The 144179-nt window shown below is 40.0% G+C and overlaps 1 protein-coding gene across 31 annotated transcripts; it reads left to right on the top strand.

Moving 5' to 3' along the window:
• Positions 1 to 42450: 42450 nt before the first annotated feature.
• Positions 42451 to 127799, top strand: NRCAM (neuronal cell adhesion molecule). Of its 31 annotated transcripts, none has more exons than XM_068973273.1 (30): positions 42451 to 42556; positions 44973 to 44990; positions 47852 to 47957; positions 50005 to 50201; positions 52159 to 52281; positions 60569 to 60739; positions 61317 to 61373; positions 63272 to 63383; positions 66212 to 66396; positions 68691 to 68822; positions 78295 to 78438; positions 79818 to 79929; positions 82284 to 82450; positions 82865 to 83012; positions 85217 to 85341; positions 85778 to 85807; positions 87341 to 87442; positions 93415 to 93612; positions 93710 to 93780; positions 95098 to 95323; positions 95704 to 95819; positions 97203 to 97407; positions 100633 to 100755; positions 102239 to 102415; positions 103358 to 103393; positions 108831 to 108950; positions 109998 to 110150; positions 116308 to 116439; positions 117406 to 117484; positions 127562 to 127799. In XM_068973273.1, the coding sequence occupies exons 1-30, from the start codon at positions 42451 to 42453 to the stop codon at positions 127797 to 127799; spliced, it is 3909 nt and encodes a 1302-aa protein (XP_068829374.1). The 31 variants fall into 31 exon arrangements, with proteins under 31 accessions (XP_068829374.1, XP_068829373.1, XP_068829377.1 ...); XM_068973272.1 differs by having other exon boundaries at positions 102239 to 102424; XM_068973276.1 differs by lacking the exon at positions 61317 to 61373.
• The last annotated feature ends 16380 nt before the right edge of the window (positions 127800 to 144179 follow it).

Genomic DNA, 144179 nt, shown 5'->3' with positions numbered 1-144179 from the left:
GATCATGGCATCTGGTCCCATCACTTCATGGCAAATAGATGGGGAAACAGTAGAAATAGTGTCAGACTTTATTTTTTTGGGCTCCAAAATCACTGCAGATGGTGACTGCAGCCGTGAAATTAAAGACACTTACTCCTTGGAAGAAAAGTTATGACCAACCTAGATAGCATATTCAAAAGCAGAGATATTACTTTGCCAACAAAGGTCCGTCTAGTCAAGGCTATGGTTTTTCCAGTGGTCATGTATGGATGTGAGAGTTGAGCTGTGAAGAAGGCTGAGGGCCGAAGAATTGATGCTTTTGAACTGTGGTATTGGAGAAGACTCGAGAGTCCCTTGGACTGCAAGGAGATCCAACCAGTCCATTCTGAAGGAGATCAGCCCTGGGTGTTCTTTGGAAGGAATGATGCTAAAGCTGAAACTCCAGTACTCTGGCCACCTCAAGCGAAGAGGTGACTCATTGGAAAAGACTCTGATGCTGGGAGGGATTGGGGGCAGGAGGAGAAGGGGACGACCGAGGATGAGATGGCTGGATGGCATCACGGACTCGATGGACGCGAGTCTGAGTGAACTCCGGGAGTTGGTGATGGACAGGGAGGCCTGGCGTGCTGCGATTCATGGGGTCGCAGAGAGTCGGACACGACTGAGCAACTGAACTGAACTGAACTGAAGTTGTTGGAATGGAATGGGGCGTTGGGGACTGCAAAACCGAAAGTATTTATTCATAGAATCTGACCTTTTATAGAAAAAGTTGCTGACCTGTGTTTTAAAGGAACAGAACTTGTGTGGATTTTAATTTGGTTCTGAAGCCGGTTCTGTAAGGGGAGCTTCATGGGATGAGCCACTGCAGCAGCATTTGAATGAGTGTTGAGCTTCCCAGGGTGGCTGTGTGGAGAGAGCTATAGGAGCTGGGTGGAGTTTTTGGTAGAACTGCCTGCACACAGAGACAAAAATCCATCTCTGCTCTTCTCATGATATCACTAACTCCTCACGGAATTTAGTGAGTGATAATTATGTACGAGGGAGTTTTGTTACCAGCCCCCTAATCTTTCAGACAGTTTTATCTATGAAGCATCCAGGGCACTAGTTTCACTGAAGCCATCCCTGTGACCACGTTCAACCTGCATTTCCGAAGATATCTAATGACAGTGTAAATCCCTCCCTTTCTCTCAATTACTCTGTTATCCCTGGGAAATCCATTGTCTTTTCTGAGCAAGCTGGGAATCTGTTGTATCTCTCTAGATGAAGAACTGATCAGCTCAAATGTCCACCTTGAAACCCACGGTAAAGCCTTTTTTAGAAACAGATTGAAAGCAATCGCATATTCCATGATAGTCCCCCCTGACGGAGCCAGTGCTGGCATTTGTGAACAAATGCATATTAGTTTTCAATTCAATGCAAACAGCTATTCCTGGGGGGATTAGTGATAGTGTGTGTTGCTCTAAAGGAACGTAATGGGGTGACTACAAAGGGTGGGAGGCGGGTTATTTTTTTGCAGCCATGTGGAAGGCACCATGTGACCTGGTCTCCAATGACTGAACTGAGGCAGGAGACAGAGGAACAGAGCCATTAGGTGGACTTAAAGCTCAGATGGTCGAGCCAGACAAGCCGATAAATTTAATAGGTTAATGAACACCATCTGTCAGTTGCATTGACACTCCTGACTCTTCCTAAGAGCGTATCTCTCTCTTCCCTCAAAGTCTCACCCCAGCCTCATGTTCACGTTGCTGCTTCAGCCATTCAGTGAACAGATGAATGAGCCCTTTTACGGCAGGACCTTGATCAGTCACTCACTTATTCAGTGGAGTGCTAATTATGTGCCAGGCGCCATGCTAAGTGCGTGAGACACAAAGCAGAACAAGAAGGGTTTCCTGCCTTCCCCTGGGAGGCGCTGACAGGCTCCCAGCAGAAACAGACTTGGAAACGAGTGTTGTAAAGGATGGTGGGCTTCTAATAGATGCCCGTTTGTGTATGTGAAAAGCTCCTGCTGGGGACAGACCACGAAACGAACAGTTGCAGTTCAGTATAAGCTGCGAGTCGAGTGAGCTAGTGTAGGACCCTAAGGGCTGTCTGTGCTAAGTGGAACATCTGTACATGACCGTGAGATCCCCAGGCAGCTAAGCAGCGGAGTCTCACGACCAGGATTTTGGAATGATGTTCTGGAAGCTGTGTGGAGAATGGATTGGAGGGTCATGATGCTGGAGGCAGGACGTGTATTTATAACTCTTAGGGTACCCAGGAGGGTGGTACCACCTACAGAAGGCGAAAATTAGAGAGATCCAACTGAACCTGATGTTTTCTTAAGGTGGGGCATGGAGATCGAATAACAGATGGCACACAACATCCAGCTTAGAGTCCAAGCTCCTAAAGGTCATTCAAACACTGCACTTTTGCAGGGTGAGAAAGGAAGATATGGGAGCAGAATTCTGGGACAAGAGCGATTTAAGAAACGTGACAGAGTTTGGGAAATGAGAGACATACAGGATGAATGGAGGAAGAGAAGTCTAAAGGGGACTGGGAAAGGTCGTCAGAGAGCTAGAAAGTGAAGGACGTAGTGACTCCCAAAGGAGGGAAGCGCAGAAAGGGAGGCGGCGAGTGAACAACAGTGCCACACCCTGCAGAAAGGTCAAGTGAGACCACGGTGGAAACCACCAGTCCATGTCCCAAGAACCTCAAACTTAGACATGCACGATCCTCCCAGAAGTAGCCCCAACCTCCTTTTCCGAATGCATTGCCTTTTGTCTTTTTACTTTTTCCAAGTTGAGCTATTCTGTTCCTTATATGTATCCCTCAGTTTCCATCTCCTGCTCCTTTTCCTTCCTGGAAGGAATGCTGTAAAGTTAACAACAAATGCCACGTTCCATTTTGGCTGAACTGGCATGGATCGCTCCATTCTTTCTGCCATGCCAGTCCTTGATCTGTACGTCATTGGGCCACCAGTCACTTTCTTCCTAATATTATAGTGATTTGTGTCATTGTCCTCTCTCTGCTCAGTTGCAAAGCAGACAAATCATATTTGCACAATACCTAGGGACTCAACTATTATGTCCTTTAAAAGACATATGATCGTCTTTTGCTGATGATTTGGAATGTTAAAAGCAACCTCTCTACCATTAAAACTTAGCTCTTATCAGAAACTTAATTGTGATATGAAATCAGTAAAGCCAAATTCCTTATAATATTGTCATGTTCTTTGTTCATTTGTTATAGACAACTTTAAACCTGATTACAAAAAGCCAGTCTTTACTTAGAGAGTCGGGAAGAGATGAGCATTTAAAGACACTGGCTCTTAAACTTGGCGGCATCAAGCACTTGCATGGTGAAAGAAAAAAGCTGCCCACTTTATCAAAGCAGTAGCTAGTATGGGCAGGGCAGCCCGCAAGCTGGGCAGCCATTCTAGAATGCTCTTTCCTGAATTCTCTAGAGATACCCTCCCTCCTGCCTCACATTTGCCATTGGGGTCTTTTCCATGCATTTTCTGGTGGCAGATAATAACCCCTCCCTCAGCCCCTGGGTAGCCATCTGGACACCCCAACATCCTTCCAAATGGATGGAAGCATGTGGGGACCCTGGTACCAGGTTCTCCCCCCGAGCTTCTGCCATAATTGGTTAGGAGTATAGTCTGGGTGTTGAGAGACTTCAGATCATCTCAGGTGGCTCTGAGGAGCAGTGGAGTTCCAGAAGCACTGGTTTTCACACTGGTTTGCATTTGAAGATTGCATCTGTTACTACTGCTGATGACATTTTGTTCCTACATTGGAATCTGTATAGTTATAAAAGCAGAAATGTATCCTTACCTGTTAAAATATTTTCTTCTCTTTCTCCTCCACTCTGCTGCCAACCCATGGGAGAATGCTCAAGGGTTTTGGCTGACAGAGCTCCTATCTCTACCAGAAGAAAAAAACACCCATTTCTTTCATAAATACGCTGCTTTGGCCAGTTGCCAACAAACCACCAAACCTTGATTATAGAAAAATTCCCATAGAAATTTTTAGAAACTTTGACCTCCTTTTCTATCATAGTAACTTGATAGAAAATACATTTGATTTTATACTGAAATTTGGAGGTGCGTTCTTGTTATTCATGGTATGAAGTTGCCAGAGTAGCTTCGTTCTTAGTAAGTTCCAGCTAAACAGAAATTCCTAGTAAAAATAGGCTGGTTGCTATCTCAGTGTTATTTTTTTCTAGTAATCATGTGTCCAGAAGTAAATGTATAAAAAAGATTTATTTCTTTCAAGAGAAAAGAAAAGAAGAGAGAAGCACACAGGTGCCAACCCATTAGCTCAGACATTAGTAAAGTCCTCCATTTTAGTTCCATGGGACAAATGATTTCCTAGTTACCTTCTCTGCTAAAAATCTTAATTTTGGTCATTTCCTTAGAAACAGGGTAGTAATATCTTTTCTTCTTGTTATACTACTAAGTTTGTGTATATATCCACTCTTCAGGGAAAGTTCTGTTTGCATGTGTGTGGGGGCAGTCGCTCAGTTGTGTCCAACTCTTGGTGACCTCATAGAAGTACTTAAAAGCACTAAATAAATCATCACACAGGGCTACTTGTTGAAGATATTTGTGTAACAGTTCTGTTGAAGAAGCGCAGCTGCAGTGGCATCAGAACTTTAGTTTTTCCCACAGGGGCCTAGCATTCCTGCTCTGTGGGGCCAGTTCTCCAGCTCCTATAAGAAATCTCTAGGATACAATCTAGAAATAGGTTTATCCATTCATGTGCTCCATCGATAGTCTTCCAGACACTGAATCCTGAAACAGTCAGATCTGTCGTCCTCATGGTTAGTTTATTCATCGAAACTGCCACCTTTGGGAGTTTGGGGGAGGGTGGACACATGTATGTGTAGCTCGGTCACTTTACTGTACACCTGAAGCTATCACAGCACTGTCAGTTGGCTGATTGCCAACATATAAATAATCTTTATAATGTAAAAAAAAGGGGTTGAGAAATACTGAGTGACTTTCCCAAAGATACATAGCTAGTTGAATGAGCATGTACTCTTTATCAGGTCCAGTTGATTTATATTGAATTATGTTTAATGAGACCAACCTATAAGCACGTTTATCCTAATAAAGAATGGAAGCTCTTGCATGTTGAAAAAAAAAAAGCTATCAACTTTATCCAAGCAACAGCTAGTGTGGGCAGAGCAGCTCCCAAGCTGGGCAGCCATTCTAGGATGATCTTTCCTTAGTTCTTTAGAGAAACCCTTCCTCCCACCTCACATTTGCCACTGGGGCTCTTTTACGTGCATTTTCTGGTGGCGGATAATAACCCCTCCCTCAGCCCCTGGGTAGCCAGCTGGACACACCAGCATCTTTCCAAATCCCTGCCAAGATCCAATTCAAATATATTCCACCCCAGAATCTTCTGTAGTCACCATCCCAAGATAACTGGCCTCCCTCTGAACCTTCACAGGGGTAGTGCCATCCCTGGACCATTGATCTCTTTAGTCCTTGCATTACAGTTATTTATGGTACCAGCTCCTGTAACATCTCCCCTGCTCTCCTCAGAGCTCCTGGAGAACTCTCATCGTTCTTTGTGTTATTACCCACAATGTAAAGGATAGAAGAAATGGTGAAAACCTTAAAGATCAAGGCATTTATCAAATGTATCGTTATGTTATTGTCACATGTAATATATATGTAAACAAGTGTTATCATTGAAGACAGCAGGAAGTTTCTCAAGTGTTTGCTTTTGTGGATTTCATTAGGTTAAGGGGGAAAAAAGTAGATTTCCATTTTTATAGTTTTTTACATATTTTTAGATGGAAACATGCAATCACTTAAAGCAATTTATCAAGAATAATTTAAGTGGTTCCATGAAGTTATTATCATATTTATTGTGTTATGCCAAGGAGCAGGCAGTGAATTACTTGTTTCCTTCAGTAAGGAACCCATTTCAAAGACTTCGGGATTTTAGAAGGACAGGTTTTTCATCATTTAATTTTTAAGTATATTTAATTCTTCCATTTTAAGAGCTTTTAGCTTAATAGGCCCATTGCTTCCTTGTCTACCTTCTGTGTGTTCTTGAGGAAGATAATTCATTATTTTATTATCTTTTTGTGACCTAGTGTTAGCAGACACACCAGACTAAAAGACAGCTTATTAAATATTTATGAAATCATATTAAGGTGGCATTTGTGTCCTTTCTATAACAGCTGCTAGCTGTATCGCCAGATTCTTTATTTTATTACATAAAACACAATGACAGTGTTATTGCCATCAATCTAGTTAAAAATGGACAAGGGTCAAACTATTTCCAGGAGCGCCAAAGGGACTATATGTAGGAGTTCTGAATTAGCCTCTTAGTAAGTTTTGAGGCAGTTCAATAAAAAATATTAAGTTGAAAGACAGAGTTGTGTGTGTTCCTTATTGTTCTGAGAGTGCTCCTTTCCAACTCTGACCATTCTGAGATTTCAGTAGTTGTTTTTATTTTTTTTCCATTATGGTTTATCCCACAATATTGAATATATTAGTAGTTCCCTGTGCTGTACGGTAGGACCTTGTTGTTTATCCATTCTCTATAGAATAGTTTCTACATGGAAAAGGGCTTCCCAGATGGCCCTCGTAATAAGGAACCCGCCTGCCAATGCAGGAGACAAAAGAGACACAGGTTCGTTCCCTGGGTCGGGAAGATCCCCTGGAGGAGGGCATGGCAACTCACTCCAGTATCCTGGGCTGGAGAATCCCATGGACAGAGGAGCCTGGCAGGCTACAGTCCATAGGGTCGCAAAGAGTTGGACAGGACTGACGCGAGTTAGCATGTGCACATAGAACAGTTGGAGAAGGCAATGGCACCCCACTCCAGTACTCTTGCCTGGAAAATCCCATGGACGGAGGAGCCTGGTAGGCTACAGTCTATGGGGTCGCAAAGAGTTGGACACGACTGAGCGACTTCACTTCATAGAATAGTTTGTGTCTGCTAATCCCAGACTTCCAGTCCATCGCTCTCCCACCTGCTCGCCCCCTTGGCAACCACAAGCCTATTCTCTGTAAAGTCTATTCTCGGTGAGTCTGTTTCTGTTTCCTAGATAGGTTCATTTGTGTCCTATTTTAGATTCCACGTGTAAGTGATATCATATAGCACTTGTCATTCTCTCTGATTCACTTCACTTCGTATGATAATCTCTAAATCCATCCATGTTGCTGCAAATGAAATTATTTCATTCTTTTTTATGACTGAGTAGTATTACATTGCGTGTGTGTATGTGTGTGTGTGTGTGTGTGTGTGTGTGTGTGTGTGTGTGTGTGTACCACATCATCTTTATCCTTTCATCTGTTGATGGACATAAATGTCCAGGTCTTGGCTATTGTAAATAGTGCTGCTGTCAATACAGGAGTGCTTGTATCTTTTTTTTTTATTATTTTTTTTTTTTTTTTTTTGCTTGTATCTTTTTGAATTAGAGTTTTATCTGAATATACACCCCAGAGTGGGTTTGCTGGATCATATGGTAACTCTTCAACATTTCTTTTTATAAGGGAATCTAGGCAAAACTGAATAGGATCGACTGGCAGGGTATGTTCAGGTTGTGGCTCATGGACAGCCCACTGATTCTTAGCAGAAAAGAGAGGCTTTTATACCACACTCTAAATGTCTCGTTCTCCCTCACATCTGAAGTGCTGGTCTCTTCCTGCCTTCTGCAGACTGCCCTTCATCCTGGTGAAAGGAGCCAGACTTTGTTTGGATATAAAAATTTCCTGAAAACACCTAGACTTACGTTTGTGTTAGTACGTGTTGGTGTTCTCATTACACAAGCTGGTCGAATGTGCAGCTGATCTTGTGAGCTGCCTGTGTGCCCCTTCTGCCTTGGGGCTCAAATAACCCCACTTGATTTATTTGTTTGTATATACGAATATGATTTATTACAGCCAAAGGAGACAAGAACTTAACAAAGAGAAAAGGCACGTGGAATAAAGTACAGAGGAAACCAGACACAAGTTTCCAAGAGTCTAGTCCCACTGGAGTCACACAAGATGCACTTAATTACTCCAGGAAAGATTGTAACAACACATGTGAAATATTACCTCCCATGGAAGCTCAGCAGAGACTCAACAGATGACCCCACTTAAAACCACGCTCTGCCCATACTTATCCTGCTACTGTATTACAAATAAAACTCATCTCCTTTAGGAAGCATAAAAATGGTGGTGTATCAGTCTCCTTATGGGGGAGGTCACAAATCTCTCACTTGCCCAAATTTCCAGAACAATTTTGTATATTTATATATATATGTGTGTGTGTATATATATAAATATCCAAGTGTATTTTACATTTTAAGAATATAAGTATTTAGAAGCATATGAAACAAACAGCAATTGTGAAATGTAAGTCAAGTTTCTATTTGATTTGTGAATGTGGAAAATGTTCACGTTTTTTGAGAAGAACAGAAAACAAAATTGATAAAAACTATGATCATGAGGAAGATCCTATCATTATCACACTCAAGCATTTTTAGCCATGCTACACTTATGCCAAGAAGCCCACACAGATGAACACCAAATATCTATTCTCTTACCTTACATTCTTTGTTCAAATGTTTTTCTTTACTGTTGGTATAATGTAAAGCACATAGGCATTATAAGCCGGCAGCCCTCTCTCTCTCTCTTCCTTTTTTTTCTTTTCTTTTTTGCCAAGTCAAGCAGCTTATAGGATCTTAGTTCCCTGACCAGGTATCAAACTCAGGCCCTCGACAGTGAGGGCACAAAGTCCTAACCACTGGACCACCAGGGGATTCCCAAGACAGCCCTCTTTCATGGCCTCTGCCTCTTACTCGCTGAATGACTTTGGCAGGATGCTGCCACATTTCTGGCCTCAGTTTCTTTATCTGTGAAATGGAAATGTCAGTTCATAAGTCCTTTTCTGGAATCTTTTGATCAGATGAGTTTTAGAGCTCAGGATTTTTAAAGAATATTTATTTATTTTACAAAGATAACACAGTGTATATACAAGGATTAGATTATATTAGTATAACAGTCCCAGCAGGGTCTGGAGCAGCATTCTGTAATCAACTTAGTAATTCTGCAGTAAACATGCATAGTCACACTTAGTGGGATAAAGTATATAAATGTGTCAGATTTGTCACCAAAACTTTTGTTTTTCAGAACTTTTGGGTAAAGGAGCCTGTGCCAACCCCTGCTTTGAGGATTTTTGTTCAGCAAATTATAGTTGCTTCAACAATGGTAGCTGTTGTTTTTATTTGAATTAATAGTAGGTAATGTAGACTTCATCTCTTACACAAATTGATATGTGAATAAAGGAATTCTATTCAACATACCCCTCTGAATCCCACTGGATTTTATAAAAGATGAGCCCCACATTTCAGAAAATGATGGTGAGATTCACTCTTCAGGAAAATATTCACAAGAGGGCATCAGTGCCTTCTCAAGTAATTTTAGATCCTCGTATGTTCCTCTGCTCTGAGGTGATGGATAAGCTCAGAATTATAGATTCAGAGCAGTAAATGAGATTTCCATTACCTATGCTTAAAATTAGTACCAAGAAATTTTTAGCTTTCTCTTTTTTTGCCATAATTCTTACTCAAGGGGGTAAAATCAATCACTTTACCCGTTCAGCTACTGTCTGAATGCTCTAAGGTGACTGATGGGGATGTGTGCTAAATTTTGCCTGCTAGCTTATGCCTGATGGGTCCTCAGTCCGGGAGTTTTCAGCTCACTGGTGTGCGAGGGTCCGTGTGAGGTATCTCACTAGTGGTTTACTATAATAAAGTATCAGAGTTTGTAAATTACTTAAAAAATAAATAGGTGAGTATTTCAGGTTACCCTGGATAATGTCCCTCTCACTTTCTTAAGTTCTAATATTATTTTCTTAAATGGAAGAGAAAAGGAGAGAGTTGTATAAGAGTGTGTCTTGAAATAATGTTATTCATCGTGTTCTGGAGGAGAATTTTCTTTTGACCTTTCTTCTAGTATGCTACTGCTACTAAGTCACTTCACTCGTGTCCGACTCTGTGTGGCCCCATAGACGGCAGCCTACCAGGCTCCCCCGTCCCTGGTATTCTCCAGGCAAGAACACTGGAGTGGGTTGCCATTTCCTTCTCCAAGGCATGAAAAGTCTGCCTGTTAATCAAAGTATGTAGATTGTATTTTTTTAATACGTGTGTTTTATGTTTTCAAAGAGTAATTTAAAAATTTTTTTCTTTTGGTATGATTGATTTACAACTTGTGTTATTTTCTGCTGTACAGGAAGTGACTCAGTTATACATATAAATTCTTTTTCATATTCTTTTCCATTCTTTTGTCGCAAGATGTTGAATATAGTTCCCTGTGCTACACAATAGGATCTTGTTGTTTATCCATTCTGTAGATAACAGTCTGCACCTGCTAATCCCAGACTCCCAGGCCATCCCTCCCCCTGTAACCCCTGGCAACCACAGGTCTGTTCGCTATGCCTGTGAATCTGTTACTGTCTTGTAGATAAGTTCATTTGTCTCATCCATATATATTTTGGATTCCATATGTAAATGACATCATATGGTGTTTGTCTTTCTCCTTCTGGCTTCACATGTATAATAATCCCTCGGTCCGTCCGTGTTGCTGCACCTGGCATTGTTTCATTCTCTTTTATGACTGAATAGTATTCCATCCTTCATATGTATCACGTCTTCTTTATCCATACGTCTGTCAATGGCCTACTTATAATAATGTCATGTCTCGGGTATTATAGATAGTGCTGCTGTGAACACTGAGGTGCATGTGTCTTTTTGAATTAAGAGTTCTACCTGGATACATGCCCAGGAATGGGATTGCTGAATCACATGGTAACTCTATGTTTAGTTTTCTGAGGAGCCTCTATACTGTTTTCCATAGTGGCTGTGCCAATTTACAGTCCCCCCAATAGTGTAGGAGAGTTCTCTTTGAAAGTGTAATTTTTAAAAACACTTACTGGCAGCTTCTTCATCTTTTGTGGTAAAATGGCCATAATGTTAAATTTACCATTTTGACCACTTTTAAGTGTATAGTTTTGTGGTATACGTACATTCACATTGGGGTATATCCGTCCTCACCATCCATCGCCAGAACTTCTGTATCTTCCCCAGCTGAAACTCTGTCCCTATTAAACACTTACCTCCCCATCCCCCACTCCCTCCAGCTCTTAGCAACCACCACTCAACTTTGTCTCTACAAATTTGACTGCTCTAGGCATCTGGTATAAGTGGAGTCATACAGCATTTGTCATTTTGTGACTGGCTTATATCACTTAGCAGGATGTCTTCAAGATGCATGCACGTTGCAGCATCTGTCATAATTTCTTTCCTTTTCAGGACTGAATAATTTTCCATGCTATGTAAATATACTCAGGTGGTTTACCCATTCATCCATTGATGGACACTTGCCTTGCTCCCCTTTCTGGCCATTGTGAGTGGTGCTGCTTCGAGCATGGATGGAGAGACAATGATTTTGAATTAGTATGGTTACTACCTGTGTATTTAGAGATGGTCATATCATCTTTTTTTAGTAGGCTATTTTATTTGTTTATTTTTCTTTTGGCGGGGGCCCAACCCCACAGCATGTGGGATCTTAGTTCCCCGTACCCTCTGCACTGGAAGCTCAGAGTCTTAACCACTGGACTGCTAGGAAAGTTCCCCACTCATATCATCTTAAAAATATGTCTGTTAAAATGCTAACTTGGCTATTTAAAATCTCAATAGCAGAAAGTCAGCATAAAGTACAATTTTAAATTTAAGATTTGATTGTGCAAGCTGTTGCCTACCTGTGAATTATTAGGATGTCAGCCTCTGTATGAAGAGGGCTGCAGAAAGGGGATGCTTGGTCTTTTCTGACTAAGGGACTATGCAAGAGCTTCACCAGCTAGTTTTCTTTGTGTGTCCTGGTGTCGGGTTCTAAACTCAGAATCTAGGATGTACCAGAAAGGAAAGCGATTGGTTTTCCTATTGAATTATTTTTGAGACTCAAACTGTTGCTTTTCTTATCTTGCTGCATTTATCCATGTGACAGTCCCTCAAGTAACCACAATATGAGAAAAAGGAAAGATTTTCAAAATAAGAAAGACTGTTATTTGCAAAGCTCATGATAGGTTGTGAAAATTAAAAAGGCTGTGTCTGCTAAAACATTTTGAGTCCTGACCAGCACAAAGTAAAGAACCAATGTCTCTTTTCAGTTGTAAAATCAGAAAACACGTTAAGTAGATTATGGTTGATTGCTGTGTCGGGAAAGCTTACTAAGATTTCCAGCACATTCCAACCCTTTTATACAGCTACAAAATTGTATTTATTCCTTCTTATTCCTTAAGTGCTGTGGTGTAATAAAGGCTGGATATTGTAGCCATGGGATGAAATAGTATCTGGGTCATATTTTCAATTTTAATACAAATTCAAATTTGCTTTCAGCCCAGTTTCTTTTATTTTCAGCTCAGTTTCTCTTATGACTGGGACAGATAGGCCTTCAATTACTTACCTAATGAAGTGTGTTATTACTTATTACAGTTTGGTCCACTTTTGCATTCGTTATCCCTTCAGGTACATAACTGTGTCATGTTTGAGTGTATGATCTGTAAGAGGCATGTCCTCCCCTTCTTATGACAACATCCAGACCACATCTGCCATCTCACACTCCTACCCTCTCCATCAGATTCTTCCTTCAGCCTATCTGGAATAAAACAGTGATTCAAGACAGACAGGCCCCTACTCTCAGAGAGTTTACCATCTTCTGAAGGGCAGAGGGACATTAGCAAAAATAAGCACATTTGTACAATTACAAACTGAAATCAGAGCTGTGAAGAGAAGACAGATGTTTACAAAGGCGGTTATAGACCATAGTAGTTACACAGACCTGGCCAAGCCGTATTGGAGACTGAAGCAAAAAGGAGAAAATTAGTAATACTGATCTTGTCTTTACTTCAGCTTTTGGTATTTGTTCAAGTGGATGTTTTGCATTAATCTGTTTTTTCAAATGCTACTTTAAGATATGATTCATCTTGATTACTGAGTTTTTTGGCACCCCCTGAAATTTTGCTTTGAAAGCCATTGCCTCAACTCCCCTCACCCTCATCCCAGCCCTGCTCTGAAGCCAAGCTACCTGAGTTCAAGTCCTGGTTTTGCCACTTATTGGCTGTGTGACATCAGGCAAGTTGCTTATACTGTGTCCCTCAGTTTCCTTATCTGTAAAAGGGGAATAATAATAGTACTTCATAAAGTCCATATGAGGATTAAAGTAAGTTAACATTTGTAAAGCAGTAGAGCAGAGCCTGGCATAAAGTGTAATTAATAAGTGTAGTAGGAAATGCCACGGCAGGACAGTGGTTAGGACTCTGTTTTCACTACCGAGGCCCAGGTTCAGTCCTTGGTCAGGAAATTAAGATTCCACGAGTCGAGTGGCATGGTCAGAAAAATTAAAAGGTAGTACAGGAAGATGCCTCTAGACTGTTTCAAGTACTGAATGACTGATTATAAGCCGATTCGTATCTGCATTCACCAGGCTGCCACCAGCAGGTTCCACCCTACCACCGTTTTTTGCTGAACTTACTCCCAGGCTCAGGCCAGTCTTATAGCTAGTGTGGTTATGTTTTTAAAATGAAAAACTTACTCATTGTGTTTCCTCTTTCCCCTTTTTATTTTTTACTCTGAAACGAGCAGGGAGATGGTGGGGCATCATGGTCCACCGTCACCTGCAGGCAGCTGCCTGTTTGAGTCCATTTCATGGCCATGGCATACTTCCTGGACTTGTTAAGTGTGTTTTTCTCCCACTGAGGCAATGGTAGCCATCTCTGCATGATTGCAGTGTTGCTTTACGTGCTGTTGACAAGTCCAACTTTAGGTTCTTACCCTCACTTACTAACAGATTTCTTGGATAGTCTTTGCAGAGTGCCGCACACAAGTAAACAGGCTACACACAATAAAAGGGGGAGGGGTGGTGGGGAGGGAAGGATTGGGAGTTGGGGATTGGCAAATGCAAAAAAGTATATATAGGATGGATAAACAACAAGGTCCTTCTGTATAGCACAGGAAACTATATTTAATATCCTATAATAAATCATAATGGAAAATATGAAAAAATATATATATTTACATATATATGTATAAATGATTCACTGTGTTGTACAGCAGAAATTAACACAATGTTGCAAACCAACTCTACTTCAATAAAATTTAAATAAATAAATAAGCAGACCAGTCCCTTGTCAGGATCCCCTCTTGCAAAATCCACTGCTTCTTTTCTTGTCTTTGGGGAAATTCCTCGTTTTCTGCTAGCATTTATTTTTAGCTCCATTTTACAATCCACTCATGGTGATTCTACAAAGACTAATATGTCGCTTTTTTATTCATGTAAAAGAACTTTTTTGAAAACAATATCAACCCCTTATCTTTTATGGCAAGGCTTCTGTGTTTATACTTCAGAAGTACGAAGGGTAAACAGAAAAAATTCCTAATTTAAAAAGTGGAGAAATGTAGTGTAAATTAATGTTACTTTTTTAAGATTATACTGCAAAAGTGGCTAAATGCAATTTCAATTTTCTAAAAATTCTGATGTGCACTAATTTGTTCCATAAGTCTGAGGGTAACTCTATGAGATTAGCAGGAATTTAATGATCTGTACATATTTCTGGTGAACCAGGTTAATATTTTTGCTAAAGTAGACTCTATGTATGAATATAATAAGCACCCTAGGGAAAAAACTGTTATACCATGGAAGAAGCTTTATCTCAGAGTGAATAAATGGGCTCTTTCCTATTTTACCCTCAAGCTTTGTATTAACAATTTCTAGCTAGAGGGCTGCCAGGTTGGAATTAGTATTCCACTTTGATGAGCTCTATTCATAGTCTGAGATTATATGTAAATGTTAGGATCTTTCTGTCTCTTACAAAAAAAACCCCAAATAACCTACATTTTAAATGCAGTGTTCCAGTTGAAATAATAAAGCATTAGGGAATGAAAATGTTTCCCTTTAAGGATATATATTTAGTGGTCACACATATTAAAATGTGGTTAAACTTAGACTATTTGTAATGAAAACCTCAATAATTAAAAAAAGTTTTTTGCTTGAATTGTAGTTGTTTTGTTGTGTTAGTTTCTGGTGTATACAGCAAAGTGATTCTGTTTATATATACATGTGTGTGTATATATATGGTTTATTGCAAAATACTGAGGGTAGTTTGCTGTGCTATATACTAGGTCCTTATCGTTTATTTGTTTTATATATAGTAGTATGTATCGGAGAAGGCAATGGCACCCCACTCCAGTACTCTTGCCTGGAAAATCCCATGGACAGAGGAGCCTGGAAGCCTGCAGTCCATGGGGTCCCTGAGGGTCGGGCACGACTGAGCGACTTCACTTTCACTTTTCACTTTCCTGCATTGGAGAAGGAAATGAAAACCCACTCCAGTGTTCTTGCCTGGAGAATCCCAGGGACGGGGGAGCCTGGTGGGCTGCCGTCTATGGGGTTGTACAGAGTTGGACACGACTGAAGTGACTTAGCAGTAGCAGCAGTATGTATATGTTAACACCGGCCTCCTAATTTATCCTTACCTTCCCCACCTTTTCCCCTTTGGTAACCATAAGCTTGTTTTCTATGTCCATAGAAATATGTCTGTTTCTATGTGGGTCTATTTCTGTTTTTTGTTTTTTTTAAAAAAAAAAGCTCATTTGTGTCGTTCTTTTAGATTCCACAAATAAGCAAATAATAATATTTGTCTTTCTCTGTCTGGCTTGTACTTCACTTAGTATGGTCATCTCTAGGTCCATCCATGTTGATGCAAATGGTATTAAGTAAATGTTGATTATTATTATGGACTTCCCTGGTGGCTCAGGTGGTAAAGAATCTGCCTGTGAAGCAAGAGACCCAGGTTTGATCCTGACCTATACAAAAGTAACCGTTTGAAACCTGAGCATTTGAACATGAGGAATTTCCAGAAGGAAGCTAGGTTCTGCTGTGTAATTTGGAGAATGTAAAACTGAGTTCAGTTGTGAACCTGTTTCCTTGGAGGTGATGAGGGGAGATTAGGGGAACTCTACCTAGCTGCTAAACTGGGTCAAACTAGGATAGATCTCCACCATGCTGTGCTATGGAATCATCCATGTCTTCAGAGGGACACTTAGATCCGTCTTCAAGTGATGGATCACCATCACCACTGCATCCAGAGCAAGGGCACTGGTGAGGCCTTCTGACAGGGTCAGCGCTCTTCCATTAGTCTGCATCTCAAAGCTCCAGGGTTCCCTGCAGGATCCAAGGGAACTGGGCAAAGGAACAGGATTCTACAGGTGGTGACGGAAGGGATGATTGTGAGTGTGCCCTGGGTACTGTCACACAGGCTTACTTTCTAAACTCAGCTGAGTCTTCTGGAACCCTGGGCAAGCCTTGGCTGCTGCCTATTCAGCTCTGAGCATCTTTCAGGAGGTGAGGCTGAGATGGAACCAGTGGGAGTTGGAGGTTGCACAGGTGCTGCCGTGGCCCCTGGGAGCAGCTGAGGGAGCTTCTGGGCTGGATACTTCAGTGCCTCTTGGGCAGATGTAAGGTCAACATGCATTCCCTGTCTGGTACTGTTCCTAATACCGTCTGCTGTTGGAAGGAAGAGAAGTATTGAAATTGCTTCTTTTTCATTATGCCTTGCCTGAAGACAGAAAAAAATGTTTCCTTCCCCTAAAACCCCATAGAATTAGAAACCTATAGACTGAGTGAGGATTTGGTCCAACAAATTAGACTGGAAATAGACTGATTTCTGATTAAAGAGTTCAACCCATGGAAAGTGAATTATGCATGTTTGTTACAGGAACAGAGAAATGGTCATTGTTTTTAGCCTTAAATCTGGAGATGGTAAGAAGCAGTGAGTTGCCAAGGAGACTGATAAAGCTCCTGTCTAAAATAACTGGTGCCAATTACAGTCAGTCGCCTACATACGAACCTTCAACTTGCAAGCTTTCAAAGATGTGAACATGCCTTCATATGTACAGTCACCTAATTTAGTTCATGTGCCTGGCCTGCGTTGCCATGTGCGTGCATCCTCTACAAGTGGTTGTGCTTTTGTGAGCTTTACCGTATGCAGTGTAGAGTGCAGTATCTTTATTTCAAGCCCAGGGTGTCCGAAGCAAGCGAAAAAGCTGCAGTGACGTAGCTGGTACTGCTAAGAAGTGCCAGGAGCTGGAGAACCCGAGAAAGGATGAAGAGGGACAAGAGGAAGAAGAAGTAACTGAAGAGCCGAAGAGATCCATGACTCAAGAAATGGCAAGGGGGGGTTCTTTATTTGAGGCGGCGCTGTTAGTTTTTAAGGCATAGGACTCAAACGTAGAATAGTACACAAAGATTGTAGCAGCCATTCAGGATGCAGTCCAGTGCTACCGTGTCGTCTATGCTGAGAGAACAAGACACTACCCAGACGTTCCTGGGTGGTCTTGTTGTTATTGTTGTTCAAGAGTGTAGTTAAAATTGAATCAGCAAGGAGCCAGAAGCTGTACCATCAGTATCAGGCATGAGTGAAACTGCACTAAAGATCCTTCAGCTCCATCATCTCCCTCCTCCAGTCAATAAATTGTCTTGCCTTTTCACTCAGTCCCAGCCCCTTGATGCCAGCTATTATACTGTACTACTGTACTTTTCTAGGTACTATACTGTAAGATTAGAAATGTTTTCTTTATTTTTGTTTGTTTTTCATGAGTTATTTGTGTGCAAAGTATTATAAACCTTTTACAATACAGTACTATACAACCAATTGTGTTAGTTGGGTACCTAGGGTAACTTTGTTGTACTTGCGAACAAATTGAACTTATGAATGCACTCTCAGAGCAGAGCTCGTTCATATGTAGGGCATTTACTATACAGTGAAGCTCTGTATCATTCAGTAAGAAGCATGAATATGTCTCTGAAACATCAATTTGTTGCAGGTGGTGGACCATTTCAAGTTAGGTAGGATAAACCTGGTTTGGATGAGACCTAATGACCTTAGGTCATTGTGATTTCCTCAGGAGTCTTAGTTGTTTTGATGACCTTTTTAATGAAACCAAACAACAACAACAAAAAAATCAAAACCACAAAATGTCATTTGTAGAGAATTTAAGCATAATTAGAAATGAAATAATACAGCATCAAATGTCATCCCAGATAAATGAAAAGAGAGCTTTACACGGGAAGTAGAAAAGAAAATGCTAGGCTACTTTGGATTTTCACGTATGTAACATTCAATGTGGGCTTCTTAGGTGGCTCAGTGGTAAAGAATCTGCCTGTAGGAGATGCAGGTTAGATCCCTGGGTCAGGAAGATTCCCTAGAGAAGGAAATGGCAACCCACTCCAGTACTCTTGCTTGGGAAATTTCATGGACAGAGGAGCCTGGCAGGCTACAGTCCATGGGGCCGCAAAGAGTCGGATACAACTTAGTGACTAAACAACAAAAACAAGCATTCACTGTAGTAATATTAGGGTGTGTTTTACAAACAGCAGGTGACACAATGGGGAAAGATCGCCCAGGGGAAGGCCAGAGTGTACTTTCAGGCCTGTGATGTTCAGGAGCTCTTCAGGCTGCTACGAGGCCTGGCTCAGGTCACTTTCAGTTGCTGCACATGTGCTCCTGGTGGATGGCACCTCCCCAGCACGAGGATGCTCACTTCTGATTAAGTCATCCTGTAGTCCCGCAAGCCCAGCTCTGTGGAATGGGTCATTTGCAGAGATGAATGACTTATTTCCTAAGTGGTTTCTGTCTGACAGTTGTGCTCATGGTGGGGGTAAGGGCTTCAGAGAAACATCCCATGATTTGAAGCAATTACCCAGCCCAGTGCAAGGCTGGGAAGTGCCAGCACCTGCCAGATGGTGCTGGCAGGAAGCAGGCACTGCTGGGGCCTGATGGGGATGCTAAGAGTGAGGGCAATGAGCTGCTGTTGGCCCTTGGCCACTTTGCACCTGTTAGCAGGGGGGCTAGGCCACTGTGTCATTCACGGGCAGAGGACTGCTTTCTTTGTCACCTTTGAGGTTAATGATATTCTCATCCTCACACCTGGGGAGGAAGGACAGCCATTCGCATTCCCACCAAAATAATAATAATTTAAAAAGCAAGGAAATGCAGGAAGTTCCCTTCTGTGACAATGTTGAATGGACAGAGTAAAATGAAGCAAACAGATAATATGATTCAGTTATTCCTCCTGGAATCTGAGAGGAAATTTAGGGGTTGCTGCCCCAGGGCATCAAGGTGCTCCCCGAGGGGACCATAGAGAAGAAAAAGGTAGCTGCTCTGAGCGCCTCTGAAGAGGAGATGTTTCGGGGGCCCCATGGGCTGGGTTACGTTCACCTTCCTTCCAGTGTGTGCTCCCACATCAAGCTGGGAGCCCAGCTTGCAAAACTGAAGATGTCTGAGAAAGGGGTCCCCAGCTGTGGTTTAGAGAAGGAGTTCTCACCAAGGGAGTTTGTAGTTACATTTCCAATGAGGCAAAGGAGAATCAAAAACCAAGCCAAGGGGCTTCATGGTAAAAGAATGTGACCCAGAAAAAGAAGAAAAGAGAAAACAGTTCTAGGCAATGAAGCAGAAAGATTTTCTCCCATGGGAGTCAGGATGAGCCTTTGTGAATCGCATGCCCCCTAAGGTGATGGAGAAGTACCAAATGCAGAGTCTCCAGGAGAAATGACCCAGAGAATGGGTGAAGTTGCACATCTAGAGATGCGTGTTGTGTATAACACTTGTCCTGTAGATCTTCAGGGAATAAATAGTGGAATAAAAAGGATGCCCAACACTTGTCATAAGGACTTGTCAACTTTGAGCCGCCATAGGCAGGTTATGAGCTTGGAACCCACTGGGGTGGATTCAGGTCCTCGGTTTGAATTCTCACTGTGAGATCACGGATGAGTCATCTGGCCTTTCTGAACCTGTGTCCTCAGTGTAGAAGGAGGATAGTGTGAACATTGAAACAAGGCAGGGCACATCAGTGCCCAGGGCAGAACTGGTCCTGTTTCCCCTGTTGGCCTTGGGAAGAAGAGACACAGAAATCCTATTGTAGGGGTGGTGGGGACCCCAGGGAGCCAGTTGTCCTCCTGGATCAAGAATCCAGAGACTTTGCAAATCCGGTCTAAGACCACCACCCGCTAGCCTAGGGTTCTCTAGAAGCTGAGCTAGAGATGAAAACTTGTTTGTTTGGAAATGTCATCTTAGGGAAGCAGAAATGCAGAACAAAAAGTATGAAGCAGAGAAAATGGAAAAGCCACCCCTAGGATGCATGATTATTTTGACTGTTAGATGCCCCCAGACCTGTGAGGGGGTTTATAGGATGCGCCTCAGAACTGTCTGCCAGGAGATGAAAGGAGGCTGCGCTTCCTCACTAGCTGTAGATCCCTATTGACCAAGAGTTCAAAAGTCTCTGGCCCCGCTGGGTTGTGCATCTTGAATGCAGGCAGACTCCTGGGACTGTGGAGCCACAGATGCTGAAGGCAGGAAGTGAGGGATCCCTTATGAGAGACAGGATGAGGCTGCTGTCCAGGTGCCCCTGTGCAGAGCTCTCCAGGCCTGAAGAGAAAGAAGACTCGAACAGCTAGGGCTGAAATCCAAGGAGGCATTGAGAGGGTTTCAGAGCCACGCAGAAGAGGGGTGAATACACCAGCTCTCACAAGAATGTCTTTTTTGTCCTTCTGTCTAGAAAGAAGGGGATGAAATAAATCAACAAACAAGCCAGCCTGCCTACCCTTTGACCTTTCGAGTCTATGATTCCCAAAGATAAAAATTACTGAAAATGCCTTGATTAATAAAATGTGAATGGACACAGCAAGTCAGAACAATGGCATTTATTCTCCTGAAGGCAGCTGCTCTATGTAGACAAAATATGAAGCAAAATAGAGCTATAGTCAGACCCAGCTATAGCTTAGAGAACAGAAGACGCAGCGTAGGCCATTGTGATCAACACAGAAAACAGCTCTGAGGAGAAGCTGGTGAGAAACCAGGTTTATTGATCCTTGGTGCCATGACCGTTACTTGGGTCTTAAGTGGTTTGTATAATGATTTAGGAAATCTTATTCAAGGTGAAATGTGAAAAGGGATGCCAGGATGGTTTTATTAGTCCAGGATTTAGAAGCAAAGAAACAACACAGAGAGTCTTTCAAAGGAGACTTGGCACCAGGCAAAATTATAAAAAGGGTCAGGTTAGTTTTCAGCCCTTGTCTGCCCACCAGTCCCCTGAACACTCCCACACCCACTTTCCCCACATGGCATTCACCCTTTGGGAACCTAATATCCCCACTGGACTCTCAGATGCTCTCAACTGCTGTCAACTGGTCAGTTTGTAATTGATGCTTACCATGGACCACGAACCTTGCCAAGAGTCGAGTTTGAGATTCAATGTTGTAAATCTTCCCCTGCTGTCATCCTCTGCTGCCCAATTCCCACCCTCGATGGCTAGATCATTTGGAAGATCAACTTATACACACCAGGCCAGACGTCTTTCATGCTGCCTTTCAGAGTCTCTCCGCCTCTCCATCTCTCATTCCAGTTCTGCATGAATTTTGGGCAACTTGGCACTGGCCCACCTCTCATCTCCTACCAAAGGCTCCTGTGTTGACTCCACTACAGGACTAACGAGGTGTCCATGCCTAGGAATGGGTTACATTACAGAAATGGGTTACATTACAGAAACAAATGTAATCCCATAGAAGAACAAGAGAGAGAGAAAGGAAGCCAGGGACAGAGCCTAAAAGCCAGGGATAGCAGCTGATCTGGGAAGACACACATGAGAAGAAGCGAGAGGTCAGGGGTCAAGCAAGTCAGGAACTGAATTAAGAAGGATTAAGAGAAGATTTCATATTCCTGGAGAAGGAAATGGCAACCCACTCCAGTACTCTTACCTGGAGAATCCCATGGAAGGAGGAGCCTGGTAGGCTACAGTCCATGGGGTCGCAAAGAGTCTGATACGACTGAGCGACTTTACTTTTCATATTAAAAAGCAGAGACATTGCTTTGCCAGCAAAGGTCTGTCTAGTCAAAGCTATGGTTTTTCTAGTAGCCATGTATGGATGTGAGAGTTGGACTATAAAGAAAGCTGAGCACCAAAGAATTGATGCTTTTGAACTGTGGTGCTGGAGAAGACTCTTGAGAGTTCTTAGACTGCAAGGAGATCAAGCCAGTCAATCCTAAAGGAAATCAGTATTGAATATTCATTGGAAGGACTGACGCTGAAGCGGAAGCTCCAATACTTTAGCCACCTGATGCAAAGAACTGACATATTGGAAAAGACCCTGATGCTGGGAAAGATTGAAGGCAAGAGGAGAAGGGGACAACAGAGGATGAGATGGTTGGATGGCATCACCGACTCGATGGACATGAGTTTGAGCAAGCTCCCGGAGTTGGTGGTGGACAGGGAATCCTGGCATGCTGCGGTCCATAGGGTCGTAAAGTGTTGGACACAACTGAGCGACTGAACTGAAATGACCGAGGAGAGGGTTGAGAAATGAAGAAACCAAAACAAGGATATCAGGAGTTCCTTCCTTGTGGGTCTGGGGCCTCCAGAAAGTATATCTATTTAGCAAACTTACTTAACGAGGTGGTACTTCAGAAAGGTCACACCTCATAGAGGAAGACAATCGACAATCAAAACATAAAGCCATGATCTGGAAGAGAGTCGAACTAGAGCCTATCTTCTTTACACTTTATCGTTTTTACCTAGTCACTTGGTTCCCCCCCTTTTTGTTTATATATATATTTTTTCTTTTTGTTTATATATTTTATATATAGTAGTTTTTATCTGCTAATGCCTAATTCCTAATTTGTCCCTCCACCACCCCCTCCACCCTTTGGTGACCATAATTTTGTTTTCTATGTCTGTGAGTCTTATTTCTGTTTTGTTAATAAATTGATTGATACTTTTTTTTTAGATTCCATATGTATAAACAATATCATATACATATATCTTCCCCTGTGTAGCTTACTTCATTTAGCATGATAAGTAGTAGTCCATTGTATATATGTGCAGATTCTTCTTTACCAGTCCTCTGCTGATGGACATTTGGGTTGTTTCCATATCTTGGTTATTGTAAATGGTGCTGTTGCAAATACTGGGGTGCAAATATCTTTTCAAATTAGAGTTGTCTCCAGATATATGCCCAGGAGTTACCACTCACTTGTGGGTGCCCCTTGGGGAGTTTGGGCTTTATTCATTTTAGACAAGATTGTTCTGAATTGATGTTTAAACACAGGGAGAAAAGGTATTGAAAGGACTGGGCAGAAAAATAAAGAGTGGTCCATGGGACCTAGATTGGAAAGAAAGGAAACACAGATAAAAGAATTAGAGAGTGGGAGAAACAGGAGGCCAAAAACAAGGCTGCTGCTGCTGCTAAGTCGCTTCAGTCATGTCCCACTTTGTGCGACCCCATAGACAGCAGCCCACCAGGCTCCCCCGTCCCTGGGCTTCTCCAGGCAAGAATACTGGAGTGGGTTGCCATTTCTTTCTCCAATGCATGAAAGTGAAAAGTGAAAGTGAAGTCGCTCAGTTGTGTCCAACTCCTAGCGACCCTATAGACTGTAGCCTACCAGGCTCCTCCATCCATGGGATTTTCCAGGCAAGAGTACGGGAGTGGGTTGCCATTGCCTTCTCCAAAAACAAGGCTTGTGTGAACAATTAAGAGAAAGAATTGCAAGTGAGGACATTTTGGTCAGAGGGGATTGGTGCCATTTTGGTTGGCTTCCAGCCAAAGAACAACCAGGAGTATTTTCAGCCCTGGGTGGAATTTTAGCCCAGGGTGTAAACTGGTGGAGAAAGCCTCTGACAGCATTTCCATCCAGCACCCACACCACCTCCATCTCTAACAGGCAGAGGCCTAGGCTCCTCCTCTGTATGAGAATACAGATTTCTCAGAAACTGAGTCAGAAAAGTTTTATTTTCTTACATCATAGGGAAATATGGTATGCTTATGAGGGTTATTGATTTGTAATTTCATTTCTGGTAATATCTTTCCCTGATAGGTTTTAGAATAATGCTCTCTGAAATTCAGCTGGGAAGTATTTTTTCCTCTTCTATTTTCTGGAAAAAAGAGTGTATAGTATAGGTGCTATATTTTGACTATTTATATAAATAAAGGATGAAGATTGTTGCATTAAAGTATTCATTTATAGTTTTGTTTAAAAACAAAAGTTTTATTTTCTTAATCTCTATTCTGGGTGCCTTATTTCTGCTTTGTTGTTGTTTAGTCATCAAGTTGTGCCCAAATCTTTTGGGGCTGCACAGACCATAGCTCACCAGGCTCCTCTGTCCATGGTATTCTTCAGGCAAGAATATTTGAGGGGGTTGCCATTTCCTCCTCCAGGGGATTTTCCTGACTGATGGATTGAATCCACATCTCCGGCACTGGCAGGCAGATTCTTTACCACTGAGCCATCCAGGAAGCCCTATTTTTGCTTCAAGAAAGAGAAATAAATAGCATTGATGTTTAAAAGGCTCTCGTGAACCACAACATGCTAAGTGACCTAGGGACAAGGAAGCATTGTGGCACGTACAAAAGAGGACATGTCTCAGCCCTCATCTGAGACTCTGGACCAAACAGATCCTTTCTGTCTGACTTAGGTTTTAAGATCTCATGTACCTTAAGTGACATGGAAGTTAATGTAAAACCAAAAGTAAATTTGATCTGAAATCAAAGTTATGTAGCAGTGAATCTTCAGTTCAGTTCAGTTCAGTTCAGTCGCTCAGTCGTGTCCGACTCTGCGACCCCATGAATCGCAGCACGCCAGGCCTCCCTGTCCATCACCAACTCCTGGAGTTCACTCAAACTCACGTCCATCGAGTTAGTAATGCCATCCAGCCATCTCATCCTCGGTCGTCCCCTTCTCCTCCTGCCCCCAACCCCTCCCAGCATCAGAGTCTTTTCCAATGAGTCACCTCTTTGCATGAGGTGGCCAAAGTACTGGAGTTTCAGCTACAGCATCAGTCCTTCCAAAGAACACCCAGGGCTGATCTCCTTCAGAATGGACTGGTTGGATCTCCTTGCAGTCCAAGGGACTCTCAAGAGTCTTCTCCAACACCGCAGTTCAAAAGCACTAATTCTTCGGTGCTCAGCTTTCTTCACAGTCCAACTCTCACATCCATACATGACCACAGGAAAAACCATAGCCTTGACTAGATGGACCTTTGTTGGCAAAGTAATGTCTCTGCTTTTGAATATGCTATCTAGGTTGGTCATAACTTTTCTTCCAAGGATTAAGCGTCTTTTAATTTCATGGCTGCAATCACCATCTGCAGTTATTTTGGAGCCCCCAAAAATAAAGTCTGACACTATTTCCACAGTGAATCTTAATATATCATAAAAAAATTATTTTGGTAAGTACTGAAAATTTTCCTGAACTCATGTTAAGGAAAATGATTTGCAGATGGTGATAAAAATATTTTTTCATGAAAATGACAAGTGTATTTTATTTTCATTGGCATTATCTATTTTAGTTAAAATAGGCTCTTATCTCCACATTTCCCCTCTTAAAATTATTTCTTCAGTAACTCCATTAGACTTTCATAGACAAACATGTTGTTTTCCATTTCTTTCAGTATTGCTTTTTATTCAGAAATAAGTATATTTGTATTCCACATGTAAGTGAGGTCCTATAACCTTTGCCTTTGTCTGACTTAACTTCACTCAGTGTGATAGTCTCTAGGTCCATCCGTATCGCTGCAGATGGCGTCATTTCACTCTCTTATGGCTGAACAATACTCGACTGTATAGAGGTACTATGCCTTCTTTATCCATTCCTCTGTCAGTGGACACTTCAGTTGTTCCACGTCCTGGCTATCGTGAATTGTGCTGCTGTGAACATTGGGGTGCATGTGTCTTTTCAAATTTGAGTTTTCTCTGGATACATGCCCAGGATTGGGATTGCTGGATCCTATGGTAACTCTATTTTCAGTTTGTTGAAGAACCTCTGTACCGTTTTCCATAGTAGCTGCGCCAGTTTATATTCCTACCAGCGATGTAGGAGAATTTTCTTTTCTCCTTCTTCTCTTACCCTCTTCATTATTCATTATTTGTAGACTTTTTGATGATGACCAGTGTGACAAAAACAACAAGGATTTACTGTATAGCACAGGGAACTATATTCAGCATCTTGTAATAACCTATAATGGAAAGGAATCTGAAAAAGAATGTGTGTGTGTGTATATATATATATATATATCTGAATCACTGATGTATTCCTGAAGCTAACACAATATTGTAAATCAACTATAATACAATTAAAATAATAGGATTATATGCTTTCTGGTAGTTGTCAAAATAAAACTCTAAGGTGATAATTTAAAAAAATATAGATATATTTAACTCTTACTGGGGCAAGAATGAGTATAATGTGAGAGCACCTAGCAGGGAAAACAAAGCTGTGAGTGTACCCTCTGAAGTGTGTCTAGATTTGCAAAACACAGGATAGTCAAGTTTATTTTTCTTTTTATGACTTTATTGCAGTGTAGTTTACATGCCACAGAATTTACCCGTTCTAAGTGTAGTTGGATGAGTTTTAGTAACTGTATACCATTATGCAAGCTTCACCCAAATCTAGTTTTAGATTACCCATCATCCCCTAAAAATCCCTTCCTGCCTCCAGCCCCAGGCAGTCATTAATCTAGTTCTGATTTTATAGTTTTATCACATAAATGAGATCACATATACTCTTTTGCATCTGGTTTCTTTCACTTAATGTAGTCTTGAGGTTTTGTTGCTCATATCAGTGGCTTATCCTTTGTTACTGCCAGGTAGTTTTCCATTAATGAATATACCTTATTTTGTTTATCTTTTCACAATTGATGGGACATTTGGATTGTTTCTGAGTTTTGATTATTATAAAAAATGCTGGTATGTCCCTTTCCATTCAAGTTTTTTTGTGGATTTATGTGAAAACAGATCATGAAAATTACTCTAAAGTAATGAAAGTTTTGAAGCAACAGGTAGAACTGGACGTGGACCAACAGACTGGTTCCAAATCAGGAAAGGAGTATGTCAAAGTTGTATATTGTCACCCTGCTTATTTAACTTATATGCAGAGTACATCATGTGAAATGCTGGGCTGGATGAAGCAACAAGCTGTAATCAAGGTTGCTGGGAGAAATATTGATAACCTCAGATATGCAGATGATACCACCCTTATGGTAGAAAGTGAAGAAGAACTAAAGAGCCTCTTGATGAAAGTGAAAGAGGAGAGTGAAAAAGTTGACTTAAAACTCAGCATTCAGAAAACTAAGATCATGGCCTCCAGTCCCATCACTTCATGGCAAATAGACGGGGAAACAGTGGAAACAGTGTCAGACTTTATTTTTCTGGGCTCCAAAATCACTGCAGATGGTGACTACAGCCATGAAATTAAAAGACATTTGCTCCTTTTAAAGAAAAGCTATGACCAACCTAGACAGCATATTAAAAAGCAGAGACATTTCTTTGCCAACAAAGGTCTGTCTAGTCAAAGCTATGGCTTTTCCAGTAGTCATGTATGGATGTGAGAGTTGGACTATAAGGAAACCTGAGCACCAAAGAATTGATGCTTTTGAACTGTGGCGTTGGAGAAGACTTTTGAGAGTCCCTTGGATAGCAAGGAGATCCAACCAGTCAATCCTAAAGGGAATCAGTCCTAAATATTCATTGGAAGGACTGATGCTAATGCTGAAACCCCAGTACTTTGGCCACCTGATGGGATGAACTGACTCACTAGAAAAGACCCTGATCCTGGGAAAGATTGAAGGTGGGAGGAGAAGAGGACAACAGAAGATGAAATGATTGGATGGCATCACCAACTTGATGGACATGAGTTTGAGTAAACTCCAGAAGTTGGTGATGGACAGGGAAGCCTGGTGTGCTGCAGTCCATGGGGTCGCAAAGAGTCAGATACAGCTGAACTGACTCTTAAGTAAATACCTAAGAGTAGAAGTGCTGAGTTTATAATAAATGTATTTTAACTTTTAAGAGCTTGCCAGATTACGGTAAAGCCCGAGGCTTTGAACCACATGACGAAACCATGTGGGCACCCTTACCCTCTGCCTGGGTGCCCCTTCCCAGTTTAGTCTCTTGCTTTATCTGCAAAAAAAAAAAAGAGAGAGAGAGAGAAATTGGCAAATTATCTTCCAAAGTGGCTACTTTTTCACAGTCTCACAGCAATGAAGGAGAATTCCAGTTTCTCCCCATGCTCACCAACACTTGATATGATCAGTCTTTTTGAAAATAGCTGTTCAAACAGGTGTGGCGGTATCTCATTTTGGTTTTAAGTTGTATTTCCCTAAGGATAAATTATATGAGCATCTTTTCATGTGTTTGTTGGCCGTTTGTATATTTTCTTTGGAAAAGTATCTATCCAAACCTTTGCCCAATTTTTTTTCTTTTTTTTAATGTTTGTCTTACTTTTGAGTTGAAGAGTTTTCTTTTTATATGTTGTGGATACAAGTTCTCTACTAACTTTATGATCTATAAATATTTTTCTCATAATCCGTGGCTTAGTTTTGTACTTCCTTATTGATGTGTTTTGGAGCACAAATGTTTTTAATTTTGATAATGTTCAAGTTATCATTTGTTTCCTTTTATGGTTGTGCTTTTAGTATCAGATCTAAAAAATCGAATCCAAGGTCACAAAGCTGTTCTCTTACTTGATTAAAATTATTGAATTTCATTACTTTTAAAATGATCAAGAACGATCTGGATGCCACAACAATTCCTTAGCCATCTGTTTTTTAGTTTCATGCTTTAGTGGTTGTGCTAATGATAGGAATCCAGAGGCCAGGTATACTCTTGTCATTTTAAGTAATTATAACTTGGCCCCAGAAGCCTTATATTTTCCATTCTGCTGAGCACTGTTCTCAAAAAGTTCCTTCCTGCCTGTTTGCCATCCATTTCCTTTGACCACCCCAGCCCCAGGCAGCCATTGATCCGGACATAATTGAGTCTCAGATTATTGAGTTAAATTTAATTGAATGGTTCAAAATTTCCTGCACATTTTATTCTTTGCGTGGGAAGATGGCACTCTTTTTTATGAAATTTGTTTGCTGGAATTTATTTCCTTTGCAGTGTTGTGTTAGTTTCTGGTGTACAGCAGAGTGATTCAGTTATAAATCATTGTGCCACCAGTGTCAAGTTTATTCTTAATTTTGTAGCCTTGCAAATTAAAGTTAGCATCTCATTAAAATATTAAAATAAAGCATCTCATGTAGCGATTACTACATTTGCTTCCTTCTCTTGAGAAAAATATACTCATAAACCTTGGTTTTGTACTCCAGCAAAGGCGTAGAACACTCTTTTTTAAAAAAAAATTCTTGATGGAGACAAAAACCTAAGCTTTGAAAGCCTTCCCAAGATAGGCTAATTGGATATACATAAGGTGCTCACCCTGGCTCAGTGAGTTTTGGCAAAGGGGTACCCCCAGAGCTTATCAACTGAAACCTGAGCCCACTGACCTGGCAGGCAGAGAGAGGACCTGTAACAGTTTCTTCTGCCCGTGACTGGGTGCCCCAACACTCACACCCAGAACCCAGTGAAAGCCGTACCCAGTTGTTCTTTTCCACTCTGGAATGTCTTTGGGGTCCCTTGGTCTCCAACCTTATTCTTGGTGGACTCCCTTGGTCTCCTATCTGCACTCTCTTACCCGACTTACCCAGGTTTTTCATCCTAGACTCTGACAGCTGCTCTGCCAGCCTTTTGAATTGTTCTCCAAAAGATGTTCCCTCTTGTAATGCTCAGCTTGGCTCCACTGGATGCAGAGATCCAGAAGCCACTGTCCAGCGTCAGCCGAGAGCCCCAGGCCTTCTCCTCTCTGAGAAAGTGCTGGACACTCACGAGCCTTAGCTGCTTCCATCCTTCTGCCCTTTGTGTGAGAGTACTCATTTCTCCACTCCCACCTGGCCTACTTTTATCAGATCCAGTAACCAGCAGCCTTGTGGAATCTGATGCTTTGCTCTCTTTTTCCATTGTCTGATCTTATTGGTTTTTCCCTTCTGCTGTAGCATCTCAGTGGTTTTACTGTGTGGCTGTGTGCTCAGGCATTTCAGTTGTGTCTGACTCATGGCGACCCTATGACTTGTAGCCTGCCAGTCACCTCTGTCCATGGGGTTCTCCAGGCAAGAATCCTGGAGTGGGTTGCCATGCCCTCCTCCAGGAGATCCTTCTGATCCAGGAATCAAGCCCACATCTTCTGCATTGCAGGCATGTTTTTTACCCACTGAGCCACTAGGGAAACCCAATTTTGTGGGCTTTTTATTAGATTCTGCTTTATATCGTAGCAGGTGCAGTTCTCAGAATTCAGAGAAGGGCTAGAAGAGACCTTAGAGGTATTCAAAGCATGAGCCTTTATAGAGGGACTTCTATGTAAATGTTTTCCTTGAAATAGTTATGATTCCTTTCATGGGCTTAAGAAATTATTTTTCATAGGTTTTTTTTTTTTTTGGCCAACTTCTTTGTGAATTACCGCAATTTCCAAATTTTAAAAAGTGATAATAATCATAGTGTAACTTGGAAATTTCTGACATTTGCATCATTTCTTCTTTGATTTTTTTGTCTTCATCCTCCTGTTTTGCTTTGCCACTTACTTCCCAACTCTCTCTCCAGAAAGATGACACTTATTTATATCTAGGAACTCAGTTTACTCATAAATTTTTTTTTCATGATTTACCTCCTGAAGAGATGCAAAGTGAAGTCGCTCAGTCATGTCCAACTCTTTGCGACCCTGTGGACTGAAGCCTTCCAGGCTCCTCCATCCATGGGATTTTCCAGGCAAGTGGGGTGCCATTTCCTTCTCCAGGGGATCTTCCTGACCCAGGGATTGAACCTGTGTCCCCTGCATTATAGGCAGATGCTTTTACCGTCTGAGCCACCAGGGAAGTCCAAAGAGATGCAAAGAGGCTATAATTCTAGGTTTAATGTTCCCATTAACCAACTTTGATGCAAACCAGAGACTTTTCTCTCCTGATTCTTCCAGGGAGCTGGAAACTTGAGCCAAGAATGCTTTCCTCTTAATGGTGCTTCTAACTTGCTCTTTGAGTTGGTATTTCTTCCATACCATAGCAGTGAAATTCCATATTCCTTCTGTGGAGTCCATTTAAGTAGTGATAGTAATAGGACATGATCTTTTAATAGAAAAGGTGGTTTCTGAGAAGGCATACACAACAAATTATTCTAGAGCTTTGACTCTTGGCTTGATTGAATCTCACATTGCAGAGAACAATGTTTCTAACATTCGTATTTCTGTGTGCTTTGCTTCTATGGACTCCTGAGAAGCCCATAATTTAACTTCCTAGAGACTGAATTCTATTCTAAATGCTCAGAAGGAAGATACTCTTTGAAGTAAATCTGACAAATTCTCTTGGAAGCTGATAATCATTTGCTGATCATTTTTATAAATGCAGATTTTTCACATAGGCTGTTTAAAGAAAATTAAATGCATCAGGAATTAAATATGAATTACTGCCCTGTTTTGTGGGTAAATTCTTTGTAGTAGAAAATGTACATTAGCAAGTGACTAAAATGTGTTCTTTGTATGAAATAGCCTCTAGCTGGAACGAAGGATTTCCAGCTACTTAGTGTAGGATAATACACCTTCCCCAGCACTGATAACAAGCGGAAAACACAATTCTTCATGTCATGTCAGACTCCATTTCTCATTTTCACGGTCCCATTGTGATTACACAGAGCCTGGATACCTTGGCAAAATGCATTTGGAAATGTTACTGTGAAGATTATAGTCATCTGTGATGAGGCAGGAGGGACAGCCTTGGATGTGGTTACTCTGGGTGTTCTGCCTGCTCACCCCCATGCCCAGGCCCATGTTTGGGAAAACCCAATATATAGGAAAGAGTGATTCAGAAATGCAGCTGAACAGAAGGCAGAGGAGGTGACTGCAGCCAACAAGCACCCACACAGCCCTTGCTCACCACCAAAATCCTGCCCCCTGGCTGATCACTGAGAGCAGTATTACAGTGTACCATGTCACTTCTGAAACTCTTTCCAGAAAGGGACCTTCAGAATTTACTGTGAACTGAGCATGCTGTCTGTGGCAGTGATATCAGTGCCCTATATATATTCGTAGGCACTAGACATTTCCCAGAATCCCTTGTGGTTAGTGTCATTGACTCATTCTGGTCCATGGGTTGGGAACAAAAAAATGTCAGCATCCCCTCTGGGTAGGGGCAGTTCAGAGCAAGGAGAGCATGGGGATTCTGAAAGTCACATATGGAGATGGCAGCCTCAGGGAATGGTGGAGCCTCTGTCAGCCTAGAGCCTCTGTGCCACGGGCAGGACTCAGGTATAAAGGGTACTGTGCTAAGCACTGAGACCTCTGAGTTTATTTCTCACAGTGGTTTAGGTTAATTCTCTCTCCAGCTCTTTCTTCTCCCCAGACCCTGACTCCCGGCTATTAGGAGAAGAATGCACTGAGATTTTGACCCCTGCTTTGCATCTCCACCCTCAGTGGCTCATACCATTTAGCAATATGAGCAGTTTGTAAATCCTTCCTTCTTATCATTGAAATATGACATAAGTTTTTAAAAAGTGGCAAGTCTGCCAGGCCTTCCAAAATGCTATTATCTACTATTAAATGGCTGCCATGTTGCCATATGTTGTTTACTTGACAGATAGATAAGAATACTAATATCCTGCATGGCCTTTTCTGCTGAAAGTTTTAATAAACTGTTTCTGATCCTTACGTCTTTTCAGTGTTATTTATAGAAATCTCTGTTTACAAGAAGATAAATAGAGCCAGAACTTGTTTCAGTGACTCGACAAATGTTTCAGAATATATTACTATCAAGGCCCATATTTCAGATTTAATTTTCCAGCTCTCAGACTTCACCCTTAGAGCTATTCCCTATTTTCCATGTTTAAAAATTGGAACTTTGTTTCTGTTTTATAATCTGAAGGAAATCACCTAGGAAGTGGACCTTGCTTTGAAGGAATAGACCTGTCTCTAAGGCCTGCGTTTTTCTTTTCTTCTCCCTTTTCTTTGATTCCCTGTTTAGTAGGAGAATGAGTAGATCCAAGTAGAAGCCAAGATAGAACACTAGCAGATTCCGGTCTGATTCATGAAGGTCGGAAGGCAAGAGAGGCAGGCCTTCATGGAGCGCCCTCTCATCCTATTCTCTAGCTTAATTTTTGCTTTTCTGCATTAGAAATAGATTGATAGAATACCTAAAATAACTAAATCAGGTCTTGCTTTTGTTCAGTTGCTCAGTCGGCTCCAACTCTTTGCAACCCCATGAACTGCGGCACACCAGACTCCTCTGTCTTTCACCCTCAGTTTGCCCAATTTCATGTCCATTGAGTCAGTGATACTATCCAACCGCTTCATCCTCTGTCCCTTCCTTCTCCTCTTGCCCTCAATTATTTTAGGGTGAAAAGTTTTCTTTGGTGTCAGTGGTAATTATTTTCTATTTAATGAGTACAAGTTTTGTATGAGAACTATAACAAGTCTGTACTCTTTGGCTGTACATACAGGAAGTATATCGAGGAAAAAATAAAATGATGGATTATTTTAGAGTCATCACCAGACTATTCATTTAGGATTCCTATAGCCCCAGCCATGATATTGTAAGGAGATATGTGCGTTAGAATCATCAACCCTCTTATATGGGTATTTTAGCATCTTTCTGGTTGCAAGAAACAGTCAGTCTGAGTTTTATTATTTTGGGTATCTGTGGCTATGTAACAAATTACCCCCGAATTTTGTGACTTGAAACAGTTGATTTTTTTTTTTTTTTTTTTTTGTAATTCTGAGGCTCTGTTAACCTTCAGGTGATTGACATCTGATTGTTCTGTCTCAGATGGTTTTTCCGTGGCATGTGGTTTATTCAGCTGCTTTCAGCTGGGAGCTCAGTGGGGCCCAGCCAATCCAAGATGATCTTTCGTCTATGTAAGGTCTCTTTCCACTTTCTCCTCTCATCATCCATAGTCGAGCTAAGCTTCCCAGAAGTAGCATTACAAGAGGAAAGCCCCAGCATGCAAGTGCTGATCATACCTCTCAATTTGCATGATCCTTGCTAAAATCCCATTGGCCAAAACACTTCCTGTGACCAAGCCCAGAGTCATTGTGGGAGGGGGCTACACAGAGGGATGGATGCTGGAGGGGTGCTTCCTGGGGGCCGGTGATGTAACAGTCTACCTACCACACTAATGAAGGCTTATTTTAGAATTCACAGGATGGAAGAAAGGGGAAGATCTTTCAGCCACAACCACTCCGTGAGGCAAACCTCACAGAGAACTGCAACATTGTTTGGGATGCCAGGAGTTTTTGAGACCCGGTGATCATAGCACAAATGGAGCAGGTCCTTGTCATCACCTGAGGAGTTCACCAATGCTACAGGCACTCAGTTGACCATTTCCACTGATTCTGTTACTGCCTACTGGCTTCATTCTGCTCAGGACACCTCATATCCCCTGCTGACTCACAGTTTCTCATGCTGCCTTGCCTCTGTGTCATCTTTGACCTTTGTTCCTGCTCCAAACTATGACTTATTCTCTCTTTCTGCCTCGTATTCACTCTCCCCATGAAAAGGAATTTGTTGCCAATTGGTTGATCACTCTCTAGCCCTCTGAAATCGCCAACTTATCTCACAGGCACTACGTGGCCTTTGGTCAGACACCCACGCCTGATTCTTCTAGCCTCAGTCAGGGTGGTGGGGTCAGTGCAGAGACAGACTGTGAGTAGGGCAAGCATTCAGAGGGAAGAGTTTGCTCTCTGATCTGTTTAGTTGACTGTGATTGGATTTGGAGGTAGGGTGAGGAAGCCTTCCTTTGAGAAACTCCCAGGTGGCGCTGGTGGTAAAGAACCCACTTGCCAGTGCAGGAGATGTAAGAGACGTGGGTTTGATCCCTCGGTCGGGAAGATCCCCTGGAGGAGGGCTTGGCAACCCACTCCAGTATTCTTGCCTGGAGAATCCCCACGGACAGAGGAGCCTGGCTAGCTACAGTCCATGGGGTCGCAAAGAGGTGGACATGACTGGAGCAACTTAGCACACACGTGTATACCGTTCCTCTCACTCTACCCCTCCTTCCTTTCTCATCAGCTCTCTCACCCCTGAAGCTAACCCTGACAGCTGTCACCAGATAATTGGTGGACACATGTGGGACAGGCGCCACCATTGGTCAGGGTTACCATCAGTCTCACCCTTACGGACTTTTGTGCCCTTGTGTATGTTTGATTTTTCATACTGAAGTGTTAGTTGATTTACAATGTTGTGTTAATTTCTTCTGTACATAAAAGTTATTCTGTCATACATAAATATATACATGGACTTTTCAGTAAGCGCGCTTCATCCTGCATCTTAGCTCTCTCAGTTAGAGCATTCTCTACTATTTCCTTTCTTGTAATTTCTGTGCTAGATTAAGGAGGATTGAAAAAGCCTATATCCAGATAATTTTATGTGATGCAAATAACTAGATTTTATTAAGAGAGTTGCCTATTTTTGATCTAACTTCAATGGCAAAAAGGATTTAAAGCTGTTTTCTGTATCTAAGAGGCCCTTAAAATATTGTTTTATAAATTTTTAGACCTCTTTATACATAAAATAGCTCCAGAAGTATTCACAAAACTTGGTAATAATAACCTTCCCCGGGGAGAAACTGGGATTGTGTTGCTTACTTGGCATTATATGATCTTTTGTGTGTTATGAATGTTGTACCATCTGCTTATATTTTGCATACTTTTTTTTGAGCCATTTAGCATCTTTTTATTTTTATTTTTTAATTTTTAAAAAAATTTTGTGGCCCCTTTTTGTTATAAATTGAAGTATAGTTGAGTTACTATGTTTCAGGTGTACACATAGTGATTCAGATAGATATAGATATTACTATACTTTTTTAGATTTTTTTCCACTATAGATTATAAGATATTGAATATTCGGAGAAGGCAATGGCACCCCACTCCAGTACTCTTGCCTGGAAAATCCCACGGACGTAGGAGCCTGGTAGGCTGCAGTCCATGGGGTCGCTGAGAGTTGGACATGACTCAGTGACTTCACTTTGACTTTTCACTTTCATGCATTGGAGAAGGAAATGGCGACCCACTCCAGTGTTCTTGCCAGGAGAATCCCAGGGCCTTCAGAGCCTGGTGGGCTGCCATCTATGGGGTCACGCAGAGTCGGACATGACTGAAGCGACTTAGCAGTAGCAGCAACAGCAGTTCCCTATGCTACACAGTGGGCTTCCCAGGTGACACAGTAAAGAATACGCCTGCCGATGCAGGAAGCATAAGAGACGCAGGTTCAATCCCTGGGTAGGGAATATCCCCTGGAGGAGGGCATGGCAACCCACTCCAGTATTCTTGCCTGGAGAGTCCCCATGGACAGAGGGGCCTGACAGGCTGCAGTCCATGGTGTCGTGAAGAGTTGGACATGACTGAGCACAGCACAGTACACACATACATATCACATCTTCTTTATCCATTCATATGTCAGTTGACATTTAGGTTGCTTCCATGTCTTGACTGTTTTGAATAATGCTGCTATGAACATTGAGTGCACCTGTTTTTTCGAGTTGGAATTTTTGTCTTTTCTGGATATTTACCCAGGAATAGGATTACTGGCTCATATGACAACTCTATTTTTAGTCTTTTAAAGAACCTCCATGCTGTTCTCCTTCGTTACATTACCTACTTTTAAAATTAACTTTCTAAAAGTCTGTCTTGTCTCCATCGTACTAACTTGCGGTTCCTTCGAAAGGTCAGGGCGAGTGTGTGATGCACTTCTAGCGGTCACTGTTCACATGCAGTCTGTCGCGAAGAGGCCCCTGGAGGTGTGCTCTAGGAAACCTTCTGTAGACATTCAGAAACCATCAACACTTGCTGTTTTTAACATCAGAGACTAAATTTGGTAATTCTGTTTGCTTATTGTCTGAATGCAAAATAAGAGGATATGAGAGGAAGGGAAATGCTAGAGGCTTCTCAGGGTATGACAAGCTGGAAGCTCCAGAACTGTTCAGAACTGGAGCTTTGGGCCTATCACTTTACATATCGTGTGTGTCCTTAAGCAAATGCCTTTACCATCCTGCATCTCAGATTCCTCATCAGTAAACTGGGAAATGAAGTAGAGTTTCTTGTTTGGGGTTATTGGCAAGATGAGATAAGTTAACACATGGAACAAACTCAGTGTGATTCCTGACACAGAGAAGGTCCCAGTGAATAATGGCCCTGTGATTTTTTTTCTCTCATCTGTTAAATGAGTAAAATACCTGCTTTCCTATTTTCTATGGTTTTATGAATACCTAGTAAAATAACCAGTTATAGTGCTCTGAGGAATGGAGATTTGAGCTATTATCAAGATGTATTCTATCATCTATTATTTGGTTAGAAAACATCTGTTACTTGCCCTCCATTCCTTCAGTACTATTTCAGGTTCTAGGTATCAGATTCCTTGTAGAATCTCTATTAAGGGACATCCTTTGGGGCTCAGAAGGAATTATAAACATGTTCCTTTGCTTCACAAGATTTGCCTTGTTATTTAAAGAGATCATTACAGTCTCTAGAGTCACATAATCTAAAACTCCTTTTTTCTAAGGCACATTCATGGTAGTGGAGTTATGTAGGTTTGTATGACTTTGTTGATGTGTTAACTATACAAACTCTTTGTCAATTTTTCTCTAATCTTCCTTCCATTGTCTCAGACTCAAAACTTATGACTGACAAGCACAGGCATGGGCTAGGATTGGGCATTAATATGCTTATTCCTTTTGGTAAGTGTTTAACAAAATATAAAAAGTAACCGTCCCAATACTACTCAGCTGTAAAAAAAAAAAAAAAAAAAAAAAAGAACAAAATAATGCCATTTGCAGCAACATAGATGGACCTAGAGATTATCGTGCTAGGTGAAGTAATCCAAAGACACACAATGTGACATCACTGTCACCGATATGTGGAATCTAGAATATCACATAAATGAACTTATGCTTAAAATGGAAACAGGCTCACAGACATAGAGAACAGACCTGTGGCTACCAAAGGGGGAAGGAGATGGAGGAGGGATAAGTTAGAAGTTTGGAATTAGCAGACACAAACTACTATATATAAAATAGAAAAACAACAGGGTCCTACTATATGGCATAGGAACTATGTCCAGCATCCTGTAATAAAGCATAATGGAAAATAATATGAAAAAGAATATATATACACACACAGATACATATATCATTACTTTGCTGTATATCAGAAACTGATACAACATTGTTAATGAACTGTACTTCAATTAAGAAACAGTAACTATCCTGAATTGGCTGCTAAAAAATACCTTTCACAGTCAAAATGATGCCACTTCCAGTTAGCTATCCACTCAGAGAGGCCAGCTGCTGATGGCTCACCAGGACAATAATTAGTGTGCCAAAGGGCGTGCAGTCACATAAGCATCTTTGTTTATTGGCTTAGAGAGTAGATCATGTTACATTGTGCAGTCAGCACTGAACCACCCATGTTGGGATGCTAAAAACTACAAATAGGCTAGAATGAAATGGTAAGTAATGCATGGCCTCCTGGTTCTGGTAGAGAATTGCTTTTTTTTTTTTCAATCAAATTAATTTCATTTCTCATTTGAGAAAAGCAAAGATTTTCTTTTCTTTCTAACGACAAGACTTCTTAGGTAAGCAACAGGAGTATGAGACCTTTGTTAAAATGTGTGCTTGTATGATTTAATGTGAATTTTATACAAAAGAAATAAGGGAACCTTAGGTTGTATTTCTTTCCTAATGGTGAAAAGTTTACTAAACAAGGGAGATTTTTTTTTTCTCTTCTGTTTCAGAGATTCTAAAGGTAATATGTGAAAAGTCTCTTTGAATGGAGTTAAATGAAGCGAAATAGTAAAAGGCTTTCCTGTTTATGATTACTCTGGGTCATTTTAACAATATATGTAGTTTTAAATATTGGGGTGATTTGTATTCTGAAGATGAACCTATCATCTTTCTCATTCAAGTATGCTTTAAAATGTCTGTGGCAAATATTTTTTTTAAATTACAAACTGTGTTGTGCTAGCGTGCCCTATAACTCGACTAAGCAAAATGCTATTTCAGATGGGGGTTTCATTCATCGTAATGGAATTGCATAAACCATTTAGTTTTGGTTCATGATTCTCACATAAAAGAGAATGACCATTCTTCCAAGGTAAACTGCAAGGCAGGTGGGCTCCTGGCAGGGCAGGTCTCTGACGTCAGTACTCAGAGTGCAGAAGCAGCGGTCTTCCTTTGTGAGACGTGCAAAGTCCATCCCTCTTAGAGAGAAAGTTCAGTTTTCTGTAGTGGTATTTTATTTTCACTGTGACTTTCAGGGACCTAGTGCTGTCCTTAGAGATTGGGTTATTCATCTGTGATGGCATCCATAGGAGAAGTCAGTGATTTTCCATGGGCAGGATTCAGAGGATGGGCTGGGCCATTGCTTTGTCCTCCCCAAACAGAACCTACACTGGAGATGGTTTTGTGGCTATTGGTTTAAATGAGCTTACAGCTTCTGATGAGAGACTGCATCTTCATTTATTAGAGTTCATGACCTCCTCTCATTGTGAAGATTTACTCATGTCTCTTTAAGTAAGTGCTGTCTCAATTTTTCTTAAGATTTTTATTTTTTTCTTTATATAATACTGTGACTTAACGTGCAGTATTTTATTCCATATATATTCTGAAAAGATAAGCAGGTTGAATGATACTTTCTTTTATAGGATGTTGTCTAATAGTTTCTGTGTTTTGAAGGATGAATAGTTAAGGTATTCAGGGAAAACAAATAATGAATGAAGAACTTAGAAATTGTATGTAGTTGCTTAAGATCTTACGTGCATTACAACTTATTTGTATATCTTCTAGAAAGTGTTTTAGTTCTCTGGCATCTATTCCAGGCACTTAAATTGAATAAACTCCATTAGTTTGACACACAATTCAGGCAGGTGTTCCCTTTGTTTTCTCAATGTTTTGTTCTATATTTTCTCTCAGTATGTGTAGCATGTATCATTGACTTGTTTTAGGGTCATCTTGCCATTTATGTTTATTTTCCTTGAAGACTAGCTATAAATTAACAACTAGCATTTCAACAGAAAAAATCATGAAAGACCTAAGTAAATCTGATTAAATAATATAGATCTGCTTTGCATGCACAGAAAGACAGTTTGGTTTATATTTTGGTTAGTAATGTTTAAATCATGACGTTTATTTATTGTAATATAGAAAGACAAATTTCCTGGATCTTAACTGAAAGCACACAGTACGGATGTTTCATTCCTAAAATAATATTTATATATGTATAATGTCTATGTTTAGAATTTTTTGTATTTGTTTAGCATATTTTTATATTTGTTTTGCAAGAAATACCCAACTACAGTTATAATCATGTTCAAATCAGAACTCAGTTGCTAGCAAAACACATCATCTTATCAGCATCATTTCATTTCTCTTTTATACATTTAAGCTCTCTTCCACACACAGACATAATATGCCAACTAATTTGACCAGATTGATAAGAGTTTGGTTTTCAAACCAAGTAGTATAAATATAGACAGTTATGGTTTCACTCTGTTACCTTTGCCAAAATGCCTCCTCTTCAAGATTTATATAAAGGACTTTTGGAGAAATACAGTTCTCTGACTTTTAGACCATAATGCTTAACTGAGTAAGAAACTGAAGAATTCTGGTGGGAAACCAGGGATTCCCAGGTGCTATGATGGTAAAGAATCTGCCTGCCAATGTAGGAGACTCCAGAGATGTGGGTTCAATCCCTGGGTGGGGAGGATCGCCTGGAAGAGGAAATGGCAACCCACTCCAGTATTCTTGCTTGGAAGATCCCATGGACAGAGAAGCCTGGCAGGCTACAGTCCATGGGGTCTCAAAGAGTCAGGCGTGACTGAGCATGCATACATGCGCATAAGTATAGCCTTAGGTAGACTGTGGTCAGAGTGCCTCTCTGAATACAACCTCATTTTTCCCCTCTTCCCTGCCTTTTTTTCCTGCCAATATTATTTACTTCCTACCATATGCCAGACACTGTGATGAGCTCTGGGGACATGATAGGAAACTGGGAAGATGTGATCCCTACCCTTTGAAGATTTTCAGTTGAGTGGGAAAGACAGACATTTAAAAAATACACAATTACACAAATAATTCAGTAAGGAAACTGCATGAATGACCCTGGTTTATAGTAATGGCATCTCTCCTACCTTCTTGTGAGAGAGCCATTGGTCACTCGCATCTCTTAGGGAGAAGATTATACCCATCATTTCACGCAGGAGTCTGCTGTCGGACAGAAGCCTGTCCAACATTCTGTGTTTGTGCTCATGTTTTCTTGTGTACAGTAGACACTTTCATGTGCCAGGTATACTATTTTAGGTTACAAACATGGGAGAGGCACAATCTTTGCCTGAAGTAGTAGGGGAGAGAGCATGCATATCCCCCAAAAGTATATACCTGTATAATAACATGATGAATAAAACAAGGAATTTCAGGGGTTCTCAGAGGGTGAAAGAAATGACTTTATTTGAGTGGTCAGCTTTCGTTTCCATTTTCAATGATCTACAAAGAAACCCTTTGGACACTGATGAGGAAATTTGGTGGAGAGAACATTCCAGGTAAAAGGAGTGGGATAAACCAAGGCAAGAAGTTGGGAAAACTCAAAGCATGTTGAAGGACTGGCCCAAGAAAGAAAAGCAGAACCAGGCAATCAAACTGACAAACAAACAAACAAAAAATAATTTATGTGGAAATAGGAGGAAATAAGGTTGGTAGGATAAACTCAGACCAGATCATTGAAGTTTTTTTATTACCTGTTTAAGGGTATTTTGAACTTTATTGGGTAGGTCCCATGAGACTACTCCGAAGATTTAACCAAAGATCTTTTGAGAAAATTAGTCAGCATTGGTTCAGAGGGTTGCTGCAGTGAAGAAGACCTGGAGCTCAGAGCCCAGGCATGTCTGATGCCACAGTCCAGGTAAGAGATGGGAAAGGCCAGTATTCTTGGTGGCTCTGCCAGTAAATCAGTTTTGAGGTTTGAAACAAATTGACAACCACACCCTGAACTTTCCCAGAGAGAATCTCTGGAAAAGAGAAGCCATTAGGCCTCCCCTTCAAAGTCATACCTTTTAACCGATTTAAAGCTATTTTTTCTTGCACTATTAGAGACATAGTAGCCTCTGATATCGGAGAAGGCAATGGCAACCCACTCCAGTACTCTTGCCTGGAAAATCCCAAGGGCGGAGTAGTCTGGTAGGCTGCAGTCCATTTAAACTGGGAAAACCAGAAGGATGGCACTAACAGGTTTTGCTTGACATCATTGCAAATATTTCTGACCTAATTTTAGCTGATTTATGAATAAATGATTCTTTCAGTCCTCAGAGTTAAATATTTAAAAGTTAGCTCCCATTTAGAGTTCATGTATAATACAGAACTGATGTTCTGAACTGCAGACTTCCTCTCTTCATTTCCTTCTTTCAAAAAAAAAGATACACTCATTCTTCTTCTATCCTTTTTCAGTTTCCTGCATGAGAATTACTGAAACACTACACACAGATCTTTTGTGAAAGAAGAAAAGGAAATTCAGCTTGTGTGGCTCAGCAGGAGCTCAGCTAATGCAGCTTAAAATAATGCCGAAAAAGAAGCGCTTATCTGCAGGCAGAGCGCCGCTGATGCTCTTCCTATGCCAGATGATTAGTGCACTGGAAGTCCCTCTTGATCGTAAGTATTAACATTGCAAAGCTCTGAGCCCCTGGAGCCAGAACCTCCCCAGCATTTACCATCACTCTGAACAGTGTGGATGGAGGACACGTCTGTGTGATCCTGAAAAGCAAATCAAACAGCACCTGGTGTTTATAAAGAATCAGTCCCTGGGGAAAAAAAGAATCAGACTCTAGAAAAGGCCATCAAATGGGTCAGACACATGGTCCCCTCCCTGTCAGTCTTTCCCTCCCTTCTGATCCTTCTGGTGTACCACTGAGGGGGCTGGCCCAAGAAGAAGTGAATTGTGAGCTGATCTTCCCAACAGGCAACTTTTTATAGAAGCCATCCTGCAGCAAAGCCATAGGAATTGCTTTTGGACACAGGCAGAGAAGAAGAGGGAGGGACGAACTGAGAGAGTAGCGTTGACACATGTCCACTGCCAGGTGTGAAATAGCTAGAGAGAAGCTGCTGTGTGGCTCAGGGAGCTCGGGGCTCTGTGATGAACTAGAGGGGTGGGATAGGGAAGGCGGCTCAAGAAGAGGGGAATATATGTATACATTTAGCTGACTCATGATGTTGTACAGCAGAAACTAACACAGAATTATAAAGCAACTGTACTCCAACAAAAAGAATGATCACGGATTACCGCCCCCCCTCCTGCCCCATTTATCCCCTTCCCACCTCTCCATCTTCTCCCTTCATACGCTGAGAGTAAGATGATCATCTCTCAGCCAACCCCACGCCCCTCTGTATCCCCAGACTACCCACGACTCACTTCTCTTGACTCAGACAAGGCAAAGTTCACTTTTGGGTTTTCAATCTTAAGTATGAGTTTAGAGCTAGAAAATGTGTCTTATCAAAGCCTAGTGAAAGGTCTTTGTTTTAAAAATGGTGATTAAAGACCAAGATGTCAATGTTGAGAATAAAACAAGTCTTCAGCAAAATTGCTATTTAGAACGGAGCAAGTAACAGCTACTATAGGAGCCCACCCTTTCCTGAATAAAGTACCGTATATGCTGCACTCTCCCTGAGCTGGGTGGCATCTGAAAAATTACAGATAATGCTAAGTGCCAACGGGTTACTTTTCCTGCAATGGAAAGCAGAATTTCAAATCTGGACAATTACTGTACTTCAGAATTGATTTATTCTTTATCCCTAATCTACATGACCTCTTTAAATCCATTAGCTTCTTGAATAGAACATCTGTTTGGCAAGCCTTCCAAGGTGCAAGGAAGATAACACTTTCCTGGGGCAATTCAATTGTTGTGATGTCATTTTTTTTTTTTTTTTTTAACCGAAGAGATTGCAACTGCCAGTGGGAAGAAGAGATGTGATGGGCCCCATACTTTGTTGACTCCCTTTGCTGTGCATCTTTTTAAAGTATAAGAAAATGCAACATTCAACTTCTTTTCAAAAGATATTCATTCAGTGACTTTAATTTCAATTAAAAAAAAAAAGATATGATTGGCTAAGCCCATTGTAGTTTGAATGCCTAAGTAAGCATTTGTCCTAGCAGATATGTAGGAGAGAAAAGCATTGAGAGAAATGCTTTTGTTCTCTCTTGTGTTAAATATATTCCCCCTTAATCTGACTGCTCAATCTAACAATCAGAGGGAAACAGTCACCTACGGCTAACTCAATTATCGCTGCTAATGGAGAAGAGGCAGAACCATGATGAAAAGAAAGTCACGGACAACCCAGGCGCTCCTGCATTAACCTTTGCAAGTAGTAATGACAGGCAGCACAACAGAATCATGTGAATTGCATGCTAATGCAATTTCTTCCTGCCCTAGTTCCTTACACCTCTTCTGCACCTTAGGGTAGGTACTAGCAGCCCTGGGTGACTGAGGCATTCTGAAGCAGAAATATGTCAACCGTCTGAAAAGTGCAATTACCAACATGGGGATTAACCATGGAAATATAAAAACCTCAGATCAGTGCTGGATTTGACTTGGATGGAGCACTCTCCTTGTAGCAGTGTCCCATTGTTAGGTATCATTACCATGTGCATGGTGATGTCTGTAATAATAGGATCAGACACAACACAGTATGTGACAACTCAGATTAATTGTAGATTTAAGCTATTTTTCAAATTGAACATAATTACTTGTCCAGCACAACATGTATGGCATGGAATTATCCATTCCTATTCCTGGCAGAATCTTTTTTTTTTTTTTTTGGCCTATAGCATCTCTTTTGTTCTTCACATGTGTTTCTGTAGAAATCATTGCTTCAGAAATAAACAAAACCTTTAATGGGAGTTTCTTTCTGTTGCTACTTCACCAGCTCCATCTTTGCTCTACTGGTTTTTTAGGTTTAATAAAATAGACAAGATGCCCCTATTATCTTCAGGGTGCTAACGTTCCTATTACTAACATCTGGTTTTCTTTAATCCTGTTCGCCCACTCACCTGCTGATATTGATGGGGAAAAAGCAAAACTTCTTGAAGACTGTAAGTGTCTTTTGGTCGTTACCAGGCAGTGTGAAAATTTGACTGTGTCTTTGTTTTTGAATGAATACTGTGAATTAAATGCACGATTTTATTTTCATGGCTAACGTCTTTTTAAGCATGTGTGTTTACTGTGGCTAAGCATTGCAATGAAATTCCAAGAAGCAGGTTGAATATATTCCCTGCATGAATTCTGGACTCAGGTATTACTGTTTTTCTTTTACCAATATTCTGCACTACTAACTTCTGTGCTTCATTCACATCTGATGTAACTCAATGAGAACCACAAAATTGGAAGAGAACATCTGGTTCTAAATGCTGTTAAAAGCTGGCTAGAAGAAAAGCATATCTTTGGATATATATAGGAGCTGGGCACTTGCAGGTGCTTCAGCAGAGTTCACTCATATGCTTGCTCAATCTGCAGGACTGCGTAGACCAATATTTCTTAATGTCCTCAGTAAAATGGCCCAGAGAGTTTGAATCTTGTTTGAAAGTGTACAAAAGACAAGCAACCCCCACTCACATCCTTTCTGAATGGCATGCTCTAATCTAAAACTGCTGTCTCTGACAGCTGGGCACCACCTATCATCTACCTAAAAAATAATAATAATTTTCAAGCATTTGAAAAATCCTTTGCTATTGGATTAACCGGGACAATTATATAAAATCACCTTTTCCCCTTGTTACTCCATAGCCCTTGTTGGTTGCCCAGTGACCTCAGCACTGTTCAAAGAGTTCCATCTAGATGGTCAGCTCCTGGCTGTGATTTGTGGTAGCTAAACCAGCTCCATTAAGTTCTGGGTCTAAGACCACCACCCTTGCATCTCTGTCACTTGCAGAAAAGCACAAGAAATCAGATTGAATCACTCCTAAAAGTCCCCCTTACCCACAGCCTATGCCTGCTGATCCCTTAGTGGGGAATTCTAAGCTTCTTTCCATCATCCCAGACTCTATACTGCCAGAGCCTAAAGGATCTCTGCAAAGTGAAGCTGGTCTAAATAAAAATGACTGTGATAATAATCTAAGTACAGGTAATATCACTGAACCATTACAGTTTGGCATGGACTAAGAATTTTGCACAAGTAATCTTATTTGATTTTCCCAGCAACCCTAGGAGGTAGATACCACTTTCAAACCCTGTTTTCCCTTTACGGAAATGAGGGCTCACAGAAGTTAAGAAACTTGTTTGAATTCTCACAGCTGGTAAAAAATAGACAGACTAGTTCTTAATTGTTAGACCAAACTGCTACCCAGCATCGGTAACTGACTGGGCTGGAAAGGATGAGGCTCCCCTGGACAGTGCTAGAGGCTGAAAGGAGCAGCTGGCTTAGGATAAGGAAGGGGATGGATCTTGCTAAAGGGAGTTGAAATTGACACTGTGCCGTATCATGCAGTTAACAGGTGCACAGTAAATGATGGCAATTACGAGTTCCATTTCTGATCTGTATTTTAGGTGTTCTTTGGATATTTAGTAAGAGCTGTCTGGTCTATAGACACAAGATTGGAGACAAAGAAAAAGGAATCATGCCTTCAGATTTATAAGACACTTTTAAGCCATGGAAGCGGTCAGTTTAGCCATGTACGCAGTCCCCCACAAGAAAGAAAGACAAAGGCAGAGAACAGTTATGAAGCTTTGGGAAATAACTTGATTGGCAGCTGGAAGAAGTTTCACAAAGGAAGCTCAGAGCATAGTTGGAGAGGAAAGGGAAAGTCTGAAATATGAAAAACTTAAATGAACCAAGTACCAAGTCTTTACATTATAAAGATGTCCTGTACCCTGTAAGATGTTTAGCAGCATCCCTGGCCTCTACCCACCAGATGCCAGGACCACTCCCACCACAGTGGTGACAACCAGAATCATCCCTAGATGTGTCCAGCTGTCCCCTGAGGAGTAGGGGCAAACGGCCCTTGATTGAGAACCATTGGTCTATGTAAACAGCTCTCTTTGGAGGTGTGCAAGGTAGTTGCCTTGTACCCAGGACACTTTGCTTCTCTCTGTTTGCCTAGGAATTCAAGCTATTTTGCTGCATTAGGCAACAGAAGAAGTCAAAAGAGATTATTTCTCCCTTCCCTTCCTGTTCTACACTCTGTGATTCTGATTTCACAAGAAGCAGGATATGGTAATCTTAGAGTGACTTGAACATCAAATGTCCAGATACCAGCTTTTTTTAAGATTCAGTTGTTCTGGGTCAGAATAGTTTCTTCCTACAATGTGATAATAAATGATCACATAGCGCTTTGAAGACTGAAATGAGAATGTTGTTTCCTATAACAGAGAGCTTCCCAGTTCATCTTCTAAATAAACCTGTTTTATTTTTGTTCCTAGTAGCCACCTTCCTCTTGGCTCTAATAAGACATGTCAAGTCTCTAATTTAATCATCTTTTTAACATTGCTTCTCAAATATGTTTGTTACCAGTGTATTCATTTACATGAACCCAGGAATGAACTATAAATCAGTTACTCTTTTTTAATAAAGTTGCAAATTCACCTCGTAACTTAAATTTTATCAAAAAGCATCATTTGAACCAAAGTTCTCAGAGAAATTTCTCATTGTTACATCAGAAATGAAAATCTTAATTTTAAGCTTATATTGGTAATGAATTTCCCAAACTTTCAGTGTGGGAAAATGGGCTTTATGAACATACATAAAGTTACCAAAAGGGAGTTATGTCTTGACTCCAAAATTTTAGGAGTCTTTTAGCCAAAAATCTGCTGAGTTGTGTGTTACCACAGGAGAAATTACTAAAAACATTTGGAGCATATTTAGTCTAGGGTAAGTGAGTTTGATACAGAAAAAAAAAAAGATTACTATTATGTATTAAATAATTTGTTTCTACCCACTGTTCTTCTTTCTACAATTAAGTGGTACAACCACCAACCATCACTCAACAGTCTCCAAAAGATTACATTATTGACCCTCGGGAGAATATTGTAATCCAGTGTGAGGCAAAGGGGAAACCTCCTCCAAGGTAGGTGTGCTTTCTGTTGTTATAATACTGAAAAGAAGCATTGATAGATCCCTGGGTAAGGACAATCCCTTGGAGAAGGGAATGGCAACCCACTCCAGTATTCTTGCCTGGAGAATCCCATGAACAGAGAAGCCTGGCAGGCTACGGTCCGTGGAGTCAAAGAGAGACATGACGGAGCAACAAACACTTTCACACTTTCACCTTTTATTAAGGTGTCATTTGTAGGTTCATTATTTTGTCTCTCTGCTTTTAATTAAATTCAATTGGTTCTTCCTAAAAACCCAGGTGGTTGCATTTCCATACTGATACCTTTCTGTGTGACATGCTAAAAAATTGTGGGGTGATGTCAAAAGAGCCTTCTGACAGCCTGTGACATGGTCAAATTCCTTCTCTATGGGCATCAGTGTCTTTATCTATAAAATAAAGAAGCTGAATTGCACAACTTCTAAGATCTCTCCCAGCTCTCTCGAAATCTATAAAATAGCCCCAAGTGGTTTTCCAAACATGGCAGAGTTCAACACTCAGGATGCTTCATATGCATCTTGGCATGAGCACTGCAGAGCATTTTAGACTTGGGAGAAACATTACATATTATCTTGTCCAGCCAATATGTTTTATAGAGGGAAAACTGATGCCCAATAATGCTAGGTAACCTTATCCAGGTTCCACACCTCCTTAGTAGGTGATCTGTAACTTGTCCAGTAATATATGAAAGTTTTCAAGAATTGGATGATTATTATGGACATATAATGTGGAATTTTTAAAGTTATAAAATAGAAAGGAGATTTCCTCAATATTGTATTTCTGAGTTTGTCTATGACCAGCTTTACTAATCTATCACAGACTGGCACCAGAGGAAAAAATTAACTGGCAGTAAATACCTAAGGATATCAAAAATTTCCATTAAAGGCAGGCTTAATGCAGTCTGTTCTGCTGTATTATTAGAAACTTTTGAGCGCTTAAGCACTAATGCAATGTCCTTTGATGGACAGTGTCCCCTTCAGTTTAACACTCACTTAATACTTCCTGTAACTCCCTGTTAGGCAGGATTTTTCCACCTTAGCTCTGTTGATATTCTGGGCTGGATAATTTTTGGTTATGGAGGCAGAGCTCTCCTGTGCATTGTAGGATATTTTACAGCATCGCTAATCTCTATTTACCCTAAGCCAGTAGCATCCGCTATCACTGCCTCCTGCCCTAGGAGGTGTGACAACTGCCGCTAAATGGATAAACAGTGGGAAGGGAAATCCAAAAGGGCTTGGGAATCATGGAAAAGTTTAGAAATTAATGCTTGTGTAACAGCATGGCCGTTGTTCATTTGTAACCAGTTACCAAGTCTTTAATTACATGACCTCTGTGACTTTTACATAAGGCAGTCATTTATTTTATAAACAAAGCTGAAAAAGAAGACTTTAGTTGCCAATTTGAAATACTTTCCCAGAAATTTTCAAAATCATCTCTAGAGTAAAAATTCTCAAATATATTTTATATAGAATGGTCACTTTTTTAATGAAACTTGACATTTAAAATACCATTGAATTCAAGTGTCTTCCTCTCCTCCCAACTCACATTTTGCCTTGTGGTAACTTGACACTAGTCTGATCACTTAATATACACATATATTAGTACTTGTAAAGGCCTTTCATGTTACACTTCGCCCTGGAGCAAATTTTCATAGACAGGTTATCAATTCTATAAACAATGGAGTTTACAATAAAAATGCTAATAAAGCTCTAAGAAGGTGTGCCTTGGTGACCTACTTACAATATTTTCTTTGAAAAGTGACAGGCAATTTGTATGCATGGTTTCTTTACTGAGTCAGATTTTGGTACTTCTGATGAAGACATGTCCCTTAGTATGTATGGTCAGCACTTTTTTCTAAGTCACGATTCAGTGAAACAATTTCGGTATGGAGCTTATTGCTCTTTTATTGAATATTAAAGTCTAATTATTCAGAAACTTATAAAACTACAAGGAATTTGTTAAAGAGTAAGTAATCCTGTTTTTCTGGACTGTTAACAAGCTTAATCCTCTATGTGCCTGGCAGCTTTTCCTGGACCCGAAATGGGACTCATTTTGACATAGATAAAGACCCTCTCGTCACCATGAAGCCTGGCTCAGGAACCCTCACAATCAACATCATGAGCGAGGGGAAAGCAGAGACCTATGAGGGAGTCTATCAGTGTACAGCCAGGAACGAACGCGGGGCCGCGATTTCTAATAACATTGTCATCCGTCCATCCAGTAAGTCAGACCTGTTCGCTGAACAGGACCCTTTTTAAAGTCTGGCTCCAACACCAGCATCTGTTACATCATCCAAATAACCATTACAAGAAGGCAGTGGCATTGATGCCAATACTCTGACTTTATTTTGCATGAAAATATCGTCACCCTTTTCCACTTTTTCCCAATTCCTCAGCCTAATGTTTTGCCAAACCAGTATATCTTTTGTAGAAGTCCAGAATAAATCACCAGGGGTAAGAAAAATGCTTCTTCCTCAGATTGATCTAATCATTCATTTCTCCTGAATCTTATGTACAAGCATAGTCCATATAGTCAGATGGAGATAAATTCAATATAAAATGGGTAATTGAGGTATAAGTGTTACTTCTTTAAACATTTTTTAATTGCAATATGGTTGATGTACTTTATTATAAAGGTTATATGTATATAATATAATGATTCACAATTTTAAAGGTTATACTCCATTTAAAAATATTATAAAAATTGGTTATATTTCTTGTGTTACGTGATATATCCTTGTAACTTATTTTATACACGGTAGTTTGTGGTTCTTACCTCCTTCCCCCTATATTGCCCCTCTCTTCTTCCCTCTTCCCGCTGGGAGCCACTAGTTTGTGAGTGAATATATATCTGTGAGTCTGCTGCCGTTTTGTTATATTCAGTAATTTGTTATAGCTTTTAAATTCCACATATAAATGATATCATCTGTTTGTCTTTCTCTGTACAAAGAGACCTATTTCACTTATCACAGTGCCCTACAGGTCCATCTGTGCTGCTGCGGGTGGCAAATTTTCATTCTGTTTTATGGCTGAGTAATATTCCATTGTGTGAAAGTGAAAGTGTTAGTTGCTCAGTTATGTCTGACTCTTTGCCACCCCATGGACTATAGCCTGCCAGGCTCCTCTGTCCAAGGAATTCTCCAGGCAAGATTACTGGAGTGGGTAGCCATTCCCTTCTGCAGGAAATCTTTCTGACCCAGGGTTGAACCCAGGTCTCCTGCATTGCAGGCAGGTTCTTTACCGTCTGAGCCCCAGGGAAGCCCAATATTTTGTTATGTGTCACACACACACACACACACACACACACACACACGTCTTCTTTATCTAGTCATCTGTTGATGGACACTTAGGTTGCTTCCGTATCTTAGCTATTGTAAATAATGTTGCTATGAACATTAGGGTGCATATATTTCTTTAAACATTTTCATATCAAAATTTCACTGGAAACAGAGTGGCCTCATCATCTTGATATTATTGTAACTCTTTTTTCAATAGTCAGTATATCCTCTCAACAACCCAAGAGCATGTATTTAAAGAACAGTGGCCATGATCTGATCATGGCCATGATCATGAAGGTCTGATCATTTTTAAAGCTTTTTTCAATTATGTGTATAATATGTGTGCTTTATAGAACAAATCAACTACAAATGAACAAAAAAGAAATGTAAAAATTGTTCACGAATCCTTTCATTCAAGGAAATTACTGTTTTTTATATTTTTACCTAGGCAGATATGTATGTACATACTGAAAACAAACTCATTCTGAATTTGTAACCTTTTTGGCTTATCTACATGTCATGCAAATTATATTAATCTTATACTTATTGTCTAACTGTCTTTATACAACATCTGACACTATTTTATTCAAAAGTATAGGTTTACCATTATTTCTTTCACAAATTTTTTTATATATATAAATGTTTTTCATTCTTTTGTGAAAAGCATGCTTTTAACAAAATCATTATGTATCTTCAAGAATTTATTCAATGTAAATTCTTAGACATGGACTTGCTGACTCAGAACTTATACTATGAATGTCATTTTTTGAAAAATTTGTTATCTTAATTTCCATAAATTCCAAGTTGCTATTCTCTATAAGTTGGTTTATCTTTCTTTCTAGTGCTTTTTTTGTTTTCCAGTGCAGAAATAACTTAGAAGTTATTATTTTATTTTGTTAGGGTCACCGTTGTGGACCAAAGAAAAGCTTGAACCAATAACACTTCGAAATGGCCAGTCTTTGGTCCTTCCCTGCAGACCACCAGTTGGGTTACCACCACCCATAATATTCTGGATGGATAATTGTAAGTTTTAAAAATATGAACTTTCTTCAAAATTCTTATGATTATTGGCTATCCCAGTCAATAATTACCTCCTGTGATTCATAAAATGTTTATAATTTTTTTAAGAGATGCTCAGGAAAACAAATCACATATCATTTCATTCATTTGCTCTGTTTTATTAAACAGCTACTATGTACCTATTTAACTTGATTCGTAGACCTAACATTCCAGGTTCCTATGCAAAATTGTTCTTTACAGCATCAGACTTTACTTCCATCACCAGTCACATCCACAGCTGGGCATTGTGTTCACTTTAGCTCAGCCTCTTCAATCTTTCTAGAGCTATTTCTCCACTCCTCTCCAGTAGCATATTGGGCACTTACCGACCTGAGGAATTCATCTTTCAATGTCATATCTTTTTGCCTTTTCATACTGTTCATGGGGTTCTCAAGGCAAGAATACTAAAGCAGTTTGCCATTCCCTTCTCCAGTGGACCACATTTTGTCAGAACTCTCCACCATGACATGTTGGTCTTGGGTGGCCTTACATGACATGACTCATAGTTTCATTGAGTTAGACAAGGCTGTGATCCAAGTGATCAGTTTGGTTAGTTTTCTGTAATTGTGGTTTCCATTCTGTCTGCCCTCTGATGGATAAGGATAAGAGGCTTGTGGAAGCTTCCTGATGGGAGGGACTGGCTGTGGGGGAATCTGGGTCTTGTTCTAATGGGTGGGACCAAACAAGAATCCCTTAGAAGAAATTGAGTAGCCCTCATAGTCAACAGAAGCATCCAAAATGCAACACTTGGATGCCATCTCAAAAGCAACAGAATGATCTCTGTTCGTTTCCAAGGCAAACCATTCAATATCACAGCAATCCAAGTCTATGCCCCTACCAGTAATGGTAAAGAAGCTGAACAGTCCTATGAAGACCTACAAGACCTTCTAGAACTAACACTCAAAAAAGATGTCCTTTTCATCATAGGGGACTGGAATGCAAAAGTAGGAAATTGAGAGATACCTGGAGTAACAGGCAAGTTTGGCCTTGGAGTACAGAATGAAGCAGGGCAAAGGCTAACAGGCTTTTGCCAACAGAACACACTGATCATCACAAACACCCTCCTTCAATAATGCAAGAGACCATTCTACACATGGACATCACCAGGTGATCAATACCAAAATCAGATTGATTATATTCTTTGCAGCCAAAGATGGAGAAGCTCTATACAGTCAGCAAAAACAAGACCAGGAGCTGACTGTGGCTCAGATTATGAACTCCTTATTGCAAAATTCAGCCCTAAATTGAAGAAAATAGGGGAAAACACTAGAGCATTCAGGTATGACCTAAATCAAATCCCTTATGATTATACATTGGAAGTGACAAATAGATTGAAGGGATTAGATCTGGTAGATAGAGTGCCTGAAGAACTATGGAAGGAGGTTCGTAACATTGTATGAGAAGCAGTGATCAGAACCATCCCCAAGAAAAAGAAATACAAAAGGCAAATAATTGTCTGAGAAAGCCTTACAAAGAGCTGAGAAAAGAGAAGCTAAAGACAAAGGAGAAAAGGAAAGATGTATCCATCTGAATGCAGAGTTCCAAAGAATAGCAAGGAGAGATAAGAAAGCCTTCCTCAGTGATCAATACAAAGAGATAGAGGAAAACAATAGAATGGGAAAGACTAGAGAGCTCTTCAAGAAAATTAGAGATACCAAGGGAACATGTCATGCAAAGATGGGCACAATAAAGGATGGAAACAGTATGGACCTAACAGAAGCAGAAGATATTAAGAAGAGGTGGCAAGAATACACAGAACTATACAACAAAGATCTTAATGACCCAGATAATCATGATGGTGTGATCACTCACCTAGAACCAGACATCCTGGAGTGTGAAGTCAAGTGAGCCTTAGGAAGCATCACTATGAATAAAGCTAGTGGAAGTGATGGAATTCCAGTTGAGCTCTTTCAAGTCCTAAAAGATGATGCTGTGAAAGTGCTGTACTCAATATGCCAGCAAAATTGGAAAACTCAGCAGTAGCCACAGGACTAGAAAAGGTCAGTTTTCATTCCAATCCCAAAGAAATGCAGTACCAACAAATGTTTAAACTACTGCACTCATCTTACACACTAGCAAAGTAATGCTCAAAATTCTCCAAACTGGGCTTCAACAACACATGAACTGAGAATGTCCAGATGTTCAAGCAGATTTAGAAAAGGCAGAGGAATCAGAGATCAAATTGCCAACATCCTTTGGATCATAGAAAAAGCTAGAGAATTCCAGAAAAACATATACTTCTGCTTCATTGACTACCCTAAATCCTTTGACTGTGTGGGTCACAAGAAACTGGAAAATTTTTAAAGAGATGGGAATACCAGACCACCTTACCTGCCTCCTGAAAAAAACCTGTTGGTAGATCAAGAAGGAACAGTTAAGAGTTGTCCAGTTCCCAATTTGGACTGGATCCAAATTAGGAAAGGAGTATGTCAAGGCTATATATTGTCACCCTGCTTATTTAACTTATATGCAGAGTACATCATGAGAAATGCTGGGCTGGAAGAAGCATAAGCTGGAATCAAGATTGCTCAGAGAAATATCAATAACCTCAGATATACAGATGACACCACCTTAATGGCAGAAAGCAAAGAGGAAAGAGCCTCTTGATGAAAGTGAAAGAGGAGAGTGAAAAAGCTGGCTTAAAACTAAACATTCAAAAAATGAAGATCATGGTATTCAGTCCCATCACTTCATCACAAATGTATGGGGAAACAATGGAAACAGTGACAGACTTTATTTTCTTGGGCTCCAAAATCACTGCAGATGGCGACTGCAACCATGAAATTAAAAGATGCTTGCTGCTTGGAGAAAAAGCTATGTCCAACCTAGACAGCATATTAAAATGTAGAGACATTACTTTACTGACTAAGGTCCACATAGTCAAAGCTGTGGTTTTTCCAATAGTCATGTATGGATGTGAGAGGTGTACCATAAAGAAAGCTGAGTGCCAAAAAATTGATGCTTTTGAACTATGGTGTTGGAGAAGACTCTTGAGAGTCCCTTGAACTGCAAGGAAATCAAACCAGTCGATCCTAAAGGAAATCAGTCCCAAATATTCATTGGAAGAACTGATGCTGAAGCTGAAACTCCAATACTTTGGCCACCTGATGCAAAGAACAAATTCATTGGAAAAGACCCTGATGCTGAGAAAGATTGAAGGCAGGAGGAAAAGGGGATGACAAAGGATGAGAGGGTTAGATGGCATTACGGACTCAATGGACATGAGTTTGAACAAACTCTGGGAGTTGGTGATGGACAGGGAAGCCTGGCATGCTGCAGTCCATGGGGTCACAAAGAGTTGGACACAACTGAGTAACTGGACTGAACTACCATGTAGCAGGTGCCTCTCTAAATAAACCAAAGGTCCTGCTCTCACTGAATTTATATTCATTGCGATGGGAAGAAAAGGAAGGAGAGAAAGAAGCAGACTGTAAGTGTATTTAGAAAATATGCATCAGTTGACAGTAAGTGCTATGGACAAAAATAGGCAGAGTTTTGGGCAGAAACTTACAGGAATGAAAGAGCGGCAGACCTTCACTATCTGGGTGGAAAGAGAAAACCAGTGTAAGCCCCAAGGACTGGTGCATCCCTGGGGTGTGTAAAAGCAGCGGGGCGGCCAGTGTGGCCAGGCTGACTAATCCAAGGTGACAGCAGACAAGAGGTCAGGAAAGTCCAGGGCCTCAATGCATAATACTTTGGCTTTTACTTTCAATGAAGTAGGGAGCCACTGAAGGAGTAGCTTCACCTGACACAGAACAGATAGGAAGAACATCACTTCGGTTCACGCCTGGAGAATAGAGAGGACGGAAAGCAGAGAAGAGCAGCCTGTTAGGGGGCCAGTGCTGTGATCTCGACAACAGTTGATGGGAACTCTGACTTGGGTAGTAGTAGTCGAGTAGGTAAGAAATAGTCAAATTCCAAATATAATTTCAAAGTCCCTTGCAGGATTTATTGGGGTCAGAATGGAGGCATGAGAGAGCAGAATCAAAGGTAACCCCAAAGACTAAGACTGGTGAAATCCAGTTGCCCTTTCCTGAAACAGCAGAAGCCCATGGAGGAAAGGAAATAAAACTATTCAGAATGTTTTGTGCCTTTTTATTGTTTTTGCTCTTTTATCCCCAGTAACAGCTAATATTTTTTAGTTAATTTTTTATCTTATATTGGAATATAGTTGATTTGCAATGTTGTGTTAGTTTCAGGCATACAGCCCAGTGACTCAGTTATACATATACAAATTATTTTCCCATTTAGGTTATTACAGAGTATTGAGCACAGGTCCTTGTGCTATATACAGTAGATGCTTGTTTATTATCTATTTTATATACAGTAGTAACAATAGCTACTTAGGCATTTAGTGCCCAAGTACCTGTCGCTTGGCTAAAGACTTTACATGCGTTATCTCATCCATTTTTTACAGCAGCCCCAGGGGGCAACTCAGATGACTTCACTTTTTAGGTGAAGGAACTGAGGCACAGGGAAATGAGGTCATTCATTAGTCATTGTGACATCTGTCCACCCCTTCTCTAACCTTAGGGGGTTGTTTGTTGCTCTGCTCTCCTACCCTTCCAAACCTCCTGTTAGCATGTTACTTTGGAGGTAGCACATGTTTCTGCTTGGAGACTAGGAACCAGGGTTTTGAATGCAAGAAGCCTGGGAGGCATCCTTGTGAAGGTGTCCAGCAAGAGTTAGAGCTTCATGTGTCAGAAGAAAGATTCAGGGCCCTTTCCAGCCATTCGTGAATGTTAATACAGAGGTGCTTCTTAGAGTCAGTCTGGAGGAGAGAACTGAGGGAAGAAATGCAGGTGATGAAGAGCACAGCCTGGGTGCTGAGACCAGGAACCTCCTGGGGCCAAACATTTAGGGAGGAAAGAAAAGCAGGTGAGAAAGAGCAGTGGCTTCAGTAAGAAGAAAACAGAGAGAGGAGGTATCCCTAGAACAAGGGGAGGAAAAAGGGCCAAGAAGACAGAATATCAGTCATTTCAAACACTGCTGAGAGATGAGACAGCTTCCAATCTGATCGAGAAATAGCTATTGAATTTGGCAACATGGGGGTCGCCGTTGTCCTTGACAGGAATCCTTTGGGTGGAATGGTGGGAAGGGTTGAAAATACTTGTGAGGAATACATTCTATTCTCAGTGACTTGATTTCCTCTGAAATCACAAGCTGTTCACATTAAAGATAAAATTTAGCTTTCACTTTTCATTTCCAATTGTGACTCTTATATGAAATCACTCAGAGAAAGTATCACAGAGAAGTGGAAAATATATAAGTGGACAAAAATATTTTTCATATGATTATGTAATAACTTTTACAGATTTTGAAAGCATAAATAACAAATCAAGTAGAACTGAGTGATATCTATGTTTTAGAATAACAGTATCCAAATCTCACTGCCAAACTGAAGCCCAGTAATTGGTTTTTGCTTCTTATTCAGAAATGCTGACTTTTCTGCTTAATAAAGAGATGTTTACATGTGAAGTCTCATAATCATCTGAATACGAAACTAATTTTTTTAATATTGCACTGCTGGTTATGTCATTTCCATACATTTTAGGCCGTTGACAATGCATCTGGATTTTTCAAGTGAAATTGCGTCTGGGTATGAGAAAAAAATTCAGATATGTGTAGCTTTCTCCTGGCAAGATGACTTTACCAAATTATTCCTATCTGTATACATTTTTTTCCCAATGCAATGCAAAGGAATTCAATGGGCAAATTGTTCCCACCCTCATAAAATCGCATTCTCTTTCATTTGATCTCCCAACACTAATCCACAATAAAATACAGCAGGAGAAATGAAAGAAGATAAATATATCCCTATCTTTAACTCTTTGTATTCATAAAATAAACATACATTATTTTTCTGAGTTATTTTTTAAAACAACTCTTTCCCTGGTTAGTGACTTCAAACCATGAATTTACAACCCCCAACCAAACCCCCATCTTGACCATGAACTTGGCTCACGTGGTTAACCAGCATCCTTTCAAAGTCTGTCTCCAGATTTCCCTGCCTTCTCCCACCCAAGGGAGCTGCAGGCTTTTACCCATCAGTTTGCATTTCATGATGATTGGGTAGGGTACCTGCTGCTGGAGGAACCTAGCTGCTTGACTCGAACTGAGAAATCCTCCTCCCAGGAGATGTTAACACTTGTCCGGAGGCAACTGAGAGGTGCGATTTTTTCCTAGTTCTCTCACTTCAGAGCTGAAGCACTCTCCCAGTGAACTGAGTCAGAAGCCTCAGAAGGCATGCTAGCCAGCCAAGTGTAAGTTCACACATAGATCAGTGGTCCCACTTCCCCGAGTCCTTCATCTTCTTAGAAAATCTCCCCTCCTTTCTTAAGGCTAGACATTTCCTTGGACCCGAGGGGGAGTCTGTTGTTAAACGTGAAACTGAGAAGTCACAGTGCTGCTTGTTACTCATTTAATTACAGAGATTCTATGAAGGACCAGGTGCATTTTCAGGGCTACAATAGTAGCCCAAGCAGTTGACGGTCTCTGCCCTTCTGGAACTTAAATTCTAGTTCAGGGAGATGGGCTATGAGCCATACACACGACAGGTAAAACACACTGTATGTTAGAAGGTAATTGGTAACACAGAAAAGAAAAAGTAGAGGAGGTGAGGGAGACTGGGTATGGGGGGGGGGTCCTCTGATGGACACATCTGCATCATTAAATCAGTATTGAACCCTGTTAATTACCTGTTTGCTGCCTGATTCTCCAGTTAGATCCCTATCCTGGACTCAGACAAGGCAGGGACCTTGGTTCATCTGACACTTTGTCCAGGGCCTAGGTCAACACCATCAGATGCTCTCACAGTACTAAGTGTCTGACTGTGTATGTAGACACAACCCAAGTTATCCTTATTAACTTCCATAATGCAGTTTCCGAAATATGTGTGTATCTGTGATTAATACTCGTTCAGTTCAGTTCAGTCACTCAGTTGTGTCTGACTCTTTGCGACCCCATGGACTGCAACACGCCAGGCCTCCCTGTCCATCACCAACTCCTGGAGTTTACCCAAATTCATGTCCGTTGAGTCAGTGATGCCATCCAACCATCTCATCCTCTGTCATCCCCTTCTCCTCCCACCTTCAATCTTTCCCAGCATCAGGGTCTTTTCCAGTGAGTCAGTTCTTCACATCAGGTGGCCAAAGTATTGGAGTTTCAGCTTTAGCATCAGTCTTTCCAATGATCTCCTTTAGGATGGACTGGTTGGATCTCCTTGCAGTCCAAGGGACTCTCAAGAGTCTTCTCCAACACCACAGTTCAAAAGCATCAATTCTTCGGTGCTCAGCTTTCACAGTCCAACTCTCACATCCATACATGACCACTGGAAAAACCATAGCCTTGACTAGACAGACCTTTGTTGGCAAAGTAATGTCTACTTTTTAACATGCTGTCTAGGTTGGTCATAACTTCCCTTCCAAGGAGTAACCATCTTTTAATTTCATGGCTTCAGTCACCATCTGCAGTGACTTTGGAGCCCAGAAAAATAAAGTCTGACACTGTTTCCACTGTTTCCCCATCTATTTCCCATGAAGTGATGAAACTAGATGCCATGATCTTCCTTTTCTGAATGTTGAGCTTTAAGCCAACTTTTTCACTCTCCTCTTTCACCTTCATCAAGAAACTCTTTAGTTCCTCTTCACTTTCTGCCATAATGGTGGTGTCATCTGCATATCTGAGGTTATTGATATTTCTCCGAGCAATCTTTATTCCAGCTTGTGCTTCCTCCAGCGTTTCTCATGATATACTCTGCATATAAGTTAAATAAGTAGGGTGACAAGATACAGCCTTGACATGCTCCTTTTCCTATTTGGAACCAGTCGGTTGTTCCTTGTCCAGTTCTAACTGTTGCTTCCTGAGCTGCATAGAGATTTCTCAAGAGGCAGGCCAGGTGGTCTGGTACTTAGGAATTAACTTAAATGTTAGGAAAAGTCACACAAACTCATTCCATAAAACATTTTTTGGTTTACACTTGTTTTCTAAAACCCTTCACTGGGCAACTTTAGTCTCACCTCTGCCCCCACTCTAGAGAAGTTAAGGTCTGGCAGGTATAGTTGGAATTTTAATTCATATGTCTTTTCCTTTTGGAATTATTTGCTTTTTCTCAAAAGAGCTTTATAGAGGAAGAAAATACATGCAAGTGAAGTTCACAGGACTGTTTATTAGTAGATACAGTTATCTTGCTAATTTGGAAAGTGGCCACTTTGTGATGGAATGATCTAGATACCTCCCTGCCATTCTCCAGCCTTTCAAAGACTTCCACAGAGTGAGAGAGTTTCCCAGGGTCTGAATGGAGACCTTTACTTTTCCAATGTGCTCCCAGAGGACACCCGGGAAGACTACATCTGTTACGCCAGATTTAATCATACTCAAACCATACAGCAGAAGCAACCAATTTCTGTTAAGGTGATTTCAGGTAAGAGTTCATTTTCCAAAAACTCTCTTGCAATGATGTTTACAAATGTGTGCAAGTGTGTTACTATTAAATACCACTAACTTTGAAGTAAACAGTTTCATTGATCAGGGAAGTACCTGTGAATAGTCATGAAAGTGTTGGCACGTGTATTATAGGAAGCTTGCCTACTTTACTGTATTTTACAGTTTTTACTGTTATTACCATTATTGTTTCTATGATAACTTCCTGAATCTGTTGGTTTGGCCAAAACATTGGTAAGATGTTACAGAAAAACCTGAATGAACTTTTTGGCCAGCCCAGTTCTTAGTGTTCTGAGCATTTGCTTGTGGTTTATGCTTCACAATGTCGTCAACTGGGAGTCCTGCAGCTCCAGTTATATGTCTGCATCTTACTGGCTGGGGGTGGCTCAGTGAGTTAATGAAACAGTCACGTACAATGTAAAGCACTGGTTTTACTAGGTTGGGATGCACTTGGTCAGCAGAGTGGTTTATGTTTTGTTGCCCAGTACTTTTTTTCTTTTTTTACAATTCTCTCTCCCCTTCTTTTTGCATTCTTCATAATATTCTGTTTATTTCAGTGGATGAATTGAATGACACTATAGCTGCTAATTTGAGTGACACTGAGTTTTATGGTGGTGAGTTTTGGTGATTGATTGTAACTGGTATTTCTTCTTCATTGTAGAATTTAGTTCACTAACTTCACCTCCATGGCTGTTTAACTTATTTCTTTACGAAATTCCTAGTTTCATGTTTAATACCACTAGAATCAATGTATGTTTCATATAAATTTAGCTTTGAGCTCTCAAACATGTCATTAAAACATGTTCCATGTTGTATGTATAATAACAAAATTTACTAAAACTGTTTTCATGTAAAGAATCATCCCACAAAATTTGAAAAAAAATCTTTCATATATGTTTAGAATTACATTTTTCATTTTTTGTCTGGCTCATAAACTTTTCTCATAGATTAATAAGAATTGGCAAGGTACATTAACCTGCTAAAATACTAACATCAAAGTCTTAATAACCTTTAGCAACTAACATTAACTGGATTTTGACAGGAAAGCATTGTATTTTCCATCTGTTTTCACATGACCTTATCAATGTCATATAATTAGAAATAGTATTTCTCTTAGTTTAGTTTAAAATCAAGACACTATCTTCAGTGGAAATAATCTTTTAAAAATAGATTTAACATCATTCTTTTAAAAGGGAAAGAATTTTATTTCCTTAAGGGAAACATGGATCTCAAATGTAGAGTCTATGAATGAAAATTATGGGTTCTGAATATGGGGTCCTCTTAAATTATCCATAAGCTCAAATTTCTGCTGTACTAATTTTTTACCCTTGAGATATGAAGTAAAAAGCACTAAGGTACTATCAATGGCCAGAGTAACATACCATAACTCCTGCCTTACTTTTATTTTTACCTTATTTCATATTATTTTATTTTATATTAAAATACTCCTGAAAAATATGGACCTCGAAATCACTTTCAAAGTGATTTTTCAAAGGTGTGTGATTTCCTCCCCCATCTCTAAAATCTAAGGAAAACTCTAATTTGTGTTCAGTAATACCTTTTCTGGTATTCAGCCTTTTCTTCTGAGAAGTGAGGATAATTTATATATTACCTTTTCAGTTTTTATGAGCATCAAGTAGATAACACATTAAAGTGTTGCACACTCTTAAAGGGGCTCTTAGAACCTCAAGATGGTAGGATTTCTACTTTCAGTTCTTTTGAGATGCAACCAGAGGATAAGGACACATTTAGGCCAGGTCTCTATATGATTTTTCTTCATGAAACATGAAGGTACTCTCTCTCTTTCTCCATATATATATATATACTTACCTCCCTGAGATCTCTGAATTGAGCCCTCTTTATTTTTTCATTGAGGAAACCAATTTTAATTTCTTTAACTTCACCCATAATCTGTGGCACACATTTGCCAGACCTCTGCCAGTCACTTTCTAGTTTTGTATTTGTATTTTACAAATACCCTCGCAATTTGAGTATCTTGATATATTAGATGTTCACCATGATTTATCTTCATGATTAATCAATGGAATTGACTATAATTTTGTCCCTAGGGTAAACCAAAAGACCTTGTCCATTGTCATATCTTTCAGAAAAACCTAACATCTTCCAGAAAATAGATAGCTCATTTTCCCTTTGACCTGAGTACTCATCTTGAGAGGTGGATAATTTGATAACATAATTTTCCTCTCTATGTCTACATTTTGAAACTTTACCAACCCACCAAAAATACATAGAACTCTAACCCAAATTAGGAAACTATACAATGGAAAATAGTCCTCGTTATTAGTTCTTATGCAACCAAAGTAGTTTCTATTTCTGGCCAACTGAGAGAGTGATGGCTATTTATAAGGCAAGGAGTATGTATGTATTTATTTAACAAATTTCACAATCAATGGTAAATCAATTTAAAAAGGGATTAGATTTTTAGACAGTGAACTGTTCTTCTAGAAATCCATATCTTACTTTGAATGCATATTGATCTTCTTGTTTGCAGCTAAATCACATAGACAGAGGCCACCAACATTTTTAACTCCAGATGGCAATACAAGTCGCAAAGAGGAATTAAGAGGAAATGTCCTTTCCCTTGAGTGCATTGCAGAAGGGCTGTGAGTTAACACTGTCTGTCTTGATGTCCACTTCTTATATAAACATAGTAGATTGGTATAAAGACATTAATATTGTATCATAGCAGGAATCATTGATAGAGACTGCATTAAGCAATCAAGAAAAATGTGATGATTACTTCCCAAATGGGCCATGTGTTATTTCGTATTATGAAAATATTTTGTTAATGTAAATGTTCCTTTAGAAATAAGTGTCAGTAATCACCTTATGATTGTTGTAATTGTAATGAAGCTTATATTATTTTGCTACTGTTGTCTAACATCATCTCAAAACGTAGAGGCTTAAAACCAATAGCTGTTTGTCATTGATGATTTGTCTACAAGTATACAGAGCAGTTGTGCTGTGACAGGGCTGGATCTGGCTGATTTCGTTTGAGCCTGCTGACGCATCTTCTGAGCAGCTCGGCCTTGGGTTCACAGCTCTGGGTCTCCTGCTGTTAGTAGGGCAGTGGAGCTCTTGGTCATGAATTTTTCACATCCTTCTAGGCAATCAAGCTCTGGCTTATTTTCCTAACAGCGGAAGCTCATTCAGCCTCTTAGTGCCTAGCCTTGACACTGGCATGCTGTCCCATCCTCTACCTCCTAGCGCTCGTCACCAGACCAGCTTCTTTGCAGCTGTCTCATCTATGTGTATGCTTAGTTACTCTGTCCTGTCCAACTCTTTGTGACCCCATGGACTGTAGCCAGCCAGGCTCTGTCCATGGGAATTCTGTAGGCAAGAATACTGGAGTGGGTTGCCATGCCCTTCTCTAGGAGATCTTCCCAACCCAGGGCTCAAACCCAGGTCTCCCACATTGTAGGTAGATTCTTTACCATCTGAGCCACCAGGGAAGCCCTGTCTCATCTATGCACACCTCAAACCTGATACCACCCCCAGAACCCATGTACCCTTGAGAGAAGTCCCAGGGAAGCCTCAGCTCAGCTGCAGGAACAGCTGTTATGTTAGGGAAATGCTGGAGGCAAGCTTCTGAATACTTTCCTCTCATGCCTGGCATAGAGTAAGTACCATTGATAAGGCACATTTGCTGGAACATTGACTGGACTCTCAGAAACGTGTTGCGTTGTGTTGTGATCTGTGCTGTCCTTGACCTGGTGACTCAGAGTATCACATTCCTTCCTAGAAGCCAAATCAGCCTCCAGGAAAAATTTTATTAATACCTCTGGAGACGGAGGCCCCTGCTGGCCATGTCAAAAAATAACACTACTCATGACCCAGTTCATCAAGTATATCTGTTCAGTTATTTTTATTCAAGTAAACAAACAAAAACAATTCTACAACCCATTAACCCCACTAGTATTTCTAATGATAGATATTGTGTTCTTCCTGAGGGGCCTGGACCATTCTTTTTTTTTTTTTAAACTTCCCAACACACAACTTAATGCTTGACCTATAGTCTGTGTTTGTGTGTGCGTGCGCAGTTGTGTCCAACTCTGTGACCCCACGAACTGCAGCCCTTCTGTCTATGGGATATTCTAGGCAACAATACTGGATTGAGTTGCCATTTCCTTCTCCAGGGGATCTTCCCAACCCAGAGACTGAACCCCTGTCTCTTGGGTTTCCTGCTTTGGCAGGCAGATTCTTTACTGGAGCGCCACCTGGAGATCCCTGGAGATCCCTGGTCTATATAGTTTGTGCCACTCAGTCGTGTCTGACTCTGGGAACTCATGGACTGTGGCCCACCAGGCTCCTCTATCCATGGTGCTTCTCCAGGCGGGTTGCCATGCCCGCCTCCAGGGGATCTATAGTTTAGTGCTTAGTAAATATACTGAATGGATTTTTATTTTACCCTCATGAAAACCTTCTCAGGTCACCAGATCAAAACAAGCATTATTGTCTTCATTAAGGCAATGGAGGAAACTGAGGCCCCAAAAGGCCAGAGATCCAAAATCAAAGAGCACTTTAGAGTAGGGCTGGGATTTTGAAGCAGATCTTTTTAACTCTAAGCCTAAGTCTGGCTTTTCATCTGTCTCTATAGTTCATGATTTAATAAGAAACACAGGTAAGAAATGATATAAGTAACATGTGAGTTGGGCCTACCTCTATCAATGGATATAATGTTTTAAAACATCACTAATAATGAAATTAAAATAACAGCACGATTCCTCTAATCACCTCATTCACATCATCAGATAGCCTGTTATAAGATAGGGAGATTCTTCCATTTGGTATGGAAATATGTATGGAAGTTTATGGGCACAAAAACTAACCTTAGGTTAGTTTTTCTCTAACCTTTCTTTCTGTAACCTTTTTAAGTCTGGCTGATTAAAAAATTGTAACTTGAAGGGCTTCCCTGGCAGTCTAGTGGCTAAGAGTGTAGGGGATATGGGTTCAGTGCCTGGTCAGGGAGCTAAGATCCCATGTGGCTCACGGCCAAAAGACCAAAACATAAAAAGAGAAGAAATATTAGAACAAAAATTCAATGAAGACTTTTAAAATGGCCCACATTAAAAAAAAAAAAGTTTTTTAAAAAATTGTCACTCTGTATTGTTAATTTCATGGTCATTCTTTTGATTGATATAGTCCAGTCATGCAAAATTTTCCAAGAGTGTCTCCTTCATCAGAACTTTGAAGATAATAATTAGGTCCCTTTAGTCAAGTAAATCTCGCTGCCATTCTCAACAGATCCTGAAGTCAGAGTTCATGGTGTGCCATCAGTTAGCTTGTGTGAAAATGGTAACTTGCAGACTGAAATGTAAGGTTTTGAGCATTACTTAATAAAAGTGTGTGGTTACTTAAAATATTTATCTGTTCCTCGTGATCTTTATCACAAATGTTTTTTCGTGATGTTATTTTCTGTTTACCTTATCAGGCCTACCCCAATTATTTACTGGATAAAAGAAGATGGAACACTCCCCGTCAACCGGACATTTTATAGGAACTTTAAGAAAACTCTGCAAATCGTTCAGGTTACAGAAGCAGACTCTGGAAATTACCAGTGTATAGCCAAAAATTCATTAGGAGCCATCCATCATACCATTTCCGTCACAGTTAAAGGTATATCATTGTCTAAAATACATGATTCTTGCCTCCATGAGAATCTTTCATTAAATGCCTTTAATTATATTCTTCAGTAATAATAATGTAAATTTATATCAGTACTCACGGTACCTTGAATCTCTTCTCATTGCCATTTATAGAGCTTTTAAATCAGGTTAAAAATTTGCTCCCTCAGATCTTCCTTGCAGAGGATTCCAATTAATAAGTGTTGAAAGAATGAAGGAAATCGAAAATCACCATTAGAATTCCACAGTTGTAACTGCTGTAGGCAAGAGCCAGTGATGAGTGCTAAAATTACTGGATGCCCCCTTGCCTCTTCAGAGCAGTCCCTCAAAGTGATCTGAGAGTCCTGTCTCCTGGGCTTACATTGTAATAAAATATAACTCTCAAAAATAAATAAATAAAATGATGAAATTACTTGGTCAGACTTTCAAGCAAAACAGGTTGTTTGCATAGCCTCAGTGTTTTTTCTCCCCTTACCCACCCACATCCAGATTAATTACTGAGGTAGGTTTAATATATGTCCACAGATTCTTCACTCCTCATCCTTAAAGGAGATAGAGCTTAATCACCCTCCCCTTGAGTAAGGGCTGAAGTTGCCTGCTTCTAATGAATAGAATGTGGAAAGCAGGAAAATAGTAACTGTACAGTGGAGAAAGCTGGCAGGCATCACTCTAACCAGGTGATCGAGGTTCATAAACCAGTAATAAGCAATGTCAATATCATGTGCTCCCAGATGTAATGCAGTGAGAAGGTTCAGTCACTCAAAACCTCAGCTGAATCGTGAAAAATCATCAGGAAAAACTCTAGTAAAAACAGATGTACCATAGTGGTTACCAGTGGGGAGAGGGAAGGAGGGAGGGGCAATAAAGTAGGAGGTTAAGAGGTACAAACTATGATTTTTAAAATAAGCTACAAGGATCTATTGTACAACACAGGCAATGTAACCAGTATTTGATAATAACTAGATGGAATATAATCTTTTTTTAAAAAGTAATGATGATGATACTAATGATGGTGGTTGGATGGTGATTATAATCTAGCAATTCAGGAATTCTTCACTCAGAAATCACTAAATTTGACCTTAGGTGGAAAAGCTTTTGTTTCACTTAAAACCTTCCTGTTGCTCTGTATGAGAATTCAATTGTCGCTGGTATAAACATTCTCTAGGAGTGAGGGCATGTTGGAACATTTCACAAAATATTTTGGTTACAGATAAAAAATGGAGAACGTGCCTTAGGAAAAATATGAAGATTAATCAATTTAGTAAGTTTGATTTATCCCTGAAAGAATTCAGTTGACTAGTTCTCCTTTCTAAGTCTGGGAAGAAGTTCAAAGAAAAAATGCTTTATTAAAAGAAAAGAGGTGATAGAGAACTTATTTATAGAGTTGGGGAAGTAATTAACATTGATATATGTTTACACAGCTAACACACATATAATTACTTTTCTCCATTTCTGTCCTGATAATGATAAAATGAGGATATTGTTCCTTGTTATAAAAAATGAAAAGCTCTTGATTTAAAAAAAAATAAAAAGATGTTCTACAAAATAACTTACTAGTAGTCTTTAAAAGTCTCAGGTTCATGAAAAACAAAGAAAGACCAAGAAACTTTCAGATTAGAGGAAACTAAGTAAGAAGATGTGACGATTAAATGCAATGTGATATCCAGGAGAGGGTGCTGGAACAGAAATAAGACAGTGGAAAAACTGGGGAAAGCCTAGTACAGTGTGTAGTTGAGTTGATGGTATTGTAGCAATGTTAATTTCCTGTTCTGGTATCTGTACCATGGTTTTGTAAGATGTTAACATTAGAGAAAGCTGGTGAAGGACTTACAGGAACACTCTATACTCACTTGGCAGTGCTTCAAAAACTGCAAAGCTTTAAAAATTGCTTACTAATTTTATAACTGTATGTATTCTACAGGGCTTAGAATTTAAATTCCTCTTTCGTATCCCTTTCTGTACCTCTAAATTGCTGTACAACTTTAGAGAAATCTGTTACCTCTTTGATATCTGATCCATACAGTGTAGAACAAGATGATGATATTTGAATCAAAAGGCTCTTGAAATGATACATAGATGTCATGAGTCTCTTTAAACATTCTTTTGAAAATCTGAAGTGTTCTTTGAAGTATCATTTAGAAGTCTGTTCATTCTAAAAAAAAAATGAAATTAACAAACGTTTTGCAACATACTTATTTTTATCATTAAGATGGTTCAGCGTACTAAATTTCCTAGAATAATTTACTTGATTAAATTTTGTGGTATTTTTCTCCTTTCCTCATAAAGCGGCTCCATACTGGATCATAGCACCTCAGAATCTTGTGCTGTCCCCTGAAGAGGATGGAACCCTCATCTGCAGAGCGAATGGCAACCCAAAACCCAGAATTAGCTGGTTATCAAATGGAGTCCCGATAGAAAGTAAGTTTCCTTGATTGGCTCCAGTCGCAGTGTGTTTTGGGAGCATAGTGATTTCTCCACAGGAGACAAATGATGATAAAACAGCTTGACTTAAGGAAGGAAGTCATATATAAGTTACAGAGAAGCACCAGATTACCTGTAGGTTTTAATTTTGTTATCTTTAGGTATAATTTATTATGACCGAATTGTTTATGCTGTTAACAGAACAGTATGCGCTGATTGGAACTTTGCAGTTGGTCTTGTTTTTTGTGTGAGTCATAGGAACAGTGACAGGGTGAGAAATAAACACCCACTGGAAAGTTCACGTTATCTTCTTTGTTCAAAATGTCAAGTGATGTGTGGAAACATCACAGGAGTTGGAGGAGGTGTTAGGGAGGCTAGGAATAGAGACAGTGGATATGGCAATGAGAAATACGGCTGTCTTAATTTAAAGAGGTTTTAAATTACTAGGCCCATTCCTAATAGAGTTCAGATGTTCCCAAGTTCTCCAGTCTTGAGAGGTCACTGTTCCATTTAATGCCCAAAGAAGAACATATCTTCTGACCTCAGTCGTATGCTGGATGTTCTGTCTTTGACCCGTCTTCCCTCCCCAAGCATTACTGAGATCATTCTTGACCATTGTTTACAGGATCTTAACTGCCAAGTATCACCTCTTCCGCCACCTTCCCTGGACCACTCCAGCTCTCAGCCAGCTTCTCCAGGCTGCCTAGAACAGTCCCCCAGAGTGTAGCCACAAGCTGTCCCTCAATCTTCTAAATCATAGCAAAGACCAGTTTTACAAAACTTGATTAGACGCTTGAGTCTCTTAGAAGGGCATTATAGCAAAGGAAAAAAAAAGTAAAATGGATATTGCATCCCCCTCCTCTTGGTTTCCTAAGCATGGCCATCCCCAGAGAGCCCACTGCCTCTCCATTTTCTTGAGTCCACCTTCCACCAGCTGCTATTGACAGGAGAATCTTTGGAAATTTTCCCCTTCTTAGAGAGAGAGAGAGAGAAATTGGTTTCTGTTTAAAACCCCACATTGTGTTCACCCTCCCCATCAGTAGCATTATAATCTATAAAGACATTCAGTAAAGACAACCTTCAGAATTAAGATACAATATAGAGCAACTTGACTCCTCATTCCTTCCAAAGTGAAAATCGCTCAGTCATGTCCAACTCTTTGTGACCCCATGGACTATACAGTCCACACATACATTATGCAGTCCATGGAATTCTCCAGCCCAGAATACTGGAGTGGGTAGCCTTTCCCTTCTCCAGGGGATCTTCCCAACCCAGGAATCAAACCCAGGTCTCCCGCTTTGCAGGTGAGTTTTTTACCAGCTGAGCCACAAGGGAAGCCCAAGAATACCGGAGTGGGCAGCCTATCCCTTCTGCAGCAGATCTTCCTGGGTCCAACTAGGGTCTCATGCATTGCAGGCAGATTCTTTACCAACTAAGCTATCAGGAAAGCCCTTCATTGCCTCCAACCCAGAATCAAAAATTGGTTCTACTCTCCCATACCCAAAAGATCCATTAAACTGACTTTCATTAAATAGTCTTCACCCTAAGATGAATCTGAATAATACTGGCAGATTTTAAACAGCCCAAGTTCCTGATAATTCTCACCATCAAGGTCTTACTGCTCCAGGTCTAGGTAGAGTGAGAGACCCGCTTCTGTGAGTGTTTATTAGTAGTTTGTCACACAACACAATCTTTATCAGATGCTCAGAATCAGACAGCCTGTGTTTATTGTAAAAGGAAATATGTTCCTGGGAGAGCACAGATACTAAAGAGTCCAGCAAAATGGGTTTGGATATTTCTACTCCAAATTTTCACTAGGATCAGAATCAGGAAAAACTGCAGAATATTTTGTGGTTGTGCATTGGGAAGCTGTTGCCACTCTCGGGAACATATGAGTGGGAACTGAGAAGTGGAAGGAAGCCCTGAACTAAAAAGTAAGTTTTCTGGTAGGAATGTTTTCAGAATGGCAATGAGGGATAGAGCATGCTCAGCACTTTCGGTACCAAGTTTCTAGCTCAGAGATTCTGTGCCGATTTATGGAAGGTTAAACGTACCCCTGAGATCTGGCCTCAGTGAAACTGACAAGTGGGAGGGGGACATCCATCATTTCTCAGTGGGGAAACTGGGGAGCCAGGGAATGTTGAAAAGATAAATCCTCAAGCTCAGCAGTCAGAATGCAATCAGAAGCAGGGGGAAATTGAGATGTAGGTGGGTCAGTGACACAGGGATGAGGGGAGATAAAATAAGGAAGTTGATCTTTCCTTTTGGTTCTCTCAGCTTGTGATCCTTCCAAACGAGGCACAGGTGGTGCCTCTCAGGGAATCTGTAACTCCAGCTGTATTGAGAGTTTTACACTATTTGGGTATAACATAAGTAAGACTGAAGGGTGTAATGTCCAGCACAGGGAATAAAGCCAGTATTTTGTAACTTTATTTGGAGTATAATCTATTATAAAATATTGAATCACTGTGTTGTGCACCTGAAATTAATATCATACCATAAGTCAACTAGACTTCAATTTTTTAAGTGAGCTTTGAAGTTGCACTCATAGACATTCCCCTTTAAATGAAATATTTGGGGGAAGGATGGAAAGGCTGGCATTTGGGGGATGGAGTGTAGGTCCCTGGAGACTAGTGGAACCTGTCTTCTGATTGGGTCCAGAGCAGAAAGAGTTAGAACAAAATCTCTCAAATCAGGTTCAAAACCAGTTGATTTCTTCCATCCCCGAAGTATGTCTTAAGAGACTTAGCAGAGCTGGGATCAGAGTTGATGATGCCTGCAGATCAAGGGCCCCTCTGCCTCTGGTGTGCCTCAGAGTGGGCACTCTGGTGGACAAGTAGGAAGAGAAAATGCCATGCAGCCTGGCAGCAAAGCCCGGGACCCAGTGCCAGGAGCAGATGCTGCCTGTTTATATTGAGGTGATGAGAAGTGTATAAAGAAAGCTGAGCACCAAAGAATTTATACTCTTGAACTGTGGTTTTGGAGAAGACTCTTGAGGGTCTCTTGGACTGCAAGGAGATCCAACCAGTCCATCCTAAAGGAAATCAGTCCTGAATATTCATTGGAAGGACTGACGCTGAAGCTGAAACTCCAGTACTTTGGTCACCTGAAGCAAAGAGCTGACTCATTGGAAAAGACCCTGATGCTGGGAAAGATTGAGGGTGGGAGGAGAAGGGGATGACAGAGGATGAGATGGTTGGATGGCATCACTGACTTGATGGACATGAGTTTGAGTGAGTTCCAGGAGTTGGTGATGGACAGGGAGGTCTGGCATGCTGCAGTCCATGGGGCTGCAAAGAATCGGACATGACTAAGTGACTGAATTGAACTGAACTGATGAGAAGTGTCCCTGGGAGGTGTCTTCCTTCACATCTGGAGGCCAAGCTAAAAATGCATGGATTACTGTTTGTAATCTCAGAATTGAAAGCTGATGGGTTCAAGGCACCTGGTGGGGACTCAGCTCTCTGCAGGAGGGCACGGCAGGGCCAGTACAGTTCCCCACCCCCACTCTCAGCCACTGGTCCATCTACAGCTTCTGGTGAATGACTTCTTGGCTAGACCCTAAGTCTGTTTTTTAAACTTTTAAATAATTTTTTAAATTTTTCAATGTTCAATTTTAAAAAAAATTTTAATTGTATTCATGTATAGTTGATTTGTAATGTGTGAATTTCTGCTGTACAACAGAGTGATTCAGTTATACAGGTATATACATTCTTTTTCATTTTCTTTTCTGTTAACGATTTATCCCAGAATATTGAATATAGTTTCCTGTGCTCAACAGTTGGACCTTATTGTTTATCTAATCTAAATGTAATAGTTTACATCTGCTAATCCCAAATTCCCAATCCATTCCCCCAGCGCGCCCCACCTATAAGTCTGTTCCCTATGTCTGTGAGTCTTTCTGTAAATAAGTTCATTTGAGACACTGAGTCTTAAACAGCTAGTTAAAGTGAACTCTATATGCCCCCTCCTTGCACTGACCTCCCTGATCCAATTTAGGGAGTAAATGAAGAAAACTGTCCAGAAATCTGTAGAAGTTTGAGGAGCCTCCTGCCTCTCCCCTGTCCGCCCTGCTTGATAGTTTACCTGTTAATTCAGAGGCCTCTAAATAGAACTGAGGTTTGGGGACCATTCTGGAAACAAGAGACTGCGGCTTGTCATCTGTAGTTTGCTGAGTTTGCAACCCACGGATACATTCAGCAGTGATAGGGCAAGAAGGCAGGAGAGAGCAAGATCTGCTACAATATACAACACAGAATCGGCATGGTAAGGATTAAAGGGGGAGCCAGAGTAGACCTCAAAGGTTAGCTGGGCGCACAGGCTGGCTTGCTGACACCTTCTCCCTAGGAGGTTGCAGAAACCTTGGCTGGACCAGTTGCTGAACGACAGGGGCAGGAACAACTGTGCTTCTGCAGCATCACAGTGCAGCATCCCGCCAGGTGCCTGACCTCCCCACCAGGCGCCATGCAACAGAACATTATCAGAGGACACAGTACCAGATACCTCCCCACTCCTGATGTGTAGACAGTCACCTAAGGACATTGTCACTCTCTCCCTGCCCCCACCCCGCCCCCACCTCTGTAGGTTCTGGCTGCCAGTAAAAGGAGAAGGTGGGTCAGAACAGGAAAGGGTCAGACTTGGGATTTGTTAGCAAAATATAGTGTTGCTGGTTTGTGACTGTGCATTTAAGACCTGGCACCTACTGTTTTACAAAACTGGAAGAATTCATTCAGAAAGAGTCAGGGCCCTAATCTCAATGTCTTTCAAAGCTCTATCCCCCTAGGACTGGCCAGGTTACTTTAAACTTTCCTTGAAGCAAAAAAAAAATGTGGAATTTGCATAAAATATGTTTGGAACCACCTGCAGAAGTCAAGAACACAGCTGCAGAGGTGCTGATGCCAAAAAAGAACTCCTAATTTTTTATTGTGTGACCCACAGTGTCTGGGAAAGTGTGAAAATAGAACCCAGGACCAGAAAGAAAATGTCCAAGGTCAAGGCTGTGGGCACCAAGATTCCTGACCTTGTCCTGGGAGACAGTGGGAGAGCCCAGCACTTGTAGATCTTTAATCATCCCCCGTGTGAACTGAGGTAGATCTCTCGGATTCTTCCAAGTGGAGCGTCTGTAAGATCATACTATTATTATGTTAAAAGTCCCCTTTTCTCTAAAAGATGAGAAGGGGATGGAATGAAGAGAATGAGAGTAGACAGAAGGCCTCCTCCTGCCACAGTTACATATTTTGCTGATATGGAGGGAGGGATTGAAAGACAGTGATACGTAATAAGCAGGCAGAGGAAAGGAGATGTGGTCTAGGACTCCCCAAGATTCCACCAAGTCATCTTTTTTCAAAAGAGCTCAGTGGCCATCCCTTCACAGGGGATATAATACCTAGAAGAAGAAGAAAATTCACCTTTTCATTCAGAGATTTGTTCTACATTATGCACAGATGTTCAGGTTTCAGGAGATGTTTATAGAGGAGACTAACTCAGGAAACCTGAGCAGTAATTGTATATTAAACAAACCACTAAGTCCCTAGTTTCTCACCTTTGAGATACATATACTTCTTTCTCCTTAGTCTGTTTCATGAAGCTCTTTTTTAAAATAAAACTATGCATTAGATACAAAAATATTTTAAAATTTGATAATAGTTTTTACTTGTATACTGGCACTTATTGTTTTTCTTATTTTCTAAATGTTGGAAACATTCATGGTTTTGGCCAGCCATGTCAGAAAGAGTAGAATAAAAGAATTATTGGAAGACTGTCACCCCAGTTCTGAACCTCACCTCTGGGGCTTTGTATGGTGGGGATGTCTGTGCTCTTAAGTTTCTTTACCCAGTGTGCATTTATAGCAATCAAAGTTGGTATTCCTGGAATTAATTATTATTTGTTTGGGCAATTTGGGTTTAGATACTGGAGAGTTACTCCCACTCAGTGGCCAGGACACAGAATTCAAAGGCTTCAAATCACTCTGCACCAGTGGTTTTGTTCTTTGTCCAGTACCTGCTGAGCTCCCGTATGTCACTGTGACTGTCCCGGGTTTGTTGGTGTTTCTTTAGTTAAGTACTCAAGGAAAACCAAACCAGCATTTGGCTGGTAGACCAAACCCCCATGGAGAAATATGTGCTTATTTACTCATTACTCTTACCTAGAGGGCTTATTTGATTCCTAAATACATCTCCAAAAATAGATATTTGGAGGCTGCTCCATTTAGCAGAAATAAGGCAGATACACTCAGAGGCCTCTCGGGTTAAAGAGAAAAAAAACAAATTGGAAAGGGTTGATAGCAGGAAAAAAAAACAAGCTGTGGGCTACATAAAAGCTGTTCTAAATGGTGTGTGTTGTGCCTGATGAACCCCCACCAGGGGAAGATGGTCCTAGTGGCTTTGTGAGTTGAGCTGTCTTCCATGTTCATGGTGAGGTAGCTTTTTACTGTGGTTGAAAAAACACATAACAGGTCCTACTGTCTAAAACAGGGAACTATATCCAATTTCCTGGGATAAAGCAATATAGAAAAAAATATTTTAAAAAGAATGTATATATGTGTAAAACTGAGTCACTTGCTGTATATCAAGATTGGCGCAACATTGTAAATCAACTATACTTCAGTTAAAACACACACACACACAGCAGAAAATTTACTGTCTTAATCATTTTTAAGAGTACAGTCCAGTAGTGTTACAGTACTTTCACACTATTGTGAAGTAGATCTCCAGAACTTTCTCACCATGAAAAACTGGAACTCTGTCCCCATTAAACACACAGTGGTGTAGCTTTTAAGAGCTCGGTATATTCGAGGACCTGGGAGGGACTCCCAGCCCTCCACTGCCTGGTGGGTCCACAGAAGTGCAGTCAGAATGCACACGGAAAAACACTGAGAAGAATTGACAGAGGAGACTCCGGAGATGCTGCTCTGTCCCAGCACGCTGTGCCGAGGCAGTGGAAGGACACTGCTGAGAATGTGTGAGTCGGCAAGGCCGAGATGATCCTAGACTTGGGATGCAGGACAGGGAACACAGGCCTCCCTGAGGGATGCTGCATTCTCAGGGTACCTGACAGCCGGCCACAGGTCTCATCCACTTCCTAGGCCATGTCATTCCTCTGCCGAGGAAATCTATACTCTGTCCAAGGAATTGAAACTTGTATTTTTCTTCTGGCTGGAAGAACATGCTCCTTAAGGCCATTTTGAAATCATTAGAATCATAAACAGTGGATGTGAGCTAAGGTGCCAACTCAAATTGTTTCTGTTTTTTTTTTTTTTCGGCCACAACACAGCATTCAGAAGCTTAGTTCCCCAACCAGGGATCGAACCCATGCCCCAGGCAATGGAAGCAGGGAGTCTTAACCACTGGACCCAGGGAAGTCCGCCAACTCAAAGTACCGTGGCTCACTCCATCACTAGTTGAAGTAGCTGGACTGTCTAAGAGAGTAGTCTTTGCTCCTTTTTGTTTGTTTGTTTGTTTTTCTTTTGCTTTTATTTTTTTTAATTTTTATTTTGTATTGGGGTATAGGGCTTCCCTTGTAGCTCAGTCAATAAAGAATCTGCCTGCAGTGCAGGAGACCCGAGTTCAATCCCTGGGTTGGGAAGATCCCCTGGAGAAGGAAATGGCAACCCACTCCAGTATTCTTGCCTGGAGAATCTCATAGACAGAGGAGCCTGGTGGGCTGCCGTCCATGGGGTCACAAAGAGTCGGGCACGACTGAGCGACTAACACTTATTTACTTTATTGGGGTATAGCCAGTTAGCAAACAATGTTGTGACAGTTTCAGGTGAACTGGAAAGGGAACCAGTCATACATACACATGTGTTCATTCTCCCTCAAACACCCCTTGCATCCAGGCTGCCATATAACGTTGAGCAGTGTTCCATTTGCTATGCTAAGATGATTTTCTAAGTTAGCTATCAATTGTGATTGGAACGTCAGACATGCAACTACATACAGAATGGTGTGATAGTAAATGTGTGTAGTTTTAAGCCACTAAGTTTAGAGTAACTTGCTCAGCCTCAGTAGAAACTAATGCAGAATGAGAATGAGTGGGCATGATACTTCGAATATGTGTGGTTAAACAAGGATGAATAACACTAGTGTGATGTCTTTTGTTATTTATTTTCATTAATAACCCACAGATGAAACTTTTTAAAGTGATAAAGGAGTCTAAAGGCAGTAATAAATATGTCTTAGGTGCCCATCCTTTTCCTGTCATCAAAGAGGAGAAATGGTGTTTAGAATGTAAGTACAGGCTAGTAAGTGGTTCAGGTTCCAAGAGCAGTTTAAGAGGAAGGGTGCTATTATTTATTGTTTTAATTTATTTTATTGAAGTATAGTTGATTTACCATGCCACGTTAATTTCTGCTTTACAGCAAAGTGATTCAGTTATACGTACATAGACTTTTTTTTCTTATTCCTTTCCATTATGGTTTATCTGGGATAGTGCATATATAGGTGCTGTTATTTAGAGTTGGTTTTGATCAACATGCTGAGACAGATACCTAATACCCCTTTTAGTGCACTTTTAAAGCCATGTAAGGTTACACCCTAAGATTTAGTGTTCAGAAAAATAAATATTTGTACAATAGCATGGCATTTCCAAATTGTAGGTCATGCGTTGGACTGAATTCTCATATATTACCAACTTGTTCCATTCTGCTTTAGATAGGATCAACTGTGGTCTTAACATTTTTTTAGATACTTGAGAGATTTAGCTGAAACTGCTACCTTTAAGAGAAATTTCACAGAGTTTATTTCTACTTTAGCTTCCCAAATTGCCAAAGCAGGAAAATACATATTTTCACATTTGATAATTAACCCTATACTTATTTACGTATCTGTTTCAATAAGAGGCTTTTAAAATATACAAGTTCAAATGATGTAGAGGGTTTTATATTTTTGGACTGCTTTTTGCCATCTCCTCCTGGTGGCTCAGACAGTCAAGAATCTGCCTGCACTGCCAGAGACCCAAGTTTGATTCCTGGGTTGGGAAGATCTCCTGGAGGAAGAAATGGCAACCCAGTCCAGTATTCTTGCCTGGAGAATTCCATGGACAGAAGAGCCTAGTGGGCTATAGTCCATGGGGTCATAAAGAGTTGGATACAACTGAGTGATTAACACTTGATAATTAACTTTCCTTCTCATAAATTACAGTAATTTTTTGTGAACAAGGTAATGTTTTCCTGAATTTGTATTGCAATTTACACCTTACTTGTGGTTTTTTTCCCCTACCTCTGTCAAAATAATATTGAAAAGAATCAATCCATTTAAAACTGAATGGACATCAAGAGGATACCCATGCTGATAAGTGATAACTAAATTCTGAGAAAGGAAATTAATGGTTGCTGCCTGGTTGTTGGTTTTCCTTCTCACTGCATATATACCTAGATCAGTCTTCTGCTTACTCTAAATTAGACCTCAAGTTGTACATCTTTTAAGTAAACAGGAATGAATGTATACTTTTTGTTTTTATATCCAAACAGTTGCCCCTGATGACCCCAGCAGGAAAATAGATGGCGACACCATTATTTTTTCCAAAGTTCAAGAAAGATCAAGTGCAGTGTATCAGTGCAATGCCTCTAACGAATATGGATATTTACTGGCAAATGCATTTGTGAATGTGCTGGGTAAGCGCTCCCTTTATTAAAGACATGGCAAATTCAATTAATGACCATTGTTGTTTTTCATTCATTCAGCAGAAATACATTAAGCATCTGCTATGCAGTGGCATGGAGAAGGCAATGGCACCCCACTCCAGTACTGTTGCCTGGAAAATCCCGTGGATGAAGGAGCCTGGCAGGCTACGGTTCATGGGGTCACTACAAGTCGGATACCACTGAGCGACTTCACTTTCACTTTTCACTTTCATGCATTGGAGAAGGAAATGGCAGCCCACTCCAGTGCTTTTGCCTGGAGAATCCCAGGGACGAGGGAGCCTGGTGGGCTGCCGTCTATGGGGTCGCACAGAGTCGGACACGACTGAAGCGACCTAGCAGCAGCAGCAGTAGCATGCAGTGGCATAGAACTTGGAACTGGAAAGAATATAGGAAGATAGATAAGATACAATCTGATGGTTACATTGTGTCAAACCTCTCAAAAGGAAAAGAGCATTGGTTTGCTCTTAATAACTGAATGTGACTATTGTACCATCCTTAGAAACTGCTAAGACAAATGAAAATGTCATGATTCTGATTTTTGAAAATCAGTTGTTAATCATAATGTTTAGCACTGATCTAAGTCACAGATGTACATTTATTTATCAATTCATAATAATATGTTTAGAAAACTATGACATAAATGTTCTGAAGTGATTGGTTTTTGTGAACATTATATTTCCCTTATGAAACAAAAATGACCAAAATACCAGATTTGTTAGAAGTAAAATTTAGATGAGAATGCTTTTCATGATACCAAGGAATTATATTTCAACTCTTTAAGTGGAGTAGGCTCCCTTTGAAATAGAATTAAGGTCAGGAAGCCAACCAATATGTGGTATGTTTTCCTTCACGCTTGAAACGAAGGTCAGTAAAATCACATGAAGAGCTGAGCCATCACGATGTTGATGGATGTACAGGACGCGGTTCCGATTCCAGAAAAAAGCATTCTGCTTTTTCTGCCAACTTGTGTGTTCTGATGGGCCATTCAACAAAAAATGTATTTAGCCATTATTCTGTGCCAGATACTGTGCTGATTTATGGAGAGAAGACAGTAAAAAGTCCCATTCTTTGCCTGCAAGGAACTCACAGTGTAGTAGGAGATATAAAGAAATCAGTTATCACAAGCTATGCTTGAGTAAGATGCAAACATGAGGCAGAGGGAGAAAACTTGTGTTTTTCCACCTTGAGTGACCAGTAGGGTCATACCTGCCTGAGAACCTAAGGGGAGAGATACATTGACTGTGCCTTACTATGAACTCTAATGACCTTAAAAAGATGCAGAAATACACAGTGGGCCTAAATGTTTATTTTATCTTAATATTTACTTTACCTTTTCACAACATTTTTAGCTGAGCCACCACGAATCCTTACATCTGCAAACACACTCTATCAGGTCATCGCAAACAGACCTGCCTTACTGGACTGTGCCTTCTTTGGGTCTCCTCTGCCTGTCATCGAGTGGTAAGTAGTGGTCCTGTCTGTGTGGCATATTTACATTTGCTAGAGCTTTCAAATTTCTCAGTATGTAGGGTTTTAGTCAGAGCACAGATAGGAGAAAAAGCAGGGAAGAATCCATCATCGTATTAATTATTAAATGTGTTCACAAATATTTATTAACGACTTGCTCTCTGCTAAATACTGTCACTTGGATAATCTTATTGGCAGTATGCTTTGTCCACCCTAGAAGGATATATAAATGTTTTTGAAAAAAAAATTAAAATTACAGTGCCACGGTATCACCTGGGATGTCATGAGTGATGGCTGGAGAGATAGGTTGAGGGACATTCCTTGATCATAAAATATCATCTGAAGTGAGAGCAGGGTCCATAAGCTTAAAAACAGAATTTGCTATTACCAGTGTTCCCCTCCCACCGAGCATGCTGGCTTGGATCCAGCCAAGCTCCTTCCGTGTCTTTCACTCCCTGCTTAGACCATTCCATTTCACGTATCCCTCCTGGCACTAGTCCTGTTCATCCTCCCAGCTTGCTTTAGCCTGAGCTGAAAGAGACAGTGCCAAGAGAAGCAACCGGTCAGAAAGAATGAGTGAAAGAAAGTTGGAATATTCATTTATGGATCCTCTGTCAGCTGGCAGACACTGTGTGGGGCTTTACATCTTGCTGTGGGATTAAAGCCAGGTATTGGATTAAAACACAAACATGGATGCTTATGCAGAAAATTTCCTAGCAAAGAAGAGTTAATGCTTAGTCTTACACCTCTTTTCATCCATCCTCACTTCTTCTTCTGAACTTTTTATTTTGTGCTGGGGTATGGTCAATTAACAATATTGTAATAGTTTCTGGTGGACAGCAAAGGGACTCAGCCATACATATACGTGTATCCATTCTCCCCCAAGCCCCTCTCCCATCCAGGCTGCCATATAACATTGAGCAGAGTTCCATGTGCTATACAGTAGGTTCTTGTTGGTTATCTATTTTAAATATAGCAGTGTGTGCATGTCCATCCCAAGTGAAAGTCACTCAGTCTTGTCCGACTCTTTGCAGCCCCTGGACCTGTCAGGCTCCTCTGTTCATGGGATTCTCCAGGCAAAAATCCTGGAGTGGGTAGCCATTCCCTCCTCCAGGGGATCTTCCAAATCTAGGGTTGAACCCAGGTCTCCCACATTGCAGGCAGATCCTCCACGGTCTGAGCCCGTAGGGAAGCCCATCCCAAACTCCCTAACTGTCCCTTCCGCCTGCAACCAAAGTTCATTCTCTAAGTCTGTGAGTCTATCCTCACTTCTCTTGATGCTAGCCCAGAAGCTGAATGTAGATGTACTTTACATGTATGCTTGTTTCTTTTTCCTCTCTGAATATTTTTCTATTTATACTCTCAAAAGTACAACCCTTTTAACCTTGGTGTTGAAATCGCAGATGCAGATGGAGTTACAGACACATCACAGTAGGAGGAAAAGGTCAAAAGGAGCAGTCTTCATTTTGTCTGTTTTTTCATTTATTAGAGATAAAATAGATAATAATGTGATTATTAAATTATGAACCTCTCATAATGAAAATTATCACTTCAGTTCAGTTCAGTTCAGTCGCTCAGTCGTGTCCAACTCTCTGCGACCCCATGAATCGCAGCACACCAGGCCTCCCTGTCCATCACCATCTCCTGGAGTTCACTCAGACACATGTCCATCGAGTCCGTGATGCCATCCAGCCATCTCATCCTGGGTCGTCCCCTTCTCCTCCTGCCCCCAACCCCTCCCAGCATCAGAGTCTTTTCCAATGAGTCAACGCTTCACATGAGGTGTCCAAAGTACTGGAGCTTCAGCTTCAGCATCATTCCTTCCAAAGAAATCCCAGGGTTGATCTCCTTCAGAATGGACTGGTTGGATCTCCTTGCAGTCCAAGGGACTCTCAAGAGTCTTCTCCAACACCACAGTTCAAAAGCATCAATTTTTCGGCGCTCAGCCTTCTTCACAGTCCAACTCTCACATCCATACATGACCACAGGAAAAACCATAGCCTTGACTAGACGGACCTTAGTCAGTAAAGTAATGTCTCTGCTTTTGAATATACTATCTAGGTTGGTCATAACTTTTCTTCCAAGGAGTAAGCATCTATTATCACCCTCATTTTTTAAGCACCATTTATCACTGAGTCCTCCAGTTTGTCATACCCTTTTTGCATTGACCCCTACCCCCACCCCAGCCCTGCTTACTGACACGCATGCAGTATGCTTACACAGGTTTGAAGTCTGAGCATCATCTGGTAATGCAGATCATGATGTGTTGACCTTAAACAGGGCATTTTATGTCTGACTTCAAACTATGATGTGTTTTTCTTCTCATTGTGATGGTTTTCATAATGAAGGTTTAAGGACGCTAAAGGGAGTGCTCTTCGTGAAGATATTTATGTTTTACATGAAAATGGAACTTTGGAAATTCCTGTGGCCCAGAAGGACAGTACGGGAACTTATACATGTGTCGCACGGAATAAGTTAGGAATGGCAAAGAATGATGTTCACCTGGAAATCAAAGGTGAGGCAAGGTGGCAAACATTTTTTATACATTGTGTGTCTTTGAGCAGATTCCCCAGGTTTTTAAAAAAATTTATTTAAGTATAATTGATTTAAATGTGCTAATTTCTGCTGTACAGCAAAGTGATTCAGCTATATATATATGTATATATGTGTATATATACATACATTCTTTTTCATATTCTTTTCCATTGTGGTTTATCACAGCATACTGGATATAATTCCCTGTGCTACACAGTAGAACCTTGTTGTTTATCCATCCTATATGTAATATTTTGCATCTGCTAATCCCAAACTTCCAATCCATTCCTCCCCTACCGTCCCCTGCCTTGGCAACCACAAGTCTGTTCTCTGTATTTTGAGTTTGTTAAATTCTGCAACTTTGGCAATGAATAACTGTAACTTTCCATTTCAGATCCAACAAGGATCATTAAACAGCCTGAATATGCAGTTGTGCAAAGAGGGAGCACTGTGTCCTTTGAATGCAAAGTGAAACATGATCACACCTTAATCCCCACTGTCACGTGGCTGAAAGACCACGGGGAGCTGCCCAATGATGGAAGGTATTTGAAGACAATGCCTTTCCTTTTTCATCCTTCTCTCTTTAAGCTCCTCTTGAACTAGAGGTTTATTTTATAGTGACGTTTTTGAAGATTTGTTGACGTGGACCATTTTTAAAGCCTTTATTGAATTTGTTACAATATCATTTCTATTCCATGTTTTTTGCTTGAGGCATGTGGGATCTTAGCTCTCCGACCAGGGGTTGAACCCTCACCCCCCTGCCATGAAAGGCAAAGTCTTAACCAGTGGACTGCCAGGGAAGTCCCTGTATAGTGACTTAATGATTATGCTTTTAAAATTTCTGCTCTGTCCTCAAAGTAGATATACATTTCCTTTCCTTGCTGTACATTGTTCAGACCTAGAAAGGTATCAAGTTATGGAAATAAGACCCTGAGAATGTTTGTCTATTTTTGTGTGTTGGTGTACTATGTAATTCAGGATGCAAAAATTCCTTTCAGATCTTGGATAATGTCCGTTGTTTTCTGCCATGTACAGTGCAGTCTCAGCAGATGTTTTCATTCCCTTTTACAAATAAGCAGAAATGTGATCTCTTTAATCATCAGCGTGCCTGAATCCTCATCAGTATTTTACAGGACTCTAGTTTTTATTTGGATGGGGAGTTTTCTTTTCATTTTACCTAAAGCCAATAGAAGGAGGAGGAGAAAAATAAAACGAGTAAAGAATTTGAAAGAGCCTGAGCATGCTGCATTCCTCTAGCTTGGAATGAAGGAAAGGTCATGCCCATTTTCAGGTGGGTTTGATGAAGTACACAGTTGAATGGGAGAATTTTAGCAGATACAGGGGGGCTACAGTCATCACCCCAGTGGGAAGGAATGCTATCTGCTGGTAGAAATGGTTTCTGTGGCTTTTTTTCAACTGTGCCTTAATGGTGCCCTCTTGCCTGTAAATGTTCCTTAAAAGAACTATGTGGCCTTTTCTGTGCCCAGGGTTTCCATCTAGTTCTGTGCTTCAACTGATCAGTTTTATCTCTGGGATCTGAACTGATAAAGATGAGAAGGAAGTATGAAGAAATGACCATTGGACTAAATTAGCTAAAGGTTTAGCTTGGAAATCCCCTCTGAAGACAGTTAATGATTTACGTGGCTTCATTAAAACCATGCATGAATCCTATTTGCATAGATTTTTGACCTGCTAGGTAAACTGTCATGCTTACAAGAAACTTCTAGAAAACTCTTCTTAATGACTGGTGATCTAAATCTTCCTGTTTCTAGTGATAAACCTGATTGGTATTGTTTGCATTTATTTTCTTCTATTCCAAATCATTTCTCCTATTGTAAATTATGCACATGGAAAAATGATACAAAGTTTCTGCAGTAAGTGATGAATTCTTTAGACATAAAAAAGAATGAAATAATGCCATTTGCAGCAACATGGATGGATCTAGACATGATCATACTAAGTGAAGTAAGTCAAAGAAAAATACCATATGATATCACTTATATATGGAATCTAGAAAAATGATACAAATGAACTGATTTATAAAACAGAAATAGAGTCACAGACTTAGAAAACAAACTTACAGTTACCAAAGGTGAAAGGGATGGGGGTAGAGTAAATTGGGAATTTGGGATTAACAGATGCACACTACTATATGTAAAATAGGTGAACAATAGGAACCTACTGTATAGTACAGGGAATTATATTTAGCATCTTGTAATAACCTATAACAGAAAAGAATCTGAAAAAGAGAATATGTGTATGTATGTACATGTATACTCATTATTTATATTCTTATTCATTTATATATATTTGAGTAAGTGAATGAAGTAGCTCAGTCATGTCCAACTCTTTGCAACCCCATGGACTGTAGCCTACAAGGCTCCTCTGTCCATGGAATTTTTTCGCAGAAGCCGTAGGAAAGCCCTCTAGTCAGGATAACTGGAACTGCCCCCACCTCAGCCCCTGGTCTTGAGGAAGTGCCTAAAACTCCAGAGGCATGGTTAAAAACCACTGGACCAGAGGACTTGTCATCATTTCAAAACAAGCTTCTCATTCATCCAAAATATTTTCCAACTATAATCATTATCAAAGTGACATGTATTGTACAGGATTTTAGCTCTGATGTGCTACTAATCTTCATCATCTTTCCTTCTATCAAATTCACCGTTGCTTTCATGCCAGTAAAATGGTTATGGGGTGTGGTTGGGTGTCCATTTCAGCCGCTCTGAACGTGTGATAATTGCAGGTTCACTGTTGACAAGGACTATTTGGTGGTCGCTGATGTCAACGATGATGATGGTGGGACCTACACATGTGTGGCCAACACAACTCTGGACAACGTTTCGGCCAGTGCTGTGCTTAGTGTTGTCGGTAAGAACTAAAACACGTATAGTATAACTGGCTGCCCTGTTTTAGATTGAAAGGAAAAATTGTCAATTGTAACTATTTTCTTGTTACAGTTTTACCATTTCATAGGTGAGTTAAATATCCACATCTTTTTTGAAAGATTCCTTTGAGGAAATAATTCCAGCATAAATGTACCCTGTAGCAACACTGGAATTAAAATGGTGGTTATGCATATTAATGATATTTTTATAAGACAGAGCAGTTAATCTACTTTTATTCAAAATTGAAGAGGTTTTACCCCCAAATTGTTACTGTATGTTTATCAATGCCATGCCTTGCAGCTAAACATAAGGCTCAGTTTTATAATCTTAACCATGCTCTGTCTTTGTCTTTTTGTGCTATCTTATATCTTTCCATTACTAATTTTGATTAAAATCGTTTATATTACTGTCCTTTCTAGCTCCTACTCCAACTCCAGCTCCCATTTACGGTAAACTAATATGAGTCCTTTTTCTCTGTTTTCTTTTGAACAATTTCACACATGCAGAAAAATTCCTTTACTTTCTTAACTCTATCACGTCATTGTGTTTCTTTAAGGAAAGCGGCTCTGTCAGATGTTCAGCTGTGTTGTCCATTTACTGCTGTGAATCATTTTTCATTATAACCCTGGAACTTCTCACTGCATATATTACCACTCAATTCCAAGCATTTCATGTGTTATTACAAAGTCGTTGAATTTAATGAAAGTCCCTCTTTGATATCATTTCTTTGTAAAGTAGCATAGTGCTTTTCAGAAGCTATTGTCCACATTTTGCAGACAGGAAAAGCAATTTCATATATCATTCCACAAATTAGATCTTCAATCTATTAAAAGTTGTTTTGGAAAGATAAATGTTGTTTGGGGGTTCCCTTTTCAAGAAATTTACATAGGAAAACGATGGATGTCTAGAACAACATTTGACCTTTGTGTCAGAAAAAACCACCGATTCACTGTGTTCACAGAAGATAAATCACTAAAGATAGACAAAAAAGAGGACGCTTTCATATCATGTTGATTTTTCTGAGTTGGAAAAATAAATCAGAATTTTTTTCCTGAAATCATTTTGACTAAAGAACCCTCATCTTCTTTCAGTGTTAAATACAGAAATTAATTTTGTGGCAAAAAATCAGCTGGATTTTACAGATACCATGAATTATACTATAGAATAGCTGTCCTTTATAGACGTTTACTGCTTCTTTACTAGTATCAAAGAAGTGCTTACATTTTTATATGGCTTCTGGTTTGTCCAAGAGCCAGAGGTACTGCCAAGAGCAAGGTCAGGAAAAGACCCAAGGGGAACATTAACTCTCTGGATTTCAAATGCACCATTAGAAGAGGCAGACATGCTTCTGGGACACCTTCATCCCAACAGGTGTCTATACCCTGGTGTCCTCTGAGAATAAACACACCTCCCCATATGCCTGATGAGTACTGAGCATCCACATAAGGTATGCATGCTAAGGGCTAGCTGCATAGCATCAATTTTATAATTCCCTTAAAGATATGAATATTCTTCAAGTGCCCCCAAATCTGTAGTTTAGCATGTTTCAGAAAGAATATTTGCAGCTTCTTTCAACAGTACATGCATTTACCTGTATTTTGTTTTTCAGTGTTTGCCATTCTCTGTTTCCCGTTTGTTAGAAATTCAGCTTCCATATTATCGTTTCTGTTTGTGCTCGTCTGTGTTTATGAAAAGACACACACTGAGAGTGCTGGAGAACCATACTTGTCCATCCCACTGGCTTTGGTGACAAGGGAGTTAGTTTCATTTGAAAAAGATACAAGCAGAGCTCATTGAGGGGTTCTCCTGGGTGTGTGTGTGTGTTCCCAGCAGCCTCAGCTGTTTTCATTTCCTTTCGGTTGCATGCTCGTTGGCCATTGCGTGCTCTGTGTCTTTAAGAGTCCCCTCTGTGAACAGTAGCACAAGTAATGGAGAACCTCAAGGTCACATGGCTAACTATGATGTATGTGTTTGATCTACAGATGTCCCAAATCCTCCCTTTGATTTAGAATTGACAGATCAACTCGACAGGAGTGTTCAGCTGTCATGGACCCCAGGCGATGACAACAATAGTCCTATTACAAGTATGTGATGTCATTTGCTTTTTCACTGATAAACTTTATGATTATTTTCAAAGCATTCTGTCACATGCAATTGAAATTTCCCACAGAGATATTTCCTGGCATCCTCTGCTTCATTTCTCATGGAAACAAAACATTTATTTATGGCTCACCTCTCCTCAGAGCTGGAGTCATTCTTGGTTGTAGTTTCTGGTTTGGGACACTGATGGATAAAGATGTTAATTAAGTGAATAGACTGTCCTTTTGTGTTAAAGATCCATAAGAATCACCCTCAATTTCTACCAAAGTAGAAAGATATTTTGCCCATTCATATGGGAGAAAATAACAGAAAGACCAGTCTAAATCTTAGAACATTGAGACTTGGTAAGTAAAGTGACTTTTCAAACCCTCAACTGGTAACAGAACTCAGTGTAGACATCTGAGGTGTCTTTCTTTCCATTAGCCCTTGCTATAAAGTGACACATTCACCAGTGTTAACTCCTCAAACTCCTCACTTTGATGACATCAACCTAGAGAGGTTATTTGGGAAAGAGCCCCTGGAAGATAAAAGGAAGAGAAAGCAGCAGTAGGCAGGAAAGAGCTTCAGATTGTAACACAGGTCTGATGTCTGTGAAAGGAGAGAGGAAGGAGGAGTGTGTGGGAGAACTCTCAGACTCCAGTACAGATCGTCTCAGCCAGATCAGCAAGGACCCCAGGGGGAAGTTCCGCAGAGGGTGGGGTTGAGTCTAGGGCCCTTGCTGTGCTCAGTCACTGGACTGGCTCAGGTAGAGAGTGGCCTCACGGGAACGCCACAGCTGATCCTTGGGAAAGGGGCACAGACAGAGCCTGCTGTTGACATTCCTGGTAGTGGGTTCTCTCTCGAAAAGAGATCTGAGTAATGCATGTATATGTATGTGTACATATGCATGTATACATATATACATTTATATATAGACACTATACAGTAATAATTTTTTTTTCTTATTTGTGTCCTCAACTAAAACATACAGTCCATATGGGCAGAGATTTTTGACTAACTTGTTTCAGAAGAATTCCTGGTATATAACAGGTACTCAATAGGTATTTGTTGAATGAATGAAGAGTAGAAATGCCTTGAAATCTGATGGGGTCATTTTAACCTGGGTAAAAAAAAGTCTCTAAGCATCCTCACCAGCCAAGTCTGGCTAATATACTGGATGAACAGGAAGATTTGGCATGAATGAAATGAGTGTTCTGATCAAGGACTGAAAATCCACTGAGAAAGGACCTACACTAAAGAACAGAAGACGGAGGAGAGGTTTTTGCTTAATTTCATTGGAACTATTCTGCTTTACAGCAGGTATAATAAATCAACATGCACATCATTTCAGAATCATCTTAGTCACTGGAAAGCAATTTAGTCTTCATGCAGCATAAACATATTACAGACTTGTGTCTACTCTCTTAAGTATCCGTTTGATTTTAAAACTTCTAAGCTTGTCCATAGTCTAATTTTACTAAGCTCTTCCAGTATCCTTATAGCATGGTCCCTCACCCGATTTCATTCTCTAGACTGATGTCATCAAGGTGAGGCGATAACACTGGTGAATGTGTCACTTTAGAGCAAGGGCTAATGGAAAGAAAGACACCTCAGATGTCTGCACTGAGCTCTGTTACTGGTTGTGGGTTTGAAAAGTCACTTTACTTACCTAACCCTGTGAAAGGAGAGAGAAAGGAGTCTGTGGGAGAACTCTCAGACTCCAGTACAGATTGTCTCAGCCAGGTCAGCAAGGACCCCAGGGGGAAGTTCCGCAGAGGGTGGGGCACTACCCACGCTAACCCTAACCCTCCATATACATGTATATATTGACACTGCACACATTTAGTTCTGTCTCTGCATCTGCTTTCTAGAGGAGTCAAATATAAGCATATATATACACACAGCTGTGTGTGTGTCCATGTTTAGGCCACACAAAGAACAAAGTAGGAGAAGGAGATTAAAGAATACAGGGGTAAAGGATATAATTACAAGCAAGGTGGTTAGGAAAAGCTACATTAATAAGGTAGCATTTCTCTGGAAAACAGTATGGATTTTCCTTAAAAAAAAAAAAAAACTGAAAATAGAGTTGCCATGTGATCCAGCAATCCCATCCCTGTGTACATATCCAGGAAAAATGAAAGCCCTAATTCAAAAAGACACATGTACCCCAGTATTCATTGCAGCACTGTTTACAATAATCTGCCAAGACATAGAAGTAACTTAAGTGTCCATCAACACGTGAATGAGTGAAGAAAATGGAATACTACTCAGCCATCCAAAATGAAGTAATGCCATTTGCAGCAACATGGATGGGCCTAGAAATTATCATACTAAGTGAAGTAAGACAGAGAAGACAAATCTTACATGATATCACTTATATATGGATCTAAAAAACAATGCAAATGAACATATCTACAAAACAGAAGCAGACTCATAGACATAGAAAACAAATGTATGATTACCAAAGGGAAAGGCAGAAGGAAGAAATTAGGAATTTGGGATTAACAGGTTTACACTACTATATATGAAATAGATAAACATGGATTTACTGTTTAGCACAGGGAACTATATTCAATATATTGTAATAAACTGTAATGGAAAAGAATGAGAAATGATTATAGCTACATTCATCTATATATGTATTACCAAATCACTTTGCTATATATCTGAAACTAGCACAATATTGTAAATCAACTATGCTTCAATTACAAAATAATCAATTTAAAAAAAAAGAAGGTAATGTTTGTATATGTCAATTAAGACATGAAGAGGGAGGTACTGAACATGCTATGTAGTTATCTGAAGGAAGAGTTTCCCAGGGAGAGCAAGAGAAAGAGCAAAGACCCTGAGATAGGAGCGTGTCTGCTCAGAAGCCACTGTAGCTGGAGTGAAATGAACAAGAGGAAGTGAAGTAGGAGAGAAGGTCAAAGAGGCAGGGAGTTGGTGGGTGGAGTGGGATGTGCATGTGTAGGGCTGTGTAGTCCATTGTAGGGGTTGGGAAGGAATTGGAGGGACTTAAATAGAGGAATGGATCACGCTGGGATTCCCCAATGGCTCAGCAGCAAAGAATCCCCTGCAATGCAGGAGAAACAGGATCAAGCTCTGGGTTGGGAAGATCCCCTGGAGAAGGAAATGGCAATCCACTCCACTTGCCTGGGAAATCCCATGGACAGAGGAGCCTGGCAGGCTACAGACCATGGGGTTGCAAAAGAGTCGGACATGACTTTGTGACTAATCAACAGTGGATCACACTGGCTATTCTACTGAAAATACTCTATAGAGAAACAAGAGGATAGCAGGGTGGCGAGACCAGGCAGGACCATGGTTCTCAAATCATACACTGAAATACCATGCAGAACCTCAGCAAACTCACAGGCGTGCCTCCAGATGTTAAATTTGTGATTTTTAAATTTTGGGTTTTTTTTAATACAGTGACATCTGTCAGACACCCCATGAAATACTAGCTGGAGGTAGTTCACAGCTTCAATATTAATAGTGCTATGTCACATTGTGACAATGTCATATCTCTGCAAAGCCTTTGCTGTGATAAAAAGCAAGTACTGTGTGAAAATCAATGTGAAACAGGAAAGGAGGAAGGTGGTATCTAATTTGTTGACAAGGTTAGAGAAGTTATATGGTTTCCTGTTCATTTTAAGTTAAGACATAAACACTTATTAGTTTATATGGACCTAACTCCTTACTACTTGGAAATGTTAGGTATTTCTTTTGACCTAAAGGAGCCATGAAAAAAAGTACTGGGACACTAAGCCTACTATAACCTAGAAGTTTGGGAACTTGTGAGTTAGGAGGTTATGCAGTAATTCACACAAGAAATCTTCAAGTCTTATATTAGCTCATGGAGATGGAGAAGCTGAGAAATGGTAGGCTGAAATTTTGCATATATTTTAAAAATACAGCCAACAGGACTGTTGAGCATTTGAGAGAAAGAGAGGAGTCCAAAAGGACTTCAAAAGATTCTGACCTGAGTTGTCACTACCAGTTCGGCTGAAGATTGGGATCAGTCTTGGTTACATCTAATTTGAGATGCCGTACTGAGCAAACAAGTGGAATTCTTGAGTAGGTGATTAAGTATCCAAGACTGCAGTTCAGGGGAGAGATAGAGGCTAAAGATATAAATGTGAAGGTCATCGGTTTATGAAACTGGTGATCACTAGCAAATTAATGTAGATTAGAAGGAGAATTCTAAGTGATGAGCTTATGAGCAGTGCAACACATATTTCTAGTTCATTTTTGTATCTATAATTCGTATCATGGTACATGGCAAGTAGTAGATAATTAACAAATATCTAAATACCCTTTTTTCCATTTATTTTTTAATTGAAGTATACTTGATTTGCAATGTTGTTAGTTTCATGTGTACAGCAGAATGATTCACTTATACCTATTTTTTCACATTCTAGGTTATTATAAAATATTGAGTATAGTTTCCTGTGCTGTACCATATGTCTTTGTTGGTTATCTCTTTCATATAGAGAGTACTGTGTTTATGTCGGTCCCAAACTCCTCATTTATCCCTCCCCCTACATTTCCCCTTTGATAACCATAAGTTTGTTTCCCATGTCTATAGGTCTATTTCTGTTTTGTATATAAGTTCATTCGCATCATTTCTTTTGGATTAAGCAATATTGTAGATTTGTATATTAGCAATATTGTAGATTAAGCAATATTGTATATTTGTCTTTCTCTGCCTGGGTTACTTCACTTAATATCGTAATGTCTGGGTCCATCCATGTTGCTGCATGTGGCATTATGTCATTCTTTTAATGGCTGAGTAATATCCCATTGCATTTATGTACTGTATCTTCTTCATGCGTTCATCTGTCAATGGACAGCTAGACTGCGTCTATATCTTGGCTGTTGCAAATAGTACTGCTTGAACTATTGTAAAGAGTGCTGCATTGTAGTGCATTCATCTTTTCGAACAAATACCTGTTTTTACAAGGATAAAATACACATGCCACAAAATTTTAATAGAGACAAGAGAGAAGGTATCCATTAAAAAGTAAGTCTTCCTCCCACCCCTGATTCTCAGTTCCTCCAGTGACACCAGCATTACAGTCTATGTCCTCTGAGAAGTAACACATGTACATTTAAGCACATGTGTATGTGTGTATGTCATAGTAAATCGTTCTACGTTTACGCAACTGTAGTATCCAGCACACACTGGATTCTGTTCTAAACCCTTCTTGGTTTCACTTAATACATTTTAGAAATCATTCTGTTTTAGTACATGTGGAGCAGCCCTATTCATTTTTTACAGCTGCAGAATATTCCATTGTGTGGATGCATCATAATTTATTTAATCAGTGTTCTACTAATGAACATTTAGTTTGTTTGCAATTAGGTTGTTTCACTTGCAAACAATGCTGCCATGTGGATTCCTTTTCATGTATTTTTGAACGTATGCATAAGCACATTTATTCAAAATAAATTGCTGGAAGCACAGTTTCTCAATCAAAGGATATCTGAGTTAAATATTGTTAGATCTTCTAATTTGTGCTCCATTGAAGTTGTACCAATTCATGCTTCCCGCAAAGTATAAGAATGCCCATTTCCCTATGTCCAACTCCACAAAATATGTTAAATGCTTGATTGTTGCCAATCTATGTAGTGGGAAATGGTATCTTCTTGTATTTAATTTAACTTCTCCTTTTGTGGAAAACAAAAATCAGTCATTTTTTCATTGTTTAAACTTTCCTAGAAATATGTGGGTCACTTCTAAATAATTTTAACTCAACATGCTAAAGAAAGAATACCAAACATTATTGGATCTGCTTAAATGTTGAGGACAATAATAGGACTCTGAAGTCAAAATATCCCAGTGATTTTTTCTTGAAAGTGAGATAACTCGTGTTTGGCTGCTCTTGTTAGATTATCTTGTTCATTATCCTAGTAACCTACCGTTGGGTGAATGAGTTCATGTCTTGGGTTTGTTGCATGTATGTGGTATGGCCAGAATTCATCATTGAGTATGAAGATGCAATGCATGAGCCAGGGCTGTGGCACCACCAAGCTGAAGTTCCTGGAACACAGACCACAGCCCAGCTGAAGCTGTCGCCCTATGTCAACTATTCCTTCCGAGTGATGGCGGAAAACAACCTGGGGAGGAGTCTGCCCAGCGAGGCATCTGAGCAGTATTTGACTAAAGCTGCAGGTAAAGCAGGACCTCTGTGATATGAAATAAAATAGAAAAGTTTTCCACTGTTTGCAAAAGATCAAAGCTTACGAATGTATGGCTGCTTGACTTCTAGAACCTGATAAAAATCCCACAGCGGTGGAAGGGCTGGGATCAGAGCCAGATAATTTGGTGATTACATGGAAGGTGAGCTATGTCTGAAATCTTCAATTTTCCTCAGTATATTTAGAGTGGAAAGAAAAGTTGTGGTTTGTTTTTTTTCTTTTTTTTTTTACTTTTCCTCTTTAGGGAAGGTATTTTATTTATATATAAGAAGGTTAACAGCATATATCTAAATTAAAATTTAATAGGCCTTTAGTATAAACAGAAGTGCCTGTTATTCAGTGTTTTTTAAATGCTATCATAGGCACATTGTAAATCACAAGTTAATACCTAGTGAAGGGAAAAGTTGTTTTTTAATTTATTTTTTAATTGGAGGAAATTTTCTTTACAATGTTGTGTTGGTTTTTGTCATATAACAACTCAAATCAGCCATAATTATACATATATCCCCTGTCTCATGATCCTCCTTCCCCTCCCCATCCCAGAAAGTTTTTTAAAAATAATATCCGTATTAAAAATCCCCTTTCATCCATTTTGGGGACTCTTTATTTATTTATAGTGTAGTAGTTAAAAGCTTGATCCTTGGAGCCAAAATGAATGGATGCTAATCCCAGCTTTGCCACTTACTGTGTAACACTTAACATCTCCATCATGTGTCTATGTGATGCGAATAGCAAAGAACCAACCTCGTAAGATTAAAGGAATTAATGCATAGCAAGCATGTAGGATGGTGCCTAACACATATACATGCTCAATAAATGCTGACTAGAATTACCGTCATCATAAAGAACCATCTAGAAGACACGTACCAGTAGTCAACTTCTACTATTTCCTTTTTGGCCTATGTGTATTTTCTGGACTTGAAAAATTAATATATATTTACTTGTGGTTTTTTAAAACTTACTTTAGGTAGGCCCATACAGGACCATACTTAGATGCATACACTTCTGTATATACTTATATACATGCATGGAGAAACAAGACCGAATAAGCCAGTATCATTTTTTTTTTTAAAAAAAGTAGTTCACAAGTTTCAGTCTCCAAGTAAAATAGGGACTGATGTACTGTCACACAAGCAGAAATACAAAAAGGAAATTACATAACTGAAAAGTTTTATGTCACCCACCCATAACTGTGAAGCCAGAATTTGAGAGGCTTGGGTGGTTTTTACTACTTCAAGATAGAAATTAACTACCTTTGAAGGGTTGATCCCAAACAAGCTATGAATCTCATCCATGTGAAAAAAAGACAGAAAGTTTCCTGGAGAAAATTGTTCATAGCTTATATTTTACTGTCTCAGTGCTCACTGTCCTTAAGTCTGGGAATTGAACTTGCCATTCCAGTATAAGATGGTGCAGTCAGTCTGTTTTATAAGCTCTGATTATCTGGCTTTTCTTGTAGCCCTTGAATGGTTTTGAATCTAATGGGCCAGGCCTTCAGTACAAAGTTAGCTGGCGCCAGAAGGATGGCGATGATGAATGGACGTCTGTGGTTGTGGCAAATGTATCCAAATACATTGTCTCGGGCACCCCAACCTTTGTTCCATACCTGATCAAAGTTCAGGCCCTGAACGATGCAGGGTTTGCCCCAGAGCCAGCTGCGGTCATGGGCCATTCTGGAGAAGACCGTAAGTGTCTGATGCTATTTTGTGTATATTTTCCCCCAGCAAAACAGATTACCAAGGTGCAAGTCAAGGCCATGTCCAGAGGTACTTAGATTGGGAAGGAGAGAGGCAGCAGTTATTTTGCTCAACATTTCTGCATTTAAACAGCCTACTTATGTAGAAAATCAGTTCAGAATGTTGAACGTTATTACTTTTTTAAAAGATATGTTATTCTCACAAAGTCAAATGAACAGATATCAAAAATGAAAAATTACTCTCCTGCTTGATAATTCGTAGAACAGGGTTGGGGCATGTGTCAAGTCAAAATTATGAGACAGTGACATTTTTGCATGAAATTCAAAATGACATTGATACTTCTTACCCCCCTTTCTCATCTTGCCCAGTTCCAATGGTGGCTCCTGGGAATGTGCATGTCAACGTGGTAAACAGCACCTTAGCTGAGGTGCACTGGGACCCTGTACCTCTGAAAAGTATCCGAGGACACCTGCAGGGCTATCGGGCAAGTGAAAGACACTTTTCTTGTTCTTTTCTTAGAACCTGCCCATCTAAGTGAAAGGCATGCCAGATTCACTTTTCTTGGCTGGAGGAAGCCTTGAGAGTTCATCTGGCCAGCCACCTCTGCAGCATCCCAGCTAGAGTCAGATCAAAATCTCACTGTTCACAAAGTGAGAGAAAAGTACTTTCTCATTTATCCCACATGTAATCTAACAGTCTGCCAACTCAACAGTTAATGAATGCATTAAATGGGAAAAACTATTGTTCAGAAAGCTACCTAGTGTAATGAAATGCTTTAGGTCAGAAAGTGTAATGAAATGCACCTAGCTTTAAAGCAATAGTGACATGTGTTGAACAAACAAAATTATCCTGAGAACAATGTAGACTTTTGTTGTTAATAATTTAGATTGTAGGTCAAGATCATGTAGTCCCAACTAGGTCATTCTTATAAACATCAGTTTTCTTTGTTCTTGGGAAGGGTAGAAAGACCGATTCATGTTTTTAATTGACAGATGGTCAAAGAACTTTCCTAGCAACCAAGAAGTCACTGCTTTGATTTGCTAAACCCTGACATCTAGAGGCCAGTTTTTGCACTGCATCACATTCAATTTGGCCAGATTCTGTAGATATGTTGATTTCTTTTGAAAGTGCTTTTAAACTCCTAAGAGAATTTAAGAGGACTTAATAAATAGCAATTCTGCCTTTTTATCCAAAGTTAATCGATACTTTATCTCCTCAAAATCTGTGTCTGCAATTTAATGCCAAAAAATAAGTACCTTTAATTAAGCAGTGCAGTTTGGTTTCGTAAGATAGCCGTAGACTTCGTACAGGGTCTTCTTGCCTCTTGATAACCCAGGGGCTCATCTGTACTATAGGAATAGTCATAATAAAAGTTGTAAAACCTTTGCTGTGGGTTTTAGGATTAAACTAAATGATATACTGTGCTTGAAGTCGTATTAAGTCTGGAAAAGTTTGTAAATATTGGGCAGTAATCTTTAATTTTTTTCACGGGGTTGTAAAAGAGTCAGACACAACTTAGCAACTAAACAACAACAATGATTTTTACTTTTAGAATATTTTATATAAGTAAAGGACACTTAAATCCTTCTCTGTGGGTCTCATGCTGTTTCATTTCTTTAGTTTATTTCACTTAGACTCCTCTAACAAAATAGTATAGTCCAGCTTCATCAAATATTCTTAATTTAATTTCTCTCACTACCTGTGGGGTCCTACTCGCTTGCCTCAAAATCAACATCTGTCCATTGTTCCACTAGTCTAAAATGTACCCAGGAACTTTCTGGGGGAAAACACAAAGCTTTAATTTTGTGATCATGAAGATTCCGTTGATTCCCTTGTCCATCCCTGACTTTTCTTCTTCCTGTTTCAGATTTACTACTGGAAGACACAGAGTTCATTGACAAGAAACAGACGCCATATTGAAAAGAAGATCCTTACTTTCCAGGGCAGCAAGACTCACGGCATGTTGCCTGGGCTGGAGCCCTTTAGCCACTACACACTGAATGTCCGTGTGGTCAATGGGAAAGGGGAAGGCCCAGCCAGCCCTGACAAGGTCTTCAATACTCCAGAAGGAGGTAGGGTGGATGTATTTCTGAGATCCTAGGAGAATATGGCACATCTTGAGAGGCTTTGGGTAAAAGAAGGGCCCCAAAGTAAGGTATATTCTGGAAGCCAAACGTGATTTGTCTCATAGATGAACACAGCACACACACAGCTGGCAAAGTTGGCAAAGTGTCAGCTCATCTATGGCCTGAGGCTGTGGATAAGGCTTCACAGGCTTCCCCCAAACCACCTTTCTCTCAACTTAACACTTTTCTCCACACTTAGTCATACTGTCTTAGCATAATACCCTGCAAGTCCATCCATTTTGCTGCAAATGGCAAAATTCCATTCTTTTTATGGCTGAGTAGTATTCCATTGTATATATGTACCACAGCTTCTTTATCCACTTGTCTGTTGATGGACACTTATGCAAGGTTCTACAAGGCATTGTAATGAGATGGGAGTTGGGACACTCAGGTGAGTCTGAGAGGCTGCTGGGCAGCTGCCAACACCATGAGCCCTACAACCAGAAGTCAGGACAGGGTTTGTCTGTAAACTGCTTTTATCCATATCTGGGTATATGTTTGAAAAAAAATACTAATTAAAAAAAATACATGCACCCCAATATTCACAGCAGCATTATTTACGATTGCTAAGATATGAAAGCATCTCATTACAATGAGATGTACAATGCTCCCATCTTATTACAATGCCTTGTAGAACCTTACTAATTTGATGCTGACCCGGATCATTAACTTTCTGACCTAAAGCAAGTTATGTAACTTCTTTAAACCTCAATTACCTTAGCGAAAAAGCATGAGAGCTAAATGTGATTGCCTGAGAAAAGCATCTAGAAAGGAAAAGAATCCTCTAGGTTGTAGTTTACTTTTTTCTCAGTATAGCTTCAGAGTTCATGCCAACACAGCATGTGGGATCTTAATTCCCCAACCAAAGGTGAACCTGTGCTCCCTGCATTGGAAGCATGGAATCTTAACCACTGGACCACCAGGAAAGTCCCCAAAGGTTGAAGGTCTTCACAGAATGTGTTGGGAAGAGGCACTCCAAGTGCAGGCCATGGCAGGGGGGGCGGGGAGGGGAGAACCAAACACACTGATGTAGGAGGTGGGGCTGGAGGAGTCTGGGCACAGTCACCTGGGAGCCTGGTGAAGTATAGTTGCAATACAAATATTATGTAAGTTATAAATATACAGTATAGCAATTCACAATTTTAAAGGTAATACTCCATTTATAGTTATAAAATATTGGCTATATTCCCCATATTGTAAATATATTCATGCATCTTATTTTTATACCTAATAATTTCTTACTCCCCTACCTCTGTATTCCTCCTCCCCCTGCCACTCCAACCTGATAACCACTAGTCTGCTCTCTATATATGTGAGTCTGCTTCTTTTTTATTAAATTCACTAGTTTGTTGTATTTTTTAGATTCCACATATAAGTGGTTTCATATAGTATTTGTCTTTCTCTGTCTGACTTACTTCGTTTAGCATATAACCTCCAAGTTCCTCCCTGTTGCTGCAAATGGCATTATTTCATTCTTTTTATAGCTGAGTAGTATTACCTTGTATATATGCACCATATCTTCTTTATCCATTGATCTCTTGATAGACACTTAGGTTGCTTCCATATCTTAGCAATTGTAAATAATGCTGCTGTGGACATTGTGATGCATGTATCTTTTATCATTAGTATTTTTTTTTCAAGCATATACCCATACACGGATAAAAGCAGTTTATAGACAAACCCTGTCCTGACTTCCGGTTGCAGGGCTCCTGGTGTTGGCAGCTGCCCAGCAGCCACTGAGAGTCACCTGTGTCCTAACCCCCATCTCATTACAATGCCTTGTCCTCAACCTCATTGCTCTTTGGAGGTCAGGGCTCCTTCCACTAGAGGCTTTCACTGGTGAGACCTTACACTGGTTCTTTAGATAGCTTAGGGGATGGTGCCCTAGAAAAGAGGGCCAGGAGATTAAAGGACAGACAAGAGAGGAAGTAGTATGTCCAAGACACAAAGGTAGGAAGCAGCATGGCTCCTTCAGGGAACTGTAAGTTAGGCCGCCAAGAATGGCAAGAAAAGAGAGGAATTGAGTTTGGGAGGACCAATATGATGGCTGATCTTAAATGCTATGGATATTAACCCTCAAACCAGGAGCTCTTAACCTGGAACTGTAGTCTCTTAAGGGGTTGATGGATGGGCTTAAGGAGCTCCATGAACCCCCTAGTGTTATATACAAGGGATATAAATTTTTCAGGGAAGAGTTTATGGGTGTCAGATTCTCAAAGGGGTGATGTGAGGAAACCTGGAAATATATGCCAGGACTCTTCTAGGCTCAGTCAAAGGCCACTGAGGGCCTGAAGGGGACAGCAGCTGAGAGGCGAGGAGGGAAGGGATATAGTTGAGGTTACCACGGTGGATGTGGCAGAATTTCATGTTCCGGAGATGGTAAAAATGAGGCAGAGGGAGAAATTCCAGTTGACTGCCTGGTTTCTGGCCGTAATGACAGGAGGGTCTAGGGAGCGTGGAAGGTTGCGTAGAGAAGGTAACGATCATGGAGGAGGACTGCCATCATCCCTCATCCTCATGAGGAAGGGGATAAAGGCAGACCAGGCATGTTTCCTCTGGTAATCTGCCAGCCTCTGCCACAGAGATCCTGACTCCCTGCAGGCCTTCCCCAGAGCCAGGGGTTTGCCAGCAACCGGGCTGTTGTCCATCACCAAGAGATGCTGGGCATCTGTCAGCTCTTGGGATAAGAGCTCCTCTGCACCTGGACAGCCTGGCTCAGGCCCAGAGCCTAGCACGCAGCGTGTTCTGACTGTTTGCAGACTCCTGGTTTGTTGGGGAAAACAGTCCTTCATGGCCCAGAATGTAACTGCTTCTACTTGCAGGTCTGGTTAGATTACTAGTTCTGCTCAGTTACTAGTTTGCTTTTATTAAGATCCCATTCAAGAAACTAACATGTACTGTTTCTTTAAAAGAACAACAATATTAGTTTGAATGTTAGTTTGGGTCTGTATCAAGGCAAAGTCCTTAAGTATTTGGAGAGAATGGTTTTAATGACTTTAGATGGAAATGGTGAGGCAGAACAGGTTTCTATTAACATATTTTCAGCTGAATCATGAATAAGAATGAGTTATAAAAATTTTGATGTGTGGTGTAGATCTGATGAAATATGTCACTTTAATGCAGTTTGAAACATTCAAAAACCTTTGTGTTGACTATACTTCTCATTTAAAGTCCCCAGTGCTCCGTCCTCTTTGAAGATTGTTAATCCAACACTAGATTCTCTCACTTTGGAATGGGAGCCACCAAGCCACCCGAATGGCATTTTGACAGAGTATACCTTAAAATATCAGCCAAGTAAGTTATGGGGAGAAAGAAACTGGGGAATATGGCTTAAGAAGGAAAATATCTTAACGGTTATCTTAAAATACAAATGAGTTGTTTCCTTACAACTGTAGAATATATGGGTATATATATATATATATATATACTTTCAACTGTTAATCTAGAAGGAACTTCAAATCATACTTTTTAAAGAAAAATGACATATATGCTTCTGAATATAAATGATCTGTAGAATAATACAGACCTTGAGCATGGGGTTTAGGTGGGTACTATTGTTACATATATGGGCATTATGTAGAAGCACAAAATGGGAAGAAAAGGGGTACATTTGGCACAAGGCCCCTGAAGACAAGTTTAGGGGTTATTTAAGAACACATGACTGCATCTGAAAAAACAGAGATAAAAAATGCTATTGAGATTCAGCTATAAAATTCTCCCAGCTTAGAAGCCAGTGGAGACTTTATTTCCCCTTGTTGCACCATGTTATAGGAATTTTTTTAATGGTTAATCCCATAGTTTATTTTTTATATTTGAAAGGCTTGCAAAAGCAAAATTAAATATCTGTGTATATATATTAAATATCTGTCTATGTCTATGTCTATGTATGTAAAATTCTCCCAGCTTAGAAGCCAATGGAGACTATATTTCCCCTTGTTGCACCATATTATAGAAATTTTTAAATGGTTAATCCCTTAGTTTATTTTTTATATGTAAAAGGCTTGCAAAAGCAAAATTAAATACCTGTCTATGTATATACATGTATACTTACATAGATGCATTTGTATTATAATTATAGGGTGAATCTTGAGATCATTCTCTTTTTTGTAATCTTTATTGGAGTATGTTGATTTATAGTGTTGTGTTAATTTTAGGTGTACAGCTAAGAATGATTCAGTTATATATATATACATATACACACATATATATATATATACACACATATATCCACTCATTTTTTAGATTCTTTTCCCACATAGGCCAGTATAAGGGTATTGAGAAGAGTTCCCTGTGCTATACAGCAGGTCCTTGTTAGTTATCTATTTTAAATATAGTAGTTTGTGTATGTCAATCCCAATCTCCCAGGTAAGGTTATCAATTATGTTGGACAAAGAGTGAGTAAGGTTACACAAATCAGTGTAATCCGCGTTTAACATTTTGGGTTGATGCGTTTATTTATGATAATGTTCCTACAGCAGTGAATGGGGAATGACTTTGTTTTTTTTAACGGGGGAAACCCTGGTTTCGAACATTCTGTGAGTTTCGTGTGTACAATCCTGTTTTGATTTCTGTGTACACTACAGCTTCTGTATATACTCTTCTGTATACACCACTAGAAGTTCGGCTTCTATCCGTCACCACACAGTGAACTCTCTTACCCATTTCTCCTTCTCCTGACACACCTTCCCTTCTGGTAACCATTGCTTTGTTCTCTGTCAATGTGTTTGGTTTGTTCATTTACTTTATTACTTTATTTTGTTTATGTTCTTGTTGACAGTTAATAGCACACATGAATTAGGCCCTCTGGTAGATCTGAAAATTCCTGCCAACAAGACCCGCTGGATTTTAAAAAATTTAAATATCAGCACTCGGTATAAGTTTTATTTCTATGCGCAAACAGCAGCAGGATCAGGAAGTCAAATAACAGAAGAAGCAATAACAACTGTGGATGAAGGTAAGCTGGGTATGTATAAAATCCATGTAATTAGAAGTAGCATGAGACAAAAATCACATTTTTCTTTCCTTCTTACCGTGGAAGTATCCATGTTACCAACTAATAGTAACTTCTCTTTCTAAAATATATATAAAAAATTACTTAATTCATACTGGAATAATGATTTGCTGTTTGTTTTTTAAGTCCCTTTTAAACATGTATTAAAATATTGAGGTGAGAGTAGGAAATTACAGCATTTTGCCACACTTGAATTCACAGTTCAAGACGATGTTTTTTTCCAGTCTACAACCTTGCATACAAATATACACACACATATACATATATATGTGTGTAACACACATTCATGCACACACAGACATGCAGACCTATATACAAATAAATACACGTGATTCTGGTTGTGGTCTAGATTCATCAGAAAAAATTTGCTAGTCTACGTACTGATTTAGGTTTTCTGGCAAGGAAATCAAAACAGTTATTAAATAATGCATTTACTTTTATGTTTGAGCATGGGACTTCATAGTTTGCTATGCCATCTGGTACAGAGAAAGCAAAAGGAAGGAACTCTTCCTTTCATACTTTTAAAAATGATTTTGAAAAACTTTAGATTTAGTGAAAATGATAAAAAAAAAAAAGTAAAAGATTTTGCATGCCTCTAAATTATAGAACTGCTTAAGGGTTATTTATTTGATTATCTTCCATCATTAGAAATTGAAATTTGGTTTGAAATCTCCTAAGCATCTTACATATTAGGCAAGAATGAATAAAGCTCTTTAAGTAATGTGGGGATTTGATTCCTGGTAAGTTTGGGAACACCAGCATGCCTTGGTGGTACACTGATGTGGTACACTCTGCTCTTGCATGCTTTAGCGTTTTAAGAGGTGTTTTTATGGAGCTTTACATGCTAACTATAGAGTGTCCTGTTTCTGTTTCCCTTCATGAAAGCTGGTATTCTCCCACCTGATGTAGGTGCAGGCAAAGGTAAAATAATTCATCTGCATGACTTTCTACATGTGTGAAATTTGCCATGTTAACCATGGGGAAGTGCAGCATGGGTTAAAAGTGAAAATAAAATAAGCTCTGAAACACCAACAGAAAGATAAGATCCTGCAAGATCTTGACTCTTAAAATTCATGTCTACCCATTTTTTTACAAAGAGAAAGCCACACGTTGAATTCACCTTTTCTCAAGACTTATCCCAGGTCCAAATCATATTCTTGGCTTTCAATGCTAAGGATTGTGGCTGGATCAGACATGACCCAAACTGTGGCTTTGTCACAGTCCCTCATGACGACCATGCTGTCTGTGAAGGGCTCAGAAATACTAGCCCTGCGATGAAAACAGCCAGTAAGAAATCAGACCAACTGAGCTTCCCGTTCTAATCCGATTTAGCCGTCCTCCTAACCTCAGTGTACATGTTGCTGGCATCACACTGCACTATCCACTTGGAATTTTGACTTCGCTGTACACTCCAACTGGCCCAGGACTGAAAGTCTCCCCAGCAGGGTCCCCTCTGAGCAAGTTTAGGCAGCCCACATGCTCTACTCAGCTGTTACTGCATTTCTGTCTTCACCAAACTACTCAAGTCTCTCTTCTCTGGGGAAGCACCAGCGATCACAGGGAATTGCTTTTGTTCTCCTTTATTGCTCACACATCTCTGGGCGAGGAAGATTGGCTGGGAGAATGGTGCTTGAATGAGTTGCAGTATTTCTTCCACCCAGAGATTCCCTCAGTCTTTGACTCTTGGCAGATCTGTTAGCTTTTTAGCAAGCGGTAGAGACCTCCCTGCCTCACTGGGCACTGGGATTTTCTTGGACTTTGACAGACCAAATAAGTACAAATAGGAATGAAGAACAAGTTGACCAAAATAAATACGCACTTTGTCCTAAATTGTTCAAATATTCGGAGCTTAGACCTGATCTTATCTTCTCTTTTCTTACAAATCTTATACTCTGAGTCTTGGTAAATTATAAAATGTAGATCAGCTAGATTTAAGAATGATAGAATAAGAACTGTAGCTATTTTCAATCAACTTAATAATGTTTTATAGGTGTTTTTAGACTCCAAAGAACAAAGTTGTAAAAATTCAAAATTTTCACAAGATCATATAAGGATGCGAGACTCTCTTTTTAATGTGTGTTTTTTTCCAGGGATGGTTACATATCCATTAAAATCCTTGGTTGTTTTACAATAATTTGCTGCTGGGCTCCCCTTAGACCCTTTCATGGGACCATTCCAGAGAAAGCCTGGCCTCTTTCCCTCTGCAGCAGCCTGTCACTGGGCTCTGCCTAGAGGCAGTAGCCGAGTAATTGAGCTGTGGCAGGGTTGTCTGCATTTTCCACTGACTTGTCATATTGGAAAAGGACATGCATGCCAGTAGAAAAAATATCACCCGCTGATTTAAATGAATTAAGATTAACTAAAAGAAATCTTAATTAAAATAGTTGCGGCTTTACCATTTGATGTTACTAAATTGAATTCTGAATTACTTCTTATTATAGAGATGAGCAAAAATAGTCTCAGAAAGTTCCTGAAGCCCCCAGTGTTGAAATCTGGTGGAATTCAGATAAGATTATGGTGTTTAAAATTTTTTAAAAAAAGCTAAATTTAACCTTTTTTCTATATTGTTTCATTTAATAGTATACCAGTAATTAAACATTGGTTACATAAAGTGATGATATTTAACCATGATGAGGCTTTAAAGTGCTGAAGAATAATTTGTCTCCCTGGGTTTTCCTTCCTTAAAATATTTCTTTTTTAATTCTGGGAATGAATTCTATTCTCTTCTCTGTTTTCCTTCTTCATTAAGATAGATTTGAAATTTACATTTTTAAATTTTCTTACAGATTTTAAGAGATGTTCATGAAACCCAAGCTTTCAAATATAGAATTACAAAATTATTATCAAAATCATGAATTAGAAACTTAGAATTCAGTTAGGTGTATTTCTCTAGGCTGACCCTGTTTCTTACCACTCTTCTGAGTTTGAGCATGGAAATAGGCACTCTTGTACTCTTGACGTCTTCAGGAGTCACTTCTTTTGGTCTTTGGTCAAAACTCTCAATCCTGGTATAAGAAATTATAGTCATTTGGCTGCCTTTGTTCAATTTCTATGTCCCTTTCAATAGTTTCAGGGTCTCTGGGTAAATAGACCTGGGAGGGCATCTGTAGAAATGAACTGAAAACACATGGATAATGGATTTGACTTATGGTCCCAGTACTGCTGATGGATAGACACTGCTTTATCTATGGATTATTACCTACTTTCTCACCTTGGGAGCAGGCATCAGAGCATTTGTGTGAGGTGACCAGTTCGGGCAAAGGAATAGGGAAAAACTAACTGGTAAGTCAAGAACTGAACCTAGTTCTTGACTGAATTAGCAGCTGACTGTGGTCAAACAGGACAGAGCAGAGGAGAGCTCTGACTAAGGGACTGGTGACGCATCCTCTCTGTGGTCAGAGTCTCTCACTTTATCAGTATACCAGAGTCAGTCCCACAGCTACTGATCAGTTCAAGAAACAAGGCCAGTGAGTCAAAAGCAAGTTTAAAGTGCACAACTTTATTTGGCCTGGACCAAACCAAACCAAAAACAAAGGAACAACCCCTCTCCCCATTCCAAATCCCCAACTATAGAGAAGATTCAGTCAGTTCAACAGCTCATCTATCTGGCCCATAAAAAGCACCAGCCCTTTTTAAGGCACTGTGTGTTGGACAGTAAGGCAAATTCTGCCTGTGGTATGCTTATAATCTAGCAGGTAAGACAGACAACACGTTAAAAAAAAAAAAAGAATGAAAATAGATGGAACTGGAACAAAATATTATCTGATCTTAGGGGAGTGAACCATTTATTTTGCCAAACAGGATCAAGAAAAACTTCCCAAGGAAAGTAATGTTGAACTGGGCTTTGAAGGACAGAAGGAATTTTGGCAGGTGAATCAGGAAGGTGGGTTGTATAAATTCTTGGGAGGTGGCATAAACAGTCACGGGGTTTAAAAACCCACAGGATATTTGGGTTAAACATAGCAGTCCACCTGTGGGCAGAAGTAAGCCATCCACATCTGAAACAGGGAAGTGACGGAATCAGAGATGTAGTTTTGGAAGTTAAAGCTTAGTTAACTCTGCCGGTGGTCTCTGCAGAGAATGACTTACAGTAGGAAGAGGGGTTAGATACAGACTAGGTAAAGCCCAGTGGAGAAGGCGATGGCACCCACTCCAGTGCTCTTGCCTGGAAAATCCCATGGACGGAGGAGCCTGGCGAGCTGCAGTCCATGGGGTCGCGAAGAGTCGGACACAACTGAGCAGCTTCACTTTCACTTTTCACTTTCATCCACTGGAGAAGGAAATGGCAACCCACTCCAGTGTTCTTGCCTGGAGAATCCCAGGGATGACGGAGCCTGGGGTGCTGCCATCTATGGGGTCGCACGGAGTTGGACACGACTGAAGTGACTTAGCAGCAGCAGCAGCAGCAGATAAAGCCCAGAGGAGAAATGACACCAGCACATCGTAGGTCCTCAGGAGTGTTGGTTCAGTAAGTGCACGAATGGGGATTAAAAACAAAGAGGGTTAGAATTCTCTGTGATAAGAAGGGCCCAACAGGATAACCTTAGGAAGTTGTACTGTTTTCTCTGGGTACCTTTAAGAATCAGCAAAAACAGAAGCAGCAGCAAATTGCTCTTCTGTTGGAAGGTATGGTTCTGCCTTGAACATCTTCCATAATTACACCAAGACTACATTCCTCAGTTCCGTGATTCCAAAATTTTTTGAGGAAAATTAGTGTTTTGCCTGAATTCTTTGCCACTGATGCTTTAGATACAGGGAATATTTTAACTGTGTCTCTGTTGATTGATCATATTTTTATTACAATTCCTTTAAAAGGAAAACCTCAAACAACTAAAATCAGCTAGGTCCACAGAAGGACCCTGTGTAATTCCATAATCAGTTTTGCTTTCTGCTATCCCCCATCCTTAGCACAGAGGGGCATGCAATATATATGTGATGGTGAATTAGATGTCAGAGGTCAAATGCATTATTGAATTTGTTTAATATACTTCTCTTTTTGATTCTAAGAAATGCTGTTTCATTGAATTTATTTCAGTAGAGGGCTTTGGCTTCCAAATTATATAACATAATTTGGAATTTAATTTCAGAGCCTGAATAAACCCATTGCTGCTTTTTGGTTTACTATCTTAGGATATTTCCCCTGGGATAATAATCTGATTTATCACTGTTTAACTACTCAAGTTAATATAGCTATAACTATGTCATTTTTACTGTAGGCCATTGTGGTAAGGCTGATAGAATTGTCATGCTCAGGTAACCAAATAACATCTTTTAATGACTGTAGATGTCATCTTAACTAGGTGGCAAGCATGTAGCATCATATAGGATCCATAATCTGATGTTTCAGAAGGCTGTTTAGATTCAGTTCAGTTTAGTTCAGTCACTCAGTTGTGCTGACTCTTTGGTACCCCATGGACTGCAGCACACCAGGCTTCCCTGTCCATCACCAACTCCCGGAGCTTACTCAAACTCATGTCCATTGATTCAGTGATGCCATCCAACCATCTCATCCTCTGTTGTCCTCCCACCTTCAGTCTTTCCTAGCAACAGGGTCTTTTTCAAGAAGTCAGTTCTTCGCATCAGGTGGCCTTAGTTTAGATTACACTGTGATTTTCTCAGAACGTGGTATGTAACGAACAGTTGTCAAGTAAGATTATCTTGCTCTCTGGACTGTGTCAAGTGAGTAGTTCTTATTCATTTTATTTCTTGTTTCTTCACTTCTGCTAACTAGTATTGAGCATTTTCTTTGCAGCTTCTTTTTCAGTGTTCCCTAACTATCCAACCTTCTCTAAGGCAGATGCTTCTCACCTGGGGTCCCTGAATTTCCCAGAGGCAGATTCTTAAAGAAATTTGTGACTCAAAACACATCAGAAGCCACTACTCTTTTTCTTATCTAAACACCAATTCATTAAAGACTTACACTGAGATGATAAGTAGCAAGGAAAAGCAGCCACTAGTATTGGGTTTGACCTTGCAGTCTCATACACTGTGACCTCTGCCCCTAGCATTGTTCAGCATCCCATCCCCACTGTACCTCAGTACATGGAGACTGTGATGTCTCAGACTGTCCCTCGTGGACAACAGTTAATAGTGTTTAGGACCCACATCATAGAACTCATACATTTTAATATGTGTGTGTCATTATTTCTGATTTCTCATTTATTTCCTAATGCTGTAACTTAAGAAATGAAAACCCTTTCTAAAGTGAAGTAGAAATGAACCCTGTTAACAATCAATTTTATTTGACTTGAACAATTTCAGAGTACTTAAACTTATTTTACATTGTGTGTGTGTTTGATTTTGCAATTTGACTTGTCTGTCTATCTGTTTTATTTTTCTATTGTATATTTATTTTAAGCAGTATACCCCAGGATCAGCAAACTTACTACTGCCGCTGCTGAGACCTCAGCCAATATCAGTTGGGAGTATGAGGGACCAGAGCTTGTGAACTTTTATGTTGAATATGGTGTAGCTGGCAGTAAGAAATGATTTCATTACCTGGGTTTTAATTGGGGGGCTATATTTGAAGAGATTGAGAACATCTTCAGGATGTACTGTGGATCATCTGGAAAAATAACTTGATCTAAATAAATGAATCCAATATATGTGAAAAAATTAGAGTGAACCATCAACCTATATATTTTATACATAACTAGGAGTCTCGTTGGTTCATGTTATGAAATACAAGGGACATAATAAGTTCCATTGCATTTGTTATTTTTAGATTGTGGTACTTAAAACTCTTTATCCATGACTTGTAAATAAGAATAATAAAAAATAATTTTATTTCTATATTTAATGTATTCCTAAGTCAGGTACTCTACTTATATCCTGGCCACATCTACTAGGAGATGGGGCAACTTTAATTTTTGGAGTGTGTGAGAATCCAGTCCTCCTCCTTAATACAGTGCTCTGCACTTAATGAGCTGGGTGGCCAGTGAATGTTTGTGACAAAATGTTGAATATAGTCCAGCTTTCTGTTTAGACCCTTATTGTGCAAAAAATATTAAAAAATAAAACAAACAAAACTATGAGTTTAGAAATACCAGTACTTGAGAAAGGTTGAATCTGTAACTTGGGTAAATTTGAAGGCATTTAAGTTTACTGAAAGATTTGTCTTGTGAATCAAAAAAAAAAACAAAACAGTTCTTTCCATAGTTGGATCAAGCTGTTTAACGTATTACAGTTCTTTTCATAAATATCGTTAGAGAAAGTCAGGAATTTCACAAGGCAAGGTACAGATCAAGAAGTTTCCTTTGTGTTAAAAAGATTTAATCCAGTGGGTATATATGCAGTTAAAATGTCATCTGATATCCAGTTGATTTTTCTTTGAGGACGTTGTCATGTAGCTGTTCATTTTCATTGATTTATTTGACACAACTCAACTTATATCATCTAAAATGATAAACTGAAGCACCTTAGATTTTGTCTTTTGCCTATACCGTGTATTTTCCTTTCTTGAAGCATTAATGACTTCTGTTCCCTTAAAACATTCAAATGTGTTGTTTTTGCAAAATTTCCATAGGCAAAGAAGAATGGAGGAGAGAAATTGTAAATGGTTCTCGGAGCTTCTTTGGGTTAAAGGGTCTAATGCCAGGAACAGCATACAAAGTTCGAGTTGGTGCTGAGGGGGACTCTGGTTTTGTGAGTTCAGAGGATGTGTTTGAGACAGGCCCAGGTGAGGTGCACACCACACCAGTTCTGGCTCCCAGTCAGAAGTGAAGCCACCCAGTGCTCCAGCTGGAGATGGGAGGCTGATGGAGCTGTATTGTGGGTAGGGCTGAGACTGTCCTTCTGTGGGGCCCAGTTGGGTGGCGAGTTGGGTTTTTAATTGTCTTTGGCTCTTTATATCAAATGAATTACAGAATTGAGCAAATCACCTTCTAATCACGTTTGCCAAAACCATTACAAAATCAGAGGTAAATATGATTCCTACCCTACATGATTTAGGTGACTCAATTTTTCACACCATTTATATGTCTCAACTTTCCCTCAGAGTTAGAACAGAATTTTTAAAATGCTTTAGAGCTGGAACAGCTCATTGATACAGTCACAATTTTTAATGTCAGAATGGACTGTAATCCAACCGAACCCTGCAGTTTGTGTGACACTGATGTGAAGAATATTAAACTGCTGTAGAACAAAAAATTATTAACTTCATGTACTTCATTATCATACTCTGTTCGACTGCTTGTATATATTTTAGTTAGGTGAATATTATCAAAATACACAAGGACATTAAAGTCTCTAAAATAAAGAAAAATATTCTTGTAAGGTATAAAAATATCCATATTTCCTCATAAGATAGAAAATAATCCCTATTTGCTTCAATTTAAAGGGTTGTGTGGTATGTGTTCATTTTATGATTCATAAAATCATGTTATATTCACTCACTTCATGCATTCTTGGGGAAATGTTGCATTTCCTGTAGAACTCATAGGAAAATATGTATTTTTTCGTGTGTCTTTCCTTACCTAAGCCTTATGATTTTTAAACTCATTTCTTCTAATTTAGAAAAGAACATGAGTGGTTTGAAAAAAAGAAAAACCATAGGTAATATTTAAAAACATATTAAATAAATGTAGTATTAAAATACCTTATGAAAATATTCATATGCTAAAATCATAATGCTTAAGGGAAAATATTTTTCTGTTATTCTGTTCTTTGTACTTTCATATCCATAAGTGTACAGAGTTCTAGGAAAATTCTGTATTAAAAGAATTCATTTTTTGTTACTGAGAACTTTTAATTTCAAAATACTAAAAGCTGAATTATCTATTCTATCCATATAGAGTTAGGATGCTAATAATAGTAACAGCCCTAGTATTAGCATTTATTCAGTGCTAATCTCTACTAAGTGAATGGTTTTCTTGGCTTATCTCATTCAGTCCTTACAACAATCTTGTGAAGGAGACTGTTATTACCCACTTCCACCCCATGTCAACAACCAGTAATGAGAGGTGATGGGCCTGCCCTATCACCCAGCTAGAACGCAAGAGAGCTCATATTTTCAACACTGAGAATAAGCTCTCTCTACACCCACCATTCAAGGTCACAGAGGCCCATATCCAAGGGGAACAGGTCATCTGCAAAGTGACCACTTCAGGGACTTCCCTGGCAGTCCAGTGGTTAAGAATTTTGCCTTCCAGTGCAGGGGGCACTGGTTTGATCCCTGGTCAAGGAACTAAGATCCCACATGGCCAACAAATAAGCAAAACCAACAGCAGCAAAAAGGACCATTCAGTTTGGCTCTTGGAATGTCTTTCCATCTATTCTGGACCCTTCATGGTCCCAGTGTACTCCTACTTTGCAGATCTAGCTAGAATTAGTTTCGATCCACAAAATCAAGTTGCGGCATTTTTTTTCTTTTGGTCATTTTCTAGGACAGAGAGCAAACGAAACCCGTTAGAAAACAATTTTGTCTTTGACGTGGTTATACCTACAATAATAGCAGAAGCTGGCAAGTAAGTTTCAAGATGAGCGCTCAGGGGTGGGCCATTCTTGTGCGTCAGCAGTGGAGAACAGGATAAGGCCACAACCAGCTATTGTCACCTTTGACATGTAAATGTAACTGTTAAGAGAATCAGTTCAGTTCAGTCGCTCAGTCCTGTCGGACTCTGCGTTGCAGCCCCATGGACTGCAGCACACCAGGCCTCCCTGTTAAGGGGATAAACATCCATTAAACCGTAGTGACCTTACTTAACATATTAGCTCTAGGAGGTCAGATGCTGTTAATCCAGCTTACTGGTCCTCCTAGTTTCTCTTTCTATGCTGTAGGGCTGTGGGATGAACTGTAGGGTTCATGATCTTCTGCCACTCTTGATTCTCACTCCTCCAGCTAGATTTCAAGGTGCGAACGCTAGTGCCTGGCATGGAAACATAGCATCCTGGCTGAATTTTTAACTCTCCGTATGAATGAGTTGCTTCTCTCTCTGAGTTCTGTTCATGTTAGAAACTGAGACTCAACTTTCACCTGTGCTTGTTTGGTGACTCTTCTTAGCATGACACCATCTCTTTCTTTGATACTGTTTTTTTAAGATCTATTTATTTGATGATTTTTCTGATATGAACCATTTTTATTAAGTCTTTATTGAGTTTATTACCATATTACTTCTGTTTCATATTTTGGTTTTTTGGCCATAAGGCATGTGGGATCTTAGCTCCCCCACCAGGGATCAAACCTGAACCCTCCTGCATTGGAAAGCGTATTAATCACTGGACCACTACGGAAGTCCTTAAGGTCTATTTCATAATTTTCTCCTATGGCACACACTGAAAAACAGGACTAAAGAAGATATCCTGCTGTTGTGCTTCTTACCTGCACGTTTGTTAAGACTCCTACCTCTTTTTCCTGCTTTCTCACCTCTTTCCTCCAATCACTGAGTCTCTCCTCTCCTTTCACAAAAGATTTAAAACAAATTGAATTTTACTGGGCCCAACAGTTTGTTTTTTTTTTTCCCCAGTGGGTTCTGGGTTGTTTCTTTTTTTTTTTTTTTCCTTTGGTCAACTGCCTCCAAACTTTGACCAAAATAATTTTTTTCCCTTTTTAAACGTTTTGACTATTTTAACTCTTCAACAGGTCACTTTTATACATAATGGATTCTTCAAAAATAGCCATTTATCTCACTCTTTTTCTTCCATGTTTTAAAAAAAAGTTTTAACTTTATTTTATATTGGAGTATATATAGTTGATTAACAATATTGTTTTAGTTTCAGGCGTACAACAAAGTGATTCCGTTGTACATATCCATGTATCTATTCTTTTTCCAGTTAAGTTATTGCAGAAAGTTGAGCAGAGTTCCCTGGGCTATGCAGTAGGCTCTTACCGGTTATTTGTTTTAAATATAGTAGTGTATATATGTGAATTCCAAACTCCCAATCTATCCCTCCTCCCATCTTTCCCCTTTGGTATCCATAAGTTGGTTTCCTGAGTCTGTGAGCCTGTTGTCTTCCATGTCTATTTTATGATCCTAAGTACTCAAGGGCATTTTCCTCAAAGACCTACTTCCACAGAACACAGGTTAAGCATTAGACAATAGGCAAGGTGATAGAGAAGACTGATGTTAAGACTAACTTCTAGGAAACAAAATCGATTTCCTGTCTCTGGTTTCCTTTCTGTTTTCATATTCTTTAGGTCTGTCTATTTAATGTATTGCTATATGGCTTATTCAACTAATACATGAATAGATTTTTACTGTAAACTTTTTAAATAAAGGGACAATCCTCTGTTGCTCTCCTACCCAATCCTACTAACTCTTATTCAAGAAGAAAAAACCTCACAGCCTTCATCGTGTGTGTGTGTGAGAGAGAGAGAGAGAGATGCATAGCTGTGGCCATGACTTGGATTTCTAGTAATATGTGCATTTGTAGTTAAGATGATTTTTGGAATGTCCTGGAACATTTAAAGTCTCTTATAGTCATTCTGGACTTCATATTCCTTTTTATGTGGAAGGGAAATCAGTAGAAACTCTTTTCACTTACATAATTTTTGTTTTATATCAACTTCTGGTACACTTGAATGTGTGTGTGTGAACATACATACACATGCACCTCAACATCCTGTGTCTGCCCAGTCTTAAATAAACGGGGTAGTGAGACATGCTTTTTTTCTTTAGACATAGGGGCAAAACTCAAAGTCAACTTGGAGGTTCCTTTATTAGCTGTCAAGAAACATTTCCACTTTGTGCATAGCTGTGTAGCCACAAACCACCAATTGGCAGTTCAGTTTTGACAGTATCTTCCTAAGACAATGTCTGTGCTGATACTTCAGTATCTTCTTGCATTTTGCCCTCATCAGTTGCATATAATTAGATGAAAAATGTAAATGCAGATAGTATTTATTACAGGACTGTAAAGCTTTAAGCATATTAAAAACAAGGACTCTGTAACTTCAAGCAAAGGCTCCATAGACTTACATCAGCTAATTTTTGGTTCAGCTTTGAAGAAAATGTACTCAGTCAGAGACCGTGTGTAAACTGACAGAACTATGTTGCCAGAATATGTGTAATGATGGACTTCTAAAATATTTAAAAGATGCAGGTCCCTACAACAGTTTGTTCTTTGTAAAGACTTCTGCAGAGTTGATGCCTGGACACCAGTGCCTTATAGCAGTAGTGTGTAATGGCTGGTACCATGTTCTTTGGAATCCACAGTCTTGGGTGAAGCTCTGACTCTCAGACAAGGTCTTTACCCTTCTGAGTTTGTGTATAGTCCTCATGCTTACCTCAAAGGATTTTTGTGAAGACTGAATGAGATTTTGCCCTCAGTACAGTGCCTAGTAGAATAAGTTTCAAAATGTTAGTTCTCATTATCATCATCCTCATCTTCATCCTCCCAGTGATGGTTATGGTATGTGTATGGAAGGGGAGCCCTGCCCATACTCCTGCTTCAGTTGTATCTAGTGATGATACAATTCAAAAGCCCTCCACCCAGTGAGGCCCAAGAGGCTACTGGGACCGGCTACCAGCAATTTGATTCATAGTCCAAAGAATGTATTTCACTTCTCATTTTATTTCTTCAGCGCACATCCGCATAACTTTTCACATTCCTCTTCACACTTGATTTTAAGCATTTCATTTTTCTCCCTATCCTTTGAGTGGAGAAAAAAGGCAATAAGTTGCTGTTTTTGCAACATACAGTAGCCTGGGATACTTGTCGACATGCTTCTTTCTGCATCCAGCAATCACATTCACCTAACCCAACCATGTTAATGGATTCAGAAGAAATTCAGTCAAATTAAAAGAATGATATACAGGCGTTCTTACCAATAAAAAGAAAAAAAAGACCCTTTACCTTGATTAAGGTAAAAAGAGGGAAAAAATCAAGGTTTTTAAAAAATTTTATACCAGTGTCTTGAAACAAATTCTCAAGGGCTTTTCTGAATAGCCATTGATGCTGCACTTTGTCCCATTTGATTGACACTTTTGAACAATACTGGAAATGCTAATTATTCCGTGTTTTTCTTAAGAGATTTGCATACTGTGATTGGTTGAATAAAGGGCTTCACATTATTTGACTCAAATAGATGAAGACTTAATATGTATACATGTGATTGGGTATTATTCTCTTTAAACTGGCCACTTATTCCAGTAATACCACTGATAAAGATAGACCTAATAGTTTTTGGATTGGATCCTGAGCGATATTGAATATTACATGTTGATCCTTTTATGGTAAATAAGATTTTTCAGAAATTTCCCCGGAGTCTTCAGAACTCTGGCAAATGAGATGAAAAATAAATCTAAGGAATATTTTGTGTACAAATCAAGATGTTATATAAAGTAATAAGGTTGGTTATCTTATGTGGAAAGGTTTCATGTGTGGAAAGTTTTCTTTTTAACAGTTTCTAAAACATTTGGGGAAAATGGCAACATTATTGCAATGATATTTTAGCCTCTGAAAGTGGTTCCTTTGAAAGAAAAATACTCCATTAGATGTATACATTCTGTTCTGTTTAAAATGATCTTCTGTTCTTATCATTGTACATAAACATATCCTGTAAACAATAAATGTTTTCATTGGTTTGGGACTATGTTTCTGTTGAAAATATGTAGTGAAAATAACTGAAGGCAGTGCTCAGCAGGGTTTGTTAGCATTGAATGTGTTAGCAGTCAGATATCTCCATTTGAATTTTCTTAATTGTTGAAGATTTCTCACCATTGAATACTGATGTAACTCCTGATTGGTAACTGGCAGATTCCAATGTGGGGCCACATGTAAAATAAAGAAAAGCTCATGTACATGGCAGTTTTGTTTTTTTTTTACTGAAAGAAGCTACAACACTTCTCACCTCCTCCTTAACCCACTGGCACTGACACCATTGACTTGTTTTCCAGCGATGGCAAGCCGCCAAGTGGATATAGCAACTCAGGGCTGGTTCATTGGTCTAATGTGTGCTGTCGCCCTCCTGATCCTAATTTTGCTGATTGTTTGCTTCATCAGAAGAAACAAAGGTGGTAAATATCCAGGTAAGAAACAAAGATTGAAATTGCCCTCTAATGCTGCATGATAATCCGTGAAACTAAAAAGAGATCATGAGAGTCATCACGGAGACTGCAGTAAGTGTATCTTCCCAGAGCCATACACTCGGACTTTCTGTTCAGACACTTGCTGATCCCTTTGTATGTAATAGAAGCCTAAAAATTGCCAAGGATCAAAAGACAATTCTGGGGGAGCAAATGAATCTGTCCTCTGAAGATATTGTTGACTCTGCTTCCTTAGGCTTCACATGAGTCAATAGGTGCTGAAACAGCATCTAAAACCAGCAGGCAGGGGCAGAAGGGAAACATGAAGTTTCCCAGAGGAAGTAATGCCTGAACTGGATCCTGATATGATGTGTAACAGTGCTTTCTCTATACAGTTAATGTTTTGTTCAATTTAATAGATCCAGTGAATTTCTATTTTCTTTTTACCTGGCCATTTCCCTTTCAGTGACAGGGGAAAAAAATTTACAAAAGAATAGATTTCCAAAGCAACTTGTACCCATGAATATAGATAACAGATAGATTGGTAAAATAGGGGGAAATCTTAGAAACTTAAGACTTATTCTCCTATCAAGTAAGAAACTTGTGCCAAAATGCTTTCATAAGGTTAACTTTATCAGTTAACAAAATATTCTAGGTTATTCTAACCTGTTCTGTTTTTCTAGGTTACCTCCAAGAGACTAATACATCAAAATATGTGCATAGGGAGTTCGCTAGTGGCCTAGTGGTTAAGATTCTGGGCTTGCACCTCCATGGCTTACATTCGATCCCTGACTGGGGAGGTGGGGCCAATAAATAAATGCTTGGCCGCATGATACATCTGGTTGCATAACATCTATGGCGTATAGAATAATTTTCCCACTGCTATATATCTCATAGAGTGTACTCCTAAAGAGTTTGAATAAGGAAACACAGGATCAAAAGATAATAATTTTTTTGGTAATTTTTTAGTTAAAGAAAAGGAAGATGCCCACGCAGATCCTGAAATCCAGCCTATGAAAGAAGATGATGGCACTTTTGGAGAATACAGGTGAGTCCCCTGCTTCTTAGTCACCCTTCATTCTCCCTGCCCTTCACAGATACCATACTCAGTCTTGCCTGCAGTGGGATTCAGCCAGGAACATGCTTTGCCTGGAATTGCCTATTTATCTCAAAAATTAGTTAAGAAACACTTCCATGTATAAATGTTTACACACCCCTCACAGTTAAAGTAATCTCACTTTTGGTTAGGACTTGGCACTTTCACTGCCAGGACCTGGGTTTGATCCCTGGTCAGAGAACTATGATCCCACCAGCTGTGTGGCATAGACCAAAAAAAAAAAAAATCTCCCTTTTCATTATAAATTTCCTTTGTAGTAGTAGGTTTGGAGATGGAGCGTTTCCCACTCTGGCCTGTTTTCCAGAGACCCTCGCTATAATTGATCAACATAGAAAAGCTCAAGTGTTACAATAAGAGTTAAAACAATAGTACTCTACAAACCTGTATTATAAAGCAGACTATCCCTGTCATTCTCTAAGCAGTGCTTTTCTGATGTTACTTTTCTCGTCCTTATTAGAAGGGTTTTTTTTTTTTTACCAAAACAGGTTCCTATACACCCTCCTATTAATCATGAAATGATGGCTAAGAGGGCTTCCCTGGTAACTCAGCTGGTAAAGAATCCTCCTGGAATGCAGGAGACCCCGGGTTGATTCCTGGGTTGGGAAGATCCCCTGGAGAAGGGATAGGCTACCCGCTCCAGTATTCTTGGACTTCCCTGGTGACTCAGATGGTACAGAATCCACCTGCAATGTGGGAGACCTGGGTTTGATCCCTGGGTTGGGACGATCCCCTGGAGAAGGGAACGGCTGCCCACTCCAGTATTCTTGCCTGGAGATTTCCATGGACAGAGAAGCTTGGCAGGCTACAGTCCATGGAGTCACAACGAGTCGGACGCAACTGAGCAACTTTCACTTCTCTTCACTTCAATGCCCACTTCAATGGTGGTTTTAGAAGCTCTTAATTATTAAGAAATATCACAGCCCTGGAGGCAGTGTGTTAATTTACAGGGTTTTGGTAAATAAAATGTTCTTGGCTTAGCTCCATCATTAAGGACAAATGTAATATACAAATGTAATGTAACCTATGTGCTAAATAGTTTTTTTAAAAAACGAAAGAAGCTCTTTAAACAAAGATTTTCTTGCCTGGGGGTGTAGGTATTTAAGAGAGATAAATGATTGTTTTAGATATGTTTAAAAGCAGAAACAAAAGATATATTTATCCAATTAAAAGATTGGGATTTTGGTATGCCAAAAAAATGCATCTATTAATCAAAAACGCTTTTACACCTTGTTCTTTCTTTCTGTAAGCCTCTTGATTATATAAAGTATAATCTTTTAAATATGCACTGGGCCAGTATTGAGACTCTCTCTTGCCAAAAGAAAAGGCTTTGAGGTAAAACAAAATGTGTCACTATTTGTGATTGCCAGATGATATTTATAAATAAGATATGTGTATTCATTTTTACTTATCTCTAGAGCTCATTTTTGGTATGACCATGTCAACATCACGAGGGGCAAAATAAAGCCAAGGGTAAGAAATATGAGAACTGATTGAGAAAAACTATGGTTTTTTTTTTTTTACAAAGTTGGATTCACACCAGTCTCCACACAGATATAAGTGCTTTGCCTGTGTGTCTCAGCACCTCAGCTTTCATTGTAATTTCCTTTCCAGAAGAGGTGACTATGATTTTTAAAACTCTTCAGAATTCTGGATCTTAGGATACAGAAAAACATCTAGTGAGGGTTGTCTTGATGTCAGATGTTGACTACAAGGCTGAAAGGGTATGAAAACCTCATTCGGCATCCCCACTGGTCCATCCACAAAGTAATATTAATGCATTAAAGCAGCCTGCAGAGGGTCGCAGCCAAGGGTAACCAGGCCTTAACACTGGATGAGTTGAAATCTTTGCTGATTTCATTCACTCTCCTACATATTTCTCCTGTAAAGTAAGAGAGTCCAGAATTACTGAACAACTTGTTATTTTTAGTGTTCCTATGACTAGAATTCTACCCAAGATATGTGCACCACTGTTTATTGTGATAAAGCCAAATTTTTTATATAGCCTGAAAAAGTTATGTATTTGCACAAACCAGAAACAAACTATTGCTCTCCATATATTCTTCACATGGTGATGGATTTCCGTTCTACATTAACATGCCCAAATGAATCTGGCAACATACTGCTCACTCTGTGCATCTCAAATGTCAACTTGGTCTCACAGTTATGTGAAACCATGATCTAATGTAGGAAGGCTTTCTCAGGGTCCCTCTTCTGCCTACTCCATTACAACATGATTAAAATCGAGGTTGAATGTGAACTCATCTGGAATCAAGAGACTTCGTTTTGCTGTCAACTTAGCCCTTACCTTTGATTTCTTTAGATATGACATCTAATCCAAGTGTCAGCTTTTTCCATCTATAAAATAACAGAGTTGTTCAAGTATGGGATCATCTCTGAAGGCTGCTAGTTCTATGATTTCTATGCTCCTTATAAACCATCTACCAATGAGTTTTAATGTGATCTGGGGTTTCAGAGCAGTCCATAGTGAGTATTTAGTTACTGGCCTCATTATCACTGTGTTTATATTTCTTTGGTCATGATTCTTTGTCTTGGTGTTAATTCATACATGGTATGTTTGTGAAGCATTTTCAAATAGCTGTTTTTAGCTAATGTCTTGAGTTTCTCAGAAGAGAAAGACTTTTCCTTGGGTTTATTAAGAACAAACTCATTGGTTCATTTGTGAAGAAAAAAAAACTTGAAATTCTATAGATCTGGGAATTGCCGAAGGAGATAAGGTTCTGACAGGTGTCTTAAACCTGAAACACAACTCAGTGATTTTTTTTCACTGAAGCTGAAAGTTCGTAAGGACAATCCCACAAGTGAAATCACTTCCCAAAACACCCAGCCACCCTTTTCTACAGATGTGGCTTTGTCTTATGACTTCCTGGCATGACCTGAGAATTTTTTTCCTTTGGTTTCTTTTCTGCTGGAAGAAACTAAAAAACCTTTCATTCCACAGATGTCACATGAATGAAATTGGATTCAACTGATCATTATAGAATTTTAAATAATACACTTAAATGTTACAAGAGTGACAGTCACAAGAGTCCCTTCTCTACTTGCACCTTCTAAAAGTTTTTGAGCTCTGTTTTATTTATTGATTCTTATTCTTTTTCATTCTGAAAATAAATTAATATTCTGTCACACACAGACACACACAAAATCAAGACTATTGCCTAAATGTTAATGAATTCTGTTGATGATTTGCTTATTCTCATGCTTGAGGATGAAGCCATTTCTGTGTGATTGGCTCTGAGCCGGGGAGTATTTCATAGTGCAAAAGGGATGGAACTTCAATGGCCAGATTTGATGGGCTTTTTTTCTTTTTTTTTGCATATGCTGCAACCTTGTACTCTCACTCCAACACCCACCCCCAAACAGTCACCCTCTGGTGGAAGCCTGCAGCTTTCTTTGTTTGTTTCTTTAATTATACAGACAGTAGGATCTGCATCCTTACTAACATATAGAAAAATCAGAGAAACAATGCAACCAACTGTGTAAGTATTTTTTTATTCTTTAGATCCATCCCTTTAAAAACCAGAATGAACATAGGTCATAAGCCATGTGACCATGGTATCTCATGGAGGCTCTTGGCATGGGAGTCTTGTCATGTGAACATGACCTGCTGCATGCATGCTAACCCATGTTCAGGAGGCACGGATGATGTGCACATATATTGCATTTGATATATACTTTAGATTTATTCTGCTCAGAGACATAAACTGATCATGAGCAGTATAAACAGTGACGGGCTTTTGAGGGAGTGTTTGGTTTGTGGATGTCAAAAATTATTGCAGCATGATTTGACCATGGTAGGGTGGTGACCACAGGAGAATCAGACCTAGTGATCACAGATGTATCCATCATTGCTGCGTTTTTACTTTGCAGACATTCAATGGATACTTTCTGTGTGCACAGCCGTTTTAAAAAAGTAAACTCTCTAAAATTGATTCTTTAGGGTAAGAGAAGGAAAGAATTGGTTCCAGTGCTTTGTCTGACATCATAAAATTGATGAAGAAAAAAAATGAAAAAAAAATGTTAAAGTTAGAATTTTAAAGAATTTCTAAAATGCACACTCTTTTATTGTTACAATGAATTCATTCAGCCAATATTTATTAAGTGCCTACTGTATTCTAGGCTGTGGAGATTTTAAAACCAGTAGACTCTTATCTCACTAGTTAATGGTCAAGGGAGGTTTGCAGGGAAGTAAAAGGACACTCTGGGCATAGTGTAAAGAGTGCGCTGAAAGGGAAGGGATACAGCCAAGGTGCCAAGGGAGCAGGGTCAGGAAGCCAAAGCCAAGTGCATGGCCTTGAAGGAGGTGGCACAAGAAGTTGTCCCGGGGGAGTAATGCAGGAGCTGAGTTTTGAAGGTTCCATTCCATTGCACAACTATAGCCTTGAGTAAAGATAATCATTATCTATGACTGATATGATTATATGTATCAAAAACATATTTTGTGGCTATATGTACTATTTTATGATGATTTTATTACTTTTTTGGAAACTTGTTCATCTTTGCCATTCCAGGCTAAGAATTAACATCTGATACCTCCTGTCCTTTAAAAATTCTCATAAAAACCTGGATGGATATTTTTAAGCTTTAAATACCACATAGCTAAATAAGGATATGATTTTTCAATGATCTTCTGTAACTTCTAAATTCCTCTTGTTTGGGAAACTACCCTTTCATACTGAAACTTGACCAAGCAGCTTCCCTTGGCACAATGTCAAAAACAGGTGACTTACTCTGTCATCAGAGAATTCATCTTTGAGTTGGAAAGAGGCAGGCATTCATTCAGAGCTTCATCACAGACTTGTCACCACCCATCTCATCTGGAAAGTTCTAAGTGTATGTGTTATACAAGGTATTTCATAGGAAAAAGTCTCTCTGAGGCAGAGGGTCTGGAGTGGAGCCAAGAGGTGTGATGGCAGGTGGATGGGCGCTTTCACTTGTTAGGTACTGTTCACATGCCAGGCGCTGTGCTGGTGCCTCATAGATATTTTTCTCATTTAACCAGATTCTAATTCCTGAAGTAGGACTTTATATCACACGTCTTTAAAAGATCTTGAGCTGCCTCTGAACAGCTTTTCCTGGAAAGACTCTGTGAGTAGAATATCTTGTTTCCTTACTTCATGTCTTTCGAGCACAGCCCATGTTGCTATAGATTCTTGCCCACTCCAGTATTCTTGCCTGGAGATGCCCATGGATGGAGGAGCTAGGTAGGCAGTCCGTGGGGTCGCAAAGAGTCAGTCATGACTGAGCAACTAGGCACACACGCGTGGCCATTAAACTGGAAAGGATGTTTCTGGGGAGCCCCTTACTGGCTGGCCATTATTCATAACTGATGCGATTATGTGTGTAAAAATCCAAATAAACCTTTAGGAAGATATTAGAGTTCATAAGAGAGTTTAGTAATGCTACCTAAAAAAAAAATAATATAAAAGTCAATTATATTTCTTGCTACCAGGAAATAATTGGAAAATAGGATTTTAAAAGTTTTCATAGTTATGATAGCATGATTCATCTTGATATATGGCAGAAAAAAAACATAACATTGTAAAGCAATTATCTTCCAGTTAAAAATAAATAAATTTTTTAATGAAAAAAAAATGTTGCTACAAAAAAACTTGTCCAATGTGTGTGTGTGTGTTAGCAACTCAGTCCTGTCTGACTCTTTGTGACCCCATGGACTGTAGCCTGCCAGGCTCCTCTGTCCGTAGAATTCTCCAGGTAAGAGTACTGCAGTGAGTAGCCATTCCCTTCTCCAGGGAATCTTCCCAACCCAGAGATCAAACCAGAGTCTTCTGCATTGCAGGTGGATTCTTTACCATCTGAGCCAGCAGCGAAGCCCAGATTTTCCAATAGGATAATGTTAAAATTTTTTTGATGTAGGAATAAAACCAACAAAAAGATCTTCCTGTGTTTCCATTTCAGGGTCTGATATTCTATTCCACTCATAATTTGTCTATCTCTGCACCAAAACTAAACTGTCTTAATATAGTAGCTTGGGGTGAGTCTTGATAGCTAGTAGGTCAAGTCCTCCAACTTTGTGATTCTTCCTCAAGAAATTTTAAATATTCTTGACTCGTCTCATGTTCTTATATATCTTAGAATCAGCTTGCCAAGATCCATATAAAAGCCTGCTGTGTTTTTACTGGAAATAAACTGAATCTAAAAAACAATGTAAAGAAAGTTAACGCATTTACCAGAGGTCTTCCTATTCATGGTTATGGTATATCTCTCCATTTATTTACCTCTTATTTAATAGCTTTGGATGCAAGTTTCATTTTCTTCATGGGAATCATACACATATTTTTGTTGGATTTGTTCTTATCTACTTCATATTTTTGTGGTATCCTAAATGGAATTATTTTTAAAATTTCATTTCCAATTGTTTGTAAGTACTTAGATCAAACTTACTTTTATGCTAATATGATATTAAGTGATGGTACTAAGCTGTCTTTTTATTCCAGTGTTTGCCTATAGGTTCTTTCCAATTTTTATGTATGTAATCATACTATTTATGAATAATGATCGTTCTCTTCTTCTTAATATATGCCTTCTATTTTTTTTTCTCATCATGTCACTTAGTATTTCCAATTCAGTTTTGATTAGAATTGTTATTTCTGATGTTAAACAAGAAACTTTCAACATTCACCATCAAGGATGACATTAATTCAGGGTTTCTTACAGACACATTTAAGAAAGACACTTCTGTCCCTAGTATATTAAAGTTTTACTGTGAATGAAACTTTTTTCCTAAATCTTTTTTTTCAGATTTTACCTTTATGGTAAAAGTTTTACCATAAAACTTTTTTTCTAAATCTAATGGGATAATCATAAAAAATTTTTTTCTTTTGCAAAAATGGTGAATTACATGAATTGGTGTTTTAATGCTACAATAAGCTTGCATTCTTGGGATAAACCCAACCTGGTCATGCTATATTCTCTTTTTAGCCGATTGCTAAATTCTATTTGCTCATGATTTCTTGGAGATTTTCTCATCTATGTTCCTAAGTGAAATTAGCCTGTAATGTTACTTTTACTTTCTCAAAGTGTTCTTGTTGGTTTTAGATATCAGTGTTATATAGTGTTATACTATCTCACAAAATGAATGGTTCCTCTGACATGTCAAATTTGAACATGTCCAAAACTGGACCACCAGTCTTCTAGCCCAAACATGCTGTATTCCAGAGTAAGGGTAATTCCATCCTTCATGCTACTCAAATCAGAAATGTTGGTGTTGTCTTTTTCTGTTTCTTCCATATCCAGCCCATCAAGAAGTCCTATTGGTGCAGTCTCCAGAATATGTCTGTAATACCACTTTGTTCCAGCCCAGTGTTCCACACTTTCCCGAGCCACAGCCATCTCACTCTTGAATTATCACAGTAATCTCCCTGGCCTCCTGGAGCAGGAGTTGGCTAACTTTCTGTAAAAGATCCAACAATAAGTATTTTAGACCTCACAAGTTGCAAGGTTTTGGTTGCAACTCTACAATTCTGTTGTAGTACTGAAGCAGCTATAAACAATACGTAATAAATGGGCACAGCCCAATTTTGGGGTAGTTCACCAACCCCTCCCTCTAGGGTAGGCTATTTGCAATATTGATGATAGTAATCCTTTAAAAATGTAAATTATATCAGGTCACTTACCCATTGAGCTCCCTCCATTGACTTCCCGTCTCACCAAGAGTGAGACAGATCCTTACATGACCTGGTCTATGACCTCTTTACTTTAATCTCAATATCTGTCTCCCCTCTCTCCCCCTCTCCCACCCCAAGCTCCTTTTCCATTCCTAGAACAGGCTTGCCCTACTACAGGGCAGCTGAACTACTTACCCCTGTCATAATGGCTCTCCCTCCAGCTGTCTACCTGACTAACTCAACTCTGTCTAAGTCTTTGATCAGATATCACTTCTTAACAAGGCCTTCTCTGGAAATCCTACTTTAATGTCAACTTTCCATCCCTTCCCCTGACACCCTCCATTCTCTTTACTCAGCTGTGTATTTTCCATAGACCTAATCACCTTCTGACACACTCTGTCACTAATTTTTGAAATATGTTGATTGTCTGTATTTTCCCCTTCAAAAAGTAAACTTAGTGAAGGTTTTTGTCTATTTTGTTTATTGCTATATCTCCAGTGACTCAAACCTGTCTTAGAGTAGGCACTAAATAAACATTTATTAGATGTATGGTGGGTGGGTGGATAGATAGATGGGTGGATGGATGAATCAAAGAAATGTCATAGACTAGAATTTCCTGGAGTGTACACCTTGGAACATTAGTTCTCTAAAGCAGAATAATACTATTAGTTGGAATCAAGGTAACAAAATTCTGCTCATCATTAAATTCTTCAGTGGAATTTTCTCACCAAGTTATGGGCAATAACTCACAGGAACTATTCAAGCACAGCTTAGAAGCTAATGATTAATTCCAAAAATGTACAAGTTATTCTTGCACCAGGTTGGAGACTGGCTGCTATGTCCCCTGACATTTCCCAGACACAGGCCATTCCAAAATTCTGTGATTCCTCCCCGGTTATTTATTAACAACAGTGATAATATCATTTATTCAGTTTGTGACGAGCACTTGTGTATTGCTAACACAGGTAATTTTCAGTAGCTTTTGTCAGTGTCACATAAAGCCAGTATTGTTTTCCAGTCTTGAAATTTTCTTCTCGGTGAAAAATTGGAGACCCTAGTAGGAATTATTGGCCAGAATATCCGTATACCATAAAATATTTGTGTCTTGGCTAGAAAGAAGTCGTTTTTCAAAGGAAACGGAAGAGTAAAGTCCTAGCACAAGTTGCTAGGTGAAATATTACAGCTCAGGGGCCTCTCTTTTACATGAAGTCTTTCAAATTCTTTAAACTAATGTTGTTTTATGTTTCCCATTTTTGTTCTTTGAAAGAATACAAAATATGTCATTGCTTTTTTTTTTTCCTTTTTATTTTTTAAACCAAATATTACCTGCTAAGGGCTAGGTCAGCATGCACACCTAGTTATATGACCATTTGAGTGAATGCTCTGAAATATAGTAATTACTCTTCTACTTCCAGATGTTATACTTAGGTGTTTAACAGAGACATATGCAGATATATAGAGAGTCCTACACATGTTTATTAAGTCACACTCCTCAGATTACCATCTGATATGGGTCAGCTGCATAACACGCTGGGGAGAAGGGATTGGTGGGGTAAAGACAAGGGCAGGAAATACTGGCTTTTACATTTGGGCATCACTCACACTTGTCAGAATATATTGACACACTACTAATAGTACAGATGTAATGCCCTGAAGTTAAATTATGTTTCTTTCCAAATTAATAAATCTTTATCCATTAACTAATCAAAAATAATACTATATGCAATCAGTATAAGGATTTTGCTTTTTTTCTTAGGCTATTTTCATTTGTTTCTTCTGCATCCCTTTAATGGAATGTGTAGGTCTCTTGAAAGGTAAGGTTCAAGTTTACAAGTCTGGCCTGCACTCAATAACACAGTGATTTGAGATGCAGGATTTTGCTTCTTGCTCAGAAAAACAAAAATCCATATTTCACACTTAACCAAAATCATTCTCCATTCATATCCAAAAATCAGAGATATTATGCAGTTTAACATACTAACTTCTCTACCATAAGCTTTTACACCCTTTTGAATTCTAGTAAAATAGTGATGATTTTCAACTTTTTTCAATTATTCCTTTGGTAATGCTTGTGACAATTTCTGAGTTGCTTCCAAATCAGGGGCCAGAATCTGTCATTGATATTGACATCACCCTGCGAAGCCATCCACCTATCGAAGACTTCATGATTAAACCATTTCTGCACTCTACTTTCATTCCAACCACATTCCGGTCATTGAAGGCCACCTGGCGATTAGACTGGGCTAGAGAAGCTCAGGGCACCAAATGCTTCCTCGTAATTTGCATGCCTGATCTTTGAGAACCAAGCATTTTACCTAAGAGCCCATCTTGACGAACATGTTTTATCTTTTTTTTTATCCAGTGATGCGGAAGACCACAAGCCTTTAAAAAAAGGCAGTCGAACACCTTCAGACAGGACTGTGAAAAAGGAAGACAGCGATGATAGCCTAGTTGACTATGGAGAGGGAGTGAATGGCCAGTTCAATGAGGACGGCTCCTTTATTGGACAGTACAGTGGTAAGAAAGAGAAAGAACCAGCTGAAGGAAACGAAAGCTCAGAGGCACCATCTCCTGTCAACGCCATGAATTCATTTGTCTAATTTGTGAGCTCTTTGCCAGTATCCAACTTTTCTCAAATGTTTATCTTAATAAGGACTTGTCTGTCCACCTTCTCATACTATGAACATAGAAGCAGAAAGTCTGTGTGCTGCTGGGTGTTCATATGATGAGAACTGTCAAAGCAAGAACATAACTCAGTCAAATGATATCTTAATGTGAACTGCGGTGCAAAGTGTATACTTTTTCATTCAGCATAGGTCATCTTGATTTCCTAAGAACTGATAAAAAAAAATAATAATACAACATCATCAACAGATCACCTTCTACCCGCTTTGGGATACACTTCAATAGGTTGCATGAAAAATGCTACACCTTTAAAGGATATACCTGTGTATGTTATTCAAACATGGGTTGGTACTTTGATACTCTCCTCTGCTGAACCCCTAAATAGGACTTCCGTTTTCATTGTCAAGAGTGTTACTGTAGTATTCTCTAGAACTTCAATGTCTTTGTGGACATTGTCGTGAAATTGGTGACTCTTATGTCTAGCTGTCGTTAGTCTTTTTGGGAGACTGTTAGGAACCATATGTACAGTATATACTTGCGAAATGAGTTAATTATGACAGGTAAATTTGCTGATGCTTACTGAGACCCTCTTACCTGCTCTTTGCTCCTCTTACTCCATTGACCTCTTAATCATCAAAGTATTATATTGCTACAGTGTTCTACTTTTTACATCCTCTCTCCATTCTGGTCTGTGATTTTTAGGCATAAACAATGTGTATCGCAATGCATTTTGGCACTTGTGCCAGACCGAGAGAATCTCAAACAGATCACTCCAATTAAATTTCAAAAATTATTCCAGAAAGCACAGGGCAAGACATATGCAGTGCCTTCAGATGATAAGCATTCCACAATATACTGCCTTCTATATCATTTGGTACAGTCAACTCGGAGTCCAAGATTATTGCCATTGTCTAAAAGTCACTTGGAAAAGGCAGAGCTCATGAAGATGGCAATGTTGGGGTATAAAAAGGAACTGTGACAGTAAAATGAAGACAATTTATTTTAAGGAGCATTTTCCCCCATATGTATAAAAAGAAAAGTTTTATCACCAACTGGAGCATATGATGATTTTATGGTTTCTTATGGTTTCTATTAAAACAAGTCGCATTCAGTAAGAAAAATGGGAACTTGGTAGAAAATTTTTTAAAAGTTATTTCCCAAAAAAAGCACATAAAGCAAAGCAACAGGAATATATTTTTCTCTAAGTCATGTGGCAGCTTTTGAAACTCTGCAGCATTAAACAGTGTGTATGCAAATTACATGGATGCCTTGCAGAATCTAAGAAATCTGACAAGTGCTAACAAGGCCAACAGTCAAAGGGATTACATCTGTGGTTTTGAAAATAGGCATATATATTCTACCAGCTTCATAAATAATATCTATCAAATGGTTTCCTTCCACATTTGAAATTCTATAACAACCTATGGTTGAAGGAATGCTCAGTTTCATTTGCCAATAAATTGGTTTCTCATAACTTGCATCAAGTTTAATTTTAAGTAAAGCTTTTTATATGTAGATATTTTGTTGAATTTGTAAATACGCTTAGAGTGTAGATGCTATATGCTTAGGGGTGTTACATACAAATAAACATGCCAACAATGTTTATGTTGTACTGTATAAAATGTTAGCTAATTAATACAGTGTGTGGGATTGGAAAGCATTTACTTAAATGCCTTCTGGGGTTTTATTTTCTCTTTTTGCTGTGAAACTGAAAGAGTGAACTATTTTCCATACACACAGCAGGTTTCTAGAAGAGATTTTCAGAGCTTTGCCGAAGCACAGTTTGAAGTAATCCCAGGCAAAGATGGCCCTACATAGTTTAATGTCTCCAGTATTCACTTTTCACAGATCAGCCTTTCTTGTGGAAATCCAGAAAGACCAGACAGGCTTGCCTTGGCATCAGAGAGCACAAAGATAAGTTACTTCAAATTTACCAATGTATGGGGGTGGGGTGGAGGGGACAAGAACAGTGTAGTTTTTCCTCTTCCACAATGGCAGATGCTAAATTTATCTGTGCATGAAGGGGTCATTTCTGTACTAGTGCAACAGAGTTTGTATTAAAAATGAAATGTGGTTTTAAAAGTCCTTCTCTCTTTTGTAATATATCATGTTCCTAGTAGAATATGAATGTCCGAGTCATGGTCTAGGTAACAGTCCAGGCGGATGTGACTGGATTTCCGTCAAAGAAGTAACTGTGAAAAAGTCATGATCTCTTTGTGATTCTTAACTTCTTCAAACCTAGAGTTCCTAATGTTTTATTCTATTTTATTTATTGGCTGCATCACATTGCTTGAAGGATCTTAGTTGGCTGACCAGGGATCAAACCTTGGCCCCCGGCAGTGGAAGCTCGGAGTCCTATCCCCTGGACCAACAGGGAATTCCCCCTAATGTTTTAAAATATAATGCAGAGTTTGATTTTTGCTTTTAAAAGGCAGAGAAAAAGAGCTAATAAAAGAGGGACATATCAAACACTGTAATGCAAAGCAGGAATAGATATTAACCAGCCTCTGGAGAAACAGTCTGAGAAGTTAGATGCTGCTTCCTTTCCTGAAGCCCGATCACCAAGAGCCTGTTCCCTGTTGTCATCCTTGCTTCTACCTGTCTGGACCTCCGCCATCTCCAGCCATGGCAACTGGGTTCCTTAACTTCTCCTGCTTGATGAAACAGCTTGAGTGTGGACAAGTAGCACTGATAGATGTGTCATCCACCCCCTTCTCAGCAGCCCAGTTCTCCTTGAGTCTCATACCTGTCCAGCTCTGCAAATAGCCAAGACCTGGCTTGTTCCTCCGCCTGCCCTTGGTCCCAGGTTTCTACCCGTAAGACCTTGTGTTGTCACAGAGCTCCCCCTCCCTACACAGTTACTGGGATACCAATGTGATACATGCATCAGCTGAACAATGCTGATAGACCCTATGTAGACCTTAGTCCTTCTACCATGGAGAGCATTCACTTTTGAGCAGCAAGTCAGGGTCTCCAGTCTATACACCATGGGCCAGATTCAGTTGACGTCCTCGGACCACATCATCAGTCACAGCTCAGTTTAGCAACATGGCCTGGCCAGTTGTAAGCCTGACCACAAAAAGCATTGGTTTGCTGATGCATTCTTGTTCAGATGGTTTATAATGGCCCTGCTTTACTTTTCTCTCTCTCTCTTTTTTTTTTTTTTTGTAAATTTAAATTTTATTGAAGACCTAAGATGTGAAAATTCTAAAAAATATGTAATTGGTATTTCTGTAATTTAAAGTATAGTGATTAATTTTACTTTTGTAATTTAAGTAATTTCAGCAAGCCTTTTTTTATCGTTCAGTTCTTTAAGATCTATGTTTATAAATTGACTTCACAAGTTGGAGAAGACAGTAGATAATTGATATAACCCAGTGTAACCTGGCTTACTTTTAATGTCTGACAAAATAATTGGAAATAGCTTGTGGAGGCGAAGGAAAGAAATGTGAAGAACTGAGACTTCTCACCCCAACTAAGCATCTCTCTCCTGCTCATGAGATTTTTCTACAAATTGCCACCAGAGGGCTCCTGTACCTTATGCAATGTAAAACAAAACAAAAAACTGGGAAAACAGAGCCTCTGGAAAAATAGTGCCAAGGACCTTTGATAATCAGACTGGATCTGGTCATGCAGAAAATGATTGCCTGCTGTAACTGGGAGAAACGGAGTTGGCAGCTTTCTCTGAGGAGTTCACAGCCTCCATGGAGAGCATCTGTGTCACCATCAGCCTCATCAGTATCTGCTTCCGCGTACGGTGGCCGGGTGGCTCGTGGCCCAGCAGCAGAGCGAAAGGAGGAGGAGTCGGCCCCCTGGCTCCCTCCAGACAACCTCACCTGCAAGCTGGTGGTTGTGAAGGAGGGGCAGGATCCTAAAATGCTCCCTCCCCTTTCTCCCCATCATGCCATCTTGTCTGCCACAAGTGGTTTGCTATTTTGTGGCTGGTTAACACAGTAAGCACAGTTTAAGCACAGACAGCTTTTCTTGTTCACTTTAGAAAAGGCAGGAGAGGGAAAGAATACTCCCAGAGTATTGATATCAAAGAAGCAAACTGAGGTATAAATGCCGCAAGGGGAAGGCACGGGGTCCATGAGAGCAAGTGATGGAGGAGACTGAGCTGTGCAGGGTGGTCAGGAGGCTTCCCTGAGAAGCTGGCAGCTGGGGGACACTAGGACCCAGGAGGAGAAGGCAGGATAAAGCCACTGCCCAGGAGAGGCCCTTGCGTCAGGAGCAGATGCCCGGGCCAGAGCGTACTGGCCCCTGAGCACCAAAGGGTAGGTTTTTGTATTTAGTCAACGTGCAGTGGAAAGTGAGGAGTAATTAAAAAGGTTAAATAAAAGGGTTATATGACCAGATCTGTTTGTGAATGAGGTGGAATTCTTCGGATTTAGTGTCGAGAATGGGCTGGAAAGGAGCCAGGAAGGTTGATAAGAACCCACTTGGAAGCTTTGCAGTTGTTTAGATAAGAGATGATAGAGGTTGGATCCAGATCATATCACTGGAGATGGAGAGAAGTGGGTGGATTCTAGAGATATTTAGGAAGGAAGTTAATGGGAGTGATAGATCAGATATGGGAGGATGATGGAAAGGGAGAGATCCAAGATGATGCTTAGACTCCTGACTTGCCTAACCAGACAGTATATTCCTTTTTTATTTCTATAGCCTTCAAACCTCTCCAGTCTCACTCAATGTGTTCCGGAGACACTGTCTTGCTTCAGCTGTAGCTATTTAGCTATTATTATCTCAGCGAGTGACTCAACAAACTTTTTTTTAATCAACAAACTTGTGCCTGTGTTTGTGCGCTTGAGTAGGAGCAAACTCAGCCTGCACACTGGACTCACCTGGGGAGCATTGAAAGTCCTCATGCCTGCCCACTCACTCCATTGTGTCTCTGTTCTGATTGTCCGAGACATAGCCTGGCATGAGAATTTTTCAAAGCTCCCCGCATGATTCTAATGTACAGACAAGACTGAAACCGGCCTCAAGAAACATGTTTCTACACTCTTGTATGTGAATTTAAAGTATTTAATGAACAGTGTTTTGAATACATTTCTTCGTACAGGTTGATCTCAAACTATCTTGTATTTGTCCCAGTAAAATACAACGATAACATATCTAGGGAAAATGGACTCTACATCGTTGGTGGAATTATAAAATGGTACTTTGAAAAACAGTTTGGCCATGTCTTAAAATGTTAAATATAAATTTACCTTCTGACCCAGACATTCCACTCCTGGTATGTACTGAAAAAGAAATGGAAAAATACGTCTATGCAAAGACTTGTATGCAAATGTTCAAAGGAGCATTCATCATAATAGCCAAACAACCCAGATGTCCAGAAACTAGTGAATGCATAAAGACAATGTGGTCTCTCCAGGCAATGAAACAATGAATCCATATAATTAAATAAGATACTAGTTAGTAGTTTTTTAAAAGTACTGATACCTGCTGCAACATAGAGGACCAAGGGTAGCATTATGTTAAATTAAAAAGCCAGACACAAAAGACCACATACTGCATGATTCCATTTATTTGAAATGTCCAAAAAAGCAACTCTATAAAGACAAAGTAGGTTGTCTGGGAATGGGAACAGGGATTACTATAAATTGGTTGGAGGGATTTTTCTAGATTGATGTAAATGTTCTAAATCTGGACCAGTGCTGACAATGGCACAACTTGATAAATTTACTAAAAATCACTGAATTGTATACCTAAGTGAATCTGTGGAATGTAAGTTATACCTCAATAAAGCTGTAAGACAAACCATCCCTAAGCTTATGTGTGTCTGAGAGTGATCAGGCCTGTGTATAAATGAGCCTTGTGATGAGTACAGCACCACAGGATAGGTCATTCCCCCTCCCCGTCCTCCTGTTTTTTTCAGGAGACCCCACAAGATCAGTAGTTCTCCAAGTATGGTCCCTGGAACAACAGCATCAGCACTCCTGGAGAGCAATGCAAATTCTGGACCCACCCAGATCTGCTGAATCAGTTCTGGGGGTGGAGACCAGCATCTGCGTTTTCACAGCACTCTAGGTGATTCTGATGCATCCTGACATGTGGGCAATGCTGGAGTCAACCTCCACTCCAGTCTCTCCTCTCTCCAACCTGCAGGCATAGAAGGGATTTACCTTCTGAGATGAAAAGAAGAAACTAGGCTCTTTTCATAACAGCAAAAAAAGTTGAAATAACTGAAGTGTTCATCATCAGGTAATAGAGAAAAAAATTCTGTTGTATCAAACCAATATTTATAGTAATGAAATACTAACCACAATAAAGAGGAATAAACTGATACAGGTCATTCATTCTGCTGAAAGAATCCAAACAAGTTTCATTTATGTGAAACACTGGAACAAGCAAAACCAATCTACAGTGATGGAAAGCATATCTGTGGTTGCTTGGGGCTGAGCTGTGGGGAGGGATTTACTACAAAAGGGCTGAGGAAACTTTTAGGGACAATGGAAATGGTCTATATTTTGATTATTGTGTTGTTTACAGGGGTGTGTTTATTTGTCAGGACTATATACTTAAAATGGGCATACTGTAAAAAAAAAAAAATCAACAAATTTGAGAAATCTCAAATTGAGTTGGAAGAGCAGAAGGGGATGCTCTCACATCCTATGCTGATGGCAGAGCCCAACAGGAAAAAGACTCCTTTCCTGGCAAGGACTCAGCCCATGAGAAGCCAAGGGCTCTTTGTTTGCTCCCACCCTCCCAACTCCTCCTGTAGAAGCCTACTTCTTCCCATGCTGTGGGCGGGATTTGCTGGTGGCTCACCATGGTTGTAAGTCAGGGATTGCAGTTCTGGTCTGATCCGGAAGAAACCCACCTTTACTGGGATAAGTAACTGACAGTCGGTTCGTTTTAAGTCTGCCATTGTATCAATAATGCTGTTTTTTTCTTCTTTTTAAATTATTTTATTTTTCAAAAGTTTTATTGAGCTTTGATACTGCTGTTTTTTAAAGAGAAAAAAGAACAAAGAGTTGGGCCTAAGTGACTTGTCTCTTGGTCCTTTCTCTGGTCAGCTGGCCCAAGGAGATTAGGGCGCAGGGGTGGGGAGGTGGGGAACCTTTGGCCCTGCTCTCGTCTCCATGTGGTAAATGGAAGGGGTTAGGAGTCAACCTGACTTCTAGAGGAAGGTCGGCTGGAAGCCATCTCTCCCTCACTCCAGCAGGCCGTGAGGTCCACGCCTGTCTTGTCAGGCATCTGAGGATGCATGTCAGCTCTGGTATCCACCCAGACCTCGCAAGCGTTGGGAGGCAGTCCCCCCCAAACTTGCGTCTCTGTGTGGCAAGACCCCCGGTGTGGCTTTTTTGAAACCCCAGCTTGTTGGCATCTCCAGCTCAGTGCTTCAAGGTATCCTTCTTCTCTTTATTTTTCTCCCCCAAACTTTTCACGACCTCCCTTTTCCCTTTCTGCTGTCCCTCATGTTCGCTCTCCTGGGCTAAACAGCATCTGTTTCCTAGCTTTCAATTCTCCATCCTGATGAGGTCACATTGACATTTCAGAATTAACTTGTTTGAAATTTAAATCTTCAGTTGTTTTATATGCTAACTCTTCTCTGCCCAGTGCACCCAATCTCAGTAAATGGCCCCACGTTGGCTCAGTCAAGGCAGAGTCGACATTTTCTCCTCTCCTACCCAACAGCTGGTTCTCTCTATTTTTTCCAAACTTTGTGTTGAATACATGCAGCATCTGTTTATTTCTAGCCTCCCAACTGTACTGCCTGCTCCTGTTGCCCTCCTGCAACCGAAACACCACACAGTAGAACAGAGTTGTCAAACCTTTTCTGTAAAGGCCTGGACAGCAAATAATTGAGGCTTCTCAGGCCAGGTGTTATGCATTACAGCTACTCAGCTCTGCAAGGAAATCAACCACAGGTGTGTCAGACACGTAACAAAATGGGTGTGGCCAAGTCCCAATAAAACTGTGTTTATAAAAATAGATGTGTTTTGTGCTGGCCTCAGCCTATCAATAGTGATGCTATTGGTTAGAAATACTGGGACAAGAGTTTGATCCCTTTGGGGGACCACGTGCCTGAAAGTAATTTGAGTGTCTCTTTTTTTTAAGGTATCTTTTTGTTGTGTTGTTGAGTCACATCCAACTCTTTGCATATCCATGTACTGTGGCCCACCAGGCTCCTCTGGCCATGGGACTCTCCAGGCAAGAATACTGGAGTGGGTTGCAGCTTCCTTCTCCAGGAGATCTTCCCCACCCAGGGATCACAACCTTGTCTCTTGCATCTCCTGCATTGGCAGGCAGATTCTTTGTACATATCTATCTATATAATTGCATTTATTTAATTTATTTTATATTTGGCTGTGCTGGGTCTTCATGGCTGCGCACAGGCTGTGTCTAGTTGTGGCGAGTCGGAGCTGCTGCTTGTTGCAGTACAGGGCCTCTCCTTGCGGAGCACAGGCTCTCAGGTGTTCAGGCTTAAGTAGTTGTGGTTCTGTCTCTGGAGCGCGGGGTCAGTAGTTGTGGCACACGGGCTTAGTTTCTCCATGGTATGTGGGATCCTCCTGGTCCAAGGATCAAACCTGTGTCCCCTGCATTGGCAGGCAGATTCTTATCCACTGTACCACCACTGAGTGTTTATTTAAGAAGGTCATTAAGATGCTCCATGAAGCCAGCTGCCTGCAAGCCTAACATGGATGGAAGATCCAAAGAGTGTTAGATTGCAGAGGCCACTGTGGAATCTCCTGAGAGGTCTCCTGGTCAGAGTCTGGATATCTGTCCATTCAAAGTGAACAGGCATGAAGAAGAAAGAGATAACCTATTTAGAAGAGGAGTTCTGGTTGGGGGTTGCCAAAAGGAGGCTCTGGTAAGCATTACAGTGTCTTATAATTATCATAGCACAGGTCTTTTGTCTCCTTTGGTAGGTTTATTCTGAGGTATTATATTCTTTTTGGTGTGATGGTAAATGGAATTGTTTCTTGAATTTCTCTTTCTGATCTTTTGCTGTTCAGTTTAGTCACTCAGTCGTGTCCGACTCTTTGCGACCCCATGAATTGCAGCACGCTGGGCCTCCCTGTCCATCACCAACTCCCGGAGTTTACCCAGACTCATGTCCATCGAGTCCGTGATGCCATCCAGCCGTCTCATCCTGGGTCGTCCCCTTCTCCTGCCCCCAATCCCTCCAAGCATCAGGGTCTTTTCCAGTGAGTCAACTCTTCACATGAAGTGGCCAAAGTACTGGAGTTTCAGCTTTAGCATCATTCCAAAGGAATCCCAGGGCTGATCTCCTTCAAAACGGACTGGTTGGATCTCCTTGCATCCAAGGGACTCTCAAGAGTCTTCTCCAACACCACAGTTCAAAAGCATCAGTTCTTCGGTGCTCAGCCTTCTTCACAGTCCAACTCTCACATCCATACATGACCACTGGAAAATCTTTTGCTGTTAGTGTATAGAAATGCAACAGATTTCTGTGTATTGATTTTGTAACCTGCAGCTTTACCAAATTCATTGATGAGTTCTAATAGTTTTCTTGTATCATCTTTAGGATCTTCTCTATATAGTACCATGTCATCTGCAAACAGTGACAGTTTAACTTCTTTTCCTATTTTTATTCCCTTGTTTTATTTTCTCTGATTGCCATAGATAGATTTCCAAAACTATGTTGAATAAAAGTGATGAGAGTGGACATCCTTGTCTTGTCCCTGATCTTAGAGGAAGTGCTTTCAGTTTTCACCACTGAGTGTGATGTTAGCTGTAGATTTGTCATATACATTAGTCTTTATTGTGTTCAGGCATGTTCCCTCTGTGCTGCTGTCTGGAGAGTTTTTAATCATAAATGGAAGCTGGATTTTGTCGAAAGCTTTTTCTTCATCTATTGAGATGATCATATGGTTTTTATTCTTCAGTTTGTTGATGTGGTGTATCACGTTGATAGATTTGCAGATATTGAAAAGTCCTTGCATCTCTGGGACGAATCCCACTTGGTCATGGTGTATGATCTTTTGAAGGTATTGTTGGATTCAGATTGCTAGTATTTTGTTGAAGTTTTTTGTCTATGTTTATCAGGGATGTAGGCCTGTAATGTGTGTGTGTGTGTGGTATCTTTGTCTGGTTTTGATATCAGAGTGATGGTGGCCTCACAGAATGAGTCTGGAAGTTTTCCTTCCTCTGCAAATTTTTGGAACAGTTTCAGAAGGGTAGGTGTTAATACTTCTGTAAATGTTTGATAGAATTCGCCTGTGAAGCCGTCAGGTCCTGGACTTTTGTTTGTTGGGACTTTTTTTTTTAAGGTTTATTTATTGATGGCTGCACTGGGTCTTCATTGCTGCGCTTGGGTGTTTCAATGCATGAGCTTCTCATTGCAGCGGTTTGTCTAGTTTTGGAGAACGAGCTCTAGGGCACTCAGGCTTAGTAGCTGAGGTTTCCAGGCTCTAGAGCTCAGGCTCAGAAGCTGTGGCGCACTGGCTTTAACGTCCCTCGGCATGTGGGATCTTCCCAGACCAGGGACTCAACCCGTGTCCCCTGCATTGGCAGGCAGATTCTTTACCACTGAGCTACCAGGGAAGTCCTGTTGGGAGTTTTTTAATCACAGTTTCCGTTTCAGTGCTGTTTCCCCAACAATATTATGTTAAAGCCGCAACCCCCATGTGAGAATATGGAGAGAAGGCAGCCATCTGCATAGAAGGCAGGAAGCAGCATCTCACCAGGAACTGTGCTGTCTGGCACCTTGACCTGGAATCTCCAGCCTCCAGAAACTGAGAAAATCAGTTTCTGTCACTTAAGCCACACACTCTAGGGTATTTTGTTATGGCAGCCCAAACGGACTGAGACATAATCCTTTGCAAATTATTTTTTCACATTCCCTCCCCCAGAGGCAAACAATGTTTGTGGCGTTTTTCTACTCTATAGGTGTTTTCAGCAGTTAATCCTCTTTAGTTAGCTAGAATTTGCTGTGTTAAAATAAGGAAAGAGCATAAAAGGACTAACCTGCCTTTAGTGCCTAGGAAATGCCAGTTACTCTAGGAAGCAGTGTCCATCCCCACTTAATGCTCTCATCTGTCCTGTGAGGTGGCACGGCTTTTCTTGCCAGAGATCACACAGCTGTGGAAGAGATCTAACACGCAAACTCAAGTATATCAGATGCCAAAACACTAGCCCCATCCCCCTTTAAGTTATTTCTCCTTAAACCTAAGCTACATTCAATAAAACCCTGATATTCAAAATGGAGAGAGGGAGAGTTGGCCAAGGACAAAGGTCTCTTCAGTTATGGAAAACTATTGAAAAATACAAGCAAAGCTTGCTGTTTGTAAAGGTCAGTAGGCGCTCATTCCAAAGGCTAGGAAAGGGAAAGACATGGTATCTTTCCTAAGTACCTAGGGTTCAGTTCAGTTGCTCAGTCATGTTCAGCTCTTTGAGATCCCATGGACTGCAGCATGCCACGCTTCCCTGTCCATCACCAACTCCCGGAACTTGCTCAAACTCATGTCCATCGAGTTGGTGATGCCATCCAACCATCTCATCTTCTATCATCCTCTTCTCCTGCCTTCAATCTTTCCCAGCATCAGGGTCTTTTCCAGTGAGTCAGCTTTTTGTATCAGGTGGTCAAAGTATCGGAGTTTCAGCTTCAACATCAGTCCTTCCAATGGACACTCAGGACTGATCTCCTTTAGGATGGACTGGTTGGATCTCCTTGCTGTTCAAGGGACTCTCAAGAGTCTTCTCCAACACCACAGTTCAAAAGCATCAATTCTTTGGTGCTCAGCTTTCTTTATAGTCCAACTCTCACATCCACACATGACTACTGGAAAAACCATAGCTTTGACTAGACAGACCTTTGTTGGCAAAGTAATGTCTCTGCTTTTTAATACTCTGTCTAGATTGGTCATAACTTTTCTCCCAAGGAGCAAGTGTCTTTTAATTTTATGGCTGGAGTCACCATCTGCAGTCATTTTTAAGCCCCCCAAAATAAAATCTGTCACTGTTTCCACTGTTTCCCATCTATTTGCCATGAAGTGATGGGACTGGATGCCACGATCTTAGTTTTCTGAATGTTGAGCTTTAAGCCAACTTCTTCACTCTCCTCTTTCACTTTCATCAAGAGTCTCTTTAGTTCTTCTTCGCTTTCTGCCATAAGGGTGGTGTCGTCTACGTATCTGAGGTTATTGATATTTCTCCCAGCAATCTTGATTCCAGTTTGTGCTTCATGCAGCGTGGCTTTTTGCATGATACACTGTGTATATAAGTTAAATAAGCCAGGTGGCAATATACATCCTTGACGTACTCATTTCCCAATTTGGAACCAATCTGTTGTTCATGTCTGGTTCTAACTGTTGCTTCTTAACCTGCATACAGATTTCTCAGGAGGCAGGTAAGGTGGTCTGGTATTCCCATCATCTTTAAGAATTTTCCACAGTTTGTTGAAATCCACACAGTCAATGGCTTTGGCATAGACAATAAAGCAGAAGTACATGTTTTTCTGGAACTCTCTTGCTTTTTCAATGATCCAAAGCATGTTGGCAATTTGATCTCTGGTTCCTCTGCCTTTGCAGCTTAAACATCTAAATCCAGCTTAAACATCTGGACGTTCACAGTTCATGTACTATTGGAGCCTGGCTTGGAGAATTCTGAGCATTACTTTGCTAGCATGTGAGATGAGTGCAGTTGTGTGGTAGTTTGAACATTCTTTGGCATTTTGCAGGTCTGTCTAACCAGGCTTGGAATCACATTTATATAAGAATAGAGATCCATGTGTTACTCTTTCCTGATATTAGAACATAGGACAGCCAGTTTTTAAGAACTGTCAAGCTCTGCTTGTTGTGAGGCTGCCAGATGCTCCAAGGCAGAACCAAAGCCTCGTCAACTTTCCCCACATTTATAAGAGCTTCATAAAGTTCTTTCAACATTGTTGGTACTTACTTGAGGTTGTTAGCTGTATCATGATTATTATTTTCTACAGAGAAGGAAAGGACACAAAATATGAAGGTCATGCTAATTGCTTACCAGATCTACTCTGGAGTAAAGTTCATAGGTAGATGACGATTTGGGGGTCTCAGCTCTGCTCAGCCAAGCTCAGTCCTACCTCTGTCTTAAGTGAGCAAAATGAGGAAAAAGAGGGGAAGCTTGGAGACCTGGATTTGCTGCTCTCCCTCTTGTTGCTCCAAAGAACAGTGGATCTAGGACTTCCCCGGCAGTCCAGTGGGGCACAGACTCACCAGGGGAACCAAGATCCCACATGTGGCACAGTATGGCTTTAAAAAAAATCGATCCTTCCACCAAGCAGTTTTTACGTCTTTAGGTCCATGGCTAGTATCCAGTGTTGGAGGAGAGCCAGAGGAGTGTATACAACAGTCTGTACGGAAGGCATCTTCAGAGCAATTTAGAGAAACCAAGTGACTTCATGCCCAACAGTCAGGGGTCTAGGACCAGGCCCTGTGGTGGTATATGAGCTATCGTTACCAAGACCGATGTCACTGTGGACTGAGGAAGAGAAGTCCCAGGAGAGGACCTTGGAAGATGAGTGGAATTTGGAAAAGATGAGGATGGACAGAGGCATGGTGATCAAAATAATGGCTCCCTGAGGAGATCCACGTCCTAATCACTGAAACTGGTGAATATGTTACATTACATGATAAAAATTGCTCTGCAAATGTGATTCATTCAAGAATCTTGAGATGGGGAGATAAGTCTGGATTATCTGAGTGGGCCCAGTATAATCACAAGGTTCTTGTAGAGGGAGGCAGAAGCGTCAGAGTGAGGAGTAGGAGATGTAACATTGGAAACAAGAGATTCGAGTAACGGGCTGCAGGAAGCAGGCAGCTTCTAGGAGCTGAGCAAATCAAGGAATGGATTCTTCCCACAGAACCTCAGGAAGGAACTAGACTGGCTGACACCTTGACTTGAGCCCAATGAGACTAATTCTGAATTTCTAGCCTCCAGAACTGTAAGATAAGAAAGTGTTTTCTTTTTTTCTCTTAAGCCACTAAGTTTATGGTGATTTTGTTACTGCAGCTGCTGCTGCTAAGTCACTTCAGTCGTGTCCAACTCTGTGCAACTCCATAGACGGCAGCCCACCAGGCTCCCCTGTCCCTGGGATTCTCCAGGCAAGAACACTGGAGTGGGTTGCCATTTCCTTCTCCAATGCGTGAAAGTGAAGTCGCTCAGTCGTGTCTGACTCTTCACGACCCCATGGACTGCAGCCTACCAGGCTCCTCCGTCCATGGGATTTTTCCAGGCAAGAGTACTGCAGCAACTGGAAACTAATACAGGGGGTGGGGTAGAAGGCATTCAATTTTGAAAAGTAGCAAGGTCAACAAACCCCAAAGGCAGTGATTTCTAGGTGATAATAAATCCCCAGCCTCAATACTGGGGTCGGGAAAAGAAGGATGCAAAATGTGATCCCAGGATGTATTCATTTGCTAGGGTTGCCATAAAATGGACCACACACAGGGCAGCTTCAACATCAGGAGTGTATTGACTCACAGTTCTGTGAGGTCAAGATCTAAGACTAAGGTGTTGGCAGGGCCATGCTCCCTCCCAAGTCTCTAGAGAAGGATCTGCTCCAGGCCCCTCTCCCCGCTTCCTTGACTTGTTGGCAACATAACTCCAGTTTTCATGTGGTGTCTTCCTTTGTGCCTGCTTCTGCATGTCCAAATTTTTTCCTTTTTTATAGGGACACCAATCATGTTGGATTAGGGGCCCACCCTACTCCAGGATGACCGCATCTTAACTAACTATGCAGTTCCCAGATAAGACCACATTCTGAAGTAAAGGGAGCTAGAACTTTAGAAAATGGATTTGGGAAAAGAGGGAGGGCAAATTCAACTCATAGCACAATAAATGGGAGTTGTGTCCTGCGAATGCCTCCTGTAGCTTCCACAATACACTATATAGATGAGAGCTGCAAAGGGAACAGAAAGTCAGTGCCTTCAAGGAATTGGCATTTGTGCCTTGGCTTGTAGTAGACTGAGATGGCATCGAATTCCTCGTGGTCTCAGAATTTTTAGGTCATCTGAGATGATAAATCCTGTAACAAGACAGGTCAGAAATCCATGCCAGAAGCTGAGAAAGCAAATCAGCAGATTCAGGAAAGAATTTATGCCAGTGTGGGGATGGCACTTGAAACACTTCAGTGCTTAGCTCCTTGAAAGTGCTTAGAATTTCCTGCAACTCTTGCTCCTAACCATATTTTCATGGACCCCTTGGCTCTTATCACTAACAGTGCCTTCTGAAAGTGAAAATTCAGAGAAGTAGAAAGAGCTGCCAAAAAACAGGAGTGGACTCTGTAGAGTATTTAAGCAAACTGAGTGATACAGGATGCCTCAGGTGTTCCGAAAAAGCTCCTTGACAGGGCAAGGACAAGGTAGAAAAACCAAAGAATGAATGGAGATGAAAAATGAGCAGCAGAGGCTTTGAAACTCAAGGATAAGGAGGTAAGTGGAAAACAGTGAGAAGGGCATTCCCGGAAGTTGTACAGTCGGCCCAAATTGGAATGTTAGTTAAAGGTGGTCAGTCGTCCAAAGACTTGTTAAACCTGTATTCTCACCCCCACCTTCGTGGAGCTCAGTCACCATGTTCCGCCGTGACAGGCTGGTCTTCACTTTACTTCCTTACTATGTCATTTCATTTCAGAGGGATTAAAAGAAATGGTTTCTGTCACTTTATATTATTATGTTTAACATTTTTATTGAAATATAGTTGATTTACAATGTTGTGTTGGTTTCAGGAGTATACCAGTGTGGTTCAGTATATATTCTTTTTGTCGAGTTCCTATTTATTCAAATTAGTTGCAGACTATTACAGAGACCACAAACACTTTACTGGGCTTCCCTGGTGGCTCAGATGGTGAAAGAATCTGCCTGCAATGCGGGAGACCTGGGTTTGATCCCTGGGTTGGGAAGATCCCCTGGAGAAGGGAATGACTACCTACTCCAATATTCTTGCTGGAGACTTCCATGGACAGACAGAGCCTGTCAGGCTGTAGACCATGGGGTTGCAAAAGTGTCAGACATGGCTGAGCAACTAACATTACCGATATAACCAGCACTTTACAGACTTTGCCCAACCAGGTTACATGTGAAGGTAACATATTTGAAACAGATAGTCAAAGACTTAACTCTGTAATCACAGTATCAAAGTATAGTGTAAGAAATATTATTGAGGTATTCTTGAGTATTGTTACTACTACAGTTGCTACCATTGGTCACTACAAACACAACTAGCTAGCTCTGATTTATTGAGCCACTAATGTGCACTGGAACTGTAATTAGCATTTATGCAACATATCATTTAATACTCAGAACATTGATGAAAGAAGGTGACATGGTTAATTTAGTTTTACATATAGAGTACTCAGGCATGTGTATGTGTGTTCTCAGTCACTCAGTTGTGACTGATTCTCTGCA

The sequence above is a fragment of the Capricornis sumatraensis genome, chromosome 5, assembly GCF_032405125.1.
Source record: "Capricornis sumatraensis isolate serow.1 chromosome 5, serow.2, whole genome shotgun sequence".
Taxonomy (NCBI): domain Eukaryota; kingdom Metazoa; phylum Chordata; class Mammalia; order Artiodactyla; family Bovidae; genus Capricornis; species Capricornis sumatraensis.
This window is presented reverse-complemented; position numbering and strand designations above follow the sequence as displayed.

Excerpts from the sequence above, each read along its gene's own strand:
- NRCAM (XM_068973272.1), top strand. The coding sequence starts at position 42,451 with ATGCAGCTTAAAATAATGCCGAAAAAGAAGCGCTTATCTGCAGGCAGA. Across the intron at positions 47,958-50,004 it reads AAGGGGAAACCTCCTCCAAG|CTTTTCCTGGACCCGAAATG; the intron begins GTAGGTGTGCTT and ends TGTGCCTGGCAG. Across the intron at positions 117,485-127,561 it reads GGCACTTTTGGAGAATACAG|TGATGCGGAAGACCACAAGC; the intron begins GTGAGTCCCCTG and ends TTTTTTATCCAG.